The sequence below is a fragment of the Anser anser genome (genome assembly GCF_964211835.1).
Source record: "Anser anser genome assembly, chromosome: 2".
Lineage (NCBI taxonomy): Eukaryota > Metazoa > Chordata > Aves > Anseriformes > Anatidae > Anser > Anser anser.
The window spans coordinates 54,387,439-54,513,137 of NC_139721.1; the positions used below are offsets into that span (position 1 = coordinate 54,387,439).

General features: G+C 41.5%; 2 protein-coding genes and 1 long non-coding RNA gene across 5 annotated transcripts; 2 read left to right on the top strand and 1 right to left on the bottom strand.

Annotated features, from left to right (window-relative positions):
• Window positions 1–1,756: 1,756 nt before the first annotated feature.
• On the bottom strand, window positions 1,757–5,638 carry LOC310894177. Of its 2 annotated transcripts, XR_014579647.1 has the most exons (4): window positions 5,485–5,638; window positions 4,351–5,150; window positions 3,774–3,909; window positions 1,757–3,247 (listed from the first exon to the last, which is right to left on the bottom strand). It is a non-coding gene; the product is annotated as an uncharacterized lncRNA (long non-coding RNA). The 2 variants fall into 2 exon arrangements; XR_014579648.1 differs by having other exon boundaries at window positions 4,351–5,638.
• A 159-nt stretch (window positions 5,639–5,797) lies between these two features.
• RAB31 (RAB31, member RAS oncogene family) lies at window positions 5,798–69,796 on the top strand. 2 transcript variants are annotated; one of them, XM_083824020.1, is made up of 7 exons: window positions 5,798–5,919; window positions 31,310–31,389; window positions 34,337–34,418; window positions 47,087–47,158; window positions 49,051–49,157; window positions 54,336–54,445; window positions 65,451–69,796. In XM_083824020.1, exons 1-7 carry the CDS (start codon window positions 5,881–5,883, stop codon window positions 65,546–65,548), a joined length of 588 nt encoding a protein of 195 aa, XP_083680146.1. In that variant the 5' UTR covers window positions 5,798–5,880; the 3' UTR covers window positions 65,549–69,796. The 2 variants fall into 2 exon arrangements, with proteins under 2 accessions (XP_083680146.1, XP_083680147.1); XM_083824021.1 differs by having other exon boundaries at window positions 5,835–5,904.
• A 15,562-nt stretch (window positions 69,797–85,358) lies between these two features.
• Window positions 85,359–118,966, top strand: VAPA (VAMP associated protein A). Its single transcript, XM_083824835.1, has 6 exons — window positions 85,359–85,694; window positions 103,742–103,894; window positions 109,071–109,174; window positions 110,866–110,946; window positions 114,535–114,711; window positions 115,677–118,966. Exons 1-6 carry the CDS (start codon window positions 85,619–85,621, stop codon window positions 115,833–115,835), a joined length of 750 nt encoding a protein of 249 aa, XP_083680961.1. The 5' UTR covers window positions 85,359–85,618; the 3' UTR covers window positions 115,836–118,966.
• Window positions 118,967–125,699: the final 6,733 nt, after the last annotated feature.

The window sequence follows — 125,699 nt, forward strand, 5'->3', positions numbered from 1 at the left end:
GAATTTTAATTTCTCCTTTTCAGTCACCTCATGATAGTTTTTAACAAATGTTCAGTTGCACTGATGCAGATAAAAAGATAGGAGAGATCCCAGCCTGGCTGCAGACATCCGAGTCCACACCTAAGCTACTGCAAGGCCAGGATGGATAGGGGCAATTTCATGTGAAAAAAAATATTGAGACCTGTTTGGAAGATCCCTGGTTCGGGTCTCCTGCAAACAAAGGAAACGCCTATCAGCATGCATTTGTTGCCTGGGGATTTCTTGGGAAAAATCAACGCCAAGCTCAAATCTTTGGCTGGCAGTACATGCGCACACACATGCACTGAGTGTGCTTTATACAAACCTGGTGCCTACTTGGCAGGACAAATTTCTGACTGCATAAGAGCCCTGTTATCTCTGCTTGGCAATACGCACAATAGGAGCCTGCTTACTTGACAGTAAAACATTGGCCTTAATATAATACCCTTTTCATACTTTACAAGGCTAAGCTCAATTAAAAGGAGAATTGTGGATGGCCTCCTTTCATTTGGTAGTAAACACAGGCTCCTTCTCCCCATACAAAGCTAATGGTGGTGAACGGGGTGAAGTTAGCCACTAGGTACTGTCCTGTTCTGTATAAGAATATTATACTGCAGAATATACCGCTAGAAGGAGACAGCATTACTATTCAGTAAATCCATCTGCAATTCATCATGAGACCCTTGCTGGGCTGCCCTCGCTGCTGGAAGGCAACAAGGTATTGCCATCCTTGCAAGGATGCATTTTGGAAGGCTTTGTGCTAGAAGAAGAGCTCTCTCCCTCAGGTAATCATTCCAGTCAGACAACACCTCGTTGGGAGAAGGTTTCAAACCGTGCTCAAAACAAGCAGCCCAAGGAGAGGAGAGGAGAGGAGAGGAGAGGAGAGGAGAGGAGAGGAGAGGAGAGGAGAGGAGAGGAGAGGAGAGGAGAGGAGAGGAGAGGAGAGGAGAGGAGAGGAGAGGAGAGGAGAGGAGAGGAGAGGAGAGGAGAGGAGAGGAGAGGAGAGGAGAGGATCTGCAAAATGAACCATGTTGCATCAGCTGTGGGACACCACCAAACTGCTGCCTTGGATGCCCACAGATCACGAGACCCCTGTTCTGAGCTGTGCATTGGTACGTGAAATCACAACAGCCTTTGCTGTTTACATTGCAAATACATGCATGCTCAGGCAGATTTTTGTATGGAATGCAACATGAGAAAGGGCTCGTCCAACATTACTGGCTCATATAAATGTTTTTATAGGGTTCATAAGGAAAAAAGAGACTGATAGTAAGATATGGAGCTTCCATCAGTAACTGAGAGCGTGAATTCAGCCTGTAGAAGCACAGGCTGAAGCAGCTGGGTGGCTTTTGCTGGACTAAATGAAATACTTCGGTGATTTCAATCTCACTGGAAAGGGCTCTAACTTGATTCATTTGTGATACATCAGGCCTGATGTCCAGACCTAAACAGTTGATGCTGACTGGCAAATCATTAGAAATATAGACAATCTACTGTGTCACTGGGTCTTGACTTCTGCTATTCCAGGTCATCTCAGAAATTTCTTCTTGCATAATTTTCTTTTTTCATTTGTTTTCAGTTGTTGCTCTGACAGCTACTATCAGAAAAATTTTCCAAAGCCTTGAAAAGCCCTACTCCTAACTTCCAGTCTAAACATGTCTAAGGCCAATTTGCATCTATTTTTCAGTTGAGCTAATATTTTTCTTTAGCTAGTTCTTATCTTTTCTTGGTGCTAATTTGCTTATCTGTGGCATTCTCATATTGCACCTCAGCTTCTGTTTTTCAGGTCTTTTTGATTTTCCTGGTAAAACAGTCTGAGTGGAGAAATGCAGTACTCTCATCAGGTTGGGGCCATGACACAGGAGTTGCAGAGGAATGAGAAAACTTGAACGAGTTTTCACTAGCATTCTCCTATGATAGCAGATTGCCTTGGGGATTGACAGCAAACGAGCAGGGTAAATTTGTCCCTCTTTACAAGTGTACATTTATATTGCCAAAAATTTTTCCCTTTAGGGAAAATGCTTCAGGAACATTTCCTAAATGCTTTAGGAACAGCACATCTGTTTCAAAGTCCATCAAGAAGCATGCCAGTAAGCTTTATGCAAACAATCCTCGGTTCTTTCAGAGCAATTGGCAGTGAAACTGCAAGTAGCATCTTGCAGCGGTTTACTCCCCTCTAACCTTTCCCAGCAGATTTTCTCTTCGGGAGGGAGTGACCGGACTGTATAAATGCCACAAATGAGAGATGTTAAAACATGAAGCAGCTCCTCAGTACGCTGAAGTAACAGGCAGCTGCGGATTCTCCTGGAGTCAGCGTTGGAGTCAGTGGGCTGTGAAGGGCCTATTTTACTTTTTTTTTTGCCTGTGAAATAAAGTGGAATAACCCTACCAAAGTAAAAGAAATTGCAGTGGCTTAAGATGCGTGTGACTGAAATCGGCCATTCCTTCCTTCTGCCAGGCCATTCCTCTTCTGCATTTTTCACATCTGAGGAGTCTGGTGATGCCTGACCAGGGCAGCCTTTTTCTGACCTTCCTGTCAATGAAGAAAACAAGCAAACAGAAAGCAGCATCTTCCAGAAGCGTGGCCGTTTCGTAACCACAGGACTGTGCACAGGACGCAGGCTCTGAGCTGGAAGCCTCTCCTCCTGCTCCGAGAACTGCCCGCTCGGCGGCAGCTGCTTTCCTTGGAAGAGGTTTTGGCAGTTCCCCGGGCAGGCGCCGGCGCGGTGTCTGCCTGCCATGGCCGCATTGCACATCCAGGAGCAGCAGACAGGCCCCCCACGGCAGCGTGGGGTTAAGTCGCCCCTGCTCCGTGCAGCCCCCAGCCTGGTCCAGAGTCACCAGCCAAGAGGAGGGAGAAAGCAGGGGCAGGCAGGCAGATGCCTTCGTGCGCCTGGGAGCCTTGCCAGCACCTCACGAGCATCCAGTTTCCGAACAACGCAGGCTAGATAAATACCATTACACCACTTGTTTTTTATTTTTATTTTTATTTTTATTTTTTTTTTTTGTGACAGGCCAAGACAGAGTGCTGATAAACACCTCATCCCAGGTTTTGCAGCCAGGCAATGCTGGAGGCAGCAGGATAACCACGTTTTTCTGATTCTTGCTCTTGTGCACCTCACCAGACAGCTTTCTTGCTTCCTTTCCTCGACGGGTCTATTCGTGTGAAACCAGTGATGTTACTCTGAGAAAATCAGGCTGAGTGACCGGATAGTCCCGCTTGAGCCGTCTAAGGGGAAAAAAAAAAAAAAAAAAAAAAGCAGGACACAAAACACCACAAAATGAAGGATGAATCAATCCTACCTTCCGACAGCAACCAGCACTACCTTGAATTTCCAGCTAGAGACAGGCCTGAACAAACTTTCCAGCTATCACGCTCGGAAACACCTTGAGCCTGATCACATCTTGCTGGCTTAAGCCCAGATCTGAGGAGCTAAATCTCACACTAAGGGTGAGATCAGTGCAATTCGGTGAGATCTAATTTGAGATCAGTGCAATTGCAGGGTTATAAAATTAGAAGAAGGTGAAGGATGGTCTGGCTCCTCCACTTTCTGGAAAGAGAAGCAAGTGATTTCTGAGGAGAGAACGGGTTACTTGGAACTCCGATGGAAGGCTACTGAAAACCAAAGCTGCCTGACTGTATTTCCCCAAAACTAGATACAGTTGGGTAGAAAGAAGTGAGGCAAATCATTGTTTCAAAACTTCTAATTATGACTTGAAAAAGATGGTATCAAAGAAAAAAATAAAAAACAAACCTTTAGGATGCAAAAGCTTGTTTTCGTTTCCTTTTAACCAGACATTTGAAAACACTGAAACATGACCAATTCCTCAAAAATGTTTTCCTGACCACAGCTTCTTGCATGCAGACAAACACAAGGATTATGCCAGTTCCTGGAAGAAGAGACGTCATTAGCTTTTTTTAATGCTTGAGCACGTCTGTTTGTGTTGTTATTTTTCTCTCTTCTTATCTCCATAGTTTTGGGGGACTTCTTTTTCTTCCTGGTTCTGAGCTTCTTTGAATACAATGGGTTAGTTTTTTTCCTCTGGTTACTCTCTCTTTTTTTTTTTTTTTGGTCTCCTTTTTTTCTTGTGTGCAAGTTAAATTGCCCTTCCTTAATTCTGTCTCTCCTGCTGTTTCGGCCTGAGCAGCTAACTCTAGGTCAACTTTGTGCTGCTGTTTTAAACACTTTGCTTGTTTATAAGTAGCTGGTTGGTTATTTGCTATCACCTGGGGTCCCTGCTTTAGCCTTTCTAGCAATGGCTCCTCTTTCACCGCTGAGTATTTCAGAAGACGTTTCCACAGATGAGAAGAAACATGGCAATGGGACTTACTTTCCCAGGTGGATTTCTCTGGCGCTGATTTGCGTTATGTCAGGGCTTACAGGGCTTTGAAGGCGGTAGGATGCATCACCATCCTGAAAATGGACGGGCTTAAGCAAGTGCTCTCCCAAACTGGAACTTTATTTACCGTACTCCAGCGCATGTCTGCACTGAGAGGCTTTGGAAAGCTACGGTGCCTCAGTGAAAGCTGTGGAGTCAGTGCCACACAGGACAGTTCATTAAGCTGCTCGATGTATCGTCTCGTTACCATTGCATCGCTGTAGCTGAATCCAAGTGCACCTGTGGACGAGCTGTGGGTGTGACACCGAACAGCTTTGAACACAGTGCTCCGCTTGTCAGCCTCTTTCTGCAGAACGTAGATAGCAACTGGGACATATGAGAGACACAGAAATGTTTGAAGACGTGACCAAAAAATGGATTTGTGCAACAGATGATCCTGAACCATAACACTGCCTGGGAGTCTCATGGGAAAGGGCTGACCGAAGATCATAGGGGCAACGTTTAACCTGGGCTTAAAATTGATAAAAAGGGTGGCGTAAAGCCCTAAAACTCCATGCCTCCTGCCAATTTGTAGAGTTAATTACTGGCTGAAATGTTGAGCTGGTTTGAATGAGTTGTGCCATCAGTAAAAACCTGAAAATTTTCTATGTTAGCGAGTGTATTTTATTTGTTTATTGAAAGACCCTACAGTATCAGGCAGTCTTGTAGAAGACTGAGTAGGCAGAATACTAGCAATGTCCTGTATGGGCTGCCTGAAAACTTGTTGTTTTCTTCCTCTTTGATAAATTCACCTTTAAAAATAATAATAATAATATTAAAAAGATGAATCACAAGCACCTCTCTGTTGGGCCTCTCCTCTGGTCTCTCTTCTGACACCCCCCCCCCGACCAGCTCCACCTTGGGGTTCCCTCCCTGGGGACACCATTTCCGAGGATGCTCGGCCCAGGATCCGGGAGGGCTGGGGGAGCGCGGACATCTCCCGGCCCATCAGCCTGCGGACCCAAGGTGGAACTAATTCCCGACATAATAAATGCCCCTTGCTGCCAGGACGCTCCTAATGACGTGGCGGTGACTTCCTAGCGACTAACTGAGATTTTCCCGGTTTTCCCCGAAGGGTTTTTCTACCTGTCCAATACGACAAAAGAGCGGAAAGGGAGGACTGAGGCAGTCCCTAGGACAGAGGCTACGTGCCTTAAAGCCCAGCAGACAACCCTCTGCTGCTTTTCCGTGGTCCTGGCACACCAAGCTCCCCCCCCCAACCCCGGGGCACCTCGGCTCCGGAGCGCAGCCGGCCTTTCAGCCCGAATTACCGGCGTGCCCGCGGGCTGCTCTTGTGCAAACCCAGACGGGAGCCTCCGGGGGCGTCCCCCCCCCCCGCCCCCCCGCTCCGGGGGCCGGTCCCGCCGCGGGCAGGGGCGAGGCGGGGCCGTGGGCGGCGGCGGGGCCCGTTCCGGGCGGTGCGGGGCGGTGCGGAGCCGTGCGGGGCTGCAGGGGGATGCGGAGCGGCTCGGCCCCGGGCAGATGATGGCGATACGCGAGCTGAAAGTGTGTCTGCTTGGAGTGAGTAGCGGCGGCGCCGGGGGGATTTTTTCTTCTTCTTCTTCTTTCTTCTGATTTTTTTTTTTTTTTTTAAATTATTATCATTATTTTGTTATTATTAAGATTTTTGTCCCGCTTTTCTCGGCCGCTGCCGCAGGTGGGGGTTGAGGGGAGAAAAAAAGAGGGGGGGGTTTCCAGCTCCCCCCTCCCTACCCCCGCTCCTTCTCCCCCCGTCGGTCCGGGCCGGGGTTGGGGGGGGCTCGGCCGCCCTAAATTCCTCCACGCCGAGACTTGGCAGCCTCCGGGGGGGGCGGCTCTTCTCTTTGTGTGCTTGTTTATTCCCATTTTTAATTACTTTTCAACTTCTTTTTGGCTTTTTTTAAAGGTTTGGGGGGTGGTGCGAGGGGCCATATTTTTAGGGGGGGCTCCCCCGGAGGGGTTTTCCAGCGCCTTGAGCCCTTCCCGGGGTGTGCTCCGGCAGCCGGAGCCCCGGCAGCAAGGGGGGGGACACGGCCGGGAGCCGAGCCTCGGCCCCCTCGTACCGGCTGTGCTTTGCTGTGCCTTGACCCCTCACAGAACTGCCATCCTGCAACTTCTTTCTCGTCTTTCACTTTATTTTTTTTCCTTTTTTCCTTTCCTTTTTTTTTTCTTTCTTTTCTTTTCTTTTCTTTCCTTTTTTTTTTTTTTTTTTTTTTTTTTGTGAAATCGTGTGTGCGTTTAACATCTGGAGCAACAATGTGCTTAGCTTTGCACTTTGGCTCCGCCTGCCCCCGCTCTGCCCTGCACAGAGGGAACTGCACATCCAAGTGGGGATATAAACACTGCGGGGAGAACAGACACCCCCCCCCCCCCCCCCCCGACAGTCACCCGCCAAGCATCGCTACTTGGTTTTTTATTTTTTTATTTCCTTCTTAAATCAAATGTCTCAAACGTATCGAGTGCGAGTCAGGCCGCTTTCAAGTCCTTATCTCCATAAACGCTCAGAGAGCTGCATGAATGAAGGCATTTTGGGGTGAATTCTTTCACGCAGTACTAGCGAGCCGAGCGTCTGAACACGAAACTAAGACAGCCACCGCCGTGCTCCGTGGCGTGTGTTGACACTTAGCCCAGCAGGAGTGGGTACTTTGCCCTGGGTAAGCGCCAGGACGTGGTGCCAGAGCACCGGGGACTATTTGGCAATGGCCAGTCCTCCTTTCGCAGCGAGAATTCCTGCCTTCAGCTTTGGAAATGGCACAGAGACAAAATAAATGCGGTTTATACAGACCTGAGGAGCCTGTGGTAGAACATGTGGATGTGTCTTTAGTCTTTTTCTCCCCCAGCAGAAAATCCTGTAATTTTCTAGAGATGAAGTGTCTTCTGGAATGGCATTCCTCTTGCCCACTGCTTACTGCTGTTGTGTAACATTGAAATGTACTGGAGGTTTCGCAGGCCGATTGTTTACTTTTAAGACAGGGAAAGAAAGCTGTAAAGCAGCCCTGTGTTACCAGCAGTATGTAATTACTCTGCAGATTCATTAAAATGATAGGGTGGCAGTGGAAACCCTCGGGAAGATGTAAGTATTTGTAGTTATATTTGCTTAGTAGTTAGTGATTAGTGAGAAGATGTTCCTTCCTGAATTTTAATAGTGTGTAATCCTAGAAAACCACCTACTTCTGACCAGACGTCTCATTTCCTGTGGAGGCTGACACTCTGTTTTCCCAAAAGTGAGGAATCCTGCAAAAATCCCCTCATGAAGTTCAGACAGACAGGGAAATGGTACCTGTGTGTGTGAACAACCGCAGCCACTCATCTTCTACCTGCTTAAAAGTTAGGTGGCAACCCAAAAATAAGTTTGCAGATCTACTAAGAGGAGTCTAAACAGTCATCTTCTCAATCAGTCCTAGACCTGGTAGGTTAATCTGTTTTGCATCAGTAGATCCCTTGGTAACCTGTCAAGTCTGACATGCCCACGTTTCAAGTTCTTATCCTTAGAAATTATGGATTAAGTTAGTTTGTAAGCCTGTTTCACCTCCACTTCTGAGCAAAGCCCTAGATTGCGCCTCTGTGTCAGCCAGGAGGGTCGCGGTTTCAATCTGCACCAGTTCCCTGATGGTCCACAGCCCTCAGCTGTGCGAAGGGCCTGGACTTCAGCTATTTCAGCCTGTTCAGCATTCCCCAGTGAGGAAAAACTGGCAGCTGGCTCAGCAGTGGCAAAGCCACCATCTCCACAAGCCTTGAAGCCCTGCTCTGCTGTAGAAGGTGTAGATGGGAGCGTGAGGAGAGAGGGGGACAGAGAAAGCAGAGCTATGCTCCATGCCACCAGCTCACGGTGCTGTGCATCAGGGCTAGTGTTAGGCCTGGAGCCACAGCAGTAGGGACAGGGAGTAAGTTACTGGATCTTGGAAGAAAAGCCCCATGTCGCCCAGGTCATGCTGCGGCACAGGAGAGAACCTGGCCCATCATTTTCAACGTAAATCTGTCAAAGCTTTGATTTTGATACTTGGCATTTCACTCTTTCTCCCTCAGAAGTATCTTGGAGTTTTCTAAACTCTTTCTAAACTAATGGGAGAGATTTGGAGCAGCCTGAAGTCATGCAGAAGGAGGGGGTGGTCGTGAGGCTTGTGGATGTTAAAGGAAACACCAGGAATGACAGGGAGGGGTTTTGGGGCATCTCAAGTGTGAGTCAGTTTGGAAGGCAGGCCTTGTTGGTCACGGAGCTTTGTTACTCATGGATTTGGGAAAGCAAAGTTCTGTGAGGAGAGATGGTTTCAGCTTGCTCCTGGGCTGGTAGAAACAGGATACCTGCATAATCCTTCGGTGCCTCACAGCCTCAGGTGTAACAGCGAGGAAGCTACAATTTTAATAGCTACCTTGAGCATGCTGCCGTGCAAGTGGCCTCAAGCCTGCTCCTAAACTACTTCATGCAGTAAATTACCGCTGCTGGGCAGTGATGTATCTGCGTGTGGAACGCCTTCATCTTGGTAAATGCAGCCACTTGAGCATCTGCTCCAAGCCCTATCTTGTCAACCCAAATTCTTCCTGGCCTCTCACTCCAACCTGTTGTTTGTTCACATCAGTTTTCTGCGTTTTGGAGGCTGCCTGCTCCTGGTACTGAGCAAGGTTTAGCTGCAGCTCGCGTTGCCTGGGGAATTGAACTGCAGCTCCCGTTTGGCTTGCATGACGTTTCTGTCCTGGGTGGAAGCCCTCCTGAGGGGGGTGAAGGAGAAAGGGGCAAAGAGGGGCTGCTGGGCTCCCTCAGGGTTGAAGCGTGGCCGCGTGCACAGCTGTGAAGAGCATCTGGGTTTCCTCATCTGGCTGCGGCCATGCAGTGCCCTGTGCCCTGGCTCCCGGCGTTGTCTTTATGCAGGCTGGAGGAGTGATTTTACAGCTCTCTGCCAAGTCCTGACATAACTCTGTGTGGCAACAGCAGGAGAGGTTGCCAGGTCTAGGACTGAGGCGAAGATTCTTGTCTTTGTCGCTTCCTGAGGAAACTCTGGATCCTCAGAGAGGCTGTGGGAGGTGGCTTGCCAGCTGCCATCTGAAGTGACCTCTGTGGCTGCTTTCCTTTTGTTTTTGTTTACTACATTTTTATGTTGTGACTGTTCATCACAGGACCAAAGGAGTTAGGCCTGGAAGAGATCCCTTGGTCCTAAAGCTCCTCTTTAAACTTTCCTGACACATATTTGTTCTAAAAGGCTTGTGACAAAGGTTTCTATTCTCTCCAGGGTTATCTTCCAAAGCTTATCTACTCATATCATAAAAAGCTTCTCCAAACATAGTGCCTAAAATCTTCCTTGCCTGTGACTTCATTTCTCATCCTCCTGTTTGTGTTTTCACTTCCTTGCTGACTGGAGGATGCTCGCATGTAGTCTCAGAATGCTGTCTGAAGTTGGTGAGCCTAAACTTGTGAAAGGAGTGGCATCTCGTTTGTGGAGGAGAAAGTTTCCTCGGGAGTTTCTCCAAAACCTAATCCTAATCCAGATATGGAGAAGTTTGTTACCTTTGTTGGTACGCACCTCGGTGTGTGGCATTTGTAAGTAGTGTGGAATTGAACACACAATTGTTTGATGTTTAAAGTAATTGGGAAAGGGGTAGTAGTTTCCTTGAGAAGGAAATCCCTCTGGTTTTCCTGTCCTAATGTCATGATAATGTAAAGGTCTGGATTGTGCTGGATGCAGAACAAATCCCCATAGCAGAATGTATGCATAAGTATGTCAAACCTTTCAGGAAGAAGTTGAAGTACCCACTCTTCTTATTTAAGTAGCCATTATATGTATGGTGAATGACTGAGACTCTTCTAGTTTGTGTTGCAGTTTATAAAAGACAATGATTGCATTTCTCATTTGACTCTAAACCATGAGCTGCAATGTTGTAGGCTCGAACAGAACAAGAGGGACCAAAGTAGTTCAGAAGACAAAGGTGGCTGCAAGCCTTGAAAGTCCTAGCCCTATATCAAATCACGTGTTCAACCGGACAACAATTTTAAGCCCATGAGGAACCGAAAGGCGGGCAGCCAGACACACCGTTAGTGGGGCTGCATGTGCCCCGTTTCCTTGGGAAAGCTGGTGAGGCCAAAGTTTGCACTTGGGCATGCACGTGCTGCTTCCATGTTCCATCGCCCTACTCTGCCATTCAAAAGAACAGCCTGCCAAGGCACTTTAGAAGACAGGGACCTTGGTTATTTTGTTTTGGGGCAAAAAAATGCATAAAAGATCCAATTACATAACAAGTGAAAAATGCCTTTTCTTTTGTATCAATAAACAATTATGTCGAGAAGCCTAAAATATTTTTTCCTATTAAGTTGTGAAATTGGTTTAAGTGGTGCAATCAGACTTTTGCAAAGTAGACACTAAATATCTAGGTAAACAATTTATCATGTAGAGCCATGGAGGAACGGAATTCATGATTTCATATTGACGTTGGCCTTATTGCTTTCCTGACCTATTTCCAAACATTTATCTCCTTGCATCTTCCAGAAGTTTTGAGTGGAATTAGCTAGAAGAGTGAGCAAACTGTTATGACCCAAATGTCTTTCTAGGAAAAGATAAGTGCAGGGGCCAGATTCTGTTTTCATGTCTAGCAGCACAACCATGCTGACAGCTCCAGAGGAGCTCTGAAACAGCAGAAGGGAGAACTGGAAGCAGGTTTTATTTTCAGTAGTTGCAAAGTGTCCAAGTAAGAAGTTTGTTGTCACTAATAAACTGGGCAGAAAAATAATTCCCTGTGGCTGCCTCTTGTTGGGGAGGACGGCGTGTAACTGCATCCCATCAACTGAGCATCAGCGCTCAGCTCCTGTCTTCTGGTTTTGACTTGCCTGTTGAAAGAGACCCTACCATCCTGATGTGGCTATTGTCCACAAATCATGTGCAGGCTGTAGTTTTTCTATCCGTCAAATCATATTTATTTCTTTTGCTTAAAGTGTTACAAATTTGTTTTTTTCCAAGCCTCCCCAGCCTCTTGCTTCTGTCCCTCTTTTTGATTTCTTAGTGGTGGCTGAAAAGCTGTGACACTTCTTGTTTCACAGTAATTCTGAGAAAAGTAAATTCGTTCTTTCTGCCAAAATAAGGAAGTTGAATTGGTAATAAACCCCATTTTTTGAACACGGATGAGTGCAGTTTTAGCCCTCCTTAGTAAAGTAATGCTGAGGCAGACTATGAAGCAATCACAAACTGCATGCAAGAGATGTGTGGGGAAGAGAAAAATGCTCTCATTCTGTTTTTTAAAATGTGCATTTAAAGTCTGTTTCCTGAGACTCAGGTTAATAGTAAGACTTGTTTCCACAGCAATGATTTATTTCCTTTAATGTTACTGTTGCAATTCAAATCCAGTTTAAGGAAGTGGCAAAATAAGCAGTATGGGCTGGGCTGCAGGGCTTTTGCTTGTGATGGTGTTTATAAATTACAGTGCCGACACATTCTGCTAGTGTTAGGTTGTGTCTGAACAGAGCATGTAGATTTTGTAAGCGTACAGGTTGGATAAACGTACTCTTTGTAAAATTTCCAAAACTAACTCCTTCTTCAGAGAAGCCTTGACAGAGGGGCTACAGCTCAGCTCTGCTTGCTTTCAAGCAGCCGTCTTTTCTTTTGACTCCCTTCTGCTCCCTCTTCCAAATGCCATCTTCGGCTGGAAGACCCTATGGGGACTGTTTGTTGATCACATATTTTCAGGCTGCGTCCCATCCTCGGAGAACAAACTGTTGAGCACAGGGCTGCTTGTTTCTTCTCCGGCTCTGTGTCACCTCTGTTGATGCAGGATGGTGGCTTGGAATTGCGGTTCAACCCCTTTGTTGTCATCCTTGGTTAGGAGATGTGGTTGTTCCTCCACTCGTGTTTTCCCAGAGCTGCTTCTGGGGCCAGCCGATGCCCCATGCATGGCCAGAGCTGGTTGTTGGGTCGTGTGGGCGTCTCTGGGGCTTGCTGCAGGGGTGGCATGAGGACACGCATGGGGACAGCTTGCCCCGAGCAGGCCCTGCCTGATGAGGGGGGAGGAAAAGGAAGGCAGCTTCCTATTTTCTTGGAGTTTCTTGCGCTGATGGACTTTCCCTTTGAAAGCCACCGTAAGCTGGTGTTCAATCTAGTCTTCTCCATACTTGAGTATTTCTAACTGCTGAGCCTGCTCAACTTTACAGCAGATTGAAGCCAGTTTATTTTTCCTCCCTCCACTTCCTTTGGATAATTATAGAATACAAAAAGAAAAAAAAAGATTACTTCCATCCAGCGCTAATCACGCTGGTTGGTTGGCTCGTGCCCTGCTTTGTGGGCAGGGCAGAGCAAGTCCTCAGTGCTCTGCTCCCTGCCAGGGCTCGATGTGCCCCTAAATGAGTTTTGAACACTGCCACAAGAAGGAAAACCTAAGCAAGCAGTGAGCGGATGCGGCCAACAGGCCTCTTCTGAGCACTGCCTTGTGTAAGCACATGCCAGTGTTTTAATTTACAGTCTCCAGGCTTGCAGAGCCACTAATGAAAGCTGAACAGCAGTCAGCAGAACAAACGTTTTTTATTTTCGCGTGGCTATTTTTAAACATAAATGCTAGTGTGTGGTTTTTATGTTTCTTGGAGGGTAGGGTAGAGCAGTCTTCGGTTTTGTGCTTTTTTGTTTTGGGCAGATTAAGTCCTTCTTTGGGAGACACGTGGGAGCACACGTGCGTGAGATCCAGCTCCCGAACACTTTGTGTCCCAGAGTTATTGTTTCCTCTGTGTTCAGCAGGGTGACAGGATGTGGCTCACGTCATCGGCTGGACAGGGTCACTCTCTGCCCTGCACAGTCACCAGGGACTATAAACACTGCCAGAGCGACCTTTTGAAATGATAAATATCAGCCTCTTGCGTGGACTCACCTGTAGTTAGGCACTGCCTGAGGCAGATTTTCCCGTATGTTAGAGCCTGTCTGTAGGGACGAGCAGAGTTAGAAGAGCTTCCTAAAGTAGGATTGATTGTGAAATATTTATTTACTTATTTATTTTTGGCCCGTTTAGTTCTGCAGCAAACAAAACTCAAGTGTAGACAGGATCCAAAGCTGTGCTTCGGGGTGGTGGGACAGATCTGAAGTCGCTTGCATGGCCTCTCGTGCTCGCTGATGGCTTTCCAAAGAGCGATGTGAAGATCATCCTGGACAGGACTCACTTGGACGCAGCATGGAGTTATACTAGGCTCAGCGCATTTCTTGGGACTTTAATGCATTTTCAGCTTCCCCATTTAAAGGGAGGACAGTACGTTATCACTCTGGTTAGCAGTTTAGGAGTTAGAAGCATGTCACGACTGAGATACTTGAGGTGTTTGTCCATGCGCAGTCACAATGTTAATCTCAAGCAGCTTCTGCCATCTGTGGAAGCAAATATTATGATTGTTTGCTTAAGATAGCATTTGTTAATTTAGGAAAACTGTCGCTGACAGACAAACATTGCTACCAGTACATAAAGGCACGCTTCTTCATGGTGACTGGATAAATCTGATGACTGGTTAAACTCTTGGAGGGATTCGAGAAGTGAGAAAGAACTCATTCCTGTTATTGAACAGGAAGCACTTTTCCTCCTTTTTCTTTTTCCTTAAGTGTACTAAATATAAATAATTTAAGTGGGACTATTTTAAGAGTCGTAAAATCAGCACTTGCAGTGTATCTCGTTAAAGCTGATATGAACAGGAAGCTTCCAACCACACTTAGGCCAAGGGCCTTTCATGGTGCATAATCCATGCTGACTTCAACTTTTGCAATTGCTATGCTGATAATTCTACTCTTAGAAAAAAACGTTCTTTGTTTTTGTCTTCACTTGCTTGGATGTCAATGAAGAAACAAAGCAGTGTGTCCCACAGTTAATCTCTTCAGCGGTTGTGACTGCAGCAGCAGAGTATAACTTGTGATAACAGTCTATTAAAATATCCTTCTGAGTAGTCTATTCTTTGATATTTTTATTTATTTATTTATTTATTTTCCTGCAAGGTGTGCTTGATAGCATGCCTGAGCATTACAGAGGCATCTGGAGCATGTTTTAAACACCAGAAATGTCAGTCGTATAAAACCAGATAACATAAATACTGATTTAAGGTTATGTTGCTGAAGCCCTAATTTGAATTCGAAGCACTGGGGTGCTCTTCGGCAGTGTATGGGGTACATCCTTCAGCCTTTGAACGGGCTGAATTGATTTCCAAGCTTAAGACTCAGCACATACTTTAATACACAGCTGAATGCCGGGCTATGTGGAGGATAAAGAAAAAAAAGTTTATGTAAATTAAGTATTTGAGATAACACAGCTCTTGAGTGATTCCTATCTTTTAACATCAGCTGTTGATGAAGTAGCTCAGTTTTTCCCTCTGCTTGGTTTTTAGGAACTGGTAGACTCTTTGGAGACTGTGCTTTATTTGACCAGGTAATTAAGTTGATCCAGAATTTTGTGACTAGGCGTGCCTTTAGGAAAACCTTTAGGCTGGTGTGGATGAGAGAGAGAAGGAACCTTTGGGGCCTGTAGAATAAGCCCAAATTAAAAAAAAAAAAAAAAAAGTTTGTCGTATGGAGAGTGAGACCCCTAGCACCCAAAAGTTTTCCAGGAATAGTTTGAGTTAAGTGATGACCAGTAGAAAAAATGCATGTAAGTATCAGCACAGAGGAGATTTGGAGAAAAAAAGTGATATAGAGAGAGAATACTGGGGAAGGAGGGAAGAAAACGAGAGAGTGAAGGGGAAAGGATTAAAAGAGTTGTAGGGGACCAGTAATGAGGAACACGGAGGGTAAAATCATAGAAGGGGTGAGGGAAAGAGAACCTGAAAGCAGGGAAACAGAAAACCACGCAAAGCAGAGCAAAAGGGAAAAGTGAATAATACACCAAAAAATACGGTGGGGTGAAAAAAGCCGGCCACTTCTCCCTTCTGTTTAGCCTCTAGTTTCCTTTTTTTTTTTTTTTTTTTAACTTTTAAAGCTGTAATTTGCTAGCTTTGCTGTATTAAGTTTCAAAACATTTTTTGAACTGAGCCTGTAGAATTGTTTATAGGGCATCAGACGAAGCTGTACCTTTTGGCCAGTTGAGAATGCACTGTCCTAGAGCCGGTAGCTGAAAGGGGAGGTCTGCCAGGCCTTTATGGGCCACTGGAGACGTCATCCAGAGCCACTGTGCCTGCCCTTCTGCAGTCAGTGCCAACTGTGGGCTCAGTCCTGCACGGTCCTGAGCACTCAGTGTGCACACTGAGCGTCCAAATGGGCTGTGCTGAGAGGGTGTCCTCCGTGCCTGGTGCGGGGCTGAGTCTTCCTGTGCTTTGCAAGGAAAGACCCAGTCCACTCTTCTAGCCCAGCTATTCTTGTCCCTTGAGTGGACCTTCCTAATGGCACTAAACTTCGCGGTTTAGCGCTGCCATTTGAAATGTTCCCTGGGTGTTTTCAGTGGAGGTTGCAAAGCCTGTGTGCTTTTGGCCATTGTGGGTGGATTCCAATTTCTGAGCAAAGAAATTAAAAAAAAAAAAAAAATGGCCAGGTGTATCAGCACTTGCAAGTGATTCGCAGAGGAAAGTTAGACACTTTAATCTCCTGGTTACTTTTGTGGTGGAGAGGGGAAGGTGCCTTAATGATAACGGCAACAAAACCTGTTTCTGCTCATTTAAAGGGCTTTTTCCTGAAAAACTAAACTCCATGGCACTAGTGCTACCAGCTCTGGGAGACGCAGGGTTTCATCCCTGCTGAAATCAGCAGGGGGTGAAAACATTCAAGCGGCTAGCTGCTTCAAGGATGCAGCCTTACGCTGATAAAGTCGTCCATTTACTAGCCTGTTTGGTGCAGATATCTTTACTTTCAGTAAGTTCACAGCACCGTGCACAGTAAATCAATGGATAAAAAAACTCAGCCCCAGGTTTTATTATGCTGTGTTTGCCATTACCGCTTCTGTTTACTTGCATGGGAAAGCACCAGGTGGGTCCTCACATGACACTACAAAATAAGTGGTGGTGCTTATAGTACTAGGGAGAACTGTAGGTCTAGAGAACACATGAGTATGAAATCACTACTAATCTGAGTTAATTAAACATAATGGTTTGGTGAAAAAATCTAGCTTAGGTTTACACGTTTTACAGATTTACTCCTATTTTCCATTCTTATTCCTGCCCATCAGTTTGGGAAACAAAACCACCCAGTTTCAAGGCTTTTATGGTGCCATTTAGTATGTAGATAACAAATAATGGCAAATTCCAGTAAATCTCAGCTGACTGCCTTCCCTTGATGGCCTGAGGGAAGGCACTCTTTGTAATTTGCCTGGAAAGCTGATGAATGAGGTTTCCAAAGACTGGGTGGGGTGTCAGGGTCTCCTGGATAGAGAAGATGGTGTTAGCAGCTGGCCGACCTTTAGGCTGCTCACCAAAGGAGACTACCTTCAATGGCCATGAGAGATTACTGATTTTACAGGTGCTGGCTGTGTCAGCTGGAAGGGAACTGATAAGCAGCAGGAGAGTATTTGACAGAGTTTTGGTGTCTGGCCAATGTAAAGCTGCTGCTGGAAGTGGTCTTCATGGATGGCTTGGGCCCAACATATGAGGGGCAGGCGTGGGGCAGAGGGAGCGTACGAGGGCAACAAGATGTTTGCCTTTGGTAGCTCTCAGGTGCTGTATCACTTGGTGGTGCTCTGCTAACTTAGAGCAAAGATCAGAGCTGCGATGCTGATTTCCGTTTGTTAGGGGAAATTTATTTAAATAGCTGCGCTCTGAAACTGCCTTCTTCCTCTCTGTTGCCCATTGCTGCAAGAGAGGTTTTCTTTTCTCCAGAATCCAAGTTTTTGACTGGTGTTTCAGCTGACACTCATAATTTATGTGGCTTTTTCCTTCCTCTTTGGTATGAAATGCAATAATACTTTGTAGACGAGTTAGTAGCAAACTGGGGGGAGGAATGTCTGAACATTGAACTGAGTTGCTTGCTGGGCTTGGATGGGCAAGTTTGAAGGTAATTCAGCCCTCTTACAAGTTCTCCAGGTAACCACATGACAATTTTTATATTACTGAAATAGTAAACTGGATACCAAGAGCCATTTCCTCAAATATTGTACCTAAGTGATGTGCATAAAGTCAATTGCATAAGAGTTGGTGCCTTCTTTTAATAGAAGAAAGTGAATTCATGCATCTGAGCAGAAAACCAAATTACTTTCATCCAGACTGGGTTTTGTGGGCAATCTGTAATACGAAACTATAATCTTTGGATTGGATTATTGATTCCAGACTGACTGGGGGATTTTAAATAAATTCTATATGGGGACAGGCATGTGTATATATATATATATTTTTTTTTTTCTTGCTATTTATTAAGTGACACTAACAAGTCAGTTTTGGAATTATGACCCCACTGATAGGATTTGACAACGGAAGAGACAGTGTGTTGGAATGTAAAAAGGAACTTGTGTGAAAGAGTTTGGGTCAAAGATTATCTCCTTGTCATACGATTATTTGGAAAGTTTCAACTGTTAAAAATATATGTGGGGAAGGTTCACTTAGAAGAAGAATTTGATTTGGAAAGAATAACACAGAATTGTTTATCTCATTTTTTGCTGCCAAACTGTACTCAAAAACAACATTTGTCAGGATGCTGTTGCCTAATGTGTTTACTGAACTATGAAAGCCTCAGGTTATTTATGTATTTAGTCTGAAAATTGAATTTAGTTTCTCTCATCACTGCGTTGCACAATGATGATGAATGGTGTTTGACCAGATTGTTATGCTGGTGCGTGTGCATGTGGCCAATAGAGATAACAGCTTGCAATCACCCCTTGTTATCTCTGAAAATGTGAGGTACAGTAACTGGTAAGTTACTTCCTTACACTTATTCCTTAATTTTTCAAGTTCAGGGCCAATTATTTGAATTCTCAAGCAGATGTTATTCACACGGGTTTTTACTGCCTTTTAAGTAGGAATTTACCTGCATGAGGAGTAGTATGCCAAATGCATATTTTTGTGAATGCATGTATATTTTGAGATAGAGTGGATAGGAAAAGGAAATCCGTGTGTGAATGTTAAAAGGTCTCCCAAGTTTGACCAGAAAATAAGCTCCATTTGAGTTGCCAGATGGTGCTTTTAGTAAAATTGTATAGGCATTAAAGTAGGACTTGCAATTTTTCTTTGTTTTACTTTGGCTTTTTTAGCTCCTCCCTGGTAAGGTCTGACATGCTTAAGAGATCTGCTAAGCTTGCACGTGGCTCCTACTTATCTGGGGGAGGTGAAGAACAGTGACCACCACCCACCACGATAGGAAATTTCCCACGGTAAAATGGGACTCTTTTCTCCTCCTCACCTGAAAAATGAAGTGATGGACATGGAAGTGATCACACTGAAATATATTTAGTGGTACTGAGCTGGGAAATCAGCAAGACAGTAACTGGGAGAGGTCATTAGAGTGAACTAGGGTGGTGTCAGGGAAGAGATGGGAAGAGTGTATCAAGGAGTACAAGATAATACTTTTTCTCATCTCTTTTGGGACATTTGGGAGGGTAAATTTACTAGCACTTCTCTATTACACTTTTGATCAAGAGGACCCTGTGATTCAGAGATGAGTAGAGGGCAAATAAAGAGAGGCATGATTCTTGTTTGCACGGTAGTGGCTCTATAAGGTCCCACAGCTATTGGGACACAGCTATCTCCTAAAAATGAGCAAATAAAAATTCCTCAGGTTGGTACTTTGGTCAACGTTGTTGATGCTTTGCAGTGTTTTGTTAGTTTGTTTCCTTTCTTGGTGCTTTAGTACAGTGATTAATGTGTGGGACGTGGAGAAGCCTTTCCATCTGCCTTTCCAGCCACTCATTGTTACACAGCGGTCCTGCGGTGATAACAGCTATGAGAGATGCCTCTGCTTCCAAGGGAAGGTGCTCAGGCACTCTTCTTTCCATCTCTGTCTGACCCACCTGTCTAGTTCTTGCAACTTCGCCATGTCATCTTCTTCCCTCCCTACCCAGGCTCATGTTCCCCAACTCACTTGAGCGGTTTAGCAAGAGCTCCTTTCCCTCCCTCCTGTCCCACTATGGCCAAGTTGTCTCACTTCCTTCTCCCTTAGTGCCAGGAGTCACCAGGTGGTGCTATTTCCCAAATAAATGCCCTCCATTGTGTTGCAGTGCCCTCCAGCCCTTGGAGAAGGGTTTCCCAGCATTAGGTTTTGTGCTGCAGCTTCTTTCCTGGGCAGCAGCGTCAAGTAGCGAGGGGTTTTGCTCTTTGCCATGGGTTCTGTCTTGAGCCAACCCCTTTGAGGCGCAGGTGTTCCCTGTGACTGAATCAGCCAGTGGCTTTTTCGATGTTGAGGAACCCCAGAAGACTGGACTGTTTCTACACAGCTTGTGACCACACTGTTGTGCTCCAAAGCCGCTTGTCTGTAGTGTAAAGCACGCGCAAGTCTCGCTGAAGATGCCCTCAGACTTTGTGCTGTTGGGTACCCACCTGGGACCCCTGCATCCAGTGGGAGTTTTTCTGCACGTTCCTTGGCATGTGCTGCTGCTCCAAAGGAGGTCTGTGTGTGAGTGACGACTCTCTGAAGGGTTTCTCCTTTCATCTTCTCATCTTATTAGTTAGCTAGCTTGATACCACCTCATTTCCAGATGCTTTTTCAATAGACGTCAAGCTCTTACTTGAAACTGTAGAGGCTGCTCAAAACAAGGGATTTAGCTTCTTAAGCAATTTGCCAGTGCCCCCAAAAGCCACAATTTAAGATGAAGGAATGCAAATAAGCACCAAGTTCCCATCTTCCTTTTCACCAGGCTAGGCGCTTCTTCCCCTACCACATGCTGACAAGGGCAGAAGAAATTGATTGAGATTCCGCTCTTTGATTTCGATTTAATGCCTTCCATTTCTCTTGGCAGTTCAGTTACTGCTCTGAATTTGATAACTTGTTTGGTGAAGGGAAGGAAGCGTATAAGAGAAGGTTTGGAGAATTAGCTGGAAATTTGTTGTGGGGAAGTAGTTTCTAAATAATGTTAATAGTGACTGAGCACTGTTATCTCTGCCATCCACACTCATGCTAGCATGGCAATGTGGTTAGCTTGCACTTTGTGCAGTGTGATGCAGTGATTAAACATATACATTTAAATTAGAGTATGAGGTTGTGTTGGTTTTCTTTTCTTTTCTTTTTCTTTTTTTTTGACTAAAACAGACAAGCTTTAAAATTTACTAAGTTGGGTGTTCCTGTGCTTTAAATCTCTAGGCTGGCTGCAAAGTTTATTATTATTATTATTTAATATATTCTACAGTGTTACTGTTCTTGAGTCATGGTGAAGAGAAAGGAGCTGAGGTAGCTGCGGTACTGACCCACAGGCCATGTTTTCTTCATCAATTACATTTCTGTTTTGCCTCATGGTTTTATTTATTTAGTTTTACTTATTGGAGTTATTTTAAAAAATAGCTTTGAAGGAAGCTTCTTTGTTCTCTCTTTCCCTCCGCAGCTCCGTTTCTCATAAACGAAGATTGCTTTATAGCTCCTTGCCAACTTTAAGGGAGAAACGGGGAGGGAAAAAAAAAAGAAAAAGAAAAGGAGTTGGCAGTTCACAGAAGAGCAGCATGGTTTGTAGGCTCTGGGTGAGTTAGTGTACAGCAGTCATGTGTGCCACTTTGTGATTTCTTGGATCATAGATAGTTGAAGCGACTGCTACTCCTGCCATCCACTGCAGTGTAAAACAAGGATTTGTTCCTTACTGCTGGTTTAATGCCATTTCAATCACTGAACTATGTTTGAAGGAAATATAGCTCCTTTTCTGGCTGGATTGTCTTTCCATCACGGTCTTGCCTTCTTTCAAGGTGATAATGTGCCTTCTTTTGAGTCCCCACATTTGGAGAAACCTTTCCACATTTTGAGTCAATTTTTCAGCTGAAGTTAGTGGAGTTCCTCCTAGTTGAATAGCTAGCTGATGGTCATGCTTTGAGATAAGAGAACACTTTGGATGAATCCTTTTGGAAGCCAAGTGTTTGGGAAGGAGAGAGGAGGGAAGATATGGCCACTCCACTCATCCCAAAGGTCTTTTGGCTGCAGCAGCAACTCTCCATGTCTCCCACCTAGCATGAAACAGTTGAGATTGGAGGCCTTGCTATGACAGTAGGGTAATGCCAAATAATCTTGCCAGCTCTCTAGGAGACAGCTTGGTTTCATATAATATTATGTATCACAGAATGGTTTGGGTTGGAAGGGATCTTAAAGACCATCTGGCTCCAACCCCCCTGCCATGGGCAGGGACACCTCCCACCAGACCAGGTTGCCCAAAGCCCCATCCAGCCTGGCCTCGAACACCTCCAGGGATGGGGCATCCACAGCTTCTCTGGGCAGCCTGTGCCAGGGCCTCACCTCCCTCTGAGTGAAGAATTTCTTCCTTGTATCTAGTCTAAATCTCCTCTCTTTTAGTTGAAAGCCATTACTCCTTGTCCTATTACTACACGCCTTGACAAAGAGAACCGCCCCAGCTTTTTTTCCCCTGCAGGCCCCCTTTAGGCACTGGAAGGCCACTATAAGGCCTCCCCTGAGACTTCTCTTTTCCAGGCTGAACAACCACAACCCTCTCAGCCTCTCTTCACAGGAGAGGTGCTCCAGCCTTCAGGTCATCTTCGTGGCTCTCCTTTGGACCCGCTCCAACAATAAATTCACTTTTGTAGGAGCATTCATACCTTTGCATATGAATGCTCCTACGAAAGTGAATTTATTGGTACAATTAACTCCTATATAGACATTAGCTGCTCTTCAGTCTCTCTCCTCTCTGGCCAAGCACATCACTTTGACAGGATGACAAAATGTTCTTGGCTGTCTATGTTTGCTTTTGTACTTTCTAGTTTAGTGAGGCCAGCCATGATCTTGTTTGGGGTCTCCGGGCACATCTCTGATAAAAGTAGATAGATGGAGAGATCTTAATATTGCAGTCCAGGGGTGGGGAAGGTTGGAAATACTTTTTTTTTTCCTTTATGAGAAAGGAAAAGGATGCGGCAAAATATTAAAGAAGGTGTATTTGAAACTCAGGCATTAGGGTTTTCTGTTTCTAGAAGATTACCGAGCTAGGACCTGGTGGAGAGCAATTGCGAGAAACTGTCACAGTGAATATATAGCAAGTTTTTAGCTTCCAGAGAAAATCTGCAAAATGGCAGAACAAGTAGGACAGCATTTGGCTGGCTCCTGGTAAAGCAGATAGCAGAGGAGCTGTCTATGCTCGAGTTTAATTCCACAGTAGGATGTGTGCAGGATGCATGTGAAAGGAAACCACATGCTGAATAATCACATTGGTAAGGGAGCCAAAACCTGGCAGCAGATGTTTTGCTATGATGGCTGAGGGGGAACGGGAGAGGTGGATAGGACCGTAGGGACATCCAGCTTTGAGGCAAAGCAGAATTGGCAGTCGCTGTAAGCATTTTACTGATCAATGTGGGCAAAAGGAAAACAAATAGAGAGAAGGGATCAGATGGTACATTATAGACTCAGAGATCAGATAGCATTAAGGCCTGGCCAGCAGATACTTTTCTGTTTTAAAATGCTTATTAGGGTATACAGGTGGTAGTGAGGGTGCATAAAAATACCAAACTCACTTAGCACTTGGCTATCTCTTGAGGCACTTCGGTGGCTCTTTGTCACTGTAGCATCTGAACACTTTGGAACTATCACAGATTGAAATGCTCATAATGCAGTTACAAGGTAAAATCGAGTCATTACTATTTTCATTTAATAGCTGGTGAGTTGAGACCAGCAGAGCCAAAAGTTCCAGTGCCAAACACAGTCCTTGCAACACTAGGAGGAAGGATTGTGCCGTAGTATAACAAGACCGACCTGGTTGGAGCAGAAAAGCATCTCTGAGAACAAGCAGTGCATTTTCTATCTGTAGAGGGAGTTGGAATTGATCTAATTCTAATGCACACCAGAGGATAAAGCCTTACTCTGCAGCTATTTCATGCTCCACAACACCAGCATGGGCCTGAAATTACACTAGCAATTAAAAATGATGACTAGGAGTAGTTTTTGCTGTGGGAGAATTGACACAGACCATCTTAACTTCATGGGAGTAATATACCCACTTACTTAAGAGACCGATATTAGTTCGTATAATGAGTTTAGAGAAGAGTGTATGAGAAACAGAAATGCAAACAGGGACGTTCTTGACAAATGACCAAAAGAGCTGTGGTGTTTTGTACTGAAACAATGAGAAGCTGCAGAATAACCCTGCCCCTACAAACCCAGTTGCATCGAGATTGGGGTGTTTGTGCTGGGATGGATCCCAAGGAGCTCCCCTCCAGTACTCAGCAGTCATGTTCCTGTTCATTTGGCAAACACCTTTCATTCTGGGAAATGCACGATAGCACATTGATGGTCCCAGGGGCCAACTCTGCTTCCGGTTCTTCCCTTCGAGAATTTGCTTTGTGACCAAGTATTCCCCGGACCTTTGCAGAGTGTCCAGTATGCCACTGGTGGCGTAAAATTGTCTGGTGTTGCTTGGAGCTCTTGTTGCAGAGGCACATTGCCGGGCTTGTGCAAGTCCTTCAGAGTACCCGAGGTAACAAATAAAGTCAATTAAAGGTGGTGAGCGGAGTGAGGGGAGAAGCACAAGCCTCGGATCCAGGGCTGAAAAACCATGCTGCTGCTTTGGGCAGCAGGGCACCCACAGCCCAGCGCTGAGCTCTGGTAGGCGGCTCCCAGCAAATCAACAGGAAAAGGGTCTTCCCTGAGGATCAGATTGCTCATCGTGGAAATAACCTATTTCTTACCATACAGAGATGTACAGAAAATTAGAATTCACGAAAACTATTTGTGGCCAGAATGAGGCGCGTGTCCTTTGGACCACGGAAGCAAGGCATCAGGACACCTCAGCCCGCTTTCCTCTGGCTCAGCCTACAGTCACAGGCAGTTCCATGTTCCCGAAGCAGCTGGGAGCCAGTGTGTCAGTCTGAGGGCTGCTCTTGCATTTTCATCTATGTGCTTATGCAGTGGTGGGGTTTGCTCACTTGATACGTCTTGCAGATGGAAAAACTGAATCCAGCAAGAAGCTATTTGCACTTCTTCCTAGACACCACCCCTCAGCGAGTGCCTGCGTTTTTGCTGGGGCAAGCCCGACGCTTGGCAGGTTCAGTTCAGTCCCAGGGGTGTCTCTGAACCCGGGTCTCCTGAAAGATATTATTTCTCCTTACTGCAGCGTCTTCAGACAAGTAAGTGATACCCAAATAGAGGGAAGCACAGAGGGTATGTTTAAGGCAAGCAGAAGTTTACTGGGTAGGATGGTTCTTGGATTCGAATACTGCCCCTGGAAACTGTGATCAGGAATCTGTTGTGCATAACTCTTCCTTGTATGTTCATACAGTCAATAAAAACCCGAAGCCGGTTTCAGATGCTCTTCAAGCTGCCTGCCACAGCCTTCCAGAGCAGCTGTAACTGGATTAGTAAGACATGGAAAATATTGCAATGCTGCTTGCATCTGATCTTCTGAGTAATGACTGAAATGTTAATGGCAGGCACACAGCACTATAAAGCAGGCTGCAAATAGCAAAGCTTTGTTTGTTTGTTTGTTTTTGCTCAGCTCATGGATTTTTTTACCTTTCGTTGGAGTTTAAAAGACAGCAATATTCCTGTCCTCAGCCATACCACATGCCTGTGGGTTAAGGGCTAGCATCTCTGCAAGCAGCGAAGATGCAGGCTGCATATCTCAGTGCTGCAAGCCAGACGTTGCATGAGGAGCAACATTCCTCCGAGATACCAGGCTTGACCAGAGCTGAGCATACATTTCTGCAGAAGCCTGCCAATACTTGATCGTGCAGGCCCAGCAATTTGTTTGATGATAGCTAATAAAATGCCAGCCATCCAGCAGCACTGCGAGGTGATTACGCTGCTGCGAATTTTCAAATTCCATCAAAGTCCTGCTGTGGATAATGGGAACGGGCCAGGGGGATTCAGCTGTAAATCAAAAACTAAATCATGGCCAATTCTGACAGTGGAAAGAGCGGCTATTTTAATGTGCAGAGGCTGAACTGCCAAGTCCAAACCAGCTGCAGTATGGAGAGCTACTAAAATGAAAGGTCTCTGCCTTTTTTTTTTTTTTTTTAAGACTCATTGATCGTTTTTCTTTCCCTAAAATTTAAAACATATCTCTCTACTTCAGAATTGCCTGGCCAGCTGCAGAGATTTTAAGCGCCTTCTTTTGTGTTAAAAATATTAAATATACTGATGATAAAGGACAGTTTTCTCTTTTTTGACAACTTCATACCAATTTAAGTGTTCTCATCTGTACATCCTAATTACTTCAACACTGGTAGTTCTGCAGTCAGCAAAGCAAGGGCCTCTCCTTGCTATCTGTTGTGGTGCTGGCAGGAGTCAGGTCAGCATGTAACAAAAAGGGAGAATTTAATGGGAAATCTTGAGCATAAACTGGCTTCTCTGTTATTTTCAGTTAGTAAGAAACCGGCCAAGAAACTTGTCCATTGGCATGAATATGTGACTGGGAGCCAGGAATTGTTCTTTATTCCAATAATAAGGAGCAGCTAGCTTCGTCTCTGAGCAAATCCTCTTCCATGAGAGCAGTATACTGCTTTTTGACTGTATCCTTATTCTGTATGTTGATCTGTCCTTTTTTTTTTTTTTTCTTTCCCCTTCCCCTCCTCTCTGTGTCTGTAAGATGTCACAAGGCAGCATTACCTCACTGGAAGGTACACTGACAAGACCCTTAGTGGCCTTATTTGACCGTGGCTGTTTATGGTGCATGCACTTAGTGCACCTCAACAGCTTGCTGGTATTGCCCTCTGCCTGCAGCCTGGCTTTTCATCAGTGTGGGGAGCTTTTGGAGAGCTTCGGCAGCAACTAGCTCTGAAGGGCAGATGTGTTCCCGTGCGAGGTGTAGGGGCAGTCACGCCAAGTGCAGTAGGAGCCACTTGGGGCATGCTTCAAGTCTTCCTGCTTACAGAAAAGGTTAAAGAGTTTTGGCTTTCAAAAGTTTCTAACGTTACTGTTGAAAAATAATGTATGCTTTACTTGCTTTTTTTTTTTTTTTTTTTTTTTCTTCTCTGAGCACTTAGTATTAATACCTTGCAGGTTGTTAGGATATGGTCATTCTTCTTGCGATATGCAAGACTCATGTTAAACCCTGCCAGCTCTAATGAGACATCTGCCTCTAGACCACGTCTGAATGAATCTTAGTTATTACCAAAAAACGCTTTGTAAGGGCAGACATTTTCAATTTATACAAATTGAAATACCCTGGATTGAATCCTGGATTTGTCTGAATTGATGGGAAAACTTCCATCCCTCCAAAGGAGCCATGTGTTTGATCGGTATTTTGTAGAGATCAGTTCTCCTTTACTTCTCAGTGCAGATTTTTATGGCACCCGTCACCAGGGTATCTGAACCCTCTTTTAAAGCTGAAATGGGAAGTTAGTCATGAGATCTGTAGTGATTACAAACCAGATGTTCTTTTTTCTTTCTTCTTACTTTGCAAGTAGAGGACAGAAGGCAGTTTCTGCAGTATGTTTGTTTTTAGCATGCCATTTCCTCATGTGAAATACCGTATAGTATTCTTGTTCTATTTGCATTTCCAAAATCTTAGGCTCATAAAAGATTTTTTGCACGGTTTATCTAATTTTACATATATTAAAAAGCCCTGTGTGTTAACATGGCACGGAAGGATTCTGTGCTGTCAAGAATAAAATAGCTGTTGCAGCAGTATGCATAATTATAGGACTACTGTTTAGTCATCAGTCACAGAATGCATGGATTTTTTTTTGTGAATTCGCCATTTATTCTGTTTCAGATGTGGAAAGAATTTACATGAAGAATTTAGTTTGCTCAGCACAATAGGGCTTGACCCATCTGAATCTATTAAAAGCTGTTACATATCTGGGCTAAAGAATAAGGCCCTAATCAAGGATGTGTTTAAGGAATAGTATAGCTCCATTCCACGTGGAAAAGTGCTTCAAGGACTGAGTCCTACGGTGGTGCAAAGGTATAAACAAGACATCCATATTTAATTAAAGAGCTAATTTTTCCTGTTTTTTTTTTTTTTAATTCTTTTTTTTTCTCCCCTGCCAGAATGCACACATCTGGAACAGTGGATAGAGGAATATACCCACTGCCTATTTGTAACAAGAAAATGCTTTTCTTTTTTAATATATATGGCTCGTATTTTAACTTTTTTTTTTTTGTGTGCTGCTGTGGATCAGCCGGAAGAAATCAGCATCTCGGTTGTTGTTTGCCTGCAGATTAGTTGCCAGCATCCTGTAATTCTGCTGGCTTGAAATGTAGCCTCATCTTCTTTACAGTAATGGGAGCAGAGAAGAGCCAAATGGGGTGGTTCTCTGTGAGCAGGAGTGTGGGTGGAAGCACCGAGCTTTGTGGCATGTTGCTCTCTGCTCTGGCGCTCTTAAAATCCTCCTGCCGCAATCTGTGGTTAAAGGATTTCAGAGGAGTAGAGAATGTGTTTTCAGGTTTATGGAGCAAAAAAATCAAGAACCGGTCATGCTTGTGCTGGGTCCTTGTATTTATCAGAACCATCTGGTGCCGCTTCAGATTTTCACATCCATTTTGCAGACCGGGGGAGATTCTGAAGTTGTGGCCACTTCAGTGAACTAACAGCGGTTTGCTTACCGTGGATTACATTTCTACTCCTCTCCTTCCTCCCCACCCCTTTGGCTCGTCTCAGTACAATGCAGTTTATAACTGAAATTTCGTAAATGTGCTATGAGGCTTGTGAAGAAGAAAGGAGAAAAGCAAACATGCGGTTGGTCCCATGAGTGACTCATCCAACTGTTCTTCTGACAATGCAAATGACTGCGTATGCCTGCCTCAGTCACTGCTAATGCACCAGGATCAGGACTCTTGGCTTAGAGTCGTCATTACAGACATATTCCTTGCTTGCTGTTCCTTCCATGGGGTGGTATGCTCCCCATCACTGCATGTGCATTATATAGTGCTGACACCCTTGGATCAGGTTTCCCATGGATCAGGATTCTTCAGAAGAATGACAGGATCTGTTCCTTAAAGTGTGACATAATCCCTCAGGACGTATTCCCAGTTTCTGTAGCTTGTCAAATCCACTCAGCTCAGTACTGCTGTTACCTTTTGTATAGGCCAAAATTTTATTCCTTGATGTGTGTTTGATGTTATATGTATACGAATGGAGTGAAACAAAAGAACCAGATTAAAGGATGTAAAAGCTGGTGAACATCAGAACTTTGAGAACTGAAAAAAGAAGTCATCCACAAGTATGAGTGTTAGCAAGGCATGTGGCTTGACAGGTCTGTTATAATCCTTTGAAGAAAAAGAAACAAAACAAGGATGATCATCCTCATCACATTTTAGAAAAATGGATATATGTAGGGAAAGACCATGTAGCAAAGAACAAAGCAGGTGGTAGCAGGAACGCTTTGCATATTGTAGTGAGGAGGTTAAATTGAATGCATTGCTGAGAAGTGAATGACGTTTCTACTTCTCTGAAGCAACCATGCTTGCTTTCATTTTTGTAAGAGCTACTTGGAAAGTCGTTCCCTATTGTCAGCAAAATATAAGGTCCGACTAGCAGTAAAAGATTTCTACGAAGTTTTCAGGTTGTTGCATAACGTCCACTCACCATGCTTTGCTTTGCTTTCGGGCAGGTGGGTGTTTTACCTGATGCCTGTGGGCACGGTACTGCGAACTGAAAGTTGTCTGCGCAGCTTTAAATTCAGCAGTAGAATGACACTCATTGCCTAAAGTAGGAAGGTTTTTCTGTTTCATTCCCTTCCCCTCTGGGCTCTAATGATGCTCGGGTAGCTGGCTGTTCAGACCCTTGAGGCAATGAGATGGGAGGGCTTTTTCGGCTGAACCCCTTCGTGCCATAAACTGACTGCTCCTGGAAAGTGTAGGCTGGCTTCACTGGTGGTCCAGGTCCACTGGTTTCACTGGAGTTAGACCAAGGGTAAATTTTGGCCTCTCTTTAGTCAAAGCAACCACAGCAGCAAACTCTTGAGGATGCCTGTAAGGTATTTGAGGGCTAACAACATGGCTGGCATGTGCTTGACTTTAGCTGCGCTCATTGTGAGAGATGTGAGCGAAAGAGAAACTTCTGCAGTTTAGTTAACGTTAGCATGAAATGATAGCAGGAGTCATGAACTGGAAGTCGAAGACGCAGGAGTTTCCGTTAAATGAGCTGGGCTTTAATCCGTGCATGTGGATGTCACGTCCCTGCTGGTGACTGGGTTCCTCTTGCTTAAGAGATGTAATTGCAGTTGCCCTTCTTAGTGACCCATCAAGGGAGCAGAAAAAAAGTACACGAAACTAAAGTACCATCAGGTCACACGAAGCAATATCTAGTTTCGAATGCAGTGGCAGAAACTACGTCCCCACAAGAAGGAAACATAATTCCTCAATTCCTCACATTCAGTGGGTGGTAGTTCTTTTTTTTTTTCTTTCTTTTTTTCTTTTTTTCCCCACAGCATTTTAAATCCAGAATAATAATTAGATTCTCAGTTTCAGCACAGAGAATTGTCTTTTTAAAAATGTGTTGTGCTATCCTGGTCTAGTAATTATACAGAAATGTCAGCTGGAATTGATAATGAAGGCAAAATTTGGGAAAAGCAATAGGATGTGTTGCTGCTATTGATCAAAGGCTACAGGGCTGGTTTTAAACACTTACTTCTCTTTGATCTTTTTTTTTTTCGATCGATTGAACACAGTAGATAAACAACTGTCTGTGTAGCATGAGCATTTATTGTGGCTTTTAAGCTGACTAAGGACAGCTTTGAATTAAATATGAGAGTTGAAATGATGGTTTTCTAATAAGTGCAGTATATAAAGATTTCTTGCAGTGGTGTTATTGTTTCATTTAAACACAGGAAGGAAATTAAATACTGGCATCCTTTTTCTTTCGTATTTGAAAAAAAGATAAAAATGACAAAACTGATTGCGGGAGACGCAAAGGCTTTTTTCTTTTTAAATGTAGTTATGTAGTGCTGTCAAACTGCTGTCTTGTCTTGGCAATTTCTGATACATTTGTGTAAGTTACTCAAATGTCTTAAAATGCAGAAACAAATGGATGTTACGTGAGTTTCTGCAATTAGTTCCAATGAAATTAATAGAAAGCTTTCCACAGACTTTTTAATGACTTGGATTGGGCCCTGGGCAGTCATCGCTGATGTCTCGGAAAGGTCAGGATCGATTTCCTGGCATCCTCTTAGTCTCTAAGAAGGCTCTTTGAATTTCTCTGGGAGACACAGTGATATTGCTATTCCCCTTCCTTTGTAATTCTCTGTATTTATATTCTGCTACCTAACATACAAAGCTTCTCAGGACAACAGAGGGAACATGAAAAATGCTGCTTTGGGGGGAAGTTGCTCCTACCTTAAATGCCTAAAATAGTAATTCTGAGTAATGTCAAGCTTTCTTCCCTTCCTCCTCTCCCCATCCTACCCCTTGTCTGGGAGGGATTCTGCATTTGATTTCAGTGTTGCACTGCTCTTATCTTTCCTTATTGATTGTGGTGGGGAAATAAGTGCAAGGCGAAGCAGCCTTCTGCATCTCAGCGTGGAGAGCAGGCTGTGTCGCGTTTAAAGCAGCGCTGCTCCACCCCAGTCCAGCAGCACAGCTGGCACAGGGGTAGCTGCACGTCTCAGGGGATTCGGCCCTTTGGATTCCTGCCTTTTCAAAAATACCTGAATACCTCAACAGGCCTGAATGAAATTATTCTCTGGCACATGGTTTTGCTGGGTAATGCACCCTGTGTTTGAAAGTGCATCTAAATGCAGCAGTAAATGGCTGTGCTTGAAGTACTGCACTCCTTCCAACAGGAATATAAATGCACTCCAAAAATACAAGGCTTCAAGAGAAAGAAGTCTTGGGATGAGGAATGGGGAGAACCTTTCATAATTCTGACACTATCTTTTCTGTTGAACTATTTCACCTGCCCCACTTGCCACTAGAAAAAAAAATAATGTCACGGAAAATATCTGACTATTTCTTCAGGTAAAATACAGATAACTAAGGTCTCCTGAGTTCACTGTCATGCTTTTCCTTCATTTCAGGATACCGGGGTTGGGAAATCGAGCATTGTTTGTCGATTCGTCCAGGACCACTTTGATCACAATATTAGTCCTACTATTGGGTAAGTACCCTGCATAATATCACTTTTCTTATATAGACACTGCCCTCAGCTGAGCTACCTTCTCTTCTCCTTACTTTTGAGGCTCTGAACACTGCATTTTTGCCAATCTCACTGAACCCTTTAGTCCCCTTGAATGGCTTTCTGCTTGTGTTACCTGCTTAGAGAGCCTGGGGCTGCCCAAACCAGCTCTGCTCTGCTCTCCCTGTTCTGGGAACACAAAGTGGGCTGCAACTTACTTTATGGCCATGTACTCTCTGATGGAGAGGCTGTCAGAGCTGTGCCTTGTTTCTCACGTGAACGATGTCTCTTGAAATCACCTCTTTGCTGGAGCTGCCCAGGACCTCTACTGACCTGTGTTGGGCATGGCCATGGCTTCCAGGTGTTGTTCCTTTCACCCTTTGCATGGTCCAGTGTATGGTATAATATGGTAAAATGTTTGTTATAGACATATACGTCTCTCTCTCTATATATTTTCATATAGAGAGAGCCTCTATGTATATGAGCTGACAATGGGTGAACGCTACATGTACTATTGTTTACTTTCCATGCAGCAGAACAATTGGGAAATCTCTGTAAGTAAAGGCTACTTGCTTTGGTTTTCACAGAAATAGGACTTGAGGCTAAACTGATATTTTTTGTGTTTGTGTAAACGTAGAGATACTTCAGATTTCCAAGAACACAAAGGAACAGAAAAAGAACCTCATAATTGTTTATATTTTTCCCCTGCAAGTTCCTAGTGAGCCCATAACACCTAAATAATCCTATGACTCATTTTTCTACTGTTCTCTTTTTAATTTATCACATTTTTCTTCACCTGTCTTATACCCATCTTAGGTCTCTTACTCATCAAGAACTTCCCATGGGAGATGATGCTTTGATCATAAGAGTTTAGGATTAAAATTACTTTAGTTCCCAGGGGTCAATGAGGTATCAAATCTAATCCTTGGAGCTTAACAACCCAAACAGGCTATGATCTGCACAATGACCAGGACATCCCATGGCTGAGTGGTGACAGAAGAATGATGGGGAACCCATAATGTTCCTAAGTTGTGCATGCTGTCAGGCTGGACCATGATATTGCCGGTGCCTGTTCCCAGGTGTGGATGTGCTTTCATCTGGGTTTAGGATGTCACATTGTCCCTGTTTTGAAAAAGACATGATAATGCAATTTAAACAGAGTATAATTAACACCTGCTCTTTATAAAAACTGACAGGCTTTTGCATTTCAGACCATCAGAAGCATATTAGTCCTGTAGCTCATTTTAATTCCAAATTTTTTTCATTTAATATCCTAGGGACAAATCTGCCAAGTCCAGCATTACCTGGAAAAATTTGAAAATTCTTGATCTTTTATGGGAGAGGAATTGAATATGTCTGTTCACAAAGGAGTAACTTGGGTGGAAAGGCTGATCTTTCTTGTGTGTTATAGCTGTTTTAAATCTTCTGTGAAAGATGGGTAATTTTTTTGAGAGGTGTTTGGAGGGCTGGAAGATTTCTTTCAAACCTCTGCTTTTGAATGCAGAGGAACTTTTTGAAATTCCAGGGCAATATTGGACTCCCACTTGTAATGAATAGAGAAAAATGGGCAGAGAGAAGGGAACCAAGCAAGCACATAATGAGTAACATTACTGACTGAAGGACACTTGTTGGCAGTGAAGAAATTGATGGAAACTCGAGTGGTTCTTCACTTCTGTGCCATCATCAGCGTTTTTCCCCAAGTAGTTGTTGTTGCCTAGTAAATGTCTTCTGCTCAAACGGGGAAAAAATCCTTTAATTTTCACAATTGTGATAACAGAGGAAAAATATTTTTCTATTTGAGGATTAAATTGTGAAGGCTAGTTTGCATGCAGATGATAGTACTTGTCTGTGTAGGATGACTATGTCGATAAGTTTTTTGTTGTCATTATTTTTTCAGAATTAATCAAAAGTTTTAAATATACAGTCCTTGAAATCTACAGTAGCTGCTGAGGCTCTGAAGTTCCTGTTTTTGGAACTGTGAAGTGTTGCTTAATACTTGGAGTAGAAGAACGACAGCTGAAGGCACACACCCTGAAAATAACCAAAGAAAATGCTACTTTTTATTTATTCGTTTGCTTGCCTTACTTAATATTTTTGTATGCAGTGCAGCATTGTTAAATCCATACAATTTGCAGATGGCTGTAGAGGAGAACTCTTGTATATCATTCTCGGGAGATGTTTTGATCAGTCATATGTCCTTGATATAATTTGGTGCTTTTGTAATGACAGTGCATTGTATCAAATGCATCTTTATGAGCTGGGAAAAAAGTTTTTGCAGCAGAAATTGCGCAGCAGTGTCCAGATAGCATGAGGGAAAAAATCTACCAGAGTTTGGCAGTTTCTCCTAGTCAGCTTTCAGTTCAAATGCTCTAATGTAGAAAAAGCCTAAAAAATTATTTCCTAATAGAAGAAAAGTCACGCTATGAAACCATAGGCAAATCACATTTCCTACAAAAAATAAAAGAAGTGACAAAGATTTCTTCATCTGGGTTGAGAGGGGGAAGAACTTTATTTTAATTGATTTACTCTGTGCATTTCAGCAGGTGACTTGTCTGTTCCCTACTGATCAAATGCTCGTGACCATCCTCCTAGATTTAATTGAAAATTCATGCATTTGTTGCCCGGTATGATGCTGACTGACATATTCTCAGGTCTGCATCACCAAGAAGATGGAGACAGGTGGCAGCAGCATCAGAGTGTGAGTGGCAGGAGTGTTTGCGTTCCTGTGCTCATGAGCCCTCTGAACCACAGAGGCTTTTCTCTTTTTGTAGGCATTTTATCAAAGTTTTGGTGGCTCCCTACATGTAGTCTATCCCAGCAGAACTGGCTAAGATCTGTAGGTATTTTTTATTCAATGTCACTCATGTAAAGAATTTATGCTGCTTCCTTCTTTTAACCATAAATGAGATCCCCCTACTCTTCTTTTCAGAGCATCCTTCATGACTAAAACTGTGCCTTGTGGAAACGAGCTTCATAAATTTCTGATCTGGGATACAGCTGGTCAGGAGCGGGTGAGTATTAACTGTGCAGTACATTTTTGTTATCTTGGTCTCTTATAATGCATTTGCTCACTTTAAAAAAAAAAAACAACACAACCTTTTTTCATCTTAAGAAGACTTTGCAAGTGTAAATCTGCTGAATTTATTTGTAAGGTTCTGTGAAGTAGGTGGTTGGCAGTCACTGTTAAACAGGTTCCCATTTCTCAGCTGGAGAAAATGCAGAAGCAGGCTGACAGTACAACTGACCTAAAAGGAAAGCTGGCTGTGGATTTCAGCTCTGGTTTCATGATGGAGCTGTGCCTCAGCCTGCAGACGTTACCTGTGCCCATACCGTGATCACTAAGGGCAGCTGCATGAATTGTTGGCTACTTTCCTTGCCACAGCTTGGTGTGCCTGAAGGCTGGGCAATTCTTCTGTTGTTTCTTCAGACTTATATGTGGCAGCTTTCATTTACACTGAAAATCACTTGGCTAAGCTGGTGGTGACTCCAAGGCTGTCCTGAGCTGGGATATTGAATGTAGGCACAGGCTGTCTGCTGGTGTTGGTTTTGAAATTAGCACTGGCAACCTGAACCATGTAGGGTTTGTGTCTTGATTTTATTTATTTTTTCTTAATTTTCCCCAAGTGGGTTGAGTGAATTGCTCAAATTAAATAGCTTTTCCTTTGGCTTTTCAAAAAAGCCATAATGGAAATGATGGGCAATCTTTCATATTGATTGTATATATGCCTGTTTGGTCATTTGTTTCTTTTAATAGGCTTAATGGCAGTGGTATTCTAGAACAGGCTGACTGTAGAGTTCTCTTAATCTGTGCCTACATTTATGTTGAGAAATTTAAAAGAAATGGAAAAATTCATGCACATGTTTTAAAGTGTCATTAAAACTTGCTGTGAAATTACACAGTGTTCCTATTCTTAGAAAAATGCAGCTATGCTCATGGTAGGGTGGGGTAAAATTAGGTGCTTATACAGACTTCAGTGTCTGTCCTGCTGCATCCTGCTGTGTTCTCCAAACCTTGCGTGTGAATTGCAGACAATAAAGAATTTTGCTGTCAAGTGCAGGAAATACTCATGCTTTTCTTTACAATGTGCAGCGTGACGTAAAGCGGGCCTTCTGAAATCTGTTGACTCTTAGCAATTTGGTGTGTTATTTATGATGGGAACAGGAATATTTAAAAACATTCATGAAATACGGCATCATCCCTTCCCTTGAACCATGTTTGTTCCATTTCTGAATGGCCTGGAGCTGAAGAAGGTACTGCAAGATTGCGTGTGGAGTTTCAGTTGGTCAGAGATAGCAAAGGTTCAGCTTTCTTTCCCATGGTTTGCTTCTCCTTGCTTATTCTTTCTCCTTCCTCTCTCCACTGCCCCACTCTGGTTTTTTTTTGATTGTTTTTGTTTTGTTTTGTTTTGTTTTTCCCTTTGTAGCTCTTTGGCACACAATCATAGAATCACAGAATATCCAAAGTTGGAAGGGACCCACATGGATCATCATCCAACTCCTGACTACACGCAAGACTAACTAAAAACTAAATCATATGTCTGAGAGTGCTGTCCAAACACCTCTTCAACTCCGGCAGGCTCGGTGCTGTGACCCCTGCCCTGGGGAGCCTGTCCCAGTGCCCGACCACCCTCTGGGTGCAGAACCTTTCCCTAACACCCAGCCTGACCCTCCCCTGTCCCAGCTCCATGCCGTTCCCTCGGGTCCTGTCGCTGTCCCCAGAGAGCAGAGCTCAGCGCCTGCCCCTCCGCTCCCCTCGTGAGGGAGCTGCAGGCCGCCATGAGGCCTCCCCTCAGCCTGCTCTGCTCGGGGCTGAACAATAAAAGGGACCTCAACTGCTCCTCATACATCTTCCCCTCCAGACCCTTCACCATCTTTGTAGCCCTCCTTTGGACAGTCTCTAATAGTTTTATGTCCTTCTGACATTGTGTCACCCAAAACTGCACACAGCACTTGAGGTGAGGCCGCACCAACGCAGAGCAGAGTGGGACAATCGTTCCCATGCCGTGTCTGATGCACCCCAGGACATGGTTGGCCCTTCTGGCTGCCAGGGCACACTGCTGGCTTGTGTTCAACTTTTTGTCAACAAAAACCCCCAGATTGCTTTCTTTGTGGCTGCTCTCCAGGGTCTGTACATGCAGCCATGGTTGCCCCATCACAGGTGCAGAATGCGGCACTTGCTCTTGTTGAACTTCATATTGTTGGTGATTGCCCAGCTTCTATTTTGTCGAGGTCTCTCTGCAAGGCCTCTCTGCCCCTGAGGGAGTCAACAGCTCCTCCTAACTTAGTGTCATTTGCAAACTTACTTAGCATGCACTTGAGTCCTGCGTCCAGATAATTTATAAAAACATCACAGAGAACTGGCCCTGAAATGGAGCCCTGTGGAACCCCATTAGTGACTGGCCACCAGCCTAATGTCACCCCATTTGCTATAACTCTTTGAGCCCAGTCCATCAGCTAATTGCTCACCCATCATGTTATGTACTTTACATAGAACTCTGTTCTTGAGATGTAGGTAGAAGTATGAATCTATTTTACCACATAATCTTAAGACTCTCAAAGCATGTTAGGAGTATTAGCTTTTTAAAGTAGGTGAATATTAATATTTTGTATTAATGAAGCTGAATGATACCTCACTTGAGGCAGGAAATCTGTGACTGAGTTTTGACTCTTGGATACAAAATCTGTCCTTCCCATTTAGTCCTTTATGTCCCCGTCCCCAACCTTTTTTAAAGCTCATCATTTTTCCAAACATCTGTTTTCCTTTCCTTTTTCGAACAGTGATGAGCAGTGGCAACCACAAATATAGTTAAATTGCTCAGAATCTGTTACAGATAAGTTATGTTAATGGTTTTCATGTGTAATAATGAATTATAACATCTTTAGGCCAGGGACCTGAAGAGGGCCTAGGGATCTTTTTCTTCTGTATTTCCACAATGCATTCCCAGTCCTTTGGACTCTTGAAATACAGGGTGATAAATGATGTTGATGATTGTTGAACACTATCTACCAAGTCAGCTGAGTTTCCCAAGATGAGGTCTAGGTGGTTCTCTGTCCTGGAATATCCCCGTTTTACGGGTAAACACATCGTTCTTCTCAGTAGCTTATTGATATTAATTTCTATTTGGGACTCTTGTTGTTTTATCTTCATCATGTTGCTCCTTCTGATCTGCTCTTCAAGAAAGCGTGATTTCTTTCTAGTTATCCTCTGAACAACAGTGATGACCCAAAGCTTCCAACCTACCCCCAAACTTTGGGCCTATTGCTGTTTTCGTAGTGTGTTAACAAATGTATTCTAAATGATGTTTCTGCTTTGAGAAATACAACTTAGAATACATTTGTAAGCAGACTAACAAATGTTGTTGTCCTTTCCTTGTTCTCTTTCGTTTTGTTGAGTCTTTATGTTCCAGTGATAAAGTCTGGGAGTTTTGTCAATGCTTCTGTTGTCAATAATGCTGATAACTCTTTTTAGGGCTTCCTGCTCTTTCAACATTGGGTTAATTTAGCTTTGTTCTTCTAAATGCCAGGCCGCGCAGGGGACACGCATGTGCTTATTCTGGAGCTGGGGGACCCTGTACTTCCCCCGCTGTGCCAGCTGCATGCTGTATGCCTCCTGGTCCCCCTCAAAAAGCTCAGAGAACCTGGAAATTCATGGGACTCTTTCTGAAAAGAGTCACACACAGGGTGCTGAGGAAGCAAAGGCGAAAGAAAAGCAAGCTGGAAGCACTCAGCACCCCCTTGAGGCATTAAATCAACTTTCAGATACCCACTTGTAGCTTGTCAAGCCTTTGGAAATGTTGGTTGTTATTGGTTTTGAAAGCTTGTAGTAACACCTGGGTTTACTGAAGAAATTGAATATACAGACCAGCCAGCCAGAGCTTGGTTGTGGAGAGCAGATAACTTCTGATTGGCGTGGATATTAGATACAATATTTTCATTTCTTTTGTGTCAGGAGACTTGGAATTGTAGGCAGAGCCAAGAAGTAACTAAAATTGCCATTTTATGGGAGATAATAAACAGCTGTCACTTCTGCACAATGACAACAATGCAGCAGAAAATGGAGATGAAAAGCATTTCTATCGCAGTGTTGGTGGCAGAGAATGCTCTGCATGCTTCCTGGAGGAGAGCTGGGGAGGGGGACGTGGCTTTCCGGCAGCGTTCACTGTGGAGAACACACGTTGTAGTTGATGACAAAAAGAGAAAGCTTGTTAATCCTTTTATCTTGTTTCCTCTTTTGCCTTTCTTGGGTAGGCAAAGCATTAAACTGGCAGTATGCTTAACAAAATCCCTCTGCTTTTCTGTGTCTAGATACTGGTCTCTGCAGACCCAGTTGTGTGATGTTGGTTTGTTTTCAGATGAGCTCACTTTATTCTGTTTTTCAGACTGTCACCTTCCCTCCACCCAGCCTGTTTTTCAAATATCCCTTTCTTCCCATCTTACATTTTTTCCCCATCAGCTTTAAATTGTTGCTGTGGACTTCAGGACTTAAATTCATGGCAATTTTGTTATTGTTAGCAAAGACTCCCTTCCCTAAGAACAATCTCTTCACAAGTTAGCTAATGATGTTTTTATTAGCATATATTTTGGTTCATGATGCCCTAAGTAGCTTCTAATTACAATGCTTTGTCTGAATACCTTGGGTGGCTGCCAGCTTTCCATTTTGCCAGCTGAGGAATATTGTAGCAAATACTTAGGGAGCCTGAGGGCCATGTTTCTAGGGCAGAAAAATTTATCTCTGTCCTTTTTAAGTTTACTCTTTTTTTTTTCTTCTTTTTTTTTTCTTTAACTGTTCATTGATGTGGTACTTAGGGATACGGTTTAGTGGGTAATATTGTTGGTTGTGGGATGGTTGGGCCAGATGACCTTGGAGGTCTTTTCCAGCCTTAATGATTCTATGATTTTTCAGGAAAAGATTGGCAAAGATATAAGTAGCGTTTCATAGTCCCCTCTTTTCTGGGTGACAGTAGTTGTTCTGGTGATTCTAACGCAGTGTCACAAGGTGTGTAAATGCTCCTTGATAGGAGGGCTTTTTTCCTCATTTCTGCTAAGCTGGAAATTAGATGTTGGACCTAAGCAGAAGTAATGGATTTCTGCTCTTTAACAGGTAGAAGAGGCAGGGTACCTTGCTGTTGGTACCACAAAACCATGAGAAACTTTTTCACATGTAATATCTGGCTACATCCTATGATTTCTTTCCAAAAACAAAACGTAACTCAGCACGGTGCTGGAGCTATCCAGTCTGTGTGGACTCAGTCTCAAATGAGAACAGGTCAATGGTTACTAGCACATCGTGCCTTGCCAACATAATTACTAAGCTTGTATAAGTTCCCACTGAAATCACACTGTCCTGAGAGGAGGTAACAGCATGTATCAATGGCTTGAGTTGCTTTTGCAGTGAAGATGTCTGAATTTTGCTCTACAGTTGTATATGGGTGATTGTGATGGTAGCCTACTGCTGGCTCATTGTGAAGTTGTTTCCTATACATGATGTAAGGACATCCCCACGGATGCTACTGCCAGTGTGCTGTGAAGGTCAACGGGTGATTTGGTAGTGTGTGTTCGTGAGAGCACAAGTGGCATTGGAACTAGGGAGTGAATATGTTTATTTTACTGTTTTTAGGGTGAGCATAAAGCAAGGTAAGTCATTGTAAGCCAACATGTTTTTTAAGCTTCAACAAACTTGCAGCATGTGTAGTTTGAGCCATGGCTTAGGCGTGGTGTTTTTTACATGTGTGTTTAGTGACTGTAAACTGCAGAAAGGCTCAGCACAGGTCATTTTTGTGATGCTGCAAAGGTTTGCTTTCTGCTTATTTAAGATATTTTGAAATAGATTATCTTAAAATGTTGGCATTTTTACCTCCGTGCTTTAGGAATTCTTACATTTTTGAGAAAAATGCTCATTCTCTTATATAAATCTTCATCAATTGAACTAGCAAAAATACATGTAAGATCAGAGACAAATAGATCTTTCCTGTCTTATTAAGCTTGCAAATCCCGAGATTTCCTATATACCCTTATAGGAGTGATATCTGACTGATCTTTTCTTTTTCTTTCCTTTTTTTTCCTTTTTTTTTCCCCTCCTGACCTTCATGAAACACTGATATAAGAAAACATATACATTTTAAAGCTTCCTTAGAACTAGAATCACAGTCTTGAATCATGGCAGCAAAAACTGTTCAAGGTTATAAAATGCTAAATCGTATCTGATAGTGGCATTCATGCATAACATTTTTCCATTCACTCTTTGCCAGCTGAGAATGTCAGGAATTTTGCTGCTTCTTGTGTGAGAAGCTTATGTTTCAGGATAATCTGTTTGACACTTCTGGTTTATTGCCTTTGCTTCTCTCCACACCCTGTATTTTTATTTTTTTTTGGCAGCCAGGCCTTGAAGATGATAAAAAGAGGCATTAAATGCCTAGACTTGGGCAAGTAGAGGCTCCCAGGCTGTAGTATATGTGCTGTTAATGGTGCACAGACCGCTGCAATGAGCTCGTGCTATGCACCTTGAGAGTAGCCGAGGGGTTTGGTCTTGGCCGCTCAGAGGCTACGTATGTAGTCAGAGAGCAGCTTCTCAGAAATGAGAATGAAATCTAGCTGAATGACTGCAGCAGTCAGGAAGCAAGTCTTGTGCTGATGTGCACCTGCAGGTACTTGACAAGGCACCATGTGGAAAACACTATCTGAATTCAGCTCTTGATGTGCGGAGGTGTACAATACTCTCTGAGCACTGGTCTGCTTCTGTTTGTGCTGTGCATCCTTACCCTTCCCGGCTATACGTGTAGGCAAAATTGTAATCCTTCAGCAGCAAGAACAAGTGATGCTCTTTACAGTCCAGTATGGTAAAAACAATCCAATAGGGGGGTTGTGGGTGTTTTCTATTTTTTTCTTTTTTTTTCTTTTTGGCTGTGGAGTTTGGAGGAGACAGCCTGGTGTGGCAGGGAGCCAGTGCTGGGGTGTAGCACTGCAGGATGGTGCAAAGAGCTGCAGACATGAATTAGTGTTCCCTGGTGTGCCTGGCAGACTGAATGAACCCAAGCTGTCTTCAGCAGGATTTGTTAGCCTCTTTATAAATAGGCAGGAGTGGCAGTTCTTATTTTTATATTAATTTGGCCTCTCTTTTGCTTTCTAAACTAACATTACACAAGACGTGGTTGAGAGACTTTCACTGCCACAACTTGGGTGTGATTTATGTTGTGCTCCTTTGAATTTGTTTTTCTCTTCTAATTATTCTGATATGGCTACTTTATGGGATTTTCTTCTTCCCCATTCTGTGCAGTTAGTACAGAGGACATGTAAAAGGTGTTACCTAAGACCAAGGATACCCTTCCATGATGGGATACATGGGAAATGGAAAGCAAAGGAACTTTCACAAAAAAGTTGCAGAGCTTCTAAACAAACGGTGAATTCCTTAATAGCTGGTTGCTTCCATTTTGCTGCCCTTTGCAAGGGTGAAACTTCTGTTGACTTCAGTGAGATGGCCAGATCTGGGGTTGCAAAATCCCCAAATGCTCCTGGAATCAACTAGAGCAGCTCTGGTTATGCTGAACTTGCATTTGCACCACTTAAGAGTGGATTTGTCCTCAGTGGCACGGGGCTGTACAGCTGCGAAGGTTGTGCTGTCTTTAGTCAGATTCTGAGAGAAAAACGGGAAAGGAAATTTCATAAGTCACGTGTGGCCTCACAGCTTCTTCCTTTGAGGCAGCGATGGTAAGCCACAAGTGCAAAGGGAACAAGTTGGTAGAGGAGTGTGCTCTGAAGACAGTTTTCAAATATTCGTGTGACTCTTAAGTAAAAGAGTCATCGGGACTGCGTGAAGCTACGCAAGTCATTAGTTTTGTTTTTAGTATGGTAAAATATGTTCCTTGTTTATATTTTGAACGGCCCTTTCGGCCTGGATGGAGCTGTTGAAATGAAAGGTATGCCCCAGAAACTTAACTCTTGGGTTGGATGGGGTGGTGACCTCAGCCTTACAAGTTGCTATCGAACCCTACAAAAGCAGAACAGGCTCATGAGTGGTGGGCACGGGTCGGTATTCCCTGCCTGCCACCTTGGCACTCTGCAGAAAACGGCATGGTTTTTGTGGTTGCTGCATGAGAGGTACAGGACTTCTGAATTCCCATATGGGGGGAGCTGCTTACTCATTACACAGGCAGGAGGTATTCTCAGTGCCCAGAAGGGACACCAGGTGGCAGGCTGTTAGACCCTGCCTTCTTGCACTAGACTTACCTTCCAACCAAAAGAGCCTGGTTTAGCAGGCTGGCAAAGCAGAAGCTAAAAGACTTCTCTGTATCGCTCTTTCAGCTAAAGGCAGGTGTTGATGCTTGAACTTTAGTCATTCAAGCTGGGAATTCAGAATTTTAGTAATTGCCAAAATAATATCATCCTTGTAGGAGCAGTGTGGAAAAACGTGATTAAGCTGGACCTTAGTCAGCTTTTGAAAGGGGTTAAGCGATGTGGTTATTTCTGACAGTGGGAGCTGGTAGATCCTGGCTTGTATCAGAAACAGTGCAGCCAGCAGGAGCAGGGAGGTGATCGTCCCCCTGTACTCTGCTCTGGTGAGGCCGCACCTCGAGTGCTGTGTTCAGCTTTGGGCCCCTCACTACAAGAAGGACATCGAGGGCCTGGAACATGTCCAGAGCAGGGCTACAAAGCTGGTGAAGGGCCTGGAGCACAAGTCCTGTGAGGAGCGGCTGAGGGCACTGGGGTTGTTCAGTCTGGAGGAGAGGCGGATCAGGGGAGACCTTATTGCTCTCTGCAACTACCTGAAAGGAGGGTGTGGGGAGCTGGGGGGGTCGGCCTCTTTTTGCACTAGAGGGAATGGCCTCAAGTTGTGCCAGGGGACGTTCAGGTTGGAAATGAGGAGACATTTCTTCTCAGAAGGAGCAGTCAGGCATTGGAACAGGTTGCCCAGGGAGGTGGTGGATCACTGTCCCTGGGGGTAGTTCAAGGAAAGGTTGGATGCAGTGCTTGGGGACCTGGTTTAGTGGGTGACATTGTTGGTAGGGGGACAGTTGGACCACATGATCCTGAAGGTCTTTTCCAACCTTATTGATTCTGTGGCTGTTTGGATGCTCTTCCTTGTAGGTTACGGAGGGCCTGACTCCTCAGCAAGTTTGGGGTGGCAGCAAAGGGAGATTGGGGTGTCCACGGGGCAGAGCCGTGTCTGCCTACCCACACTTCAGATAGCCTTTCTTGAGAAGCAGAGCTGTCCTCATGCCGAATCTCAAACTGCTCCTGTTTCTCCTAATCTTCTTGGGAATTTCTGGATACAGAAATACTGAGCTATAAAATCAAGGTTATAGACACTGTACTTGTCTAATACAGAAGGTAATCCCGTGAGATTTAATTTGGTGAGCTGCTTTTCTCTGTGACACTTGTTTTGGGCTTCTGTCCCACATTTGGTCCTTGGCAGCTGAAAAATATGCACATTAGCATTATATATCCCTTTAATTTTACATTACTCTTTTTTTCCAGGTAATTAGGCCAGAAAAATATTCAAGACAGCTTTGCTTTTGGGCAGTGGAATTGAAAAAAAGGGAAAGAAAAGGGGGGGAAGGCATTCAATAAATGTAGTTATTTGCATATTTTTACTGGTTTGTTTGTAACCTGTGAAAATCCACACTGATAAAACACATTTGTTAAGAGAGTCTATTATTAGTTTATTAAAGTTATTTTGAGATACAATTTTTTGATGCCCGTTGATTTATTTGATGCTGCAAAGATTATTTTTCTGTTTTCTCATGGACAACAGTGATTTCTTATGACTGGGACTTAGTATATCATGATGTTTGTTATTGGACTATATGAAAGAGATGACAAAGGGGATTGAATTTTGGTTTTATTTGATAAGTATTCCGTACTGTGGTAATTGATGGTAGTTTTTACTAGTGTACTTTCTGTTGTTAAAAAATTTCATGGTATTTTTTTCCTTACAGACCTTAGGAAATTGCATTAAGATGCACTGTAATCCCATTTTGGTCATTAAAAGTACGTGCTGGATGAAATCTATCACGATGTTAAAAAAAAAAAAAAAAGTTGAAGCCACATGCTCAAATATGAATGGAGTGTTTTCTTAAAATGCCTTATAGCTAAGATATTACAGTAAAATAATGGAAGGGGAAATAACTGTCCCGCCAGCTGAGCAAGTAAATAGATTTTCAGCACTACAGGGCAGAAAGGTCACACTTACGTGTTATCAACATCTATTCTGAACCTCAGTGCCCTTCAAAGGCAGTTGCCTTTCTGAATCTCCCTTGCTGTGGTCTTGCCCTCCCTCTTTGCAAGCTTGCAAGGAACTGGAATATTTGAAAAGATAAGAAAAAACTTTGTCTTAAACAGCAGAGGAACCGCATTCCTCCTGCATGCTGCGCCTCTGTGTGCCACTTTGTGTTTCCTGACTCAAGGAAAGGGTCAGCTGGCTTAGTCTGGTGTTGCCGTTAATGGAATGCGACATGCTGTTGAGGCGATTAATTAATCTCCAAAATGTTTTGAAAGAGGGTTTCTTTGTATTTGCATTTTACCTCCACTGATTTACAATGACTATGGTTTTCATTATAGAGGGGAAAAAAGAGGAAAAAAATAAAACTGATTGCAGAACTAGGCTGTACCTGCAGAGAGATGTGCACAAAATAATTTTGGAAGCATATACTTACCTGAGTGTGGTCTGAACCACTATCAGTCTGGCATCTAGTGGTCCTGCCCTTCCTCATTTTTCTCCACCACGCTTTTCCACTCCTTCCTTTTGGCTGAGCCCGGGGTTTACCAGATGCACAACAAGCTGGTTTGGGAACCCAGCTGAAAATTAATCCTACCAAACAAATTGGTAGGTTGCATCCTGGTTTCATTAAAACCCACTTGTCCAGGATCCAGTGGAAGATGCCTGCTTTTCAGCATGGTTTTTAATTTCTGGCATTAACACTGGCAATATTGTTCAGGGAAACAGTTATTACAGAAAGTGTTCTCATCATCTGGTCAAAAGAAAAAGGGCTGACATTCCCAAGAAGTGGTACAGCTTCCTGGTGTGCTTTCTGGGCCGGTGCTGGAGGAATCCAAAGCATGTGAGCTTAACTGCATGGCTCCTGTGAAGTGTGATTACTGTTATCTGAGAGCTTTTTGTAAATTCATGAATACCTTGTCATCTAGATTAAAACCAAATCAGTATGTGTAGGGGATATGTAATTTTTTTCCAGAAGTTTACAGACTGGGAGGGGTGCATATACGCAGCGAAAGGTCAGACTGCCCTCCTCACTTAAGCTCCCTGATTTTCAGGATACTTTAACACAACACACTGGAGATTTCTGTAGTGATCTGGAGGGCTAAAAATGCTGGAAAGCATTTACTGCATTAAACATGCAGTAAGGCCACAGTCTATAAGCCCAGCAGACACGCATCTACCCGACTCCCTGAGGATCTTGGCTGATCCCTTTTCTTCAGACCTGGCTTCTTGACTGATTCCTCTCTCCTTTTCTCATCCCCCTTCCTGCTGTTTTCTCCTATTAATGAGCTGTTCCACCTGCATCCCTCCCCAAAGCACTTCAGCCCTTGGCCATCTGTCACGCTTACTGCCTGTGCATCCTCCCCGTTGGTACGGGAAAGCACCGACCTTGAACTGGATGAACAGCTTACACACTGGCACATGGCCTCGTATTCTTACGAATAACTCGCTTTTTGTGTTGCATAGGAAATGGCATGAAATGTTCCTGGGCTGCCTAGGTGTAAATGCTCTGCCTGGACGTACAGTTTCCAGGCAAAGATGTGTTCCATGAGTCTGCAGAGGCTTGCGGTGTGACACATGGGTCTGTACAAAGGTTTCACCAGGCATTGAAATTCATACCCTGCCCTAATAGCACAGTTGGTTCAGGACCCGTCTTCAGTTATTAGCTGCTGTTTTGTACAAAGCTTTTACAGGTGCCTTTCTTTACGCATGAAAATCTGCAAAATGGCTCCATGAGTACAGTGAGGCTAAGTGTATTTTCCAGGACAGATTATTTTTGGTTTGCTTAAGAATAGCTTTGGGTGAATCAGCAAAAAGGCTTCTTGACTTCCTCTCTCTGTGTAATTATAAGATGCAATTCTAAATCAGGTGCTTAGTCATGGTAAATTGTGAAAACTGCTGTTCATTGGCAAGCCGTTGTTATATTGAACATATTTGTAGTTTTTGTTTTTTCTTAAAAGGATGTGTGACATGAAACAAGCTGAAGAGTAACTTAAATGGCAAGAACCCATGTTTTTCAAACTGTTACAGTATAGGATAAGTAAACATGACAGGTGTTCATAGTTTTATGACAAGTTAATTTTGAGTGATTTGCAGTGTTATTACAAACCTCAACCCCAAGCTGAATTCAGTCTGTTAAAACTACAGAGAAAAACGTTGTTTGCCAGTGTAAGAGGTATATGTTGTCAGGTGAGGCTTCCAAATGTTGGGGAATTTCATGTCAAAACTCCTCGTAGTCCTTGCACTGTAATGCAAAAGCTGCATAGAGCCCATAGTGCTGATCACGTAAGTCCAGCAGGATGAAGAGCAGCAGGAGAAGCGGGGGGAGGACCCATTTTCGTTGTTTCATGGGGATTTAAGGAAATTTGGAGACCTGCAACCACTGTCAAGGCCTGGTCTCTATGGGATAAATGATGTTTTATTCATGATGTTTTCTTTATTTATTTATTGGGCATTGTGTTTTAACAGTTTCATTCCTTGGCTCCGATGTACTACAGAGGTTCGGCAGCAGCCGTGATAGTTTACGATATCACCAAGCAGGTAAGGCTTTCTGCGCACTTGTTGCCTATAGTAAGTACTCTGCTTGGGCCCAGGGTTGATGTAAAACCTGCAGCTTCAGAAGTAGCTATGTGACAATGTCAGTGGGGTTTATAGGCTTCTGTAGTTTGTGTAGATTCAGTTGGAGGTGTCCAACTGTCTTAAAACGCTGAACATAAAGTTCTTCTGTAATGTTTAAACTTTGTCCAGGCAAAAGGTTGGAGGCTGCATTCTGGGGAATTTCCTTTGGATTTCCCTTGGCTGGGCAGACATGATGAGATCCTGCAACACCTCCCCCTTCTGTTACCACCTGTAGTCACAGAATCACAGAGGGTTTGTAGGACGTCTGAAGGTCATCTGGTCCAATCCCTCCTGCTCAGCAGGGTCACGCAAAGCAGGTAGAATTGAATTTTACTGCAAAAAAAAAAACAACAACAGCTAGCTGCTTTGTCAACTGGACAGAAATTCTTTTGTTTACATATTACTGATTTTAAAACTAAGTGTTTTTAAGTAAGCATATAATCTCGTGTTTGCATTGAGGAACTGAAGTCTTCCAGAGCTGCTTAACTTTGAAACCAGTAATGAAATAAGTCTCTGACCTTTGGCTCAACATTATTCATTTGGAATGAAAATTGTATTTTCTGATGCTAAACTGCTCTTCCTCATTTCTCAGCCAGAGGAGGTTGGAGGCTCTAGCTGAATTCCTTTCCCCTGTTTTTGAAAGAAACCCCCTACTGATAAAGCCAAGTTAGAGGAGACGTTAATGGATGGATGGACATAACAGTTCACTTGCATTTTATTCCCATCTTGCAGATTGAATTATTTATTGCTCGGTTGACAAGGCTGAGTTGGTTCTCCAGTGCATTAGTGTAACGAACGATCTGTGGCAGCGGACGGTGGCCACTATAGCACAGTGGTACTATTCTCCTTTTGCTAATTTGCCAAGAAAAGATGAGAATGAGTGAATTATACTGGACTGATGATTATTTGTAATTGAAATGTCTGATAGTTGATCTTGCAATGCATTATAAGAATAGAACCTGGTTTTGCCATCCTTTTTCCTAACTTACATGGAACAACTCACAAAATAGAGGGGAAAGTAGGAGAGGAAGGTGAATGTGTATTTCGCTTTTTGATGCCTAATGCTCACAGAGTTGAGCATAAGAGTAGAATGGGTGCTTTTTCCCAAATGTCTGACAGTGCTCCCCCTTCAGAGATATTAATGAATTAAAATGAATATTTCTAGGAACAAAAGTGATTTTAAAGCTATTTGTTCAGTGGTGTGCAGAAGTAGAAAATTTACTATTAAAAGGTAGGTAGCATCAAAAAGTATGTGAATTTTCTGCTTGGAGGGAAAAAGCCAGATGAATTGTCACTTGCCTCTTTCATTTACTAATGAGCAAATTGAGGTTTACCAGGTCACAAATTTGGAAATGCAGGGGTATGGCTGTGTGCTCAAGAAGGAGAGAAAGGGGTCACTGAAAACTCCTCTGGACATTGCTGAAAATATGAGAGTGGCTGAGATAATCCGCTAGACAAATGTTGAAATGAGACAAATGAAGCTCACATGAAAAATGAAGGAAATCAGCTGCTAAATAAAAGAAGAGCTGTGGCAATTTCTTCATCAGTGAATATTTAAGAGAAACGTTCAGTGCTGCTTGAAAATAAAGAAATTTAAAAATAGTGAACAAGTTCAAAATTTGGGGCAGTCTTATGATGTAGTTTGGAAAGCAGATTGCATAGATCCATCAATCTTCTTTTGGACGTGAGGTCTATGAAATTATTACATTAATACTGTCAAAGCTGTGTTCCTCTGACTTGAAAAATACAAAAAAGCAAATACACACATCAATGACAACTAGGCTTTTAGCTTATTTATCATTTCTCTGATTTAGGATTCATTTCATACTTTGAAGAAATGGGTGAAAGAACTAAAAGAACATGGTCCTGAAAACATTGTAATGGCCATCGCTGGAAACAAATGTGATCTTTCTGACATCAGGTAATGCATCCATTTTTCCTGTTTTCCTTTGATTGCAATGACTTTGATTGCGGTTTCTTCCTTCAAGTAACCAATTTGCTTTACTTCTGTCTTCCAATCACGTAAAAAGTGCAGAATGTGTTATGGTATGAGCAAAGCCAGCAATGTAAAGCTAGAAGGATGGGCCTGAGGTAGAGTAACTTTATTCAAAGAGTAGCTTTGAGAACTTGTGCTTTATGCTTTGCAACAACTGAAACTGTCTCATATGGGATGCAGAAAGTTTTTTGTTTGTTTTGTTTTATGTTTGTATTTTTCTTTGAGTGTGACCTTGGGTAAGACTTGTCACCTATATGGAGCAAGAACCTCCTGGGAATGTGAGGGGAAGGCTGAATCTGCTGAGATTTTGTTGTTTGGGATGAGAGTGAGGCTAGATTCACTCTTCTGCTTGTTAGCTGTATTTTGGGTTTGCATTTATCCTTTCTGGGAATGGAAGCATATTCTGTTGCACAACAGTGAAACCTTTGTGTCAGTCTGTGACTGTTATTTCTTGCTTCAGCTATGAGTACAGACTCCATGGCTGTATGTGATGCTCTCTTTTAAGGACCTCAAAGACTGTCATGGTTGTTCAGATATATCCCCCTGTTGTTTTATAGTCATTATTTTGGCCCAGGTTCACCAGACCTCTGAAGCACATGTGTAACTTGACGTAGATGATGCAGTGTTTACTGAATCAAGGAATATATAAGGGTTGAGTTTGTGTAATTTTTTTTTTCTCATTCCTCAGTCAGTCCCGAACCAACACAAAACTGAGTCACAGCTTTCTGTAAAACGTGAACAAGCCCTGGCACTGGAGACTCCTGGTTTTCTAAGAATGGGGGACACGATATGTTGGTATCTCCTACATGATGAAATGATATGTTTGTCAGCATGGTGAAGCTGAGTCCTGTACTATGAAACAAAAGGTTTCCAAATGTGAAGTAGAAACAAGAGGAAAGGATGTGCATAAAAAATAAAAGCAAAAATCAGCTGGCAGGAATCTGAGCTTTCAGTTGCCCTGAGAGTCACTTTAAATTTATTGCTTAAATGTTCTGAGCAATACATTTGCCCGATTAAATCAAAGATAATAAATTTGGAGATTGTCAAAAATGGCACTAATTGCAACTGAATCTATAGCCTCTCCTCCCCCTCCCTTCTGGTAGCATTTGCTGCGGCTGCAAGATTTCAAATGTGCTCTACTGGGGACGTGTTGATGTGGGGACATGAAGAAAAGCTTGCGCCATAGAAGTGTTGTGAGAATACCATGGTTCCTCAGTGACTGTGCTTTTCCTGACATATTTTTCTCAGATGCTACCTATTGTTTCCTGATTGCTGATCATCCGTTTCTTGCTCTTGTTAGGCCAGTGCAGCTCTTCCATACACAGAATGTCCCAGTGTTTGCATGGTGCTCATTGTCCTCAATGAACTAATGTCTCTTACTCATTTTGTTGACCCCCCCCCCATAATTATGAAAAGTTTTGAGATTTTTTTTCCTCTTCAGTTATTCTTTCTGCATCCCCCCAGCCTTTTCTCTTTCTAAAGTCATCCAGTGATGTCCATTTAAAGAGATTTTTGGTGGACAAATAGAGAGCAGACTGTATCCTACATGTTATTTTCACAGTTTTTCCAGAAATATGATTGTTTCTGTAGTACATGCATCTGTATGTATCCTCTGTCTGCTTTATGTCTTAAAAGTGACTTCAGTAAAAATGATTATAGGTGAAATGTGTCACCAATTTATCACACTGTCTCCAGTGAGTAGAAATGAATATGCGTTTGGGCACAGAGAATTTAAAAGTAAGATGATGTGAGCACACAAAAGCAAGCTGCTGTTTGTATGTATTTTTGGCATCTCTGGTTGGTTTTGTAGAACATTTGGCAGATGTTTTGTTGGGAATTAGAGAGACAGCTGCTTTAAAGACCTACATGAATGGAAGCAAAAGAGGACTGGCTGACCAGGTCCCAGTTGATTTCATTCTGCCATCTCTATGAGAGTAGGAAGCAATATAAGGACGTATGAATGGAAGAAGCAGGAACTGATTCTTTTCCTCTGGCAAATGCTGGCACTATTTCTCATAATCATTGGCCATGTTGCCCTCCTCATTTAGCATCTAAAAATTGTGTTTGATCTGCCAGATGGATTCGGGACACACAGTAGTCATGCAGCTTTTCACAGTGTTGTTAATAGGCTATCAGCAGTTCTTGGTGCTTTGTGGAAGTAAATTTCTTCTTCACTTTGAAGGATTTTCTACTGCTAGACAGGCAGTTTTATTTAGTATAAATCCCCATCTTTGTTATGAAACTATAAAACTATAAAAACTGTAGTACTGCTGAATGTTTGGCATATTTTTAAGTAATAGCCTTTTCCTACCGATATGTGTCCTGTCCTTCTGACAGGTCATTAAAAAATAGTTTCAAAGGCAGAAGCTGAGATATGAACATGAAAAAGTTGTAAATACCGTATATTTATATATAAATATGAGCAATAAAGAAGTAATAGTCATAACAGCAACTGAGTAGTACTTACTTCTCTGAAAATATGGTGCACCTTCTTAACATATCATGTTCACTGGAAAGTGCCAGACCCTTGGTTAGAGAATTCAGCAGAAATTCCTGCTCAGATCTTTCCCCTATTCATCTGGAATATTTATTTATTTCAGTAACTATTCAGAAAATCTCAATGGGGATTGAATCAACAGAACGCTTTAGAAAGCATAAAATGAAATAATTGATGAATTTCAAAACAGGTATTCTTCTAACTTTCCCTGTAGGCCTGGAACTGTCTCAACTTTCTGAACACTACGATGGTGGCTCTTGCCTTCTTCACCCATCTTAATGTTTATTCATTTATTTGCCTAGAGTTTGACCATTTGTGCTTTTTCTTTTGGACAAGGTAGAATCTTAGCCTTGTTGACGTTCAGGCTGTGTATAAATCAAGCGGAGTTTTCAGTTCCAGCAGCACTGGAGGGAGATGCTTACTGCCCATGTGCTGTGAAAGTTTATAGGCTTCGTTTAGAAATGTCATCAGAGAGGGCTCAGAAGTTTTGTGGTGCTTCCTTGGAATATTGTCACATGCTGCTATTTTATCTTTTCCTGGAATGCTGAAGTTCGCTTTCTTATATAAATTACAGCAAGTCTGCATTACATAACCCCATGCTCTGAAATGTCTGCTTTACTGTGGTTTGAATATTAAGCTCTGTAGTTAAGTTCCATTTTTTTTTTTTTTTTTATATCTCAGCAGCCATCCAGAGATGGCAATACCTTTCATGATAAAGGCCAAGGTGCCGTTTCACAATTAGTGAGGGGAATGCTGCTTTCACTGTGCCTTCTACAATAAAAAGGCATGTAATGAAAAGAAGCAAGTAGTGGAAGCAAGCTCTAGATACTGTAATTGCAGTCTAATTTTTTGGAAACCATTTGTAATAAATCAGGCAATTATTCTGCCTCTCTAAATCTTTCCCCTGAGCAGCAGACCTGAATTATTTAAAATAATATACCTCCATAAACTAACTGGGAAATTACATTGTTGCGCTCCCACTTCTGTTAAAGTCCAAGGCACTGGTAATAGGATGAAATCGTACTAGGAATCTCTGGATTAGTATGTCACAGCTGTGGGGTGAAGGGGTTGAAGCAAACTCTGTGCAACATGCGACAGTAAAGCCAGGCAAAACACAGTGGTTGAAATACTGAACAACTGGAAATAAAAGTAGTACTGGCACCCTGGTATTTCAACATGTGTTCACACGTTAACATTCAGTTTCTGTTTCTGAGATGTTGCTCAAATTCAGGAAGAGCGGTGGTTACAGATAGTGGCAGGCACAGCCAGGATCAGCTTAGCCACCTGGCTCAGGCAGATACAACATCAGCATGGGGCTTGCTTTGTGTCTGAAGCAGTTATTTTGCATGTTGTAAACTGCTTTTACCAACTTTTCATGCATGAAGCCCTAGCTACGAAATGAGGACATTCTACCTGTGATTTTAGGATGGCGTCACTTTGGTGACATGGCACGGATTGGTTTTTTTCCCCCAGCGAATCTGGTACACTCAAATTGTTCTTGCCAATGCGCTTGGAGTCAATGGCTTTCATATTTCTTTTCAGAGTCTGCCTTACTTTCCTGCACATTACAAACACTTAGACATATGATGCTCTTATTGTTTTCTTCCACAGTAGTCATACCCTATGTTGTTTGAATACTTGGTAAGGACAGTACTGCTGCCGGCTGCATCAGCAGAGCTGTAGGTCTTTTGCTATTATTTTAATGCTTTTCTTATTAAGGTCATGTTTAAAAGACAAATAAATCGGGTTGTCATTTAAATTATCTCCCTTCTTTCAAGGCGTGAATTCAACAGCAGGTCAAGAAATCTGTAAATCAGTCATTGGTGAAATATGGACATTTTGAGTGTGACTAAATGACGAAAGAAAAAGATGACTTCTTTTGCAGGGAGGAAGAGCATACTAATGCTTTTCTGATTAGGCTGTGTTTAATGTTTCAGTGTTGCACTGCAGGAAGCTTCAGATTTATTTAAAGTATGTGGTGATAGTGAACTGACAGTATTCAGCTGCAACGTTGTTTTTAAGTGTGTTTCTGTCAGGCAAAGCTCAGGTAGAGAGGCTTCCGTGACCACCTGAAACGTGTATCTTAATTATGTCATTTTATGTGTATGAGAAAGAAGAAAAAAGAACATGAAAATGAAGCTGTTTCGGAGGATGATGGGCAATAGCTGTGCCTGGAGATATTTGGGGCACTTTAACCCACAGTACTGTTGTGATAATCTTGTTTTTAAGAACCCTCTGAAAGGAGTTCTTCTTGAAGGAAATTGGGTACACGATCAAAAGGGTTAATTTGAATAAACATGTATGTTCTGGATCTGGTTACCTTCCAAATATTACTACGCCACACATTCAAAAAGCAAACAAGCAAAACCCAGGGCCTTTACAAATTATTTTGTGAAGTCCACAATGGTCTTTTTTATCTTGGATCTGTCTGTCATGAGTTATTTTGCTGTATCTATGTGGGCCAGGGTGGAAGCAAGTATCACATGGTTTGTCAACACATATTAATCATTCTGAGAAAAAGATTTGAGCAATTACAACAAAGAAGCTATTTTTTTAAATTAAATTCTTTTTTGAAAAACTGCTTTCTTTTGTCAATTTTCTTATAGGGAGGTTCCTATCAAGGATGCCAAAGAATATGCAGAATCTATAGGTGCAATTGTTGTTGAAACCAGTGCAAAGAATGCTGTTAACATTGAAGAACTCTTTCAAGGAATAAGTAAGTAAATTAGTTTATAAACAAGATTTTATTTATTTATTTTAAATGGTGATTGTTTAGAGGGCTTCTGGAAATGGTTGTCTGTTTCGGGTCTAAAATCTTCTTTCCCAAGGACATCAAGAAATTCGTTAGGCCAGTAGTGTGGCTGCTTTTTATGCAGATGTAAGCTAAGAGTGACTTTGAATGTGCTAGAGCAAAACATAGTAGATATAGGGTAGGCTTCTTCCTTCTAAATCTGTGTCTAAATCCCAAACTGGGTCGTATCTTCTGTTTCAGACCAAGTCTGCTGTAGAGGAAATACTGTTGATCTTATCATTGTGTTGATAAAAACATAAATGTTGAGAAATGTGCCTGGAGGGCTACAACAAGTAGAAAATAGTCATTCCAGTGGAATCCATTTAAAAAAAAAAAAAGTTCTCTCCAAGTCTTTTAAACAAGATGGGGCTGACATTCCTCACAAGGATCAGAAAAAATGTCTGGTTCAGTTTGTGTCCTACGAATTCCAGTTTGGGTCTCTGGCTGAGAGTGGGAGGAATCACAGGACCTTGTGGGCTGAAAGGGACCTCAGGAGACCTTCAGTCCAACTTCTTGCTCAAAGCAGACTTGCTAGTGAGTTCAGACCAGGTTGCTCAGGCCTTTTTCCAGCTGGGCCCAAGGGCAGATGTCCCACAACCTCTCTGGGCAGCCAAATCCAGTACTTAAATAGTCCTCACAGTGGCATGGCCCTCTCCCTCCACCACACCCCATATCAAGTCAGAACCTCCCCTGGTTCAATTCTTAGCCGCTGCCACACCAGTTTGCCAACATTTTTATGTTGTGGTGCCCCAAACTGGATGCATTACTTAGCAGGCGTTAACGCTATCTAGAGGGAGCTAAACACTTCACTTGATCTACTGGCTTACGTGTTGTTGGTATGACTCAGGATGCTGTTGGCCACCTTTGCTGCCAGGGAGCACTGCTGGCTCGTGCTCAGCTTGCTGCCCACAGGTCCTTTAGGGCAGAGCTTCTCCCTGGGCTGCCAGTCCCCAGGGAGTCCTGTAGCCAGGAGCTCTTCCTTTCCCCGTGAAGGACTTGGCATTTGTCCTTTCTGAATCACACAATGCTCCTGTTGTCTCACTCCTTCTAGCCTAATGCCCTCTGAACAGCAGCCCTGCCCTCAACCGTGTTGACTGCACCTTTGATCTTGTCATTGTCTGCAGGCTTGGAGTAGATGCATATTTTTTCTCCTTCAGGTCACCAATATAAAAGATATTAAGCAAGGTACCTGAAGTTCTTGTCTTGTAACTGGCTTACAGGTAGATACATACTGTTAACTAGTGGCCTTTAAGTCTGATGATCCAGCCAAATTTTCATGCAGCTAATAGTCTACTTATCTAGACTATAAAAGCCCGACTTGTGTATATCAGGATGCTGTAGGAGAAAATGTTGAAAGCCTTGCTGAAGTCAAGGTAAGATGACATCCAGTTCTCTCCCCTCATCGCAGATCCAGCAATATTATCATTTAGGACAATAAGGTTGGTCAGGTATGGTTTACCCTTGTTAAGCCCATGCTGACTGGTCCTGTTCACCTTCTTTACCTTCACGTGCTCAGAAGCAGCTTCTGAGAGGATTTGTTCCAAGTTTTTTCCAGGAAGCAGAGTGAGGCTGACCACCCTCTAGTTCCCAGGCTTATTATTCTTGCCCTTTTGGAAGACAGATGTAACATTTGCCTTTCTTCAGTCATAGGGGACCTCCCTCAATGTCCCAAACCTTTCAAATATGATAGAGATCATAAAAATCAGCTTTGCAGTGACGTTGGCTTTCCTTCTCTCTGCACCCTCAGGCCTGTAGGGGTTGAGATTTCTTAAAAGCTCCATGACTTGATCCTCTTCCGTCACTGGTGGTTCCTCCTCTCCCCGAACCCTGTTTTTTGGGGTGCAGAGGCCTAGGAGACAGCATGTCCAGCTCAACCTCACCTTTGTTTCTCTAAGGTCTTCATTTTATTTCCCTTCACGTATTCATAATCAGCTTGTATTATCTATTGTGTTTTGCCTGAGATAGGCCTGTTCAAGTATTGCTTGGCTTGCATGGGTTGTATTTGAAATTGTCAATGAGAACTGATATTCCTAGAATACATCTACCTTTCTGTTACGTCCTTTAAAAAAGGGCGAATGTGTAACATGGCTGTCTGGAGGAACCGGTTCTTCCTTGTGATAGTTTACTTCCTTGCCTGTCTCTGACGGTTGTGAATGTTCTAGCGGAGGAACTCATCCTTGCCACGTAATTAGATAATTAGTTTCCATTTTTGATAGGCAGCGCTGCAGCTGGCAGCATGAACTGCCCCTAATAATGGGTATATTAGATGAGGAAAATCAGCTAAATTGAATTTAGTATGAACTAGATAAGCAGGCAAGTGCACTTAATACCACAGGCAATTATTTCTATATATAGAAATATTAGGTCTCAGTGGATGTACTCGTGACTTTATCAAGTACTCAGAGGAGAGAAAGGAGAGATTTGGTAGTATGTGTTCACAGAAATACAGTGAAAACCAAGTGAAAAATGCTTAGCTAGCAGGAGGATGAATTAATATGATTGACTGACCAAAGGGATAACTTTCTGATACCTTAACACCACTTCAGTCGTTGTATTTAGGGTTCCAGTGAGCAGGCTGCAACTTCAAAAATAGTCTGTCTTTGGAACGAGTTGCATGGCAGCATTTCTGCCTTTTCTGTGCATGAAGCCCCTCTGTGGGGCTCCAACCCTGTTGACAGTTTTATTCACGTGGTGTCCTGTAAGCCTTGCTGCTGCTTTGGGTTTGCTTTCATGCTGCCTGAGAGATTGTGCCCTTCTCACTGTGCTTCTGTAGAAGGGCATGGTGCAGCTCCCCAGCCGCATAGCAGAGGCAGCAGCTATTGTGCAGAGTGGCTCTTGTAGGTATGCTTTCTTAATGTATTGTCTGTTTTGCAGTCTGGATTTAAGAGGAGACTCCAACACGTATGGAGAATTTCTCCATTAAAAACCTTCCCAAAATAGATGCAGCAAACAGAAAGGGTAGACTACACTTTAATTTATCTAAAAAGTTACTTTCTGATTGCTTACACTTTATATTTCCAAGGATGTTTGAACATAACCATTTCAGCTTTCTGAAGTGGATAACAGCTGTCTCTTTTTCAGGGAAAATATTGTGACTGGAGTGAAATAGTATAATGGGAAAAAATTACTCCATGTAATGAGATAGAGAAGGTGGAAAATAAGAGGGAAACTGGGTTGTTTTGCTGACAACCAGATAAATCTTGACAAAATTATGGAGGTTATAGACAGATCACTTCATTTATAAAGTTACTGTGCTACATTATTTTTAAAAGATTTTTTTTTTTTTTTGATAAGTCTCAGGATTTGAGGATTTGGCTGCTTTGAGGTATGTCTAAGTTGCAGAGCCTTAAAGCAAATATGTTATCCTTAATTCTTCCCAAGAAAATGCAAGGTGTGAAAGACTAGAATCTGCAAAAACTTTTCATTTTTGACAATGGGGCAAATGTGGTGGGACAGGGACTCTGCAGGCAGTATACTTAGCCCAATAAAGTTGGGGATGCAGACTGAGCAAAAGAGTCAGCAAAGTCGGTGTCCTCTGTGCTGGAGAGTTTTCACTGAGCTGCATAATCAAATGCAGCTCCTGGCTGTCTGTTGTACCTCTGTGATTTCAGACGGCAAGCCACTCAACTTAGCCTGATTACATTTAGCAGCGCCTGACTGAAGGCTTGCTGTGATTGTGAAACATCACATGGCTGCTTATTTCTCTGTAAACAAGAAAAGAATGTCATTAGTACAGTCATATATTCCCTGCTTGGATTAAATTTTTCCAGATGACTTTCTTGAAAGGTTTTTGGCATCAAAAGGGTTTCAAATTTCTTTTATATATAAAAAAAGATTGTATATAAAGATCATATAATTATATATATATTTAATGTGTTCTACTAGTTGTGTTATTTATGTTTGTAAGGGTTTTTTATTTTTGTTTAAGAGATAAGTGTCTATGCAAGTGAATGTTAATTAAGTTTTGATTCCCAGCCTTAGAAGGATCACAGCCCTAGGAGATGCTGGGAACTCGCCACTTGTATAGACTTCAGCAACGGCAAAAATGCCAGGAATGTATTAAAAATAGTGGTAAAAGTTGTGGATGTGTGTTGGGTCACACCATGTCTGTATATCCCTTCTTGTTTATGGGTACGCTGTAGTACACTGACCACTGATTGTGCCTGTGAAGGCAGCTTACCCATCAGGTTTTAAATGACTAAATGAGCTTCCCCAAGTGTACTGCTTCCCCAAGCAATCACACCCTTGTAATTTTCAAACACCCGCTCATTTAACAAGTAAAACAAGCCTTAGTTACATTATTCAAATCTGGTACACACCCAGCTGTTTGTCTTCAGTGTGTGTGTATACTGCCTGTTATCTGAGCACGGAGGTGCCCCAGAAACCAGAGAGAAGATTACATAAAAGCCACCTCTGCGAACGGCAGAGCTGAGATGTACCTCCCAGGTTAACAGCCCTCTGCCTCCGCAGGTCCAAAGGTAAACAGGCAGTGGGACAAGCAAGCTGCTGAAGAATACCTAGCCAAATGAAATAGGAAACAACCATGTGCTTAAGCAACAAATAAACTCTGGATGTACATTATTTCTTCAAGTCTGGCAAACATAGGGGCCTGTGCTACCAAAGGAACCAAGGCTGGAGTATTTCAGCACCTTCTGTGAAATGAGGAATAGGATTATCGGGGTTTCTCTGCAGAAGGCTTGTAAAGAGCTGTTATCACACTCGGTCTTACTGAGGCTAGTAGTAAGAGCATGAGACGGGCTTATGTTTTACAATCCATAGAAGAAAGTTCTTCCTAGAGTAGGCTTGCTAATTAGAGCAGAGAGTTTCTGTCTCTGGATACAACCTTTCATGTGGTAAACGCTCAGTTATACGCATATGAAGCCATTGATTTTCTGATGCCTTGCCAGCAGCTCGTATATTGAATATTTAATGTAACCCAAATACTTGTTTCCTAGAAATACTGGGAGATTAAAAAACAACAACAACGAAAAAGACCCTCTGGAGTTTACAACTTAACCACTTGTACACTCAACAAACTGCAGAGGAATGTATAAAATGGCCTTACTTGCATGAATGGAGTTGTAGGTGGGCTTTGTGTGGCTTTCATTCTGTTATCTGCTGATATGCAGAGATCTGCGAACCACTGTGGAGAGGTCTATGAAAGACATTTTAAGCAACTCAAGTACTTTTACGCTACAGTGCAATTCACATGCCACTTTTGGCATGTGATTTGCTATAACCCAAGCTCATAACTGAATTTTTGTGGGAGGCATTCACAATACTGTAAAAGATGAAAGAAAATTACTCTAACTTATAAATGTTTGAGATTCTATTCTTTACAGTTTACCCTCCCTGTGTTATAGGATTATTTCTCCTCTTGCTTTCAAAATTTTAATTAGTGAGGCGAAATTTACTGGCCTTTGGACTACTCTTAAAGTTAAATTTGTAAGGGCCTGGAATTCTCTCCAACCATAGGTGAGCTTTTCAACATAAACAAGTCAGTAAACCAAAACAGACCCAAATTAATTACAGCAGGACCTCAACTCAAGATTGGAGCTCTTATTAATTAAAGGCGTTAGGCTTCCTGTTATTTACTTTGATGCATATAAGATATGTCTTTTTTTTTTTCTGATGATTTTGATTACATAAACAGTATTGCCACTTGCCCTAGCAAGAACTTGAATGTCACAATTCTATCCTTTTGCTTAAAAAAAAAAAAAATCTCAGTTGGAGATGCTATTAGATATGCTATTAGTAGCATTAAAATAATTGCAACCTAACTATGTTCAATTATGCAATGTCCTTTATTGTAAACGTGTGCTACCTTGCATGAAAATTTACTGCGTGAAGTAAACAGCCATCAGCTCCATAAATTGGGAAAATTCTGCTTCACTGCAAGTATGGGGGAGAAGAGGAAAACAGAGACCGACTACTGGGACAAACTTTATAACCCGCATAAGAGACATGGGGAAAATCTACCATACCAGTGAAACTGGTTTCAAAGGATGAAAGGATTTTGGGGAGATAAGAAGTGTGACTGCCATAAGTCCCACAAGTGCACAAAGGGTCACGTATGCAAATGCCAAAACTGTTGGGTAAGATGTGCCTGCTGCATTCCGCCGTGCATTCACGGATGGCTGGCTTTGCTAATATGGTTTATAGAAAGCAGTGCTTTGCAGGGGTTCACCTTGCTGTGATACAGCTAGCAATTTTAGGAGGAGATTCTGGCCACTGTCTAACCATTGTACTTGAGGCAGCCCAGCTTTTCTCAGGTGAGCCACAGCAAGCACATTGCCAGAAAGCTGTGTGGCAGCCGTTAGGCTGCTGCTCTGGAGCCAAGTGAGATGGATTTCACGTCCCACCCTAACAAAAATGCCCCCTTCCTCCAGCCTCCTCTCCCCAACCCCCCAGTGTTGTACACCATTTTCAGAAAGAGAATAGGTGGGAGAAATGCACAGAGCCACAGTGTGCAGCACCACAATGCATTGCCTCTTACCCTTAGCAGAACTGTAGTTTTGTTAGATAACAGGACTGTGCTTCTTTTGGGCTTGAATTTCATCACTTGGATGTGCCAGCTAAGGTTGATCGCATCACATCCATTTTCCTTTCTCCTACACACACTAATTGACTATCTGTTCACCGCTTACAACTGGAGGATCACATTCAAAAAGGAACAAAGAGAGCAGATTTTATTACTGTGGTGATGCATCATGCTTCCAGCTGCAGCAGAGCAATCCCCATCTGCCTTTCTTCAAGATCTTCTTGCAGAGCTGTCACCCAGTCCCCATTGCCTCTTTTGCTTCCTCCTCCAGTTTTCTTTTTTCTCCCTTCTTATTTAGTTTACCTCTTGTCCCTCCCTCCCTTCCTTTGCCTCTGGCACTCTCAGAACCACAATTCCCAGAGTGCCAATTAATCTCTTTGCATTACAAATCTCCGATCCAAAAGCAGGAGTTGGAACTCAGCCGGGCGTTGGAGAAGACCCTGACCTTCATTCTGGACTGCCTCAGCCCAACTCAGACATGCCAGAAAGGGGGAGATACAGCTGATTTAGTGCTTCCCACCTGTTAACCTGGAAAGTTCACTTCAGAACCTTGATACTTCTGTAATTCTACATTGAGCAGTCTGTTGTGATGCTTATTATTTTATACGTGATTATGTGCTTATTGGAATGAGATCATGGAGGACCTCAAGGCCTCTGCATAGAGGTGAATGTTTACAAACAATTTCATTACATAAAATAATCTATGAAACATGCTCTAAACATTAGCGAAATTAAATCAAAATATGTAATTACATAATTAATGCAGGTGCAAAATCTAATTTTAAGTCACAGTCAATAGACTTGACTCCATGTAAGTGTCAGTGATGGGAACCATATGGAGCATTATATTGCCTCTAGCAGAATGATTTAATAATAAATCTGTAAGTTTCCCCTTTTACCAGTTCTTAGATAAATGTATGCACATCTATTTTTCTCTAATCAGCTATTTCATCTGGAATCCTAAAGCATGTGCTTGGTATTCTTTTGTCAAATGGTAAGCTGGCTGGCTGTATCCTGCTCTGTAAAATGTGGAAAAGGTATTCTTTTTATGGTCTAGTTTGTTAAGTTAAGCAATAGAAGAGTTCCATATCCCATAGAACTTTTGAGCTAGTTCAATCTTAACAGAGCAATATTCAGTCTGAGGAGGAACTGTCTTAATCTATTTATTTCTTGAGCAGAGAATTGTTGGGCCAAATGTCGGGGCACTACTGCTCCTATCTGATGTCAACTGCAGAAAATTAACAGTGCTGTAGGTTATAAAAGGTATATGGGCATTTTTTTTTTTCCTCTGGAACAGAAGTTATGTATGCCAGTGAAAAATACTTTTAAATGAGTATATACTTTTAAAAAATTAATTCAGTTTATAACCTCTATTGATCTTGACTCAGTGCCAGCTGGACTGTTTTGGTGTCAGCAATATTAACGCTATGTTTATCAATAGCTGAATTACAACATGAGATGATGACAATCCTTTTAGGTAGCAATAGCAGTTGAGCTGTTTCAGAAGCACCAAATGCAGATGAAGGCTCAGCATTTCTCTGCTAATCCTTCATGGTTTTTTGCAACTTAAACCTTTCCCTGTTACAATGCGGTTGTGAGACTGGCTGTTAAGGAGGCCCAGGGGGAGACAATCAGCCACACAGGTTTCTGGCTGGTTATTTTCCTATTACCTAGATCCATTGCTTTCTGTAATGAAAGCACGCTCTCTAAAATTAATGCCATTTCCCACGACTCTCAGTGAAGAATCACCATACCGTTTGCTGTGGAGCCGGTTCCCAGTTAGTTATTAGACTGAGTTTCATGCTCCAGCAGAAGTTACTCCTGTCAGCTCCTCATCGGATGGTAAAAGTTCCCTGGGCAGGGATAAGTTTTGTTACTAAAATTAAAATGATTTAACTTGATGGGTGAACAAATCTTGTAATAGGAGGAATAATGAGTGAGAGCAAACTCACCTACTAAAAACAATACAAAACAAACAAACAAAACAAACAAAAGAAAACCTTGTAAACTTTTAAGCTGTTTAAAACTTTATTTCCTTGTGTTGAATTCAAGGGGGGATATCCAAACAACAGAAAACATGAGTGGTTAATGACAAACAGTACTTAAGGTCAAAGCCCAGAATAATTAATCAGCAAATATTATGCCTAGAGATTTTTCTCTTTATGCTTGGTATCTGTTATCTGCTTTTTTTAAAAAATCGTTATGAGAAATGAAACAAACCAAGGTGATTCTTAACTATGTGTATGGTGTCCTGCCCTGAACTGGCCAAAGTGTTTGCCGACCTTGAAGCTTACAATGTTTTTGCTCCAAAGATAAGCTTGCCTTCTTGTTTGCATACCATCAAAGTGCTATAGAAAATATTTTAAACTTATAAGAACTATGAAATACTGGATGAGAAACAGAGATAATAAGTGTTTAATGTGGACTTCTAAAATAAAAGTTAAGCTAGTTTGCCTGTAAGAGCTTTCCTCTTCCCAACTTACTGTAAGAAGAAACAAATGTTTAGGGATTGTTTGCTTAATGGTATCTTATGGAAACTGTGTCCATAGATTCCAACTGTTTTTAGCTACATTGTGCTCTGGGACGAATGGGCAGGTTTTTATTTTACCTGGAAATGGTAGGTATGTCTCTAAAATGACAACATTATCTTCTTGGAAAGCCTCTTACAGATAATACGTTCTTCATAATTTCTAAAGCTTTTACAAATTAGTGGAGACAGTCTCCAAACAAAGCTGATAGAACTGATTACACCCTAACATCCCTGACCACCTATTCTGCTTTTTATTTTACCTCAGAAGGGCACTTAGATTATGGCTAGATTTCTTGCTTGCATGCAGGGTGTAAAGTTGATATTTTACTGACCTAAAGTAGAGTGCAGAGTTGTAATGACAGTGCTTATACGTGCTTAAGCCCTCAAGATACTTGTTTCCTACTATGTTGGACCAGATACAGTATTTTTACCTTAGTAATATGATGAATTTTTGTCCTCTCATTCAGTTGTAGAAATACATAAGATTGTCTGCTTCAAAAGTCTCACTTTTGCTGTATAATACACCTGTTCAGAAATGATTGAACAAGATAGATGAAATTTTGATGGATTTGACCAAAGGTAATTTAGGGACAAGTTTGACCAATGAAATATTGCTGTTTGATTTCATTGGGATTGGATTTTACCTGAACGGTTTTAATTCATTTCCACCACCCTCAGGTAATTTGCAGGACTCAGGCTTCAAAGTATATAAATAATTCATGGAACGTTTGGGAAGAGAGAGCTGCGAATAAATACAGCAAAGGATGGGGAAATTTGAACTCTTAAGACCCACCTGTATTATGATCAGCTGTTCACCGAACCTTTATGTTCTCAAAGTGTCATATAACAACAGTTAAATATTTTGACTCTTGTTATTTAACACAGGTAAGAGTAAAAACAGGAGTAATTCACAGAAACTAGATTCAGCTTCAGAAAAAAATTTCCAGCAAGTCCACAGGGTAATGAGAAAGTAAGTTATCATGACTGTAACCTCTGAGATACTGAAAGAGAGATGACACAGTAGGTGTAATGGAAAAGCCAGGCCTGACCAAAGACAGAGACCAAGGTTGGACTTGGGAAGATCTTGTTTTTCCTCTTATAATTCTGATTATTGAGCATATTATGGTACGTTGTCCATGAGTGGATAAGCCAGTTAGACCAAAGATGCAGCAGTACTAATGAGACACAGGGTAGAGACGTGGATCAGTGCTTTATGCCCTGGGGGAGATCTCTAGGTCTTCTGTGATGGCTGAACTTCTTGCAGATGCTTAAAATAATCACCCCTTAAGACTATTAAGAAGTCAGGAGAGCTGGGGATGGGTGTTGTTAATTAATAAAAGCTGTCATCCCTGGAGACATAGGTACCCCTCGAAGGACAGAGGGATTCAATAAGAACCGATTTGTTTCTTTTTTCCAAGTAGAGGCAGTATGTATTTAATTACAGTTCTTTGTAAAACTCTAGTGTACAAGGACTAAATGACATGCAGATTTAGGAGTGTCAAGATCTTGTTAAACTAGAACCATTCATGTTTAAGTGGAATTAGGAGAAAGCCAAGAATTTTCTGCATCTTAATTGTGAATTTCTAAGTAAGATAACTTTGAAATACACATGTAACAATTTCAGTGTACTTAGGGCTTTCTTTGATAGCCATATTTCATATGTCTTTTTTAGATGTTAAAACATTCTTCTTTCATAAGCAGAATGCAAGGGGAAAAGATTCAAGGTACAAAGAAGATGGTTCTTTTCTGGTGAAACTTTACAGATGTAATTCTTACGGAAACTAAATCATCCAATTGTCTGCATGTGTTGTTACTACATTGGGAAAATTGAATATGCTGTGTCTCCTCATGTATTTCAGGTCGGCAAATTCCACCCTTAGATCCTCATGAAAATGGTAACAATGGAGCAATCAAACTCGGAAAGCAGACTTCACAGACGGGTAGGCGATGCTGCTGACCCAACTTGATCTTTTGCGATTTACTTGAAAAACAACACCATTTGCTTTTTCACTGAGAAAGGACTTCATGATCTCGGTGATGTGGCTCCTTATCTTGAAAGCAGTAATTTCAATACTTCCCGTGAGTAATAATGCAAGGACCAGAAGTGGAAAGCTTTACTTCAAAGCGATTTTGCAAAACCTACTTGGAAAATCCACTCAAAATTACAATGTCTTAAGAATTCTGATTCTCTGATTAAGCCAATGACTATTTTTTTTAATAAAAAGAACCTTTTATATTATAAATTCTAGATTTGCTACAAAAACTTCTCTTCTTACATTGCAAAGTGGACTTGGCATGTCTTTAGAGTTTTCTGTGTAACAATAGGGTGCAAAAACACACAAAACCAGAGTTTTGGCTTACGGTTTCTCTGTCATCTTGCTAGCTGGACTCTGCTTCTGTATTTTTCTAAATCTGTAGCTTCATCTTCTGCTCTCGGTAAATACCAGCAAGAACTGGACTGAATTTGCTAACTAGTAAAATGGATCCAAAGGATGAGTGAGTGCAATTTTTACAGGCTACAAGTCAAAATCTGTGTCATGAGGTTGCTGTGTATGTCAAAGAAGGAATCGTCATGAACGAGACTGCTGGACCCCATGCCGTTCTCACTGCTCTGGAAAGAATGGAAGTTGCAGCCACTGCGCTTTGCCTGAAATCATTTCTTTTCCAGGGCATAGGCTTTATTAATCACTGAAATTGTAGAGAACACAAATTTCGATTTAACGTCTGTTACTTACCATGTTTCCTCCAAATCTGTGTCCCAGACCAAAGTTGTCTCTGCTAAAAGATTCCACTTCTTTATTTCTAAAAGAGTGCCACGCTGCCCCAGTGAGTCAGGAGGACTCCTTCGTTGTCTCACCTCAGCACTCCAAGAAGTCTCACTGAGGCTGTTCCAAGAATGGCAGTTCTGTACAAAAATGGTTTAAGAAAGCACCATATAATTTGGGCTTAAAGGCTGGAATCTAATAAAACAAAATAGAATGTTTCCTTATGAATGCAATTCTGTTCATTTGTGGAATAGTCTCTTCACCAACACAGGGATCCAGTTTGGAAGACCCACTGCTTGATACATTTGAAGCTTAATGCACTTGAAAAAATATAGTGTAGAAAAATAAACCCAATAGATGGCTATGTACTGGGAATATTGTAAAACTGCATGTGTTCTCCACTTCCATCTTTTATGAATGTGTGTGATTGAGATGATAAATTATGGCTCTCTCTTCTTCATCAATTCAAATTGAAATCTGGACTAGGATAAGGAATACAGGCTTCAAAAGCAGAGTCCCACCCGCATTTCTCAGCATTCATTTGTTCGTTTACTGGGAAAGTTAAACTCAGCGCACGTTGTTGGGGGCTTTATGAAAAGTAATCAAGAGAAAAATAACTTTCTGCTATAAATTGTAAACAGACAGGCTAGAGCTGGGCTTCTGTGTTTATGCATAAAAACAGACTTTATTGCTAGGTTGTGAGATTGCTTTGATAAATAGCACAAAGTATTAGCGCTTGAACCAGAGCTGGATATACTGAACAGTATTATTTTCTTTTCTTCAGAGGGCTGAAATAATTAATGTCAGGTGGGATGTTCCCCACCTGATCTTATCTCAGAATCTAAACTACATTGTTTTTTTCACATATGCACGATGTTTCAGGTATTTTGGATTCCTTTGAAGTGCTTGAAAAGCACTTGTACTTGAAAATTTGTCCTTGGATAATGCACATAGACACAAGAGCTACCACCTGAAACGATAGTTAGGGTAAACTTTGTTTTGTCACCTATGTTGATAAAAGATCCATGCCACTGCTTAGTTGCAGCAAGTATTTTACAGATAATCCAGCGTCATTCACATGAAAATTCAGCGACAGGTGGGGAGGGAGACAGACTCCTTTAGGGACTCTCTCATCCCATCCCAGTATAAGTGCATCTGCCCAGGGTGCTTGGCTCTTTCCCTGAGCTGTTGAGGGAGCCCAGGCAGCTACAGGAAGGCAGGGGAGGTTAACCAGGCCTGCAGTGCTAAAGAAATATCAAACTGATCGACAACACAGATTCAGGTAGTTGATGGGATCTATGACCACACGCTGCAAGAGATCTGGTGCTTCCTAAGTAAAACCCGGTCAAAGGCTAGACCTGTTACCAAGAAAACAAGATATGATTTAGCCCACATTTTAAAAGATGTTAGGAATTTTAATTCAACGTATAACAGTTCTGCATAACTGACTTGCTAACTTTTCATAAATCTGTATGGCATCTTTCTTTTTGTAATGTGACATCTCAAAATGCATTAAATCCTACCTGAGATGTCTGAAAGCTCTGTAAGACAGTTCTACAAGTACCTTGTATAGTCTGATTTTCTGCTGGAACTGGCAATTCATGCTGGTCTGTGTGAAATAGATGTTGTCTTGAACAAGCAGCTCTCACAGCTGCCATTGAGCTGTTTGTGAATCAGTGCAGGTTGGTGAGTTACATCTTTAAATAGTGTAGAATTGGAAATTGCTACGATGGATCTCTGGCAGATTTTAAAATTCAAATGCTAGCAAAGTAGGCTAAAGGTATTTTTGCATTTGGTGGGCCAAATCTAAATTACTTTATTCTGCTTTTTGTCAAGGAAGTTTTAAATGAATAAGGATTTTGATTGATTAAGTTCTTGAAATTTGGGTTACGGTAAGCTTCAGTGGACAACTCAGAAGTCACAGGTGAAAATATAAAGCAACTGTATTGTACAGTAGCTTGCATATTCTTTGAAGATGGGGCCAGCATTCAATGATGATGTTGTCTATCTGCTGTTTGTCAAAGCTGAAATGCAGCTTTAACTTGCCTCTTCAAACAGGGGAATGGTTGGTTTCAAAAATTGTGATTTTCGAATGTGAAATTAATGATTTCTGCTTTCTTCTGTTGCCTTCATTGTTCAGAAAGTACCACCACCGTTCTTAAACAGCCAGAAAAATGACATAGAAAAAAACAAAGTCTGAGTCAAAAGTTTCAGCAGCAATCATAATTCCTTAGTAGTTAATGGCTGGTTGAAAGCTAAATTACTGTATAGGAGCACTTAAATCTGTAGTTGATCTGCTCTAATAATAATAATAATAGCAATAATAATAATAGTGCTGCAGTTCTTCACTGGCCAGCTGGTGCTGGACTTGTTGAAGATTGGTTTTCCCAAGAGAGCTGTCAGCAGGACTGAAACACGAGCTGCAGTGCCAAGTATGCTTGGTGGAGTCTTGTTTGCACCATGATTCAAGGCTGTGACCGTCCAGTTGTGGGTGACTTGCTTTTCCAGCTAGTCATGAACTAGTTTAAAATAAAAAAAATTAAAAAAAAAAAAAAGATTATGAAGGAACTAGTTTTCATATATGCTCTGCATATGTGTGTGTATATAAGTACAGTTTTATATTGTTATGCTGACATGTAGTGTTTTCACTATGTCTGGTTCTCATATACTGCACATTGTATTCTGTAAGTACATTTTTTTTTAATGGTCATTTCATCTTTAGGAACTAAAAGCTTCAGGCTGAAGGTTAGCAAGAAGATGGAGATACACATAGGTACTATTGTTGACTTGCCATTCTTATGCATGAAAATGGCATATTATAGAAAAGGTTGGTCTTGCAGACTGAGAAATCTACAAAACACCATTATTATCCAAGAATTGGGACTCAGAAGTATTGAAGTTGCACTAAAAAAGAAAAAAAAAAGAAAAAAAAAGAAAAAAAAGAGGAAAATAAAAAAAGTCCAATTATTTTTGTTCAAGATACAGCAGGTCTATCTGAAGTGCTACAATATAACATCGGTATACATTAATAACTAGAAAAGTTATCTATCATCCCTTGTCTGCTCACTAATCCTTCATGGCATGTGATGATAAGCATGACTAGATGTAATGAGAGCACTCTGACTATAATCAGACCTTTTCAGTACAGTGATGATGTATTTTAGTATCCTACCGTTAATTATTTAAACCACAGTCAGTGATAAATTGTCAGTTTAAAATCACTTGCTAAGTACTTTTCCTCTGTTTTGTTTATATAAGGGCTTTGATTGGGCTGGACCCACTCGCTTCATGTATAGGATGCTGCAATCTGTTAATACTTTAATTTCTGTTTTACATATTAATTGTATCATACCTAATAATATTTTTGCCCTAAAATGTAGTTTTTGTGTTTTATTTAACCTACAACGATTAACGCTAATAAATGTTTTAAATACCTTTGATTTGGGGACGTCTGGTTTCAATAAAGCAGAACAAAATAGGTCCTGCTTTTCACATTATTTGCTCTAGAAAAATGGCTGTCTGCGGATTGTTTAACTGGTATTTAAAATGCTGCTTGAAACGTGTGTGACTGCACTGGCCTTTTAGCAGAAGCTGAATGCATTCTGGGAGGATCCTGGAGTTCAGCCGGGCTTTCAAAAAACAGGAAAAGAGCATCTGAAAATTCCTTTCCCAAAAGTTGTTTGGCTTACCTGTTAGAAGTACCTGAGTGGCCAGTACCAGCGTGGAAATTTAGACTAGTGGCTGTCAGAAAGAAGCAAGCTTGTGGGTACCACTCGCGTGGAATAGTAAAGGTGACTAGTATGGCTCATGTGACACTCTTTCATACATTTTATTTTTGGCGGTACATTTCTTTTACTTTTTATTGATGCCCCTTGAGCGTGTCTTTAGGAATTAAGAATTAACACTCCCTTAAGAAGTGTGCAGTATTTCATACTTCTTAGTGCTACTGTTTCAAGAGGCCTTTAAACTCACCTGAATTTGTTGCACTGTCTGATTCAGAGATTTAAAGTTACTACCACAGTGATGAGGACTATGAATAAAGGTCTTATTTTTTAAGGTAGAAAATAGGATTTTGGAGTAAAGCTTTTCTAACTACCATGATAAATTCAATGCACACCAATAAAAGAGAAGCACATAAGAAATCTTATCAATATCTTGAATTACAGGACCATGGTGACTAAGAAGTAGCAGGTGACTAAACCCACCATTTATCTGTGCAAGGAGAAACCAGTATTTCAATGGGGATTATGTAGGCTGTGAGCGTACATCCCATTTGAAGATACCCAGCAGGATCTGTTCCCTACTTTAAAGCATTCATAATCACGTTGAAAAATTATGTATCTCTTTCCAGCTATTCAAAAATGAAAATGAACCCAGGTACATAACCATTAACTGCTCTTTGCAGTGGTGCCCAGCGGCAGGACAAGAGGCAGGGGGCACAGCTCTGAGCACCGGGCCGCACTTGTGTGCTGTGCGGGTGGCCGAGCACTGGCACAGGCTGCCCAGAGAGGCCGTGGGGTCTCCTCATGGAGACCTTCAGAAGCCGCCTGGACGTGGTGCTGGGCACCCTGCTCTGGGTGGCCCTGCTGGGGCAGGGGGCTGGGGCAGGGGGCCTCCAGAGGGTCCTGACAGCCTCAGCCGTGCTGGGATTCTGTACATAATTCAGGAAAGCCTAAGTAAGCTGCTTGTAACTACTATCAATCAGTGTGTTGGAAAATCAGAAGTGAATGCCGTTTTTCCTTCCAGTGCGGGGAGTTGTGCCCGTTGACATACAAGTCCTTGCATTGTTAGTGGGAGGTTTCACGTGGCTTGGGAGCATGTTCTCGTAGTGCTTTAGGTTAGTTTGTAGTTTTATTTTGCAATGGGGGGGAACTGTACAGTTGGCTGGGAAATAAACCCTCTCTGCTTTCCTTTTGAAAACTGAAGGTTGTGTCTCAGGGCACATAAGGAAAAGTATTTAATGTTACAGGCTTCAAAAACTTCCCTAATGCAGCTTCAGTCTTTCTGCAGAGAGCATCATAGGACACCCTGCTGTGATCTCTCGAGCACTCTTCTGAAATGAGGACAGAAAATCTGATGAAACAGTTTGTGTATCTACTTCATACTTCCACCCCCTCACCTAATCTGCGAAAGTGTTTAGGCTACTATCAGATTTGTGAAATACCTCTTTTCCCTGAAAGGAAAACAGTAAGGTGTGCGATTTTTCTTTTCCTCCTTGATGTTGTTTTACGCAGGGCTATAGAGTAATTTTCTTAAAAGCGTTAAAACACTCACAGGAGGACAGACTGGCTGAAAGTATTTGTGCCAACCCCTCCATTAATTGGTGCAGGTTACTCCCTAAGGACCCAGCTTCAACAATAGGATGCATTCATGTCTAATGGTGTTCTTGACTGTTAATAAGATCTGCTTTTGATTAGATCTTTTAGCAGCTGGACCAGTGCTAATTTCATTGTTTGATATAATGTAATTGCTTTTTTCACTGTTCAAAAATAAGACTCCTCACTAGAAACTGTAAAATCAATGGTTGACCACATTTAGCAGGTTAAGATGAGAAGGAATAAGTAATAGCATAACGTAGCATAATACAGCTTGTCTGAAAAATCAATTTCAGATGGGTTTCTTCTCTCTGGATTAAGCTCTGCAAGAAGAGTCCTTATTGCAAAATGTCTGTATTTTTATGCTTCTGATACTACCAAGTGTGTCCTGATACAGATTAGTTTGCTTTTTCACTTATCACCGCTATGAACTTTGTAGGAATATGAGGACATGCTCATTATATTAGGATTCGTAATCATGTGTTTTCAATAGATAAAGTGCCGAAGTGTTATTCAAATTGTTCTGTAACACAGTTATTGTGAAAGCTCGAAGATAATACACTGGCAGAACTTGAAGTGCAATAGACTTGTACTAACTTGCATTTAGTGTCATAGCAATTAACAAGTTTTTAATAAGATGTCATTAATCAGTGCATAAAAGTCCTGCACTAGAGCGGAAAAGAATTTTGAAGCTTCTGGTTAGGTATTGAAAATTTATCAGCTTGGGAAGGATTTATTTTTTTCTAGCTCTTAGATTACTCCAGTCAGAAATCATTTTTATCCCTGAGACACCCTGAAGTGTTTCAAACAAATACGCTTCCTTTGAAAAGTGCTGACCTTGTTTTCCCAAAGCCTCCCTGAGAGCCCGAACCTTATCTTTCTGACCATCTTTGTAAATTTCTTTAAGACACACCTAGTTTATGATGAGAACCTTAACCTTTCTGATTCCCACACTCCAGGTATTTTAGAAAACAAAAATACATTTCCACTGAAGTACATTTCATTCACATTTATTTTACGTAGTCAATGCCATTCTTGCTCCCTTCACTGCAGTAAAATACATGTTTAAATAAGGAGATAACTAAATCCCTATTCCCCTACAGTAAGTAGAGTACTCTAGGGAAAAGATCTGTTACAGACTAGAGAGAGGCAATCACTAGGCTTCTGATGACATATTGACAAGTGCCAATCAATAAGGAAGTCAGCTTACAAGTCTAAGAGACGCTCTTGAGGAAAACGAACATCACATTTCTTCCTGTTTGGCAATATACCGTGATTTGGGGGGCAAGCGATAGCACTGCCGTTACTGACTTTGCAAATAAATAAAAAACGAATGAGCATAGTTCCGGTTTCTCTTTGCTTGTTTAATAGGGTTGAAATGTAGGTTAAGCACCTTATAAAAGAAATCCCTGCTTCTTGTCATCTTCAAAGAACCTGGCTGCTTTGCTGACAAATAAATGTCAGGAGATTTCATAGCAGTTTAGCGTTAAAGAGGAATGGATGCAACCTGGATGACACAGTGCATTTCAAAATCCCTTTTCAATATGCTAACTCCGCAAAAAATCAAGTCATCAGCAAACCTAGAATTACTACCAACTATCCGAGTTCCTGTCTGTGTTCATCACTCATCATATGGTTACGTTTCTGCCCTGTAAATCTTTACCCAAAAAGCATAAAATGTGTAGTAGGAATCTAATAAGAGCCCTCAGAAAAGACATTCAAAATAAATACTTAGATTTTCTGTGCCATTTCTTAAGACATTCAGGAGTCAAAATAAGAATGAAAAAGCTTTCCTGGCACCACTCCCTTTAGAAATACTATTTGTCCTCTGAGATTTACCACACTCATTCTCTGTTCTCAGGGAAAATTTGCTTTCAAGGTGGCAATCTGAACCGCCCATTGGCACCTAACCAGCTCTCCTCCTACGACACAACCTTTAACACAAGAATAGTTCTCCCCATAGTCACAGGAAGGAGGGGCAGAAGTCTTATTAACATTAGTTTCTAATGGCAGTGACTCTATTTCTTGGCAGTTTTGCATACAAAGGAGACTTTGGAGACACGCTGGAAATATGAACTCATAATGATTTAGGCTCTAAACAGATAAACTTGTTTCCTCATGACAGAGATAGCTGGAAAGGAATCTCATATTTTTTGGAATTTTTTCACCACAGTATTTTATTCTTATTATTTATTATTTTTTACTTTTTAGAAGCTGAAATTTCTGGAGAGGAAATAGTTTTCTTGAAATGAGAGCAAGGCCAGAATGTCACATTGGCTATAAAAGTCTGAAGAGGAAATAAGGAACACAAAACGTGACGATGTCCTACCCTTGAAGATACTTCTTGAGGCTGGTCACAGCCCCATTGAGGTGGTAGAGAAGGAAAAAAAAGAGATGTCTGAAATAGAAAATTTGGATTTGGGGTAAAGGTCAAATATATGACCAAATATATAAATGGTCAAAGTGCATACACATGCGTTTCATGACACAGGCACATTAACACCATTGTTGCTTAGGAACCTTGGCCAACAAATGAGCATAAACAAATTCAAGATTAAGAGTGCATCAGATGGCTAAAGGCTCCACCTGTAAAAAAAAAATGATACTATATCTTTACCTGTGGTTATGCCTGAATTTACATAGTACAAAGGCCATTGAATAAAAGATGACACACATTCACATAGTCCATGACACACAGGTCAGCAAGTAGGAGCCTTGCACTACTAATGACTGGCTAATGCATTCCAGTGCACTTACGTAGCCATGCTGCCTGCATGGTTTAGCTTTTCATGAAGCTCGATTCTAGCTAAAAGACGTTTTGGCATGATGGGTTGTTTTACATGGAAAGGGCAAATTGTTCCAGAGAAGGCTAAGGAAGAAAGAATAAGATGGTGACAAATGTATCCAAGTAGATTTACATTGACTTATTTAACCGCAGCATGTAGTATGTACTTAAGTACTTGCTGCTGGGAGTATAAAGGCTTTACAGTAACAAAACATCCATCACTGGAAGATAAAATGGGGGATTTTTTTTTTTAATTTTATTTTTCCCAGGAGGAAATTGATGCCTTATAACATCCACAAGACTTGAGTCGTCAAGTTATCACTGTCAGCAGGCATGTCTTTCAGACACCTCACCTCATCTCACTACAAATCACACACCAGTGAAAGATGCATGCCACGACAGAAAATTGCACCCTTTCATGTGTGATAGATACAGTTAGAAAAATTACAGGGCCTGAAGCAACTACCAGATTAGAAAGAGAGCCTCCGTCTGAGAAGCCTGTTTCACATCACATTGGTGACAGCGAGATGAGGAAGTCTGGGAGCTATGGGTTTCAAAGCTCCGTGAAAGTGGTTACTTGGCAATTTGGCAAGATGACTCAGCCCATGTCTCTGGAAGTGCAGGAGAGCCTGAAGTTACTGAGGCTGCCTTCTGACACGTCTGCTTTTGAAGAATACTTGCTTATTTATTTTTTTTTTTTTGTGAAGCAGTGCCACAATTTCCATGATCGATCCCCATTCTCCAAGATGCTTGAGGAAAGACGTTATGCTTCTTGCCATTTTGCCCAGCCTCGGACATTTTCCTTCCTCTTAGCAAGTGCTCCAAGGCATAACTAAATTTTGGATGTTAGATAATTCTGATGTGTATTTTAAGCCAGCCAGCCACAGGCAAGAAAGTAGAAATCAGATCATGCTAGAAATGTAAGCACGTTATCACAGTATCACAGTATCACAGATTTCTAGGTTGGAAGAGACCTCAAGATCATCGAGTCCAACCTCCGACCTAACACTAAGTACTCCACTAAACCATATCGCTAAGCTCTACATCTAAACGTCTTTTAAAGACCTCCAGGGATGGTGACTCCACCACCTCCCTGGGCAGCCCGTTCCAATGCTTAATAACCCTTTCGGTAAAGAAGTACTTCCTAACATCCAACCTAAAACTCCCCTGTCGCAACTTTCGCCCATTCCCCCTCGTCCTGTCACCAGGCACTTAGGAGAACAGACCAACCCCCACCTCTTTACAGCCTCCTTTAAGGTAACTGTAGAGAGCGATAAGGTCGCCCCTGAGCCTCCTCTTCTCCAGGCTGAACAAGCCCAGCTCCCTCAGCCGCTTCTCGTAAGACTTGTTCTCCAGACCCCTCACCAGCTTGGTCGCCCTTCTCTGGACTCGCTCGAGCACGTCCATGTCCTTCCTGTAGCGAGGGGCCCAAGTTGTTCCAAGCTAAGTGGCCCATCTGATTTCATACACAACCGTGCCATAGAAAGTGTGTGATGAGATGATGCAAAAATTTTCTGAATTAGCACACTGTCAGGCCTCCATGGCAACTCCATTACTTGTGTCACAATTGGCCTCAGTGTTGCTTCATACAAGAGTAGGCTTCACGGGTGTTTCTGTGCATCTCGAAGTTTTCCTGTGAGGCAACTGCAGATATTTCACTTCCTTGTGATGTCATGTGGTAGCTGCTGATGGCACAGTTGAAAGAAAGTGTTGCATTTTATTAGCTACCCAACTGGCTTGAAGGTAACAAAGACAATAAAAACTGAAAATGTGCAAATGTCTGTTTAAGCTCACCTTGTGTAAACTCTACTGCTCTACCACTTTCTAGAAAAGTAGTCAGATAACGGCTGGACATTGTTACGTTCATCCCATCACATGAATTATTTCTGCTCATGTTGAAGAACGGAACCAGCTATGTTACACAGGCTGAAACGGATCTGAAGTCTAGTCAGTTGTTATGTGGCCAGAAGCCCACCATCCTGTCCAGTCTTTTATAACAAGATGTTACTGAAATCTGTTAGAATTGAGCCAGTGTCCCAAAGGACTTATTCAGAATTCTACATCCACTTCACCCTCTGAAAGAGAGAAAACATAAGATTTAAAACTTCATTTCACTTTCGAATAAATACAAAGACAAAAATTGTGAAGAAATATCATGCATGTCACTGGAATATGCAAGCTTTCCCAAACTCATGACCTACAGTTTTAAGGGAAGAGCCTAATTCTCAGATTTAAAGTGTAAATTTGTAAAAATGTAATGATGCGATTCCTTGATTTACTGTGCATCAAAATCATCCAGATCAAGCCTCCTAAGATTTGCTGAAGATTACATGCCAGACTTGGAAACTCAGCTTAGAATGTGAAAATTGCCTAAAAAGTGATCTTTCTGGCTTAGCCAGCACTAAGATTGAACATTCAATATCTTAACTTGGTTAAAAGTTTCATTACTGATGCATAAGCCAAAATCCAGCTCAGCTCATTTTGTCACTATCGTATCGTCCCTGAATAGCTAACAAGAGGAAAATGCAGTATTTTTTTTTTTTTCTGAGTGAGTGAAATTTAGAAATACACCACACGAATGGTTTCTGGAGAAGAAAGCTGTTTTTACTAAGCTATTTTGAAAAGCAGATTTTTTTTTTGTATTGCAATAATGAAGTGATATGAAATTCTTTCTCTTATACTGTATGTGTGAGAGACTGTTCATTGGTGAAAGCAAAACACATTTAAGTCTTCAGGGCTGAATGCTCCCAAGAGCATTACGAAAATTGGTGGAGATGCTCTTTGAGCCATTCATATTCATTCTGAACAAATATTGGTGCACAAGGAAAATTGCGGATGACTGGTAAAAAATGAATGTGGTGCACTGTAAAGAACAAATATGATAGGTTCGGATAATTACAAGCATGGGTTAAACCTTGGGCAAAATACTATAAAGACAGACAAGGGAAGCAACTAGGAATTAATTCATGGATAGTAACATACGTAATGTTAATCAATATCTTTTTAATCAGAAAATAGGTGCATTCAAATCACAAGAGATAAGACTAAAATGCAGTTGCTTGAGGTAGATGTATTGACTGAAGACATGGATTATTTTAAGTCATTTGATGTAGCCCTGCATGACAGTCTAGTAAAGAAACCAGTACTATGCAAAATCAATTTACCTGCATCTAATGCTCTGAGAACCAATTAGCAGCTACATCAGCATGTTTCTACTCCCTTCTAATGGGTTATTAACAGCTTCAAAGGAGCCAATGAAGTTCAATGTCTTTATCAGTGATCTGGAAGGAAACATAAAATCATTGCTGGTAACTCTGCAAATGACACAAAAATTGCTGGAAATGGAAAGGAAACAATGAAGGCAACAAAACAACATAAGGGTATTTAACATCTGCTTCAGATCTTAAGGTCGGTATTTAAAGCCTTAAGTCAATATTTAAAAATAGGATGAATTTGAATGTGGAAGAGATACTATCCCCTATCTGCTGGTGGTGGGACTTGCACCTTTCTGAAGCCTCAGGTGCTGGCCCAGAAAGGGATGGTGGCAGATGAACAGACAATACTCTCTGATCCACTATAGACTCCCATTTTCCTCATCTCTATTTGCCTTTCTCAGGAAAGGAAAAAAAAAAAAAAAAAGCAAGGAATTGGCCTGGAACAGGAAAAAAATTATTCCAGGCTTGCTGTGGAGGACTGTTTTCCTATTAAATTGGTAGTGATTGCTTCTTCTTGTACTAGGGACAAAGGAGAATAAAAAGCACCTGCCTCATTTGAAGGTGAAGGGATGGGAGGAGAAGCTTGCACGCCTGTCTGTCTGCCAGCAAGCTGGAAGAAAGGGGCAGAAGCAATGGGGACTGGGAGAAGGGAAGGGGAGAAAAACAGCAAAATAAGACAGAAGTAGGTTTGGGGTGATGGAGTGGGAGCAGAAGGGTCTCAATCCACTGTAACGTGTTTCCCTCTGAAAAGCAGAATTGAAGCCAGGAAACCTGAATAAAATAGCAATTGCTGTTAAAGCCTGTATAAAAAGGCATACTCACAAAACATATGCAAGCATGACTTTACGAATTTAACAGTGAAACGTTTATTTATGTGGTTCTCTGCAATCCTATTGTAGGCACAGAACCAAAACGATGGGGGAACCGGGACACTCACCTAACTTGTTTGGTGTCAGGGCAGGGGGAAATGGTGAATATTCATGGTGGGAGGTGGTGAGCGGTGCACACGGCTGCTGCGCCCACAGCGCAGGCAGGATCTGCTGGGGGGCAGAAGGGACTGGGCTGCTCACAGGGAAGGGGAGCGTCAGGGGACAGCACACAGATCAGTGACAGATCGCTGGCCGATGGCTGTGGGTCATCTGGGGGTGGAAAGGTCCCACATGGGGAGAATCTGACTCAGAGCATCTTTTGCTACATGGGGATTTCTGCAGGCTTTTTTACCCCTAGCTATTTCAAAAATGTGGTCTTGAAGGACATTGCAAAACGCTCGATGTATTCCAGCTTTGTCTCTGCAAAGTGTTCGTTCCTGTTTTCAGGTGACCCATCAAAGCACCAGAACAAAGTCTGAAAGGCACGTCCCTGTTTGTGCGCAGTGTATCAACTGCATGTTGTAACCTAACGGCTTCTCGTGGGTATCATTTGTACAATTAAGCTATAAATAATTCAGTATTTGGCAGTCAAAGACGCCATCAATAATATTACGCAGACTTCCATCCTTCCCCCTCCCTCTCCATCCCCGCCGTCCCCGAATGTAAAGTAAATGAATATTTCATAAATGATCACTCAGGTAGAATGCCCAAAGCTTACGTGCAGACACAGAACACGTTTGCAACAAGCTGGAATAGGGAGGTGACTCTAGAAACCTTGCGTCTTTACTCCTAGATGCAATGAATTAATCATGAGAAAAGGTCTTCCATTTGTGTATTAACCATGTATTGGTAACCTTAGCTTCCGGCATCTGTTTGAAGATCACTGTGAGCACTTGTCTGTCTCCTGCCCCAAAATGAGAGGGCAAGAGAAATAATTTCCAGGAACTGGGTGCAGCCCACCAGTGCTGAATCGCTGCTGATGCCCAAATGAGCTGTGATTTTGCAAATCTGTAACCCCTTAACTTTACACATCTGAGAATTCCTCTGGATTTCAGTGGATCTAATCCTATGCTATTGCAGAAGCAGAACTTTTGCTGGCGTAAGTGCTTGTGATTTAGTTGATCATTTGGAGCTGAGGAACATCTTCATGCTGTTTGGTAAGAGACTACAGGGGAACGGATCTCTCCTCATCAGTCACTATGCAACCAATCAAATCCACTGGCAGCCGGAATTTCTCCACGTCTCCCCTTCTTTTCCTCTGCCCATTTTCAGGCTCTCTGCTAACTGATCTTTCAGCAGACACAAACAAACATTTAGTGCTCACATTCAGGATACCTATTTATTTTTAAAGTGTTGTTAACATAGCTTTTTGCTGTCTCCTTCTGTCTTAATCGATGTAAAAAGTAGCTGTCTAAAATGTTCTTCCTTGAAAAAACTTGCTAAATTTTCTCCTGGGATCTTCTCCTTGTCTCTGTCTTCAGAAAGCTCTAGTCAATTTTGTATGAAGAATATGGCACTGGTTGTTCAGTGTGTGTTTACTTTCCCTTGTAACCATTGCAAACTAATGTACTCTGGGAAAATGAGTTGGATTCTTCTCTTTTGCAAATACTGCTAACAGAATTGTCGACCAAATTCCATCCTCAGCTCCAAATTACACACTCGGTTAGGGCCTGATCCAACGCTTATTAACAGCAATGGAAAAATTCCCTGATTTTAATGGACTGTAGTTCAGACCTTAGGGAACGTACGTTTCCACTGCAGATGATTGGTTTAATCTCTGAGCACGTTGGAATGTATACAAAGAGAGAATCATAGGGTTGGAAAGGACTGCAGAGGTCACATCTCAAGGCAGGATCAGCTAAATTTATATCTCCCAACAGATGCCTAACCTGTTCTTGAAGGTCATTGACTGGGACTCCATGGATTGCCCCTCCAGGCAATCTTTTTCATTAATTATCCTCACTGTTAAAAAGTTCTTCGTATCTGTTCCTAGTCAGCTCTTGCTTCAACCTACTCCCATTATTTCCTGTCCTAGCCAAAGTAAGTGAGAGCAAACTATTTTCTCTTTCTGTGCAATGTAAAGCTTTTGATGTATTTGAAAAGTATTATCATATGCGTGACTCAGTTTTGTTTTTCTTAGCCTAAACAACTTCAGTTTTTCAATCTGTTCTTGTGTTTAAATCTGTCTGTGTTCTGGACCTTAGTCATTACCGGTGCTCTCTTCTGGAATCCTTCAATGATCCCACATCTTTCCTGAAGGGCAGTGCCCAGAACTGGACACAACACTTCAGTGCAGGTCTCATCAGTGTTTAGCAGAGGGAAAATATGTCTCATGCACAGTCTCAGTACAGTGCTTGTCTTTTGCACTTTGATACAGCTTTATTACCTTGTGTCCCATTAGAAATGAACCTAGGTACAATTGATGGAAGGTACAAAGATGAAACTTGAGGGCTTCTTGGAATCTCTCAGGAGATACTGAGGGCAGAATTAGCATCATAGAGCTTCTGTGCATATTAACAGACCAAAGGAAAGGTGAAATTTGAGTCCCAGTTGCCACACGAGTTCCCCAAACAGAGACTGAGAAAGCCCATTACTTTGTTGGCATGAATATCAAACTGGAAGAGAGGTGTAATGACCGTAGGACACCATCATGCTGTTTCTGATGGATTTCTTTTCAGGCTAAGACTGTTAGTTAATACATTTTTACTCTTGGTAAAAAGGAAGGGAGTTTCAACTATGTACTTGTATTTGTATGCTTATCTATGCATATTTTATTTCTGGCTGCGTTTCAGCAAAGCTTGTACATTTTTAGAAATGCAACACCAGCAAACAACCACTACCACATTACACATTCTATATTTTGTATATTCAACTGTCTCATTACATCCCTCGTGAATATATGTGGACTGTAAGAACCAATTATTGAAAACAGTATTCAGAAATCCATTTCCTCAACTGCTTTGTCTTTTATCAAAGGACTAATGGCTCTTAGCACATTTGAAATTGGCTTGGGACTCATTTGGTTCTTTAAATGCTACTTTAAACCACAAGAACAAAATACCATTTTTGTCTTGTTCCTACGTAAGTAAATGGTCTAAGGATTTTTGTGTTCAGAAGAACAGAAGCAGGTCCAAAATATGAAACATATGCCATTTTTTTTTCACTACAGCTATCAGAATGCTGTTGTAAGTTATTAGTTTTTCTCTACTTGCATATTCAACGTGCGTCGTACATTTTTCTAATATTGTCACTAGGAAGAGAAATACACTTTAGTTGAACAAAGTTGGTGATACTCGGCTAAGATCTACTTTTCTAGCCTGTGGTAACATTTGAATAATGCCATAAATCTTCAAAAAGGCATGGACTGTGATTTTGCCTTTGATTTACAATATAACAAGTGAGCGGGCCTAAAATTATATATGGAACTCATTAGCAGCCAAGTAAATTATGACTAAAGCCTGCTGTAATCTATGTGTATGCTATGAATAGTTTTGTATTTCAGAAGATAAATTGCAGCACCAAGAGGCCAGGTATTTCCTTAAAGAGAAATTCAAACACACTCTTACCTTTATAGTTTTGCTTTGCAATATTCACTGACTTGACAGGGCAGGATACATATGTTAGCTCAGTGAGTGAGATGGAGAGTTTTTCCATTAATGTGACAAGTAATGTGGCACTTGGTTGCTTTTCCTGACAGTCTTAATAACACCAAGGAATTGCAAGGAAAGTCATGATATTGTTTTACTGCAAGACATGTGCAAGTTCTGAGTTGGGGGAACTGAATAAACTACCCGAATAATAAACAGTGGAAAACTGTATTATGAAACCAAGTCTACATTGATACTTCTTGGGTATAGAGAGAGCTCATTTAATATTTAAAAGCAAACAGTTTTGAAAAATGTTGAGCCATCATCGAACTGAGATATTATAACGATACCAAATTCACAGTGTGAAAAAAAAACAAACAGTAAGATCTGCAAATACACAGGACAAATGTTAACCTCAGATTAAGCAAATGTTAGCCTTCTGCAAGCACTGATGAAGATACTAGAGGTATTTCAGGAATGACATCACGATCTCACTGAAATTGGTGACGGTTTGCTATTACTGCAATAGCTCCAAAATCTCCTTCCTGAACTGTGCTATGAGGTGTTAAAATAAAAATTAATCGTGTTGGAGAAAGTTGCCAGATATTGCTAATCAACAGCACAGGTTTTGTTTAATATAAAAATTAGCATCATTTTAGGTGAAATAAAAGCCTTAGATCAGAAATGATATTAAATGCAACAAAGCAGAGGAATGCATTATTAAGGTTGTAAATGTGCTCAAACAACAACAAAACCAACAAAATTAAAAATACATGTTCATACATAATTACCATTAGTGCACCCATTCCGTGTTTACGTACTAAGTTGGCCATTGCTATAACACAAACTAACCAGATTCAAGCACTGAACCCGGCTGCCAGGGAGGCTGTGAAATCTCTGTCCTTGGTGGTTTTAATAACTCCACAGGACAAAGCCCTGAGCAACCTGGCCTGAATTCAGTTTCAACCCTGCTTGGAGCAGGAAATTGAACTACAGCCCTCCTGGGGTCCTTTCCAGCCTCAATGGTGCTGTGCTGCTCCCTCTGTGAGCAATAACATACTTGAGGCCATGGGCTATCTATCATTCATTCACTGCCTCTCAATATGCTGGTGATAAGGATTAACCCAGTCCTCCCCCAGCTTGCACACATCCATTGATGTTCAGGTATATCTAACGTGCAGCGATGTTAACAAGGTGTTTGCACTGGATACCATGCATGGGATAACCTGTAAGACCTGTTGTCATAGTGGAAAGAGATTTAAACTTGTGATTCTCCTCATATGTTCTTATATAAGAGACATATAAAAGAATTAGAAAAACAACTGCCTTCTAAATCTGGGTAGATGAAGTTTCTCTTGAATTTGTGCTTCTTACTGCTATTTTTTTAGCCCATTAAAAGGACAGAGGACAGAACCTTTGGTGGCATTTGGAGTTTCACAATAGCTCCTCGTGTCTTGATTCTTTGAAAGCTGAGACCCCGAAATTCTCCTTCTATATAGTTATCAAGTGATTCTGGAGCTGAATTATCACTTCTGAGAAATGTATACTGCGGCTTAATCTTTGGTGGATTCGTGAAGAGAAATGAAGAAAGAGTGGAGGTAATACAGTAAGAGCCCACATTAACAGAAGAAGAAAAATATACTACGATATATTAAAAATCCCTTTGTTTCCTAGTTTATCTTCCAGATCCCAAGGGTAAGAATGTATAAACAGAATGAACATTGGTTTTGCTAACCAAGCCCAACAGAGCATCAGACAATAACTCTAAATAATCCACTGTAAATAAAGAAAAGGACGCAATTTAAGATGTTGTTTTATGGGTGTCATAAAATAAGTATGTAGCTGGAAAACTGCAGCTGCAGACCTCTAGCAACATTTTCATGTATATGCCACATAACTCCACCTACTGAAGCCAATTCCAGTTACGTAAAAGTACTCTGAAGTGCTTTTCTTCAGCACATCTCACTTATTTCTTCTTCAGTGGATGATGGTATTAAAACTCACGTCGGTATTTGCTCTCGGCAAGAGAGGCACAGAGGAAAGCGCAGAAGGAATTAAGGCGGCAGGCCTGGCAGTGGCAGGCCCGGAGCAGAGGCAGACGGCTGAAATGGAGGGTGAAGGCCCTGCTGGGGCCAAGGCAGAGCCCGAACCTAAATTACTCAGGGACCTCCCCTACTTAATGGCCTCAAAACCATTCTCTGTGTTTGTAGATGTGGTAGAGTTATTCACCAAGGACATGATGTGATCCATAACTCATACTGTGGTGAGCTGGTTTCGCAAGTAAAGCACTCCAGTCATTTTGATTTATTTACTATTGGGACATATTTATCAAACAGGCTTTTATGTCCCCATACGTATTCTTAGCATACCTACACCAGATTGCAAGAGAAGAAAAATAAATGTGTTGATCCTTCTGACTTCATTTCCATCACCTGTACTCCAACCTTGCACGAATGCAAGCTTAATTACATATCTTAGGGACAGATTTTTCTGAAGTTACATGTAGGGGTAGGAATCATCAAGTTTCAGATGGATTTGACTGTCAGTTTTCTTTTTTTTTTGTCATTGCTGTATTCAAATACCCGAGCATGTGGCATCTGCTTGAAAATACAGTATTAATGAAAAGACCTATGGTGAAAACGGTGCCTGGCAAAAAGGGCAAGGAAGACGGCAAAAATCCCTTGTTCCATGAGCTCAATGTCTCTCGCCATAGGGTCCCTATTAATATCCCTAAGCCTTCAAGACAATGTCTTTCAACCAAAGACAGCATTCCTGCTTTATAGTAGATTTTGGCAACGTCCTGGGCTAGGTGTTGGCAGCGTTAAAGGCAAACATCTTCACCTCGGGGCAGGGGCCTCCCAGAGTGCTGGAGCCACCCTGGTGCCGGCCAGCAGTGATCCTGCGGTGGGGATCAGGAGTTAGCTTTGAAGCCCACCCGTGAAGAGCCCAGAATCAAGTCAGAGCCACCACCAACCCCGGGGATTTCCAGACTTTCTGCCCAATTTGCCCGTCCCTCATTTCCAAACGGAACCCTCCATGCCCAAAACGATTTGCCCACCATCTCCATTTGGAGAACGGGGCTCCCCTTAAAAGACTACAACCCCCAGCATGCACCGCGGCCCCCCTTTCCCCTCCGCACGGCGTTCTGGGACTTGCAGTCCCTCCGGCCGCTCTGCAACGAGCCCGAAGCTGTCAGTGGGCGGGCGGGGAGGGAGGGAGGGAAGGAGCGGCCGGGCGCATGCGCGCAGCGGCCCCGCCGCCTCCGCCGCCGTCGCCCTCGTGCCGTTGCGCCGGGAGGGCGGCGAGCGGCTGCTGGGGCTGCGCAGCGCCCGGAGCCCCCGCCAGGGAGCGGCGCCGCCGCCCGGCCTCCCCCTGCCCCGCCGCCGCCGCCGCCGCTGCTGCTGCTGCCGCCGCCGCCGCTCCTCCTCCTCCTCCTCGCCCTCCTCCTCCCCCCGCCCCCCCCCCTCCTCCCGCCGTAGCGAGCGAGCGAGATGGCGGCCGCCGGGGCTGTGGCGAAGCACGAGCAGATCCTGGTGCTCGATCCGCCCACCGACCTCAAATTCAAAGGTGAGGGGCGGCCGGGCGGCACGGCACGGCACGGCACCGGGGGGAGCGAGCCCAGCCCAGCCCAGCCGGCGGGGGCGTCCCGCTCCGCTCCGCCTCGCCGCCGCTGCGAGCCCCCGGGACGCGGTGCCGGGCTCGGCCGGGTCCCGCGGGGAGGGGAGGGGGAAGGGAAGGGAGCGGCGGGGGGCGGGGGGGGGAGAGGGCTGGGCCGGGGGGCGCCGCCGCCGAGCCGGCGAACGGGGCCCGGCCGCCGCCATCTTGCGATCCCGCCGCGGCTCCAGCGCGTCCTCGGCCCCGGCAGCGCCGCGGCACGGCCCCGGCGGGCACCGCGCCCGCCCCGCCGCCGTGTCACCGGGAGGGGGCCGGGGCCGGGGCTCGGCCCGGCCCGGCCCGGCGAGGAGGGGACCGGCCCCGCTGTCACCGCGCCCCGGGCTCCCGCTGTCGGTGCCCGGGCGGGCTGCGGACCCGTCGGGGTGCAGCCCGGTGCCGCTCAGGGGCCATTTTGCGGCGTGGCGCCGCGGGGTGAGGTCCCCGGCCTCCCCCCTGCCGAGGCTGGGCGCTGCGGGAAGGGAAGGGAAGGGAAGGGGGGAGGCGTGCCTGCCGCAAGTTTGTGGTGTCAGGTACCGCCTGCCAGCCCCCCGGCACGACATGCTGCTGTCGGGATAGGTGCCGGTTAGTGCTGCTACCCCGGGGGGGTGGTTTATCCCTCCCTCCTAATAAACCACGTAGCTGTGAAAAGGCAGGGTGAGCGATCCTCGAGACGTGTTTGTATGAGCAAGGCCAGCGTACCAGAATAAGTACTTTCCACTGTTATCAACGCTGTTCTCCGTTTATTTTTTATACTCGAGGAGAATCTCAGGGAAGGCTCCGGTTTTAGAATCAGTGATCTAAGGTTTTTCTCAAACCTGTCGGCGTTACCAGAACTTGCGCCTCAAATTTTGTGATTAGTGTCAGCACACGTACTTGCATAATCCCGTGTTTCTGTTTTATGTTCTGTTTTTCGTAGGCTCGTTTTTCATTGTTGCAGGGGGACCGAGCAGAATTTATGATGCAAAAATCTTTAAATGGGCAAGAACAAGGTTATGTCTATATTAGAGACGAACGTTGTATTTCCCCAAAATACCTTTGGCTGGCCTGGCTTTTAGAAATAAAACTCAAGTCTGGTGTATCAAAGGGATTTTTAACAAGCTGTACTTGTTTTATCGGTCCATCAAATCAATTAAAACCTAAATTCTGTTGGATCACACACCTTAATTTCTTGATAGCTTCAATTTTTAAATTGCACATTCATAGATACAGCCAACACCGTAGCGGGAACTTATTTTTTTCACTCGTGTTGTTAAAATGCTGCCAGGTCTGCACTCAAATTTCAATTCACTGCATTCTTCTTGCAAGAACAGGTTGGAGGAAAATGCCTTTTTTTTTTTTAAGCTACGGCATCTAATTTGAAGCTTGCAAACATTGAGTTGTCTTCAAGCTGGAAGCAAGCTGTGTTTATGTGATATGGAACTGCTGGTTACAAGGAACACAGAATAAATACTAGATTTAGAAATTGCCAATAGAAGCCGTTGTTGATCAGTAATCTTTATTGTGCTGTGTGTTCAGGTATTTAGAGTGCAAAATGTGTATTCTTTAGGCATAAACTTTGGTTTCAGGCTAATGCATATAATTAGAAAAATTTCTGTAGAGCAGACTAAGCAAAACCAAAATCTGAAGCATAATGAGACTGCAGTCTTAATATACCATGGAAAACACTCTCTTAGTGTATTATTGCCTCAATGCTCTATAGAAAGAGATGCCTATTAAAAGAGCATTGAGTGCTTTCTCAGTCAATATTTGCTAACTGCTTATTGTTCTGAGGTGTGCAAAAAGGTTTGTAGGCCACAAACAGTAATTCAGTCCTGAAGTGGTGTTGCATCGAGGAGTGCAATATTGGCAGGAGGGAATTCTGAGTATTATCTTTTAAAAATAATTGGTTACTAAGAGAGTGTATGACTCAATAACCGTAACTTAATCGTAAGTGTAGGAAAATCATATGACCTTGGTTTAAAAAAAAAGTGGTTTTTTTTAATGTAGCTGGTTATTCAAAGTTATCTTAGTGGGAAAATTATTATTATCCATTATTATTATTATTGTCCTACTACCGTTGATGTATGTGTAGCAGAGATCCAGTTTAAGTCTAAACATCTGAACAGAACAAATTGTTCTGCGGGTTTCCTTGCCTCAGAATGTGGCCTGTAATGAATTTGCTGACCTTTAGGCTAGCAGTAGAACGTGTTAGTATGCTTTTATGCAAACAGTGACTTAAATTAAAAAGTAGGCAGGACTTACTGTAAGGAGCTCTCGTCCAGGTTTAAAATTCATCACTGTCTGATGGAACTCTTCTTGGTTGCTTATTATTATTTTTTAAACCACTTGACTCAATCAGCAAAAATAAGGGCTATAATGCCTCTCTGCTGAATTTTATTCCACACAATTAGGAGGGAGTCTGAAAAAACGTATCCCGTGGTGGTTAACACATTATGTATTTCCCTTGGTGACTGAAAGATTAGAATCCTGTTTTTCTAGTACCTTGCATTCCTGGATGTGTCAGCCATCGATAGCGTTTTCGAGTCATGGGTGTGAAGCCTTCTGCGTCTATGATAGCTGGGTTTCTTTGGGTTGTGGAACCATCAGGAATACCGTTGGAGAATCACAAAACAAGTGAGTTTCAGAGTGTTGTACAAATGTAGCGAGGGAAAAATTGTTCTTAAGAGGTATGAGACTAAGGCAGTAGATAATCTACATGATAATGCTTTCAGAGTCTCTGAGAGCACTGAGAATTTGACTCGTGGTTCTTGTCTAGTGGTCTTCAGCCATATTAATCCTGTAGGCTTTTTTTCTTGTGTATTTTAATCTGATGTATTTTGTTTAGCTTTTCAAACCTGAAGCTCTTTGGATCTGTCTGGGACCAGAGAGGAAGAATTGAAACATGAGACAATTAAAAGGAGCTAGTTTGGAAGGTGTCTCTTCTGTCTCTTACTAGGGTCTGTTCACATGATTTGTGCAGACATAATCATCTGCAGCCTTAGTTTAGTGAAGATTATGGTAATTTGGAATTGTTTCCTTGTGAGTAAATCCATTTTTTAAAAAGGTACTTTACAGTTGTGTAGTGAAGTAGCAGCACTTGAAATTTTCAATTCAAATCTTTCTAGCATTGTTAATGGAAACTCAGTTGGTCTTCCTTAAACCAAAGAAGTCAATTTTGCATTTGTGAGTAACTTGTATTTAAGTTGGTCTTGGATGGTGGTCCTTTTTCGGAAAACATTCTCCAAATCTTTACATCAGTCATAAGATACGCTTTTGTAACATCTAATTGAAAATCAACACTAGTTGATTTGGTGAGCCTTGGAAGATCAGTAGGCAGCATTCAGAATTTGTATTTCATGTGCTTCAGAGGTGCCTGACTAGCAGTCATATCGGATGTTACAAAAATGTGTGGGTATTCTAACTTGATATCCTTTATTGAAGTTCCTGCTTACAAGCGTGGGAAATCCAGTTTTGCTACCTTTGTAAAGGTCTCAAAATAGAGGCACACTTTTCCATTTCTTTTTTATTTTATTGAGGTTAGGGATAAGTCAGCAAGTAAGCAGCCTGAGATCAAATTTTGTGAATGTTAGTGTGCAATAAATATTCACTTTTGTGGTTTGAGTTACTGGAAGAGGTAGAACATGATATTTCACTTCTTGATTATTAATCTGATTCATACTCTAGGATTGCTAGTTTATTAAAATCATCTATCAGCTGGTATACGTTCAAACAACTCTTTCCAGGTAAGGCAGACAGCACCTTACTTAGACAGCTCATTCTGAAATGCGGATTTCCATGACCTTTTAAATCATACAAAAATACTGCTGTGGGTTATTTTATAATCATTACACTGCTTTTGGTAACGGTGAAAGCCGTGGGGTGTGTGTTGCTGCAAATCGAGAAGGTGGAATTTAAAGGTAAAAATAGCTCAATGTTAAATCTATCCCCGGCCCTCAAGATCTGTTGCCAGAATTGGCCCAGGATGCCTTTGGTGTAGGCCGGGTTTGAACTCCTCAAATGTGATCTCACTGCCTTATTTGTGTGGGTCTTGACCAGACCAAGAACGCACAAATTCACTTTATTCGAAGTACCAGTAAATTTGTGATGTCCCAGCTTTCTAAGATCGGTTAAAAAACAAAACCCACAGGTGATTGGGATGTCACTTTTGTGGTATCTTCCTTCATTCTAGAACATTTTTGGAACCGAACAGGGAGAGTGCAGAGAGGATAAAGTGGCTGTAACTGATCACTAGCACAGTTGTGGCTTTCTGATGCTTTGAAATGATTCCATGTAATTTAATATTTTTTTCTGGATGAGTATTGTATAGTGACAAAGATGGAATATCCCATAGAACGATTTAGTATTCAACAAGTGGTATTTGCCTCTTTTTCTTTTAAATCCGAAAAGAGTCCCTGAAATTGTTCAGTCTTGTGTTTCTATCCATTGTTTCCTGGCTCACATGCAATATTTGTTAGTATTTTATTATTATTATTTAATGATAAGTATTAATGAAACGTGACGCAAAATGATTAGTGGGAATGTGTTGAGAGAAACGAAGAAAACTTTTTTCTGTATTGCACAATTTATTGCTTATGAGCTGGTAATGTGCTAATACTTAGGTTTCTACCACAGTGTCAGACCACGTTTAAAACTGACTAATGAACAGGGTCTGTGTTGGGCCGTGAAGTCACGTGCATTGTAGGTATTAGATAAAATTCAATAGTGGATTTTTTTCCTGTGATGAAAGAAGATGACAGCAGTACGGATTTGGATGTTTTGCCCCTTTCCCTTCAGTTTATAGGATTTAGCATTGCATCTTCAGTAAACTGAGAAACACTGCCCGAAGCTGACTACCTTGTACTTCTAGTGTGCTCATCAGTATAGAAGCTTCCCCTTTATATTGTAATTAGGATGAAGTGCCTACTCCTTCTGCTTGTTGACAGCCTACGCAAGTGTTCTAGATCCCTACAATATATCATAATATTATATAAAAAAAATGTATCTCATGCAAACGTTGTACCATTGCTTAAGGCCAAATCGAGGAGCAGAACCTCACTGTGAACAGGAGAAGTTTTATGCATCAGTTAATAGGGCCGAATATTTAGTGCACTGGCTTTCTGCCGTGGTGGTGTAAATTGTTCCTGCTTTGTCTTGGCTGTGCTTTGTGAGTGTGTTGTCCTTTCTGACCAAGTGTGTCTTTGGGAGAGGTTTCTTAACCAGACCTTTGCGAACATCAGTCATTAAAGGGTTATTACGCACTTGGCTTACAAGCCATAAATTTGAGTTGGAAAAGGCTGCTGGAGAGAATTTACTATGTGTGGAGTGGAAAAAAGAAATAAATCACTGAATAATTAGATAAGTGTTACATTTCCCAGTGTGAAGGTTGTCAAATCGCAAGGCTTTTACTGTCAGATGAGCCAAGTAAGTATATATAAGCTAATTGCTTTAAAGACAAACAAAAAAAATCAGCAAAATTACTGTAATAGGGTCGTTTCTGATGTGGTATTGTTGAAAATAGAAATGCAGAAACGCAGGTTAGAACTTCTGTAACTTTGTTTTCCTTACTGCAGTGAGACTTTATCTGGTGCATAATCATCTTGGCCCCTTCAGCTTTTTCCTTTCGGTGTGCTGTTGAATAGTGTAGTTGTGTCATTGCATTGTAAATTATTGGGTAGCATAGGTGTAGACCTGATAGCTCAGGTACTTTGCTAAAGGTTACCCTGGTGTAGTACTTCAGGTGTTTGCTTTTTAAGTAATATGAAGAAGGAAGAAAAGAGAAATAATTGCCTGAATTTTAAAATACAGTCACATCAGGATTTTCCCTCCTGTTTCTCAGAGTGCGCTCTCACTTGGAGTAACGTTCAATTTGACACTTCAGTGCTTGACTAGATCTGACCTAAATTCTATGCAAAGCCTTGGAGGAAAGAATAATTAAAGACATGAGGGTAAATGGAACATGGAATAAAATGCAGCATGAGTGTCCTGGGTAGCGTGTGCCAGTGTGGTCTGAGAGCTGCTTCCCCCTCTGTGCCTCTCCTTTGAGCTCTTCTGCGTGCCCCTGCTCCCCAAACAAAATCTGCTCTTACCCTGGGGTTTACTGGATGGCATTAGGTTATTTGATACAGAGGTGTCTGTGGAGCTAATAATTAAGTTGCAGGTAAAGAAGGATAGTGGAAAAGCTTAAGATGGGGAAGGAGCAGGCTGTAAAATGAACTGCAGCACAGCCGTCGGCCTGCTGGAGGCTTAATAAAGACATTTCCAAAGGGTGGCCCAGTGTCGTGTTTGAACTTGGCTCAGGGTCTTCTTTAAAGGCCTTGGTATGTGTGGGGTTGTGCTGGCGGAGCTCCCTGGTGGTGCAAAGGTAGGAGATGTGATGAATGGAAAAATAAAAGTGTGCGTTTGGTGTGTGCTAGTGACAGAACTGCTGCTTGATGGTTTCTCTTGGGAGTGATGAACGAGTAAGACTAGAGACTGGTACTTAGTCGTAGGCTTGTCGTGAGTGTGACAAGTCACGAAAAAGGGCAAATATGAGACTGTAGTTGAGTAGTGAGGGAAGCATTAATGTCGTGGTGTGTGGCGTTGATGAAGCTTTATCTGAATACATCCCTGGCAGCAGCCCGTCAGAGAGAGTAAACCCAAGTGGGAATGGCGCGAAGGAAAAGTTACTAACAGGTGAAGCAGAGTAGCACGGTTTGTTTGTCTTAGCAAGATGAAGACTGCAAGGGGGTCTGATCGCTGTCTATAAATATATCAGAAGAGGTAGGCACTGGGGAAAAGAGAAGCTATACAAGTGGAAGGGTAGGATTGGTACAAAACCGAACTGGCATTGAGTGGCTATGAGTGTGTTTAGATCAGCAGAAACCACTTGAATTTCAAATCTGAATCATGGCAATCTGAACCAACTTTCTAAAAGGAATTGCGGGCAAAAATACCTCCAACTTGTTTTCAATTCATCAGATACTGTCTCACAAAATGATTTATTTCTCCTGGGCTTTAGAAAGCTTCTACGAGGTCATGAGGTTAGAGCGTTCCTCAAAGCTTGGTAGGACTGTGGTGGTGCTTCGTGGCGCACTTCACCTAGAAGCCAGTATGTCGTCCGATGTTCCAAGGCATTAGAAAAGCTCGACAGAGATGTGCAGGGTTGGATAGCGTTCAAAGGTTTTTTTTGTTTGTAAGAAGGGATGTTCATAAAATTAAGTCCTGTGCATAGGAGTTAGTGCTCCATATGCAAAGGAAACTTAGTAATTAGAACTCATAGGAGTGTGATGTTAATTTAGTATGGCCGCTAAGTGTAATAGAGCAAAAAAAAAATTGTTAGGGTTTTATTTTGGACACGTGCGAGACATCGTTTCACTTCCACGTTGGGGCTCGGGTGAGAGCTCTCGCTGCTCGTGTGGAAGTGAGCTGCCCGGTCCTGCAGCGGGGTTGCGTCAGCTCAGCGTGATGCTGTGACGGGAAGATAGTGAGGGAATGGGGTGTGCGATCTTGTCAGGCGAGGGGGTTGTCACCACGTCCAACTGAAAGCAGATGTTTGTTTCCTGAGTAACTGTGGGGTATGGTGAACTTGGCTTCCAGAGAGATGAGACGTTGGAGGCCTGGACTCTGTGCTTCTGGGGAAGGAAAGGTCGCCCTGAAATTGGAGTGAGCTGTTCACATCTTTGGGAGGTGGCCCAGCGCTAGCTGCATCTGTATGCTGAACGTTTTAATGCCTTATATGTAAGCCCGTGTAGGCGGGTCTCTCTGTCGTGTGCCTGTTTTGTGAGGCTGGATGCTGTTTGTGCTAAATTTGTTTATTAAAATTACTCAGTTGTGCTGTTTGGTTATTACCTGCAAGGACGCTGGGGAAAACCAGGAGGGTTTTGGTGTTCTGTTGTATGTTTCAGGCTGGCTTCTGATGTCCAGTTCTTTGAGCACACTGCTTTTGGTCAAGCCTTCAAGGAAATCAGCCTTGCCGCAGCATACTGCATGCCATTGCAGCTGTCAGCTGAGATAATTACACATGTTCTGATTGCTGCTGTATGGTTTGAAGTGTGTCTTGGATGTTGTGATTCAGATCAGACAGGTGTATCCAATTGGAAGTCGGATAGTTGAGCTGCTGTATGCTTGAATATTTTAAGCAGCAGATCTGGGTGTTTCAGCATCCCCGGAAGCTTTTGTAAGCTATAGCAGGTTAAAATACAAAGAAAGTTCAAAAGAAGAAAGGGGACAGTTACTTGTTTATCTAGCTCTGTTGTTCAAATGCGCTAGTATTCTTTGAAATCAAAGAGGCTCTGTAATTATCAAATTCATTAGTTATCTCACCTCATCCAAGTAAAGAGAACAGTTGCTCCAGCAGGAAGGGTTTATGACACAGCCCTTACTGAGCCGGATTGCTTGTACATATTACTAGTTGTTTCAGGACTTTAAGCATCATTTGCTGTTTTAAGTGTTCATATTTATCAGTAGTAAAATATTTGTACTGCTTTTGTTGTTTCAACAGAGAACGCGTTGGGATGAATAATGCTTTACCGCTCGATTCCTAAGACTTTTCCTAGTAGAATTACGAGCTACCAGTTTTAGTATGCTTAGTGTGTCTTTGGCAAGAACAACAGTACAACCAAATAGAGCTAAATTGCAAGTAGGGAATTCACAATAACCTGGAGGTTAAGTTGAAGTAGGAAGCTTGCCTTTGACACTAGTAACATGACATTTATTCGATAATGGTACTCTTTCAATAGGAAAAATATCAAGTACAGACATATGACTGCTAGGTTTTAAAGCTTAAACTAAACATGAGCATTAATATCTTTGGATGAAGTTACTCCGTGTTATGTCATGTTATTAGTAGTGTTGTTGAGTCTAAATAAACCTTTGTCCATGTTTACCTTTAAGTGCAGGACAATCTCCTTTTAGCCTGTATTTTTTCCATTATATAAAGTAGATAATGTTCTGTTTACCAGAATTCATGATAGTCATCTGTGGCTGCACTTTACCCTTGAGATAGATGCTTATTGTGTTTTTACAGTGTTTTTTTTTGGCCACTAACAGCACATCAGGAACAATCTGGGGTGAACGTGAAATTCTGATCCAGGAGGAAAATACAAGGAGAAAGAATGTTTGTTTTGCCTGGTTGGAGATGCTGCTGTATTGTGTTCTTGTCTTTTCTCTGTCAGAATGGCAGGCAACAGATTTCAATTCCCATTTCCCTTCTACCAGCCCCCGGTGAAAGCATGAATGTCAGCATCGGTACAAGCACCTCTAGTAAGCTGCATAGCCTTATATATGCTCTACTTGCCACTTTGACAGAGGAGCACAAGCCCTTCTAGGATTAAAAATGAGTGTTGTCTCAGCATTTTTTTTTCTGAAGAAGAAAAAATCTTTGACAGATAAACCATCAGTGTGTTGGTGTGAGGAGCACGGATAAAATCTGATGTCACCCCATGATGAACAGTGCTAGCCTGGAATCAGCCTGCTGGGGCTATGGATTTTGAGGCTTGTCAGCTTTCTTATAAAGATTTTTTTTTTGCATTGTGGTATTTATGTGCAGATTGATGATAAAATTAAGAGTTATTTCTCAAGTGCCAGGGTAGCATAAGAAGAGAGAGACTCTGTATTTTTGCTCTGATATATGGATATATACCTGAGAGCAGTGACTATTTGTAGATATTAGTAATCTTGCAACTTCATCCACTGATTATTCCTGATCGTTTGGAGTTATAATGTTGAAGTATTAATTCATGAAACCTAAGCTATTATGCTTTGTAGACCATGAATAAATTTAACACAGGTGATTTATTAGAGTTAGAATTTTTCTTCCAGCTGAGTTTATAGGATATTTGAATGATCGTGTTTTTGGTATTTCAAGGGGAAAAGGAACGATGTTCCTTGAAAATGACTGTTACGGATTCTTTTTAGGTTGTTTTCACAAAGATTTGAATATTAATTGCTTAGAAGTAGTTTATGGAAAGAAACATTTTTTTCTTGCTCTTATTTTTGTATGCCAGCTCTTTCACCTATGCTTTTTTCAGAACTATGAAATCCCATTTGAAGCAATCAAGTGCTTTGTTTATATTTGAAGTGTGCTTGTCTGACAATCAAGGTAGTTTGAATCACTATTGGACACTGGTCTTTCATTTTTAGACATTTTGTCTTCATTTTTTTCAATATTGACTTTTGTTTGCCAGTAAAATGCACGTTTCAGCTTAATGTTGGCAATTTACTTTTTTTTTTTGCCTTTACTTCTCCTTATATCTTTAAAAATAAACATGCTTCTGTAGTAGAACCTGAAATAGAAATGTTTCTGGGGGCTTTAAAAATAATTGGATAAACTTGTGAGGATAAATCTGGAGGTGATCAGGGCAGCAGTATTCTTGGTGCAGTGAAAGAAAGCTGAAAGCTGGACTGTATGAAAACTAGAATGAGCTGTTATCTCCAAGTCCTTTGTGAAGTAACTCTTATTTTTAACTTACTGCAATCAGTATTCATATTTTTGAAGACAGTTGACATGTATCATGATGGCTATTTCAACTGGTTTAAAAAGAAAACAGAAACACCTTAATACGTAATGCCCTTGATGTCTACTGGTGCATTGCACACGATATCAGTGCATTGTGGGTTGGACATCACTGAGCATCTGTCCAGCCCATTCTTGTAACAGAGCTTTTTTTGTTGTTCTGGTGCAACTCCTTTTTAAAATGACAGCAAACCTCTGGAAATACTTCTGTTTATGGTACTTGTCCCAGATGCAGGAGAAATGTTTACTGATCATTTTGTAAACTCCATAATATTCCTGGGTCACCTCCTAGCTCAAGAGCAATCCATCCCAACAGACAGGAAATCAGGTAAAAATGCCCAGAGGCCCGTGTGGATGAACAAGGTGCTCCTGGCCAAACTCACATGCAAAAAGGAAGCTTACAGAGGATAGCAGCAAAGGATGGGTGACCTGGGAGGAATACAGAGTTGTTGTCGAAGCATGCAGGGATTAGGTTAGGAAGGCTTAAGCCCAAATGGAATTGAGTCTGGCCAGGAATGTCAAGGATGACAAGAAGGGCTTCTGTAAATACATCGTTGACAAAAGGAAATGTGTGCCTACCGCTGAAGGAGATGCGGGCCCTGGTTACACAGGACATGTAAGAGGCTGTGTACTTAACACCTTCTTTGCCAAGTCTTCATTACCAAGAGTCAGCCTTCAGGAATCCCAGGTCCCAGAGACCAGGGAGAAGATCTGGAGCAAAGACGACCTACCTTTGGTGGAAGAAGATCAGGTCAGGCAATACTTGGGCAAACTAATGGGATGCACCCAGGGGTGCTAGGGAGCTGGCAGATGTCACTGTGAGGCCACTCTTTGTAATCATTAATCAACCTGCTGACGGGGAGAAGTGCCTGGAGGCTGGAGGAAAGCAAGTTTCACTGCCATCTTCAAGAAGGGCAAGGAGGAGTTCCCAGGGAACTACAGGCTGGTCAGCTACGCCTGGATTCCTGGGAAGGTGATGGAACAGCTCACCCTGGAAAGCATTTCCAGGCGTGTGAAGGGCAAGAAAGTAAGTCGTCAGGAGTAGTCAGCGTGGGTTCACCAAGGGGAGGTCATGCTTGACCAACTTGGTAAGCTCCTGTGATGAAGTGGCTGGTCTGGTAGAGGAGGGGAGAGCAGTGGATATTGTCTGCCTGGACTTCATTAAGGCTTTTGACACTGCCTCCCTTAAGATCCTCACAGAGAAGCTGTGTATGGGGCTGGATGAGCTGACAGTGAGGTGGGTAAAAAAAAAAAGTGACTGGGTCCAGAACGTAGTGGTCAGTCGCACAAAGTCTAGTTGGAGATGTGTAACTGTGGGCTGGCAGGAACTTTGTGAAGTTCAGAAAGGGGAAGTGCAACGTTACACAGCTTTGCAGGAGTGGAGCCGGGGGTCCTGGTGGACACCAAATTGAATGTGAGCCTGCAGTGTGCCCATGCCACAGGGAAGGCTAGGGGTGTCCTGGGCTGCTTTGGACAAAGCATTGCCAGCAGGTGGAGCGAGGTGGTCCTTCCCGTCTCCTCAGATGGGTGAGGCCATGCCTGGGTGCTGGGTCCAGCGCTGGGCCCCCCCAGTACAAGACAGACATGGACGCACTGGAGAGGGTCCAGTGAAGAGCTGTGAAGATGATGAAGGGACTGGGGCACCTCTCCTGTGAGGAAAGTCTGAGAGCTGAGACCATTTAGCCTGGAGAAAGGAAGGCTCAGGGGGTCTTATCACAAGCTGTCTGGGCATGATGCCGGGCGTCTGGCTCTCTGGCTCTGCTTGAGCAGGGGGCCTGGACCAGGTCACCTCCAGTGACCTTCCAGCCTCAGCCATTCTGTGGTTCTCTGATTCCTCATGATGGACGTGAAAAGCAATTAAATCTTGTCCCAATTAAGAAACAAAAATATTATATTGTAAGAATGTTGATTACATTTGTTGTGGTTTAACCCGGCTGGCAGCTAAACACCACACAGCCGTTCGCTCACCCTCCCCCCTCCCTCTCTGGGATGGGGGGAGAGAAACGGGAAAGTGAAGCCTGTGAGTTGAGATAAAGACGGTTTATTAAGACAGGAAAATAATAATAACAATAATAATAATAATAGTGATAATGGTAATAGTATTAACAATAATAATGTGTAAGAAAACAAGTGATGCACAATGCAATTGCTCACCACCCGCTGACCGATGCCCAGCCTATTCCCGAGCAGCCGGCCCCCCCACCCCGGCCAGCCACCCCTATATATTGTTTAGCATGACGTCAGATGGTATGGAATACCCCTTTGGCCAGTTTGGGTCAGCTGTCCTGGGTCTGTCCCCTCCCAGCTCCTGCTGCACCCCCAGCCTGCTCGCTGGCAGGACAGAGCAAGAAGCCGAAAAGTCCTTGGCCTGGTGTAAACACTGCTCTGCAACAATTAAAACATCAGCATGTTATCAGCGCTCTTCTCATCCTAATCCAAAACATAGCACCCTACCAGCTACTATGAGCTACTTAACTCTGTCCTAACTGGAACCAGGACAACATTCCATTAACTTTTTTTTCTTCTAATTCTAGCAGAATGAGTTGATGGAGATCTTACTCTGTTTCTGTCACGTCTACTATAAGTCAGTTAACCTTTTCTTCACCAGATTTGCCATGCTGGCTTTATAACATTACTTCTAGTTTTTATCCTGATGACTTTAACTTCTTTTTCAGGCATTAGTACTCAAATTGTCAAGTGCAGTAAATGATTTTTCTTTGCCTGCCCAACTTGACTTTATTGTGTGCTGGACAAAAACTATCCTGCCTCAGTACATTTGGGTGAAGGTACCTTGAAGTCTTTTGTATAGATGGAGTGCTTCCAGAATTTGGAAAGCGAGGAAGAAACAGCATCCCACTTTGAGGTTGTCATCCAAATAATTTTTGAAATTAACGCTGCAACTCACACTTTTTTAGAATTTTGTAATCTTTTTGCTTGTGTGCTTCCTTATGTATACTTGTATTTTTTTTTGATATGGTTGAATACATTACTTTAATGTGCCAGTTTACAGCTTAAATAAACTTCAGTTCTCTGCGTGAAATGGAGTGCCTTTGGCAGTCAGCTTAGGTATTTAGCTTTTTATAACAGTTACAGTTCGGTGTCTTAAAGAGAAGAACATACTTATATTTAAGCTGTTTCATGTAAACTGCTGTTCAGTTTTTTTTAAATAAACGTGCTTATTTTTGTACAAGCTGCTGTAATTTTATACAATGACAAATTGTTACCTAACTTTAGGCAGAGTTGATGCTCTGTAACAGGGTCTCTGTATACGTTAATGCTAGCTGTTCTAATTTTGAATGGCTCATCTAATAACCAAACCTGTCCCCTTCCAAAAATTCTTTCAGTTCATTTGTGCTGTACTATTAATGAGTAGATACTGGCTGTAATCTCAGATCTTCCCCGTGGGTACTCTGGACTGAGGAGGCTCCTCTCAGCTCTGCCTTCCCACTCTAGAAAGGCATATTCATGTCACCATTTTTCCTTGGTGTTCGACCTTCCCAGGCAGGAGTAGGGTGACTTGGTGCTCAGAACACAGAGACGTGAATTTGAAGAGAAAATGTGACAACATTGATCCCAAAAGATCTTTGTACAGACCCTGCCTGTCCAGTAACATCGTCATTTGGCTTTACTGCAGTGTAAGAGGCTGGGTTGTGGCAAACCAGGAAACTTGGGACGGCATTTCAGCAGTGGGAGCTGGCTCTGCAGAATCTGTGTCATTTCCTCCTGCTTGCTAGTTGCTGTAGCCCAAGGTACGTGGTTGCCAGAGGCAACCCCGGCATTAATCTCGTGGTGGCTGCACAGGAGGATTGCTGGAGGAGAAATGCAGCGCATCGTGGTTTTGGAGATCTCGGGTTTCTCCGAGTGTGATTAGGCAGGTGGCTGTCATTCCTTTCTAGGGCTGCTGTAAGTCAAAAAGACAGGAAAAATCTTGGCGTGGATCGTCACTGCGCTTTTCAAAACAGTCAGAATTATCTGGCACTTTCACGGTTTTTCTTCTAGAAAGATGCTGTAGTTGGTGTCTTGACTCCATGCTGCTAAACAGATTTCTGAACTCCCAGTCCCCTTCAAAAGAGCTCTGCCTCCCAGGAGTTGTTAGATTGAAATCACAGGTTTAAAAAGCAATGATCTCTTGTCAATGTACATCACAGTTACATCGGTATATATACATCACAGGTAATTCGGTGTACCTTGAGGATTTTATTAGTTAAATTACCACAGCTTCTGGAAACCCTAGTTGCAGATCCAAAAGTCCATGGCCTTAAGTTGTACAAGTCTAAGATAAAAGGTAGGCAGTTTCCAATGGGAATTGGGCAAAAGACAGTAGGTGGCTACTCCTGAGGTATTTTTGTGTGCTGGCGGCAGTTACATGAGCTTGCTGGAGGTTTAAGTGCTTAAATAAAACCAACCCAGCTTTAGACTGGGTGTCATGAGTGGCTAGTGAGATCCTTTTTTGAGTGTGTAATACTGTCGTAATGTATCTGTGTCTTTTGAGATGAAGCTGGCATGCTCTTGCCCATCTCAGTGGGTGTCCAAAATGTCCGTACCCACCTTAGCCTTTGTGTTCTTTTCCATGGCTCCTTCAGATGTGGTCTGTGCGGTATGGCCCAGAGTGCTTCCCACTCCTGGTTCTTCTCCCCCTACTCCTCTAGTTTATCTCAAGGAAATTTTATGATTTAAGATTTTGTGCTCAGGCTGTTAGTGCCAGCTAGTCTTTTATTTTCCCACTCTTTCAAGGGTAGGGGTATGTATGTTTGTGTGAACGGAAACTCCAGAATCCCCTTCTGCTGCTTCACGTTTTTCTTTAAGGACATGTTATTCTAATTTAGAACATGCTCCTCCTCACAATGCTAATAGTTTTTTTTTCTCTGATTTACTGTCCTTGTGTCATGCCTCCCCATGCTCAAGATCAGTGCTGTCACTGAACTACCAAAATAGCTGGGCACTGCAGGACCAGTGACATTTAGTCTTATTTTCCTTTTGTTTTCCCTTTGCACACCAGTTTGCTGGGAGCTATTTATTAATTCTGGTGGTTGTGAGTCTCGAGAGGTTTTGTACAGCTTTTTACCTTTCAAGCTTTTGGAAAGCAGGTGAAAGGTAAGGCTGCCCAAAGGGTGCTCAAGGCTTTGAGAAAAGATTTCAGTCTGCTCTGGAAGAAATCTCTGGTGCTGAAAAATGTTCCTGAGATCAAGGCTGTTTTTTGGGAAGTACTGGGGAAATGCAGAGGTCACTACGTTTATGTACCTGGAGAACAAAAGCAGACTTTTTTTCATCTGCGGTGTTAGAACTGCCAGGAAGTATTAGAATAATTCTAACAATGCTTTGACTCCTATCTTGCCATTATTATGCAGGCTTTGAAAAGGGGGCCTTTCATGTCTTGGAACATCTTTTATTTTTTATAAGTTTAAAAAAGTTTATCTCGAGTTCCTAAATTCACTGTTTCTGTGTCTCGAGATAAGCGATTTGAGTAGTATAACTCCTTCGCTTGGTGACTGTGCCTTTCAAAATGAGCCTCTGAGCTGAGCCTTTTTTTCTTAGAGCCGAATTTTCTTCTAACAGCGGTTGAGAAGATTGCACAGCAGAGCACCTCAGGTTGTCTAGAGTTGCAATTATAGACAAACAAAAACAAAAGGGGAAAAAAAGACTGAAAGCCAAATTCAAGGTTTCCTATGCTGCTGGGCACTGCAAAGGCACTGCCTAGGTGGCTGTAAGTAAAACACAGAATTAAGTTCTTAAAGATGCTTGTGTGGTTCAAAAAATAAATGTTCAGTCTTTTCTGAGCATATCAGCAGTCTCAGATTTAAAGGGTTATTCAGATACCTGATTTTAGTTCGGCTTGTGGTGTGGGTTATGGGAGTTATTTTTAGGTTGAACTCTCTAAGTAAATGCAACTGGATCCTGCAAGAGCCGACAAAGGACAAGTGGCAGGAAACTTTGAAGTAGTTTTGTAAATCTTCCTCATGGGACCCATGCCAAGTTTCAGTGGATTAAGAGGATGATTACCTTCCTCTACCTTATAAAGCCAGATTAGAAATGACATTTTCAGACGAGTAGTACCAGTTCCTATTTTCTCACCAAAAAAGTCCTGTTGAATTTAAACTGGCTCACACGTGTTTTCACCTCCATCTGACTGTCCTTGTTCTCAGTAATCCCAGTTCGTCCTCTATTGATTTGTATTTCATTGTTTCAAGTCAAGGCTGTGTTCAGCACTCTCTCAACATCAAGGATTTGGGCTGAAAGAGGGTTACAGAAATCAAGACATTGGTCAGATAGTGAGCCCTCTAGTGTAATAACATGCTTGCTAGTGATAGTGCTGTTTGCTTCCGAGGAAGAGAACTCACTTTCTGACTTCCTTTAGCTTATGCAAGTGGTGGGTTTGTTGTACCTTACTGCTCAGGTCGTGTATATTTTTAACCCTGAATAATCTAAAGTTTGCTCTCTTTCTTTTTTAAATGGAAAAGCAGTTGTCATGATTTCAATAATGGTGAAAAGCATTTTGTAGTAATTTGATTTGTTATGTCTAGAGAAAAATAGGCTTCTTTAAAATTCATGTACACATGAAATATTATTGAATAAACTTCATGTTCATATGCAGTTCCATTTTCCAAGTGCATTCTTTTTGTGCCTGTGCATTCTTGCTTTCAAACGACATAAAGGAGATTAACACGCTGTGAACCTTTCTTGCTGTTACATATGACATCACTTGGAGGTGATCTCTTCTGGAAGAAGAGCTTTTACAGCTTGACATTGAAATTATGCCTCTGTTGTCCAGTCCAGCCTTAGAGTCAATTCCTATCTTGATGGTTTAACATAGGCACAGTTTAGAGAATATACTGCATTAGGTAGGTGAATATGGCAAGTGAAGTTTCTTTTTGGTGGATCAGTTGGAATATATGCATAAACAGAGTATCATCTTCCCTGCCTGTTTTGAATTTAAAAGATGAGGTTAATGTTTCTGTCAAGGCTGTAGGACCTCAAAGCCCACCATAAGTTGAAATCTCAAGAGCAGTTAGTATATTTCATTATCACAGTGTTTCCTTTCTTTAATAAACACTGGTAAGAGTTCCAAAGTACATACTGCTTCTATTCCTAGAGAAAAATCCAGCAAAACTTACTTTCACATACGATCATTACCCACTGGTTACGTGCGGTGTTACAAAAGCTTTAGTAAAATTAGTGTAATGACGTCTGTGTTTAAGATGTAAAAATGTCTGTATCTATATATGTATATATGAACTTGCACCAGCAGATTGAATATGTCATACTACTTAAGACTTACTTGTTCATTGCGTTAATGTATATTGTTATAGCTAAGATGATAGAATATGCTTTGCACGTAATGGTATATGTGCTTAACAGATGTATGATTTAAACTGCTTGTTGCCATTACATTATATTTTAAGAGTAATTTGTACTGTATAAACAGCCTTGTCTTCCACAGATATGAGGGTATTTACAGTGAAAACAACTTTTTTCTTTTTTTTTTTTTCAGGTCCCTTTACAGACGTAGTAACTACAAATCTTAAGCTACGAAATCCATCAGATAGGAAAGTATGCTTCAAAGTGAAGACCACAGCGCCTCGTCGATACTGTGTGAGGCCAAACAGTGGAATTATTGACCCAGGATCATCTGTAATTGTTTCAGGTAAAAGCAGATACGCATGGTTATATATTTTAAGGCATGAAAAACCTCTATACAGAAATATTTACCTGTCGTTTGTCATATTTACCTGCAGCTATTGCTGTGTTAAGGAGGAATGAAAGTTGGAAATGGGCAGTGACATTAACAGTACCTTCAGACCACTGTATTCATGTTTGTATCTTGAAGTGGGACATAGCTTTGCTGCTCTGATGCGTTTAAAGTTCAACATTTGACAGTTCATTGTGTTTAAAAAAATAAATCAATTCACAACCATGGAATAGTTGTTTGGAATAGTACTGGTCCCTATTGTCTGAACTCTGTTGTTTCATAATTTGTCATAATAGAAGAGTTATGAGTGTGTTAAGTAGTACGTGCTGAGTGGTAATCCTTCAATTGCTTTTAAGGATATTTTCTGTTACTTTAGATGGAGCTGTTTGTAGCCCTTAGGTTTGAAAAATCTATCATGTTTCACTCTAGAGACACTTCTTAATCTGTTTTTGGAATGTGGATTAAAAAGGATCCTTAATGCTCAGCAGTGTGAGCCTTGAAGCCACACAGTATTTCTACCCCCATGAAACTCTGTCTAGGTTTGGCTTACATACTTCATTCTGACAATCAACAGAATTTTGGTAGCTGGATATATAATAGTCTAATCCTATACTGGACAGTACTGTGTCAAAAAGAGCAGGTGTTAGGAATGATGGGAGTAGACATTCTCAGGAAAACGGGAGAAGAATAGGTATTGGTCTTCTGACATGGCAAATGATTTTGGTAGGTTGTTCTCACAATCATTTTGAGTTAAGAATCTTCTGAATAAGGGAATTCTCAAACCTATGACTGTAAGAGGAGAGAAACTCTTACTTCTCTGTGGAACCATCATATTTCCCAACATGGATGTGGTCTCATAGGTTGTAGAGATCAAAGGTAATGCAGTCATAAGCTCCTAGATCTCCTAAGTCTAAAAAGCTGATTCTTGTAGTACCCTTGAAAAGCTATAGCAAAGCAAAAGGGAACAAGGAGCAATCCTCAGAGCTTTTCATATTCATACCCTCACACCCTTTGGGAAGTTTAAAAGAATTTGGGGAACTAGCTTTAGGTGATATGTTCAAAAGCTGCAAGAAATAACTCGGGAAAACTTCAAATTTGATGGATTAAAAACTTAGAGTAACTTTCCTTTTAGGAGAGACACCAGTTTTCTAATCTGATATGACCTGTAGAATGTGACCTTTTAAAACTACAGTATTGCTTGGCAGGGACATTCAGCAACTTCAACATCTTGTGGTTGAAAGACCGTTTTATTGAGATAATTGTTTAGAGATTCCTGTAGTCAGAAACTTACTTTATTTTCCTCTTCAACATTGACTCGCAGACATTTGTCTTAACTATGTATCAGAGTATCAAAGCTGCGTGATTTTCCACTTTGCATCCACAGTGGCTCTTCGTTACTGCTTTTTCTGTGTTAATGGAATCTTTTGCAGTTTTTCAGCTGCAGTGACTCCAAGATGTAGATGTGTTGTTACAGATGCTTTTCAGAATTAAATTTTCTTCCCCAAATTGTTGTTGTTGGGCATATAATTTCTTTTAAGTTACTTGGTAAGCCAAGTACGCAGTTACTTTTTCTGTTGACCCACTTTGTTATCTCATGTATCTCTCTACTGAATGTTTTCAGTGCTGACTCATTGTTCATATCATTAAAAATAGATTTCTCTCACATTGTTGTGCAGAGGGAAATCAATGTAGGATACCATGGCTGAAACTCTGTTCAGAACTAAATGTTGACAGTATTAACTGCCTTTAGTCCATATAATGCATCAGATAATTCAGGGTCAGGGGAGTTTTAAAACTCATTATTAGAGATGTGATTTAACGGATGTTTTAAGGAAGTCCATGGGCATTTTGTGTATCATCCAGTTGTGAATCAGAATGTAACATTTTTCAACCATGTTTATATATTTTTTCCAAAAATACTGATTTGGTAGGACCTCTTTCTTTACTGTTCATTTGGATGGCTTTCCCTTCACCTTGATGACCTAAATTAATTACTTATTTTCGTATCACCTACACTAATTGCTTGCTGGTGATTTTTCTTTCCAGAATATGGAATGTTATTTTTCTTTCTTTGCAAGTGTTACTGTTACTTGTTACTGTTCTTCATTCTGGGTTTCAGGACCTTCTAAGATTTATGTTGTGGAGATAAAGCCCTCCTGTGTAGAAAACTTAGGCTTACTAACAAGAGTCTTGCTTGCATAACTGTTTGCAATACTCCTAGAATTGATAATCTGGACAGCTTGTGGATTCCGAGAATATGCTGAAAACAGCGGCTTCATATATTCATGGAGTTTTCCATGTTTACTTAAAGCTTGAGTAACATAGCTTGAGTATCTCTTTAAATTCATTGATCTTTTTCTCTGCTGCTTTTCAATTCAACCAAATTTTCAGCTGTTACCTAGTAGTCAAAGAACATCAAGCTTTAACTAGTTACCCAAGGATTCTGCCAGCATAGGAGGAAGTTCTCAGATGATGGAAAGCTGGTTTTGCTGTCTTTCAAGCTATTCCATCTGTTCCCTTGGCGTAGGGACACTAAAATACTTCATTCTTTCTGTGGTCTGTTGATAGAACAATTCTTAGAGATAAATTGCTGTAGCATCCATGTTTGGAAGAAGCCTTTAGTTAGATCATTTATATTCTGGACCTAAGTGAGGCCAACGATTAAAGAAACCTGACTCCAAAGCCTTTGCAAGTAGGATCGTTTGAAAGCATGTCAAATATTGCAGTTCCTATATGTGCTTTATTTTTGAAATGTATCTGATTCAGATTGCTAGATAGAATGCTAGATTATTTAATTATCATTTGATTATACTGTATGCAGCATTAAAGGAGGAAAAACATCAGATAACTATTCTGCAGCAAACATCTGCAACATGTGACTAGTATATAAGGCCTAAAATTAGGTTGCAGTATAATTAAATTTAGTAGTAACTTTTTCGTAAGTACCGGTGAATTTGGAGAGGCCAAGTTAATCATTTTGATACTGTACTTACTATTTTATAAACTAATGCAGTTCAGTTCTATTGTGAAGAACTTGCACTGTGTGAAAGCAAGGATGTTGAACTATACATCCAATGAAGATTCAGAATTGAGGAAAATAAATCTGAATTGTTGGACATTGTAAAAGTATTGAAGTCTACAGACTGAACTTTTTTAGAATTATATGGGAATCACATTCAAAGTGTACAGTGTGTTTTCCTAGTTAAGTAAATATTTCTACTTTAGTTTCTTCATTGCTGTAAAACAGGTGACTATGCAGATTCCTGTTGATAGGACTCCATAAATGTAATTCATGTTTTTAATCATTACCTGAAATTACTTAGGTTTCTCTTTTAATTTTATATAAAGATGCATTAAAGTGGAATCCACTTTCTGTGGGAGACAAGTCAAATAATTTCTCTCTACAGTTTACTCTGAGTCCTCGTTCTCTGGTAGTGTTGCAAGTGTGTACGCGTGTATATAACTTTTGTTATCCGGGACTCCCATCAGGAGTGAGTCAACTAATTGTCTCCAGGATGAAATGTGAGCAAGGAGGCTAAAGTGCCGGTTTGTTTCATGGTCTATTCCACGGATGTAGAATGGAGGTAGACTCTGCTGGTTATGTATCCTTCTGTCTATTTCAGTTAGTCCTCCAGCACTGCTGTTATCAAACCTTGCGTATTCAGATGTTTCTGCAAATCCTTGTACTATGCCCTCGGATGTGCCAGTATATCCTATCGTGCTTTACTCTCCTGGTCTGTATTATAGATATTCTCTTTTCAGTCACTTTAAACTAAAGAAACCACACGCAAAATAATGATACCAGAGTGACCTGACAACCACTCTGGGCTATTTTTTAAACAACAGCAACAACAAAAAAAAACCCTCAACCTCCTGATGGCTTTATACAGTTTGGATGGATGAAGGTACTGTGCTTCTGTAATTGAAGTGTTCTTTTAAAAGTATTGTCGTCTTGTAGTAATAATGGAGATAATGAATACTGTTACCGATGTAATTTATTTTTCCAATTTATGTACACTTCAAAATAATAACTTTGAAAACATGAGTTATGCTTCTTGACCAGCTGAATGATCAAATTTGGAAAGCTAAGAGTACAGTAAAAAGACTTGTCATTCAGAAACTGTCTCGTCACAAAAATACCCTGTACTGCTTACATATTCTAGTTCTGGTACTTGTAGCACGAACTATGTTGTGTCAAAAACATCTGTTTTCATTCAGGAAGATTTTTAAAATCTGCATTAGGGTATGTTGAAGGCTGACAATGCAGAGATAAAACGCATCAGATAAAATACAAAGAGGGTATTACGTATTTAATTTTGATGTGTCACTTAAAAATGTCTTTACAGAAAACATGATTTTGAATTCCATTCCTCTTTCTCCACTCATAAAATGTAGTGGAGGACCAAAACTTTCTATTGAATTCAAATCCATACCTGGATTTTGGAGTACTTCTGGGCAAACATTAGCTGTTAGGCTGGACTTAAGTTTAAGAATGTCAAAACCTGAATAAAATGTGTTACGTAGTTATTCCATAAGTAATCACTATAAATCTTACAAGAGCTGAATCTGAAAGTGTTCTAACGATGCATTATTACTAATGATGCATTATTAAAGCCCCAGGCAGCTTTACCTCCTATAATAATTGTGGTTTGAGTGAAGTATTTTAGTAGTTTTGCTCCCAGCTTAGATTAATATGCCTTCATAAGTCATTTGAGCTTGCCCTACTGGTGGTCTGTCTAATGTAAGTTTTTTTTTCCCCAGAGTAAATGTCGTAATGTATACCATTGTTCTTTTATGTTTGTATTCACTTAATCACAAAATGTATCTATTCCAAAGAAAAGTCAAGATATGTTTGTTCTCACTTGTGTATTAAATGTCTTCTAGCTATAGTAATTACAGAAATAATCTTCTAAGCTATGCTAGACTCTGAAAAACTTAAGGTTTTTAACAGTTGTAAGATGTTTCCTTTCACTACTTGCTATAGTGTACATCTGCACTATTTTCAACACCACCTTCACGTTTTAACTTTCAGTGTCTGTTCGCTGAGAAGTGAACTGAAAGCATATGGCATGTTTATTACAGTGATTAGCTGGAGGATCACAGATTTTTTTTTTTTAATTCTTTTGAACAGTAATGCTGCAACCTTTTGACTATGACCCAAACGAGAAGAGTAAACACAAGTTTATGGTACAAACGATCTATGCACCACCAAATATTTCAGATATGGAGGCAGTGGTAAGTAAAACTGGGGTAGAATAACTGTTGTAGTTTTTATTTGCTTATTTATTTAAAAATTCGGCCTTAAGTGAATTACGTTTTTAAAATTATTTTTTTGAGAAGTTCTGGATTTTCTCTGAAAAAAACGTCTTCTGTAAGTGGTTCAGGGTTTTTAATATTAAATACAAGCTCGGTTCTTGGAACTTGTCTAGTGGACTGATTGAATAGAAGTAGTACTGTATCAAAGCTAAAGTCAGTTCGGTGTTAAAGCATGGTCATGTTGTATGCGATAAGCATTTCATTGGAATTGAATAAACAGGTTTTATGTGGGGGAATCAAGAGTATATGGAAGCAGCAAGGCTGAAGCTGAATGAAATAGACCCATTTGGTCTAAAAAGTCTTTATACAAAAAGTTGAATGGTATTCTAAAGGAGTTGAAACATTTGCAAGGCTACACTGTGTCTCTCTAGGAGATAGATACCAAGTGGCTAAACACAGCACAAATGATAGATTTGTTTTATTTTTTAATAGAACACGTTGTAGATTCAATTCTCGGGTTGGACTGGTCTGACGAAAGATCCGGGAAGAAGAGATTTAGATTTGTGCATGTTAGTTCAGAAGTAAGGACACCTTTCTCTGACATTATAAGCAATTGGAAGAGAAGTCTTAAGTCAGAACACGCCCTTCAGGGTATACATGGATTCCCATAATCATTTTTATTAGGGTCCAGGGGAATGATGCGCAGGCTTCTGTCTCTGGAAACTGTTCTAAGGACCCCCGAGTTCACATGGTTAATCACATGGTTCAGTGTTCACTCAAGGCAGAGGAAGGGAAACAAAATACGGATAAAAGGTTTCATAAATCACTGAAATTCACTAGACCTCTGAAGGCTTAGGCTCTCTCCCCTTATATGTGAAGGCAAAGATTATTATGGCATCTCTTTCCACTGGAAAGAGTGGAAAAAATGTTGTTAAGCTTTTGAGATGTGTAGCTACAAAGATAACATCTTTCTTCCTTGTTGGTCTGGTTTACTTTTTCTTGATATGCTCTGATAGCTCTTGGTTATGTGTGGTAAGTGAAGCATAACTATTTGGGGAGGATATAAAAATCCACTTTAGAAATACCTTTAAAATAACTGCTTTCTTGGTTGTTAAAGTATAGAATACTGAGAAACAAATCTTGCAGAAAATCAGTAATTGTAGTTACAAGTTACTGCACAATTATAGCCACTGGAGGAAAAAAAAAAAAGGAATTTACTCTGGAGCTAAGTATAGAATCAATAAAAGGTGTCTTTCATTCTTTTGTTTAAAATTGGTGCTTCTGAAATAGGACATAAGGAGACCATTTACCAAGCAGTGGTAGGGCCTTGTTCTTAGGCCAACTCAGATGGTACTTTTGTTCCTGATTGTGTTAAGGAAACCACTCTGCTGTTCCACCTGTTGTGCCCTACAAATCTGTGGATCCATCCTGGCATTCAGTTCACTTGATTCCATTTCAAGACTTAAGTTTAACCGTTTCTACCTTTTGTTACTTATGTAGTAATCTAAAGTGGACAGAACTGTTGGTCAAAACCAACTCTGAAAATTGCAGCTAGGGCAGGAACGGCATTCAGCTTTGTAGGAGCTATAGGGAAGTTCTAAGAGCAAGGTTATGAACTATTCATATCTTTGCATGACTGGCTCGTTAAATAACTATATTAATTGTTTTAGTGGAAAGAAGCAAAGCCCGATGAGCTAATGGACTCCAAATTGAGATGTGTGTTTGAAATGCCCAACGAAAATGATAAACTGGTAAGTAAGAAAAGAGGAAGAAACTGTTATACGTTGACTGTTAGGATCTTACAGAAATTTGTTTTGAACTTTTTTAAAGCTGTTTGATTTGATTAAGTGGATTGTTAGAGTTTATACTAGATTAAATGGATGTGAGAGGTGTTTGGTATCTAACTTTTCAGGCACGTGTTTTCACTGGGCGCTGATATTCACATGAAAACATTGTTTGATGGCTACCCCTCATAGTCATTCATATGTGCTATGCTGTGGATTCATGCAGGGTTGACAATGAGCTCTTACAATCTAGAATAACTTCACAATATCAGGGCTATGTAATTTTTTATCTGATTATGAAGTACTAGAATTTAGGCAACTATTTCAGCAGCCAGCTGAGCTCCCCACTTTTAGCACGTGGCAAAGGTACGTGCTTAGAATTTGTACCTCTGGGTTTGCCTTCCCTGTTTTTCTGCCTTTTATGGAAACTAGTTTTAGGAACAGGTTGTCTAGAAAGCTGAAGTTAGCTGAGGTAAGTCTGAATTCTGGTGTCTGAGAAACCATGTCCTAATCAGTTAACTGAGATGAATCTTCAAGTAGAAGGCAGATTTAAACACTTGACAAAATTATTTTTAATACGGGGTTTTTATTTACTGCTTCTAATACTAGTTTGGCAATCATGGAGAGAAGCAGAATTCCAAATTACACTGTTGTCAATATGCACAATGATGTATGGAGTGAATTATGTTTAATTTCAGGATGAATACTGATATTCAGTATGCATGGTTTCTGTGTTGCAGTGCAAACAAGTTAGTGTTGTCCTTTACCTTATAATTGCCATGGTAGCTTCATTTCAAATAGTTTGAACTATTACCAAAAATTATTGTCCTTTCATTATTCATATTACTGATTTGCTTTAGCATTATAATGCTGTCAGATAAAAGCGGAGTCTTCAGTACCACATACAAGGAAAAGCAAATTGGATCATTTGCTTTTTAAAGTATTAAGTGCTTTTCAGTTTTAAAAATTCTCTTTCTAATTCAGCTGAATGAGAAAAGGAAGTACTGATTAGAAATTAATACATGCGCTGGGAATCCTAAATGCATCTTTTAAGGTAGTGGTACAGACAGGTAATCAGACAAAAAAAATTAAAAAATCCCATTAGCTCTTTCATGCTTCTGACTTCAAACAAAATCAATTCCATTTGTGTAGGAGATGACAATTTCATTGTATATGGACTGAAGATGTCTGTTTTATGTTGCCTGGTATTTGCAATAGTAGTTAACTGTCTGTTATCGTGAAGCTTTGTGGAATATGACTGAAATTCTTGTGCATTAACACATTTTACTCTTGTTCTTTGATTTATTGAATCTGAATACTGTACATTCTTCTTTACCTTTTTATTTTTTTGGTGCTGCTTTTAGCATTGCGAATCAGAGCACTAATGCGGGATGCTAATGCTATAAACAACCTTATTCGCTTTGTGGCTTTGGCTTTTTTTTAACATTTTATAGTTTGTACATTAGTCTGTAAGGTATGCTGGGGAGAAGTAGCATGAGTCCGTGCATCTAAAATCTTATAATTTACATGTGTAAAGGGTCTTCATGCAGTCTGCTGGCTGGCTAATAGTTGTCTTTGCAACCGTTCTTTTAATGCAGTTTTTTGAGTGTAATGTGAGGGTAATATGGTCAGTATAATGGTCTTTTTTATTTTTTTGGTAAAGATTAACTTGAGATGCAGGCTTTTATTCAGCTATGAGGTGTATGTGAAATGCTAAAACTGTAAATTTTAAGCATTAATTATCAAGGTACTTAGCTAGCTACCTTCTGTGTTTCTTACCCTCTTGCTAAATTACATTCTAGATACAAGAAAGTCATACTTGCTTCTAGTTTTACAGTAAAATGTGAGAGAAATGTAATGCTTTTTTTACAGAACTAACTCTTTTTATCCTTTCTTTAATGTAATACCTTCATAGTATTGACTGTACATAATCTTTGTATTTTTCTGAGTAGCAGCATGGGGTTGCAAAACCCTAATGCTTTAGGAGTTGATTTAGTCACTCACTTAAGCCTCGCAATGAGAAATGTGCCAAGACCTGAGGGTAAGGCTCACATACCACCTCAGGATGCAACTACTTCAGTCAGCAACCTCTTTCTTCAGATGCCTACCAGTCATAGCCAGAAGATAGACATGAAGGAACCAGTCAGCGGGGTCAGGCAGCAAAGGAGGTTTGCGCCAGGGAGATAAGGCTTAGGTCTTTATTGAAGTTTCTGTACTACTGAAGGAGTTCAGCTTAGCTAGTGAGCCGGTGAAAAAAGCCATACGTCTTTCTCTGTTTACTCATGATACAAGTATGCTGGTCTTTCTAAATCTAGTTAGGAGTACCTGTGTAGAATAGCAGGATTTGGCATTTTGCATTGCAGAAGGTGTAAAATGCAAGTAGATGCTGTAGCCCAAATAATTGCTGTTTGCATAGGAACTAAAGAAAATCTTGGAAATCGGATTTTTAAGTTGTTTTGTTAGTACATAGATATGTTACTTTTTAATAGGTTTTCTGTTATATTCAGATTGGGCTGCTTCACATGCACTGTGGTGGTGGTCTAAGTGACATAGCCGTGTAGCCAATCAAGTAAAAATAGAGAAGCTTGAATGTACTGCCATAGGAATGGTGTTTTTTTATGAATGGTAACCTGAGCCATACAGTTGAATCCATTCTATTATTATTGTCTACTGAAGATCATTGTATATATTGAACAGAGCTGCAGGAACTTTATTTTTAATTTTATTTATGGCTTTCTGGCAGCTCTTTGTGTGGCTCCTTAGTTGTGTTCAAAATTAGTAATGCATATTGCAGAGATGCTGTGAAACTTAGATCCCAAAACTTGTTTTTCTCTAGTAAGAGGTTCTCAAAGTGTAAAATATTTTAGCCATACATTATGTTAGTCATAATACACCCTGTTATCTTTCTACTTTGTTCTGCTTCTTACTATTGCAGGACTATTATTTGCTTCCTTTTAGAATAAAATAGTCCAGTTGGAAGGGACCTTCAAACGTAATGTAGTTTGACTACTTCAGGGCTAACCAAAAGTTAAAGCCTATTATTGAGGGCATTGTCCAAATGCCTCTTGAACACTGGCAGGCATGGGGCATCAACCACCTTGATAGGAAGCCTGTTCCAGTGTTTGACCACATTAACAGTAAAGAAATTTTTCTTAACGTGTAGTCTGAACCTCAGCGCAGCTTTGTGCTGTTCCTGTGTGTCCTTTTCTGCTTATTTTTTTCTGTCAAGTTCAAATGCTACGTGGTGTATTTTATGCCATCTTTTGGATTCCTACTGGGTTGGTGTTAAGCATTTGTTTTTGTCCCGGTGGCATTTAGTGCCAGATGTAAAAAGGTCAGCCGTCTCTTGCTTTTTAATACTTGTGCTAACTGGAACTGAACCAATAAAAAGTCTTTTATTCAGATAGTTTAAAGTATAAACTTAATAGAACTATATATATATATATACATATATACATATATATATATAAAAATAGCTGGATTGTTTCAATTTTAAGCTGTGGGTAATTTTTCTCTAGATAAGTAAAATTCTCAAGTCATTCTTAATATTTGTAGAATGATATAGATGCAAGCAAACCCGCTCCAGTGCAGAATGCATCTAAGCAGGATGGACCGATGCCAAAACCACATAGTGTTTCACTTAATGATACTGAAACAAGGAAGCTAGTGGAAGAGTGCAAAAGACTTCAGGCAGAGGTTATGAAGCTGTCGGAAGAAAATCGGCACCTGAGAGTAAGTTCTGCTTCCATGTTTGCATTGAAGTGGCTTCACTCTTCTTGAATGAAAAGTCTGGCTTATGATTAGGCTTAGAAATGCGTATTTCAGAAAGTAGGTGCAATTGTTGGAATGTCAAGATTGATTTGCAATGTAATTTTACTGTCTCTTTCACAGTGTATTTTATATTCCTCAGTCACTGGGTCTTTGGGATAGTCATGGATGAAATACTGAAGCTACACCGTTTTCTTAAAAGAAATGCAGTAAATATAGGCCCATTTAAGGTGGTTTTAGTTACTTGGTGTATCTCTAATTTAGATTTAATAATCAACTTTTAATAAAAGCATATTATTATTCATTCTTAAGAATGAGTAAATGAGATCCAAAGTGGTAACACTGTTGCACATTGTTAGTGAACAAGGACAATTGGTTGGCCAGCGGAGGTAAGCAAACAATACTTTCCAGTACCTTTATGTAAAGGTGCCCTTTCAGTAATCTGTAACTAATGGATAAGTGATTCTACGTGACTATTCTGTCTATTTGCTTTTGGGTATCTAAAAAATTAATTGGCCGCGGTAGCCTTTTAAAGAACTCATAAATAATGATGTTTCTACACCTGTAATTCTGCTGACATTGGAACATTTGGAAAAATAGAACACAGAGAAGATGGTTCTCCTTAACAATAAGGAATCACTGCTGTTTATTTCTTACATAGTAAGTAAGAGCTGGATTCTTCATTGTGCCTAGCAAGAATTTCAGAATCTTAAGCAAAGCAGTGGATTGCCTATCCTTATTTTAAATGTTCTGGTTTGCTGTGTTCAGATCTTGGGTTTTGGTATGAAGTAATATTATTTTTCAAATTATTTTCTTTATTGAAATGTTCACCAGTAAATTTGGCTTTTGAGTTAGGTTTTATACAATTGTAAAGAAGATATCTTCATAATTTTCTTCCATCTGTGTTTTTGTTTTTCTCCCCCCTTCAGGATGAAGGCTTGAGGCTCAGAAAGGTAGCACACTCGGATAAATCTGGATCACCCACAGCTTTGGCTCTCAGAGATAATGGCTCTAATTCTCTTCCATCACTTCTTGTTGTAATTGCAGCCATTTTCATTGGATTCTTTCTAGGGAAATTCATCTTGTAGAAAGAATGAGTGAGAGAAGCATGCATGCAAAATGCAGCTTCTTTTTTTTTTTTTTTCTTGGCCAGAAAAAAGATTTGTTTACCTACCACTTCATTGGTAGTATGGCCCAAGTGACCATTTTTGTGTACAGCATCATAACAGGCTTTGCCTTTAATGATCTCGCACGGTTAGAAAACACAATCTAAAAAGACAAACTGTTCGGCTACTGGACAAAATTGTACATTAAGTCATCAATAGCAAGTGTCAGTTGCACAGTCAGTCCTTTATGAAAATTCATAAATAAAGAATTGTTCTTTCTTTCTGTGGTTTTAATAAGAGTTCAAAAAATTGTTCAGAGTCTTGTAAATGTTATTTTAATAATCCTTAAAAATTTTATCTGTTGCTGTTACCTCTTGAAAAATGATTTATTAGATTGCTAATCCCACTCATTCAGGAATATGACAAGAGGTATTCGGGGGGAAATGGTGCCTCTTACTGTGTAAATTTTCTCCTTACATTACTTTGCTAATATGATGGCAGAATTTCTTTCTTATCCCTCATGAGGCATTGTTGAGAGTTCTTCATCCTTACAATCCTGTCCCATAATATTTAACATTACAAAAGAAATAAAATTGTTAACAGATTTTCTGCTGGGTAGCCTGTTTGTGTGTGTCGTACTTTTAGAAGGGATTCCTAACAAGTTCATTGTTCATGGCAATTTGCTGCTTGTAACAAATGGCTATTTTGAGGTTTATTTGCATAAGTCTCTGGCTTAGACTGTTGTTATTGAAGCTTGGAGAAAAAAAAAGGGGGTTCCATTCTGTTTGTTCAAAAAAACACGACTGTTTTCTGGCTGCTTTCAGCTATAGAGGGGATAATTGTCAAACTTGTTTTGGGACAGAATAATTTGGATATCCAGCAGGTACAAATACCAGACCTGAATGTTTTCAATATATTAAGAAATTGCTTGCATTGTGCGGAAGTGTAATAATCAACCTTTTGTTCCATCTTTGGATCTTTTGGGTGTCTTCCAAGAGTCAACATTTTTCTCCTTTGATTTCATAAGGGTACTTAATTCACATGTACCAAGTTATGGTTTATAACTCCATTTTAGTCAATATTCAAAAATGCGATTTGAATGATTCAGACACCCATAATGAATTCCATGATGCAGAAGAGTTGATATTTGTCGAGTGAGTCTTAGTTGCTCACGTTTTGAAAATGAAAGTCATTTTTATGCAACTCTTGGCAGACCTACCTGTGTTAACCATATATAGCTAAGTTTTAACGAATGCATTTTTGGGGGTCTAAAATGCTTCCCTGCACTTAATCTCATGTCTTGCCTCATCTCTGAATATCATAAAAACAAACAGTAGTAATGGAACAAAATATTATCTGTACTTTTGACTAAGCTTAATCCAATACAGGGAATTACTTGTAAACTGAAAAAAAAAATGGAAGGGATATACTCCTGTCAGCGAAATTGTGTATGCTTTTGGACAGCTTGACTTGATGTGGTGCAGCTAAGTGTGTTAGACCTTGGTATATGCACACGTTGTGTAGATGAGAAAAATGTTCTAGAGAAGATGTACATTATCTTGGTTGCCTTTGATTTCTAGTGATTTTTTTAAAGAAAACTATAATTACATCATGTTCTGTTATTGTTCTCTGTGATAAACTTTTTATAAAATTTTGCATATGTGCAAGGAAGATGAAGAAAATACAAAAAACTGCTTATTTTCACTTAAGCATGCGAGCACAGGTGTTTCCAATTACTTGTTCCAGTGTCTGCATTCAAGTTGCCTTCCATCCCAGTGACTGGAAACATCATGTTAAGGTTTTGATTATTTTGGTTCCGCTGGTTCAGAGTGGTGTAATTCTCCCAGTTTTTTCTCGAACAGAACATTAACGCATCAAACTTTCATAGCCTGTTCCAAACTGATTACGTGGAAAATAATGAAGGCAATAAGTGTGCAGGATGTAGTTTGCTTGAGACAGAGCAGTTAATCCTGCACTGAAGGAAAAAAAAATCCCCTGGAAGATCTTAAAATGTTTACAGCATAGTGTATAGAGGTTTTCAAGGGTAGCTAGCACTTTCAGGACTTGAAGATAGAAAAAGGAGTCATTACTCAATGCAGCCAACTCAGGTTTTGATGTCTGGCCGCAGTAAAAAAGGAAAAAAATAAGATAAAATTGTATTGAAATAAATTCTCTCCATAAATACTGAACAGGTGGTTGTAAAACTTGGTCATGGTTTGAGTGATGTCTTCAAAGTGGAAGTGTGCAGCAGTCTCGTAACCAGTGTGCTTACTAATGGTATAAGGAGACTGTCTTGGTTTTCAGTAATCCCTTCATAGCTGTATATAAAATGTAATGCTACAACTTTTTTGCTCTCAGGAGTCACTTTGGATGAGATCAAGTGTATTCAGTGAATTATGTAATATGGATTAAATTGTTTGTCTTTGTTCCTGAAATGGTTAGAACTTCTTGCTTTGTCTGCCTGCTTACTTGTGTATGTAAGCATGGGGAAATACAGCCTCCACTGCTCCTAGTGGTAAGATCAGATGACGATGCCCATGAAGTCATGTGAGGTCACGTGTGTGTGACTTCAGTTAAATATGCATCACAAGTCCCATTCTGATTTCTCAAAAGGACAAGATGGAACAAGTATACAATATCGAAGTATTTAAAGATTTTCTGAATATATCACTTCACAAAAGGGTAGTGTGATGGTTCAGGTGGAAAAAAAAAAAAGCCTTGTTAAATAGAAAATATAGCTTCTGTAGTAATTCTGGGCACCAAATTTAACCCACGTTTTAAAATCCATATATGTATATGAAGTTCATTTAAAAAAGTTATTTGCATCAACGCACAATTTATTTGTGCAGTTCTACTCATTCTTGAAAAGCTGTTGACAAACTATTGTCCAGGCTTGCATGTCTCTTGCTGCTATGATTGAAACCGATTTATATATGAGAAGCAACCAAACACTAGCTTGAAAGTTCATTATCCTTGGGAGGAGAAGGGGTGGAGGGAGGAGGTGGAAGATGACATCTTGCCAAAGGGGAAAAGACAAAGTCAATAAGTAAAGCTTATTTTTCAGGCCTTCCTCAAAGATATTAAAAGCTGAAGTGTTAATAAACCATTGAAAACGTGGTAGTGTCCTTTTTTTTATTATTTTGAAACTTCTCCCTGAATATTTATGGTCAGTAGACTTTAGGATGCTGAATAGGTGTATCTAGGTCACTTTACAGGCGGTGTAAGTGCCCTGCTTCTTGGTACTGCTAGTAAGTAGCAGGAAGCTGGCTTGGATGAAGATTCGGTGCTGGAGAGAAGAGCAGGTGCTTGAATCCACCCAGCACTGAGGATGCTGATGACTTGTCAGATTTACAATAATCGTGTCAAAGAGTTTTTCTTTTCCAGTCTGGAGTCCCAAACATTTATTCTTGAACAGACTTGCCAGGGCAAACTCTTGCAAAAGATGGAATGAGATCTACGTGGTTACCGAGCAGCCCTAATAAGCACATTAAAATGCCCTGCTCTTCGTGTTTACAGGTGGGATAAAATTCTGCACCTTGCCTTTTTAGCCATGCTTCTGTGAACGTTGTACTTCACTGCTTTGCTTTCTACACTGGTTCCTGGCGAGTGACTTTATGGGCCGTGTGCTGGAAGCTACATCCTTGGGTAGCACAGACCACTGCTGCCACAGAGACTGGCAGCGTTAGTCTGGTGGCACGCTTAAATGTTGGCCGAGATGGGGTGTTCAGCACAGGAGTCTGTCTTTTCAAGGGATTGGGCTCCTGTCTGGAAGGGTTGAAACTAATGAGAAACGAGACTGATCTCTTTGTTTCCTATCTGAACTTCTTTTCCAGGGCACTCAAGTAGTGTAACCGAGCGTATCATAGAAGTTGGTCTGCTGTGCTTTTGGTCTTGGATGCAGGGTGCGTGTATTTAAGAAAATTTGCTAACAGGTTTGCATAAGCATAGACAGCGATAGTGTTGTCTTCTTAAAATTTTGTCCTTTAAATGACAAGTGGCTATGTAGAAATGAGGTCTTGTACACAACACGGTTTTTGTCTTTTATCTACTTTCTCAGTGCTACTAGATATAAGTACTTCCTCTTTTGCTGGGCTGAGGGTTTATGTGTTTGTGCAGTGAACCAGATTTGGGAAGTGATTTGAATGAAACCAAATTTTTCATCTTGGGCAAACTGTGTTTAATTTCAGTTGTATAAGCATCTCCCACCATGTTAGAGTGCCACTTTGTCTAAAGCTTCATACCAGTTTATGTGACGTTGATGACACTGCCACTGGGGTATTGAATCCCTGTTTATACAGTAGCTACGTCTGTTGCTGGCAGCAGTGGAATGCTGTTCATCCCCTCCCTTCCCTTTAGAAAAGTTTTAAAGGGTGTCACAGTATCCAGGCACAGTAGCATGAGACAGACAGCTATGATTATAGCTAAGAAGTCTGAGCTCAGACACTTGAAATAAATGAAAAATTAATTGAAAGGTGACAGAAATAGTTAATACTTACCTTCTAAACTTGTATATAATGAACGTCACACTGCTTTTTTCTTAAAGTCAGCCTGAATATCATCCAAGTTCTCCAAAAAAGAAAAAAAAAAAAAAGCTGTAGTCTTGAAATAACTTTCAGGATGTTCTTGAAAATGTATCTTTCTACTGATGTTCGTGCAGGTTTAAGTGTTTAGGTGAATTCAGAGATTGTCATTGGCGATCAGTGTCTATCCAGTTCTCAGAGTGGTTGGTAACAGCAGTCTTCATGAGTCTCTCAGTCTGCCTTGTAAGGATGGCTTATCCTGGATTTAGAGATCGGGAAACTGAGGCACAAGTGTTGGGACAAACGACTGGGAAGAGACGATTTGTGCACAACCACTGTTCTCTAGCGTACTCTCCGTCTTGGTTCTTGTACTATTTTTTCTCCCGTTTCCAAAACGCTGTTTTACGTTGCCTAGAAACATTTCTCAGGCTTTTAAAGCACCTTCTCAGAGACTTAGTTGTTGCCTTTCTCTTCCTGAAGCTGAGTGTTAAACAGGCAGAGAATGTGGTTGTTAAGTGTTAAACAGTGGGTTGTGTTCACCTGAATTATAGCCCAAACTCTACTAAAAGACAGTAGCCAGGAAAAAACAACAACCAAAAAAAAAACCACCACCAAAACAAACCCAAAACCAAGAAAAAAACCACCATCACCAACCGAAAAACCCAAATAGTTTGGGCACGTTGTGTTCACAGTATTAGAACATGGAAGTGTTTGTGTAGCAAAAGTTCTTGTGGAGCCAGGTCTGTTTGTACTTTACAAGTAAAAGAAAACAAACACTCCTAAATCTATACAACCACGGCAGCGGTGGTATGCATTGCTCTACCTGCCCATGGGAGTGGCAAATGATTTTTCCATTGCTATGTTGATAGTCCAAACTGTGCAACCATGGTTTTCGGAGGCACTTCCTCAGAAGGCTGGTTTGAAGAGTAATGATGATGATAATCTAGCGATTGCCTTGATTTATAAACGTGATGCTCTGTTCCTTAATGTTTGAGAGTTGTTGCTTTAAATCATCCTATGGGACAGTTTGGTTATAGGACCGTGCTTTGGAAAGGCTCAGGAGGGAAGTCAATAGAAAAATCTTGAACCCTGGGTCAAATAAGGTCTCTGGAGTTCTAATCTGAGCTGCTAGAGTGCAGCTTTGATAAAGTGAGTGGTTTGTGGAAGATGAAAGCTCATGCAGCAGCTAATGTTCCCCACAAACATATGCTAGAAACTCGTGTGGCGTTCTCCAGGAGCAGGGATTTCTCGCCATCCTGAGGGTGTTAAGCCTAAAGCAGTGATGAGTCTTGTAAACAGGAGAACTCCAGGAGAGAGATTTTCCTTGTATTCATGCCTGGGATTCCTTCAACTTGATGGCACTGCTTTCAGACTTCAGTTTCTTCTATAATACCTTGAAATACTTCAGCCCTCTTTATTTCATGTCCCAGCTTTGAGAAAATCAGAACAGATTGCTTTTCTGATTAGGGAAAATTATCTCTTCATCCTGCCTCCACAGGAACCAGATTACAATGGCAAAGGAAGGTCAGAGCATTTGCAGAAAAACTTATTTCTTAAAGAGACAAAGTTTATGTGATTGAAGCATCTTTGGGCTGCTTCTTCCTGTGCGAACCTGAAATCTAATTCAAGCTACGTCGGATAGCTTGATGTTGCACAGATACCAACTACCTCCGATTACAGGGCAATTAGAGCTGAGATAAAAGACATTGAGGTTGGTGCTCCCATCAGGGGCAAGCCTGCATGGCGAGCTGAAAAGCTACCTGTCCTGCTTGCTGCTGTTTGACCAGTTGGTGCTGGTGTGCTTGCCAGGCTGTCAGCATAGGCACGGATACTCGGCGGCTGCAGCCCAGCACTTGGGGGCAGCGTGGGTGGGAGATGAGTGTATTGCAAGAGGGCAGGGTAGTGGGAATGGGGGAGAGAAAATTGAGCTGTTACGGGGATAAGGTGACGGAGGGTTTGTTGGGTGGGAGGGGGGCTTGGCTTACCTGGGGGTAGAAGGAGGTGATGCAAGAAAACTGAAATAATTGGATGAGAAATGCTGAAAGTTGGAGGAAAGTATGATCTGGTATGCATGCACCCTCACTTCTCCAACGTGCTTGCATATGCTACTGATTTAATCATTGCAAGTGGATGGAAGGAGGAATCTCATATTCAGAGCAGCTGTAACTGATCTCAAAGCTTCCCCCAGTCCTGTGATTTTAAGAAAAAGTGAATTGTGGTTGTGAGTCCACTTCTAGAGCTATGCAGAAGGTTGCGTTTGTGGAACTAGAGATGATAGAAATGAAGCAGCTAATCACAGGTAACAATTTTTCACAACATAGCCCACAGTATACGTACAGGGACCTCTCGGTCTCCTTGGCTCCTGTGATGAGCGTGGTGGCGAACTGAGCTCGCCAGGTGCGCGGTGCGCTGGGTGAGCCACGCGCACGTTAACTCCCCTGGGGCACGGGTATTGTGGGTTATGCAAAACCCTGGCGTGTGTTTGTGTACGTCTTTACGCCTGTGTACACACATCTTCCAGGGTGCCTGCGTGCTACTGTGCAAACTGGTGGTTACAGCGGTCTGGGTTACTGTGGGACTCCGTAATTGTACCATGTTTGTAGCTGCCTCAGTTATCGCTATGGATGCGTTTTCCTCTCCAACAGTTTCTAATTTTAGAGCTAGTTTAAAATTACTAGTTTTGAGGGCACCTGGGTGGGGAAACACTTCATTCTTGCCAAATGGGAGCCACCTTGTCCCCCCTGAAATGCACTTTGAGATCTACAGACAGAAACAGGAGGCTTGAAGGAGATGATGCTGAAGCAAGGTGGATTTCCAGCATCCAGAAGTGTTTGTTAATGGTTTTGTGAAACGGTAAGATCTCAGTTGTCAATGCAAAAGCTTTCTTTATTATATTTTTTAATATTTGGGAAATTCTCCCAGTCTTAGTCTCCTGCATGCTCCCCTTCACGTAGCTATGCATTTGTTACATTCATGGTTATCTCCTTGCCCTGTTTAGAATCATGGAAATTGAAGCACTTGCTTTTGTAATAAATTGGGTAGGCCAATAATAGTTTAAGATTTAAAATGGAGTATCTGTTAAAATTCAGTATCACTTTTTAGCATATATAGTGTATTTGTGAGTTTATGTAGCTCTTAAAGTAGTTCTAGTGAACATGTGATACTAGTCATTAAAAGTTCTGGTAATTCCAAGAGTAATGCACATATGAGTTGTGTATGTATATGTATATGCGTGTATATACACGTTCATTTTACAGTAGTGTTATATACATTTCTGGATAGATGGGGATACGTTGAGGCAGTATTTGCAATTTAGTGATAGTATTTTCCTCTTAGTATTTATTTAAATCAAAACGTGCAGAAGTGGTTGGTACAGCTTAAATCATGCAATCATTTCCCCACTATCCCATATGGACTACAGAGAAGGGATTCCCTTATTTTATGTTGTGTAGGTTCAATGAGTTTTTTGCCCTGATCATATAGCACCAGGCACGCAGAAGGCTGCAGGGGCAAAGCTTCATTTTGGCATTTCTTAACTCTTGAAAGTGTAACTTCTGAGATCCCATGAAGGCTGGTGTCGCTCCAGTGCCAGTCTTACGTGATTGTGCTTTAAAAGCGACTGCACTCGGGTGTTTTGACACCTTATAATTATTTTCGTTTAACTGCTGCTGTGCCTCCTTGCCCATCAATCACGGCGTGCCGCTGGTAAGGTCTCTGAGGTGGGCGGGTCGTTTTTGTCGGGAAAATTGGCAGGAGAATGAATGCTCAGCAAGTTGCTGCCACCAGGTGGCAATGTTTTCTTATCCCTAACTACTGAAAAAAGTGGAGGCTGCCTCCTTCGTGATCGGTTCAAAAGCCCCTGGCAGACCAGTATCGTGTGGTATGGTTGTGTCCAGCAATACCCTACAGGGCAGTTAATACAGGTGATGTCTATGTATCGTTTTGATCATCTTCAGGATCTTCAGTCTTCTGTTTGGTGCTAAGAGAAATGTGATCTGGTAGTTGGACATTTAATTAAATCCACAACATGTCTGTCTGTCTAGGCAGCTTCTGTCCCCTGGCCAGAACATGCTCCGAGCCCGTGCTTTTTCTGTGGATGGAGTTGCAGAATGCAGCAGAGTTAAACCAGGAGATCTCAATCCTAACAACTCCAAATGCAACCTTTCTCTTTGTGTGAAGGCAGCGCTATCTCGGGCAGTTCTATTTCTCATTTTCCAATGGACTGTCTTGGAAAGGACCGATGCCTTTCCCTTGGGAAAGGGCTGTTAGGAGCAGTGTCCGTCTGCTCTGAGGCGGTGAGCACAGGCAGTTCTCGTCACTGGTAGTGGCAAATTAATTCATTATTGGCTTGGCTTGGTACTTCCATAGCTGGAGTCCATCTGAGGGACTGGTCTGGAGCAGACTTGTGAAGGCCAAAGGCTGGGGAGAAGGAGTTTGGATAATTGCTCAGGCCAACAGCACTGCTTCTTTAGCTGTTGAAGGCACTTGTGTTTGGTTCCTCACAACCATATTTATTTCTGAGTAGAGATTTTTTTTCTTCTTTACTATTATTTATTGGTGTCAGCAAATAATAATTAGAAAAATCAACACTGATAGCGCAAGAGAGAAGATTAGCATGAAAAACATCTTGGAAAATACTTCTAAGAGGAATAAAAAGGAAAATTAAACAATAAAATTCAGAGTTAGTGGTGTTGGTCTTTATTACCTAGCCTTCCTGTTTGTGTCAGGAGGGGTAAATTATGCCACGTGGAATATATTTATGCCTGAATTCATCCATGCCCACAGCTTTGTGTGGAAAGGGAGGCCACTTCTTTCAGACTGTGGCTACTGCATTTGGAGTGCCTTATAATTTAGGGCATGCTTCCTGAAAATCAAGCTCATCTTTCAGAGATCTGCTGTCACGTTTCCAAAAATCCTGAGTCACTTCTGAAAACTCAGAAATCGATCTAATGCAAAGCTTTTGAAGCTGGTGGTGGGAGTCTCATTGACTTCATTTCACCCCTTCTCTTTGCGCGAGCGAGACAGCAATGAAACTGCACAGCACTGAAGAAAGATGCTTTTGTTACCCTGTGGCTTGCTTTGCATTCTCAGTTCATTTTGGATTTCTCTTTAAGAAAAGCATCCTTTCTGCTCCCTCCCCCAGGCTGTACCCTTAGAGCAAGTGAGATGCAATAGCAGAATAGTAATGCCGTTTCATCTGATTGCAGTTCATTTATGAAAAAATATTTTCTTTCTGTGGAAACCACACCCTTTGTACTGACACGCAGCTGCTCCGACCGTGCTAACCTTGCAAGCCAACACCATCATTGCTTGTGGTGCGCTTCCA

Coding starts and splice junctions, on each gene's coding strand:
- RAB31 (XM_083824020.1), top strand. CDS start 5,881: ATGATGGCGATACGCGAGCTGAAAGTGTGTCTGCTTGGA. Junction 34,419..47,086: donor ATACAGCTGGTCAGGAGCGG/GTGAGTATTAAC, acceptor GTGTTTTAACAG/TTTCATTCCTTGGCTCCGAT. Junction 49,158..54,335: donor TGTGATCTTTCTGACATCAG/GTAATGCATCCA, acceptor ATTTTCTTATAG/GGAGGTTCCTATCAAGGATG.
- VAPA (XM_083824835.1), top strand. CDS start 85,619: ATGGCGGCCGCCGGGGCTGTGGCGAAGCACGAGCAGATCCTGGTGCTC. Junction 85,695..103,741: donor CACCGACCTCAAATTCAAAG/GTGAGGGGCGGC, acceptor TTTTTTTTTCAG/GTCCCTTTACAGACGTAGTA. Junction 110,947..114,534: donor CCAACGAAAATGATAAACTG/GTAAGTAAGAAA, acceptor TAATATTTGTAG/AATGATATAGATGCAAGCAA.